Source organism: Cervus elaphus, chromosome X, assembly GCF_910594005.1.
Source record: "Cervus elaphus chromosome X, mCerEla1.1, whole genome shotgun sequence".
In the NCBI taxonomy this organism is placed as follows: domain Eukaryota; kingdom Metazoa; phylum Chordata; class Mammalia; order Artiodactyla; family Cervidae; genus Cervus; species Cervus elaphus.
The window spans coordinates 3,484,616-3,628,094 of record NC_057848.1 but is presented as its reverse complement, the minus strand read 5'-3'; the positions used below and the strand labels follow the sequence as shown (position 1 = coordinate 3,628,094).

The following is a 143,479-nucleotide window of genomic DNA, read 5'->3' as shown; positions in this document are numbered from 1 at the left end:
GCGAAAATCAGAGGAGGATCAAAAGTGTGGCATTACGAGGAGCAAGAGAAGTGTGAAAAACACGAGGTGAAGAATCAGGGGAGAAGAATACGGGGAGCAAGAAAAGAAAAGCAAAATACAAAAACGAGGAGAACACAAGGGGCGAAAATCAGAGGAGGATTAAAAGTGTGGTAATACGAGGAACAAGAGAAGTGCGAAAAACCCGAGGTGAACAAACAGGGGAGAAGAATACGAGGAGCAAGAAAAAAAAACCAAAATACAAAAACGAGGAGAACACAAGGGGCGAAAATCAGAGGAGGATCAACAGTATGCCAATACGAGGAGCAAGAGAAGTGTGAAAAACCCGAGGCGAAGAAACAGGGGTGAAGAATACGAGGAGCAAGAAAAAAAAAGCAAAATACAAAAACGAGGAGAACACAAGGGGCGAAAATCAGAGGAGGATTAAAAGTGTGGCTCTACAAGGAGCAAGAGCAATGTGAAAAACCCGAGGCGAAGAAACAGGGGAGAAGAATACGAGGAGCAAGAAAAAAAAAGCAAAATACAAAAACGAGGAGCAGACAAGGGGGGAAAATCAGAGGAGGATCAACAGTATGCCACTAGGAGGAGCAAGAGCAGTGTGAAACACCCGAGGCGAAGAAAAAGGGGAAAAGGATACGAGGAGCAAGAAAAAAAAGCAAAAAACAAAAACGAGGAGCAGACAAGGGGTGAAATTCAGAGGAGGATCAACAGTATGCCCCTGCTAGGAGCAAGAGCAGTGTGAAAAACCCGAAGCGAAGAAACAGGGGAGAAGAATACGAGGAGCAAGAAAAAAAAAGCAAAAGACAAAAACGAGGAGCAGACAAGGGGTGAAAATCAGAGGAGGATCTAATGTATGCCACTATGAGAAGAAAGAGCAGGGTGAAAAACGCGAGGCCAAGAAACAGGGGAGAAGAATACGAGGAGCAAGAAAAAAAAAGCAAAATACATAAACGAGGAGAACACAAGGGGCGAAAATCAGAGGAGGATCAACAGTAGGCCACTACGAGGAGCAAGAGAAGTGTGAAAAACCCGAGGTGAAGAAACAGGGGAGAAGAATACGAGGAGCAAGAAAAAAAAAGCAAAAGACAAAAACAAGGAGCAGACAAGGGGGGAAAATCAGAGGAGGATCTAATGTATGCCACTACGAGGAGAAAGAGCAGGGTGAAAAACGCGAGGCCAAGAAACAGGGGAGAAGAATATGAGGAGCAAGAAAAAAAAAGCAAACGACAAAAACGAGGAGCAGACAAGAGGGGAAAATCAGAGGCAGATCAAAAGTATGCCACTACGAGGAGCAAGAGCAGTGTGAAAAACCCGACGCGAAGAAACAGGAGAGAAGAATACGAGGAGCAAGGAAAAAAAAGCAAAAGACAAAAACGAGGAGCAGACAAGGGGGTAAAATCAGAGGAGGAGCAAAAGTTTGGCACTACGAGGAGCAAGAGCAGTGTGAAAAACCCGACGTGAAGAAACAGGGGATAAGAATACGAGGAGCAAGAAAAAAAAAGCAAAAGACAAAAACAAGGAGCAGACAAGGGGGGAAAATCAGAGGAGGATCAACAGTATGCCACTAGGAGGAGCAAGAGCAGTGTGAAAAACCCGAGGCGAAGAAAAAGGTGAGAAGGATACGAGGAGCAAGAAAAAAAAAGCAAAAAACAAAAACGAGGAGCAGACAAGGGGTGAAATTCAGAGGAGGATCAACAGTATGCCCCTGCTAGGAGCAAGAGCAGTGTGAAAAACCCGAGGTGAAGAAACAGGGGAGAAGAATACGAGGAGCAAGAAAAAAAAAGCAAAAGACAAAAACGAGGAGCAGACAAGGGGGGAAAATCACAGGAGGATCAAAAGAGAGGCACTACGAGGAGCAAGAGCAGTGTGAAAAACTCGAGGCGAAGGAACAGGGGAGAAGAATACGAGGAGCAGGAAAAAAAAAGCAAAAAACAAAAACGAGGAGCAGACAAGGGGTGAAATTCAGAGGAACATCAAGAGTATGCCACTACGAGGAGCAAGAGCAGTGTGAAAAACACGAGGCGAAGAAACAGGGGAGAAGAATACGAGGAGCGAAAAAAAAAAAAGAAAAATACGAGGAGCAGACAAGGGGGGGAAATAAGAGGAGGATCAACAGTGTGGCAATACGAGGAGCAAGAGCAGTGTGAAAAACCCGACGCGAAGAAACAGGGGAGAAGAATACGAGGAGCAAGAAAAAAAAAGCAAAAGACAAAAACGAGGAGCAGACAAGGGGGAAAATCAGAGGAGGATCAACAGTATGCCACTACGAGGAGCAAGAGCAGTGTGAAAAACCCGAGGCGAAGAAACAGGGGAGAAGAATACGAGGAGCAAGAAAAAAAAAGCAAAAGACAAAAACGAGGAGCAGACAAGGGGGGAAAATCAGAGGAGGATCTAATGTATGCCACTACGAGGAGAAAGAGCAGGGTGAAAAACGCGAGGCCAAGAAACAGGGGAGACGAATATGAGGAGCAAGAAAAAAAAAGCAAACGACAAAAACGAGGAGCAGACAAGAGGGGAAAATCAGAGGCGGATCAAAAGTATGCCACTACGAGGAGCAAGAGCAGTGTGAAAAACCCAACGCGAAGAAACAGGAGAGAAGAATACGAGGAGCAAGAAAAAAAAAGCAAAAGACAAAAACGAGGAGCAGACAAGGGGGTAAAATCAGAGGAGGAGCAAAAGTTTGGCACTACGAGGAACAAGAGCAGTGTGAAAAACCCGAGGTGAAGCAACAGGGGATAAGAATATGAGGAGCAAGAAAAAAAAAGCAAAAGACAAAAACGAGGAGCTGACAAGGGGGGAAAATCAGAGGAGGATCAACAGTATGCCACTACGAGGAGCAAGAGAAGTGTGAAAAACCCGAGGCGAAGAAACAGGGGAGAAGAATACGAGGAGCAAGAAAAAAAAAGCAAAATACAAAAATGAGGAGAACACAAGGGGCGAAAATCAGAGGAGGATCAAAAGTGTGGCACTACGAGGAGCAAGCGCAGTGTGAAAAACCCGAGGCGAAGAAACAGGGGAGAAGAATACGGGGAGCAAGAAAAAAAAAGCAAAATAAAAAAACGAAGAGAACACAAGGGGCGAAAATCAGAGGAGGATCAAAAGTGTGGCACTACGAGGAGCAAGAGAAGTGCGAAAAACCCGAGGTGAACAAACAGAGGAGAAGAATACGGGGAGCAAGAAAAAAAAAGCAAAATAAAAAAACGAAGAGAACACAAGGGGCGAAAATCAGAGGAGGATCAACCGTATGCCACTACGAGGAGCAAGAGAAGTGTGTAAAACCCGAGGGGAAGAAACAGGGGAGAAGAATACGACGACCAAGAAAAAAAAAGCAAAATACAAAAACGAGGAGAACACAAGGGGCGAAAATCAGAGGAGGATCAACCCTATGCCACTACGAGGAGCAAGACAGGTTTGAAAAACCCGAGGTGAAGAAACAGGGGAGAAGAATACGAGGAGCAAGAAAAAAAAAGCAAAAGACAAAAACGAGGAGCAGACAAGGGGGGAAAATCACAGGAGGATCAACAGTATGCCGCTATGAGGAGCAAGAGCAGTGTGAAAAACCTGACGTGAAGAAACAGGGGAGAAGAATACGAGGAGCAAGAAAAAAAAAGCAAAATACAAAAACGAGGAACAGACAAGGAGTAAAAATCAGAGGTCGATCAAAAGTATGGCACTACGAGGAGCAAGAGAAGTGTGAAAAAACTGACGTGAAGAAAAAGGGGAGAAGAATACGAGGAGCAAGAAAAAAAAAGAAAAAGAAAAATACGAGGAGCAGACAAGGGGGGAAAATAAGAGTAGGATCACAAGTGTGGCAATACGAGGAGCAAGAAAAGTGAGAAAAACCCGAGGCGAAGAAAAAGGGGAGAAGAATACGAAGAGCAAAAAAAAAAAAAAAAGAAAAAGAAAAATACGAGGAGTAGACAAGGGGGGAAAATAAGAGGAGGATCAAAAGTGTGGCAAAACGAGGAGCAAGAAAAGTGTGAAAAACCCGAGGCGAAGAAAAAGGGGAGAAGAATACGAGGAGCAAAAAAAAAAAAGAAAAAGAAAAATATGAGGAGCAGACAAGGGGGGATAATAAGAGGAGGATCAAAAGTGTGGCAATACGAGGAGCAAGAAAATTGTGAAAAACGCAAGGTGAAGAAAAAGGGGAGAAGAATACGAGGAGCAAAAAAAAGAAAGAAAAAGAAAAATACGAGGAGCAGACAAGGGGGGAAAATCAGAGGAGGATCAAAAGTGTGGCAATACGAGGAGCAAGAAAAGTGTGAAAAACCCGAGGCGAAGAAAAATGGGAGAAGAATACGAGGAGCAAAAAAAAAAAAGAAAAAGAAAAATACGAGGAGCAAGAAAAGTGTGAAAAACCCCGGGTGAAGAAAGAGGGGAGAAGAATACGAGGAGCAAGAATAAAAAAGGAAAAAGAAAAACACGAGGAGCATGAAAAAGTGTGAAAAATGCGAGAAGCAAAAAAAAAAAAAAAGAAAAAAAACAAGAAAAACACGAGGAGCATGAAAAGGTGTGAAAAATGCGAGGAGCATGAAAAGGTGTGAAAAATGCGAGGAGCATGAAAAGATGTGAAAAATGCGATGAGCATGAAAAGGTGTGAAAAATGCGAGGAGCATGAAAAGGTGTGAAAAATGCGATGAGCATGAAAAGGTGTGAAAAATGCGAGGAGCATGAAAAGGTGTGAAAAATGCGATGAGCATGAAAAGGTTTGAAAAATGCGAGGAGCATGAAAAGGTGTGAAAAATGCGATGAGCATGAAAAGGTGTGAAAAATGCGAGGAGCATGAAAAGATGTGAAAAATGCGATGAGCATGAAAAGGTGTGAAAAATGCGAGGAGCATGAAAAGGTGTGAAAAATGCGAGGAGCATGAAAAGATGTGAAAAATGCGATGAGCATGAAAAGGTGTGAAAAATGCGAGGAGCATGAAAAGGTGTGAAAAATGCGAGGAGCATGAAAAGGTTTGAAAAATGCGAGGAGCATGAAAAGGTGTGAAAAATGCGAGGAGCAAAAAAAAAAAAAAAAAAAGAAAAACGCGAGGAGCATGAAAAGGTGTGAAAGTTGCGAGGAGCATGAAAAGGTGTGAAAAATACGAGGAGCATGAAAAGGTGTGAAAAATGCGAGGAGCAAAAAAAAAAAAAAATATCCCCTGAGAGTTCTGCCCTGCCCTCTCCTCTATCATCTTAAGCTGCTGGGCAATGTGATCATCACACATATTTTCACATCCTTTAAAAAATACATAGTTTTTAAAAAAATGCCTGAATGTAAATGGATGGAAAGTCAGACATTTACAAACAAAAAGGTTCAGAGCAGACTTTGGTTTCATTCAAACCAGAAAGACTCTTAAAAAGCATTACAGAGAGTAAGGACAGTGCAGAGAGCAGGAACAACGTGGCTAGAATCTAGTAAATGCATGTGAAATTCTACCATAGAGTTTGTTTTCAATCCACGTGGTTTCACACTGATGTCTTTGCAAAAATACTGCTACTTCAAGATATACGGAAAAGACTTTTCTAAGCTTACCCATAAACAATTTTTTTGTTTGTTTGTTATCTGGTAAGCTGGTACCAGATTGGAATTTAGTCTGCTCTCTAGGTTAAGAGAACACACTTTTCTTAGAATGCAGCTTTCAATCACAGATTATTAATTTCTTTACCTTTCAGTGATTTATCTTTGTTTTTATAATTTTTTTTTTTTTTTTACTTCGGTAAATAAATAACCATTGTTTAAGATTATGGTACATGTAGGATGGACCAAGCTTTCCCCACTCCTACAAATTCTCTTAACCCCTCCTATTCTTCTGATGGGACCAAGGTCTCACTTCCCTCCAGAGGGACAATCCAAGCTTTTTTATCAGCTGATTTGCCCCTGATATCACAGTCAATTTGAGCACTGTTTGGTCTATAATTTAGGCATGAAACTATGACTACCTAAAGGAAAGATGACTTTTTGATGCAGGATGGCCATGATAGTCCTTGGACTTCAGAGAAAATTGGTTAAAATGAAACTTTTCTTCCCCCCCCCCCCTTGGAAACTGCAAAGCTGGTTCTTTTAGCATATGCAATTGAAAACATCTAGGTCGTTATGTCAGTTTTCATTCCAGTCCCAAAGAAAGGCAATGACAAAGAATGTTCAAACTGCTGCACAGTTGCACTCATCTCACACACTAGTAAAGTAATGCTCAAAATTCTCCAAGCCAGGCTTCAACAATACATGTGCTGTGAGCTTCCAGATGTTCAAGCTGGATTTAGAAAAGGCAGGGGAACCAGAGATCAAATTGCCAACATCCACTGGATCAAGGAAAAAGCAAGAGAGTACCAGAGAAACACCTATTTCTGCTTTATTGACTGTGCCAAAGCCTTTGACTGTAGGTATCACAATAAACTGGGGAAAATTCTGAAAGAGATGGGAATACCAGCCCACCTGACCTGCCTCTTGAGAAACCTGTATGCAGCTCAGGAAGAAACAGAACTGGACCTGGAACAACAGACTGGTTCCAAACAGGAAAAGGAGTTTGTCAAGGCTGCATATTGTCACCTTGCTTATTTAACTTATATGCAGAGTACATCATGAGAAATGCCGGGCTGGATGAAGCACAAGCTGGAATCAAAACTGCCAGGAGAAATATCAATAACGTCAGATAGGCAGATGACACCACCCTTATGGCAGAAAGGGAAGAAGAACTATAGAGCCTCTTGACGAGAGGGAAAGCGGAGAGTGTAAAAGCTACCTTAAAGCTCAACATTCAGAAAACGAAGATCATTGTATCTGGCCTCATCACTTCATGGCAAATAGATGGGCAAGCAGTGGAAACAGTGGCAGACTTTATTTTGGGGGGGCTCGGAAATCACTGCAGATGGTGACTGCAGGCATGAAATTAAAAGATGCTTGCTACTGCTGCTGCTAAGTCACTTCAGTCATGTCTGACTCTGTGCGACCCCACAGGTGGCAGCCCACCTGGCTCCCCCATCCCTGGGATTCTCCAGGCAAGAAAACTGGAGTGGGTTGCCATTTCCTTCTCCACTGCAGGAAGGTGAAAAGTGAAAGTGAAGTTGGTCAGTCGTGTCCGACTCTTAGCGACCCCATGGACTGCAACCTACCAGGCTATTCTCTCCATGGGATTTTCCAGGCAAGAGTACTGGAGTGGGTTGGCATTGCCCTCTCTGAAAAGATGCTTTACGGCTTGTGCCTTAGCCAGACTACTTTGGGTTAGAGGGCGTTTTTGAGGAGATCGAGTGGGGAGCAAATCAGAAGGCTGTTGTAGGTGTCCTGGTATACGATCTCAGGACCTGAACAAGGATGGCAGTGGGGATGGAGAGAAGGAGCTGCAACGGAGAAAGATTTTAGTGGATATGACTTCACAGCTCAGTAGTTCATTACAGACAGGGGAAATATGAGCAAGAGGCAAAGAATGACGGCAGGCTTCTAGTCTAAGGAACTGACAGCAAAGCCTGGAACCATACTTGCGTGGTTGAGATTCAATCAATGAGTAACTTGTGCTCAAGCAACTTTCTCCAAGGGGAGTAATTCCACCATTAAACTGTAGAAATACTGTTCCTGGGCCCTCATACATGCAAGTCCCTGAGCACTTGGCATTTCATGAGAATGACGATCGCTCTTTATCTGGTCATCCAGGAAGGCTGTGGGTTTAGGAGCGAGGATGGGCTTGTTTTAAGTAAAGGGTGTTGAGAGCCTTGCAGGATCTTGGGCAATCAAATAGCTTCCTGAGCACTGACATTTCTTTCTTAATTTTTAAATTTACAATTCATCCAAATCTTGCAGTCCAAAACAAACAAACAAACCAACAAACAAAAAATGTGAAAACATCACAGAAAAATAATATCTGAAAATATCTGATCGCCCTGTGATTCGTAGGGGATAAGCCTAAACTGCCCTTGAAATTGAGGGACTAGTGAATATTGGCCCTCAGATCTCATCATAATCAACGATGAGCAACTTTTTAAGAATTGCCAGACGTATTTTCAAGTTCGCTGACTTCTCCTGAAGTCAAGATTGCTAGCTGTGATGATTTAAAAATCACTAATTGATAAACACCAATACAATTAATTAACATCCACATAGCCAATGTCTGTGGAGCCAGGCATAACAGAGTCTAAATTAATCAGATGGGATTCCTATTTTGCAGTGCAGTTGATGAGACAAGTTACACAAGATAGGAGATAATATAAATGAAAAGTGAAGCTATATGAGCAGTGCTTTGGGGAATAAACACTGATATGTAAATCGTCACTTCTGTGAAGGATTATTTCATAGATCCAGCCTATGATTTCCTAATCTGTTCATAGACGTCAGTGTTTAAGTAAGGGACTTTACTCCAGATGGAGCAAAGTGTGAATTTTCCAGATCAGTCAAATTGAATCCTTCAAGAAACAAATCATTTTTTGAGTCAACTTCTCTTAGAGATCTCTGAAAATTGAATTCTACATTACAAAAACTTCCAACATTTCTGCCTGGAAAAATCAGAGTAGATGGAGCTGTGGTAGCCATTAGGAATATTCATAAGTATCCAGCCCATGGAGGACTGCACTTCCCCACTCCCTTGGAAAGGAAGTGTGATCACTGACTATCTTTGGCCGGCGAAATATGCATCTAAGTGTCTCTGTCACTTCTGTTAGATGCTTCAAGGGTCAGCGTGTAAGCCACACATTCCCCTCCTGGCCACTGTACTTATTATGCAAAATGTCTGTGCAAATAAAGCCTCCCTCAGACTGGGTCTCTGAGACAGGAAAGGGCAGAGACCCCTGCTGACCCACACTGACCAAGTAAGTAGCATGAGCTAAAAGTTAGCTTTAATTGTTTTAAGCTCAGAGTGTTGGGGGTGGGGGGGTGGGGGGTGGATGCATTCCTGAAGGGATACCTAGCCTGTATTATATTGGAATTCTATCTAACCATTAACGGACAGAGCAAGGTCATTAACATCATGGCGTTGTTTGAAAGTGGACACTTCACATTAAAATCTAGATTTCTGGCGCCTGTTGGCAAAAACCCTGACATGTTTGTACATGGTTGATCCCTTGAGCACATCAACAAGCAGGTATATATTCTCCAGCTCATGACAGCCCTCGTGACTCACTATGACCATACCTGAGCAGTCTTCCTCCCTGAGGGGGGGTGTAGATATTTGACTTTCATCCTCTATCCTAAACGGTCTAAGCATCATACACGTACTGTGCTGACTGTGGTCCACTAGATTGCATCTCATTTCCAGTTACAAACTTCAGTGACACTTGTAGCAACACAAAAAAGTACAAATATCCTCAATACAGCACAACGAAATCTCTTAAGAAAAGAGATTTTGGAATTCAGTTTCCTAGGTTCAAATACCGGCTCTACCATTTTCTATCTGTATCTGGATGGCCTTGCCAGAAGAGCACTCAGCTTTCAGCAAGGTACCACCTGCCCCAAACATCCACTTGTCCAGCAGACTAACAAAAACATGTTAGGAAGCACACATTCTTCCTTTTATTTATTTATTTATTTATTTTTTACCTTTTGGATCCTAGCTCCCCAACCAAGGACGAAACCTGCGCCCCGCCCTCTGCATTGGAAGCATGGAGTCTTAACCCCTGAACTGCCCGTGAAGTCCAACGAAGCACACATTCTAGAGGGACTAATTCAGCATTGAAAACAACCTTTATCCTGTGCTCCTGCTCAGTCGCTCAGTCGTGTCCAACTCTTTGTGACCCCCATGGACTGTAGCCCACAAAGTTCCTCTGTCCATGGCATTTCACAGGCAAAAATACTGGAGTGGATTGCCAAGTCCTACTCCAGGGGATCTTCCCAAGCCAGGGATCGAACCTGGGTCTCCCGCACTGCAGGCAGACGCTTTCCCATCTGAGCCACCAGGGAAGCCCCTCGCTAGGTACCTGGAAAGGGGGAGGCGGGCGAGGCGCAAGGCACGCCCTGCGGGCCACCGGCCGGATTTCGACCACCACCACCGCCGCCGCGTCCCCGCCCGCGGGCCTCGACCCTGCCGGGCCGCATGGGGGCCCCCAGTGCACCGGTCGACCGCCGCCCGGAGGTCCCCGCCGACGCCAAAAGACCACCCCCACATACCCCCCGAAACGGGCAGAGCCCTCCCCCACCACCTCCTACACCGGTGCGGCTGCTCCCCCAGGACCCCGTCCTCTCCCCTCAACCACCGGGGCCCCCTACCCGCGCCCGCGGCCCAGGCACCCTCCTCCCTCCACCACCAAGGGCAGAGAGGACGGGAAGCGTGGCCCCAAGCGGGCAGGGACACGACAGAGGTGAGAGGGCGAGAGACAAGACAGCCGCGCGAGGCGTGGGGAGGGGTGGCCGGGAGCAAGCCCGGAGGCTCGGAGGGCGTGAGGAGGTGTCTGGCGACCGCGCGGCAGGCCCAGAGCAGCGGACGACGACCGGCTGAGGCAAACAGGTCCAGGGCCAGCGGCAGAACGCGTCGGGCAGGCAAGCGGCCCAGCGATGGGGAGCCGCCAGCCGTCACGCCGCACAGCCCGCAAGACGCGACCGGAGGATCCGCGCTGTGCGGTCTGCGGCTGGGGGGAAGGCAGCCATGGCCGGCGCCTCGGGCAAGGCGCCTGCGGTGGGGTGGGGGCGCGCTGAGCACCTCCCACCACCCTCCCCACCCCACCCCACCCCACCCCACCCCACCCCAACCCTCGGACCCAACCTCGAGGGAACTTGGCGGGGAGGTCGGGCGGAAGAGGGACACCGGAGACGCCGCCACCGGGCGCGGGGCAAGGGTGGCGGGGCGCCCGGCCGAGGATGGAGGGGCGGGCGGGAAGGCGGAGGAGAGCCGTCTTTCCCACCAGACCCGCACTCTGCACGCCGCCCCCCACCTTCTCCCGCGGCCCCTCTTCCCCTACCACCGGAAATGCCACCGGACCGACAGCCCGCCCGGCGCGCGGCGCCTTCCAGACGTCTTTCCCTCCCTTACCTTCCCATCCGGCGCCGCTGGGGTGGAGGAGAGGCTCAGGAGCCAAGCAGGGCGAGGAGAGACCACCGCGCCGCTCTCAGAACCGACCACATTAATGATCCTTCTGCAAGTTCAACTACGGAAAACTTGTCAGCTGATCTGTCTATAATTCAGGGATAAAACTATGACTACAGAAAGGAAAGATGACCTGACCTAGGATGGCCATGATATTCTATAGAACCAGAGAAAACTGGTTAAAATAAAAAAAAATTATCTTGGAAACTGTAAAGCTGGTTCTTTTGCATATGCAATTAAAAATATAGCTTGTTAAAAAGGCCTGCCTAGGGCAAAGCTTGAAGTTAACCATTTTCTTAGAAAACAATGCCCACTTTGCCTGAGACCTCAGCCTTGGGCAAATGAGAACTTCAACACCCCCCTCCCCCCCAAATAAAGGGAAGTCAAAGAGATATTTTAAATCTTATGTGGAAAACTAGAAGATCTCTGTGTGGATTTATGTATGTCTCAGTGTGAGTCTTCTGTTTTTTTATAATATTGCTGAAGTTGTAAGTGAGTTCTTATTTAAATAATCTAAAGAAAAGGAAGCCCTCACAAGTCAAATAGCTCTAAATACAAGAAAAAAATTGACCTAAATGAATTTTGCATTCATGTGAATTGGGAAATAGTCAATATTAAATATCTAGTATTTTATTTTTTTCACTACTCTAATATAGACATGTCTAAGAGTCATTAACATTAAGCATAAACTTTTCATAGTGCCTAGGTTTATTATAAGTTAAATATTGCTATATTGTTATATCTCTCACAAACTGGTCAACAGAGAAAGTTCCTCTAAAAACAAACAAACAAAAAAACTCCTAAAAAATGTAAATGAGATATGAGCTTTTAGATAAACTATTACAAATAATTATACTTTAAAATATCTGTCTATAGTAGTCTCGATTGAAGGCAGAGGAGAAGGGGACAACAGAGGATAAGATGGTTGGATATCATCACTGACTCGATGGACATGAGGTTGAGCAAGCCCCGGGAGTTGGTGATGGACAGGGAAGCCTGGCAGCCTGCAGTCCATGGGGTCGCAAAGAGTCAGACGCAACTGAACGGAACTGAACTTACAATAGTTTCTCCAGATTTTGGTTACCTGAATTTCTATGGTTGTGCTAAAAACAAGTGATGACAGTGTATTGAATAGCTAGGTCATTTCATAAATTAAGGTTCTGAAACATTCACTACTTGATAGGACCTTCCTCTTACACAGAAACTCTAAAGAGATTTTGACTATCCATGAATAGTGTCTGGTGCCATGCTGAGATGTGCAGTGTAAGAAAGCAATTTTTTTTTTAGATAGTATCACTGATACCAATCAGTTCACCAATCTGTAAAATGCCAATATGAAAGTCAGTTCTTTGTTGCTTAAGGAAAAATGTATGACTTGTTATTAAAGAAGGTACAAGGAATGAAATCGCATTTTATGAAGGAAAAAGAAGTAGTTCTGACTTACAGGTGGCAGTTTCAGGATGGGAGAAGCAAAGGAATGGGTACAGAATGGGATAAGGAGGTTTTATGGAAAGTGGACCCCCAGAAAAGAGTTTGTGCCTAGTACAAGGTTTCTTGAGATGTTGAACTGCCTTTGCTAGTGGATTTTAAGTTTCTTTACCTCTTAAATGATCTATCCTAGATTTACCTTTGAAATCTTTTGTTAACTTTGGCTAAGTGGATAAATATTGTTTCACAGCCTACCTGACTGTTATAAACCCTTTCGATATTTATGAACAAACCTTCCTAAATAATTGACTTCTAGCTAACTTTGGGATGCTTCAGAGGGCCCCTGAGACCTCCCAAAGAGAGATATTAAACAACCTGAGTTCGTTTGGCATGTTAAACTACATGGGAAGTGCTGTCAGAAGGAGTGATGAATCTTCCCAAGTTATATGGTGGATGTTACTGTAAGGTATAGTTTGTGCTGAGGCAGAAAAGAAGGAGAGAGAGATAGCATTTGTAGTTGGTCAGGGGGTGATAAGTCCCCTGGGCAGGGGGTGATAAGTTCCAGATAGATACAACTGGCCTGGAGCCTCAGGGTGGGACCTAAAGTTCGATTTTGTTTTCTCTGAAGTTAAATGATACAAGCAAGGGCCTTTGAGACTGTTGTTTTCTTTCCTAAGCCCAAAGACTCCTTCAGTTACTAATGTAGATATCCTAGAAACTATGTGACATCCATGAAAATCTGATATGTCCTGGTAAAATGCTGTCAGTTATAATTCTAGTTATCATATTAAAGTGTTTCAAGTCACAGCAGTGACCAGATTTACTTTGTCAATTTCTATCTAATCAGGTTGTAAACATGCCTTCCATGGTTTCACACTGATGCATTTGCAAAAATACTGCTACTTCAAGATACATGGAAAAGACTTTCCTAAGCTCACCCATAAACAACGGTTTTTGTTTGTTATCTGGTAAGCTGGTACCAGACTGGAATTTAGTCTCCTTACTAGGTTAAGAGAACAAATTTTTCTTAGAATGCAGCTTTCAATCACAGATGATGAATTTATTTACCTTTCAGTGATTTATATTTGTTTTTATCATCTGTTTTTACTTCTGTAAAGTAAATAAGCATTATTTAAGATTATGGTACATGTAGGATGGACCAAGCTTTCCCCACTCCTGCAAATTCCCTTAAGCCCTCAGATTCTTCTCGTGGGACCAAGGTCTCACTTTCCTCCAGAGGGGCAATCCAAGCTTTTTATCAGCTAGCTGATCTGCCCCTGATAGCAGAGCCAATTTGAGCATGAGTTGGTCTATAATTTAGGCATGAAACTATGATTACATAAAAGAAAGATGACTTTTTGATGGAGGATGGCCATGATATTCCTTGGACTTCAGAAAAAAATTGGTTAAAATGAAACTTTTTTCCTTGGAAACTGCAAAGGCAGTTCTTTTAGCATATGCAATTGAAAACATCTAGGTTGTTAGGTCAGTTTTCATTCCAGTCTCAAAGAAAGGCAATGACAAAGAATGTTCAAACTGTCACACAACTGGACTCATCTCACAGGCTAGTAAAGTAATGCTCAAAATTCTCCAAGCCAGGCTTCAGCAATACGTCAGCCGTGAAATTCCAAATGTTCAAGATGGATTTAGAAAAGGCAGAGGAACCAGAGATCAAATTGCCAACATCCACTGGATCATTGAAAAAGCAAGAGAGTTCCAGAAAAACACTTATTTCTGCTTTATTGATTATGCCAAAGCCTTTGACTGCATGTATCACAATAAACTGGGGAAAATTCTGGAAGAGATGGGAATACCAGACCACCTGACCTGCCTCTTGAAAGACCTATATGCAGGTCAGGAAGAAACAGAACTGGACCTGGACCAACAGACTGGTTCTAAATAGGAAAAGGAATATGTCAAGGCTGTATATTGGCACCCTGCTTATTTAACTTATATGCAGAGTGCATTGTGAGAAATGCTGGGCTGGATGAAGCACAAACTGGAATCAAGATTGCTGGGAGAAATATCAATAACCTCAGATATGCAGATGACACCACCCTGATGGCAGAAAGTGAAGAACTAAAGAGTCTCTTGATGAAAGAGAAAGAGGAGAGTGAAAAAGTTAGCTTAACGCTCAGCATTCAGAAAACTAAGATCATTGCATCCAGTCTCATCACTTCTCGTCAAATAGATGGGAAAACAGTGGAAACAGCAGCAGACTTTATTTTTCGGGGCTCGGAAATCATTGCAGATGGTGACTGCAGCCATGAAATTAAAAGATGCTTACGACTTGGAAGGAAAGTGATAACCAAGCTAGACAGCATATTAAAAAGCTGAGACGTTGCTTTGCCAACAAAGATCCGTCTAGTCAAGGCTAAGGTTTTTCCATGTCATGTATGGATGTGAAAGATGGACTATAAAGAAAGTTGACAGCCAAAGATATGATGCTTTTGCACTGTGGTGCTGAAGAAGATGCTTGAAGGTCGCTTAGACTATAAGAAGACCCAACCACTCCATCCTAAAGGAAATCAAGTCTGAATATACATTGGAAAGACTAATATTGAACCTGAAACTCCAATACTTTGGCCACTAGATGCGAAGAGCTGACTCTTTTGGAAGATGCTTTGATTTGCCTGTGAGTGTGGGAGCCCTACCTGGGCACAGGGCCTCAGGGGCCATTGCCACTGAATCATGACCTCCACGCAAGTGCATTCCAGCTGTGTGACACTCAGCACGCAGGAGACTGGAAAAGCTATCTTCCTTGGAGGAAGGAAAGGCATACACAGAGAGTGTGTTTTCAGGCCTCTATTTGCAGCAAGTGTTTTGCTTCTCAGATGTCAGACCTGCAGGCCTACCCCGAGGACCTCAATTCCAGAGTCAGGGCCGTGTGTCTCCCTGCACATTCCGAGCCTTGCAAACACATTCCTGGGTCAGAGAGGTGCTTCCCATGAGGAAGAAGGCTGCGGGAGTGTGTCTGAGGGGGCCAGGTGCCATGCTGGGGTCACCTGGTCGAGGGCACCTTGCACATCCATTGGGCCCCAGGCGAGCAGTTATGGACTTGCCCCTTGCTTGAGATATCCCAAAGCAAGGAGCAATGCTAGCTGTATCAGAAGGAGGAAAACAGCAATGGGATGGATTTTCAAGCAGTTGCTAGGTCACACTGTGTTAGGGCTCCCCAGGAGACATGTGAGAATTTTGGCCCCTAGGCCCGGTATCCAGGGGTGTGCACAGGGTGTTTTCCCCGCAGGACCCAAGAATGTTCCAGACAGACCTAGGCTCAACAGCTGTTGCTAGGCTGCACTGCTTCAGGCACACCGAGAGAAGCAGGCACACTGTGGCCCCGAGGTCCGGTATGCAGGTTCACATACGGGGTGTGTCCCCGTAGGAGCCAAGAATTTTCCTGACAGTCCTAGGCCCCCTAGAGCTCTCAGGTCTGCTCAGAGGACTGAAGTTCCAGAGGCAGGGTCATGTATCTCCCCTTCCCTTTGCGATCCTTGCAAAGACATTCCAAGCTGATAGTGGTACTGCCCATGAAGAAGCAAGCAGTGGGAGTATGTTTGACATGACTGGGTGCCTTGATGGGCTCAGCTCCTCAAGGGGCCTTTCCTTTCAAAGTAGGCCCCATGTCCGCTTGGGGAGGGGGTTGGGCCCTCTTCCCTCCACACTGCCAAAGGGTGGAGCAAAGCTAGCTGTCAGAGGTAAGAAAGGAGCAATTGGATGGATTTTCAAGCTCTCGCTAGGCTGTACTGCTTCAGGGCCTACTCGAGCAAAACAGGTGCTCTGTGGCCCCTAGGTCGGGTATGCAGGTTCACACACAGGGTGTGTTCCCGTCAAAGTCAAGAATTTTCTGACAGACCTAGGCTCACTAGAGTTGTCCTACAAAGCAAAGGGGACAGAAGAGATGTGTGGAGGTGGGTCTGCCTTTCCCTGTGAGTGTGGGGCTACTCCTTATGGCCCCAAGTTCAGGGATAACTGCCACTAAGAAAGGAACTCCAAGAAGGAACTCTAAGAAGTGCTTTTACAGGAGGCTGGGACAGGGAGTTCGCAGGCTGCAGGGAAAGGGAGCCTTCTTCCGGGAAGAAGAGGCAGCCACCCGGCGTGTGTTTGCAAGCCTCTTTGGAAGGCACAGTTTCGCTGATACAATTGAATTCCAGTTCTGCTCAGAGGACTGAAGTTTCAGAGGCAGGGCCATGTATCTCTCCTTCCCTTTGCAATCCTTGCAAAGACATTCCTAGCTGATAGTGATACTGCCCATGAGGAAGTAAGCAGCTGGAGTGTGTTTGACATGACTGGGTGCCTTCCTGGGCTCAGCTCCTCAAGGGGCCTTTCTACTCAAAGTAGGCCCATTGCCTACTTGGGAAGAGGGTATGGAGGGCTTGCTTCCAAATGGCGAAAAGGTGGAGCAAAACTAGCTTTGTCAGAGGTATGTAAAGTGCAATTTAATGGATTTTCAAGCTGTTGCCAGGCAACACCGCTTCAGGGTCCCCTCTCCCAGAAGGAAACAGGCGCCCTGTGGCCCCTAGGTCCGGTATGCAGATTCACACACAGGGTGTGTCCCCACAGGAGCCAAGAGTTTTCCTAACAGGCCTAGGCTTACTAGAGCTCTACTATAGAGCAAAGGGGATGGAACAGACTTGTGAATGTGACTCTGCCTTTACCTTTGACTGTGAGGCCCCTCCATAAGGTCCCAGGCGAAACTGCCCTCGCCCTTGCCCTAACCCTAACCCCAACACGACACTCTAACCCTAACCAACACCATAACCCTATCCCAGAACCTAACACTAACCCGACCCCCTAACCCTAACCTGACACCCTAACCCTAACGCATCACCCCAACCCTAACCTGACACCTTCACCCCTCAGCCCTCACCCTCACCCACACCCCTAACTTTTAACCCCTAAGCCACAATGTAACCCACACCCTAATCCACACCCTTAACCTAACCCACACCCTCCCCCCCACCCTACTCACACCCTCAACCCTAGACTTAACCTGCATCATCTTCAATTTCAGCACTTCTCATGCATCACAAGACAAGGGAGTCATATTTCAAACGTGAATCCAAGACCCATTAACCGCATAACAGGAATATAAACACTGTGAACACATCATTTAAATCACTTGCACCACCAAATACCTCTCCACCACATATCCTATCAATAACAGTGGAACTCATGTATGTCATACATATTGTAACATAGCAATCTAATACCCAACAGTAATCTGGATAATTATATACACAAGATATATTTAAACCAAAAATGTTTAAACAAATTCCAGTTTTTACGATGGTTTCAATCCTCACAAAAGTAGGATTAACAGCATGTTTTTCCACTAGGATTCAAAGCATTGAGCAAAATTGCCGAGGTCCAGCCCCAGCAGGACCAGGAATACCCAAGGGATGAGTGGCGTCAGCGAGGAAGAAGACAGACACACACACACACAGACATTGTGTAGAAGAGGTAGCTTTTTTTTTTTTTTTATTTTTAGGATAACTCAGTTTTTATAGAATGAATGTTACCTCCACCTTAAGTCACCACATATTACATCAGATATTGGTTTGTGCTTCCATCAATATTTTTTTTTCCACATGTTTTTCCCCTAAGCATTCATCTAGAACGTTTCTGATTACAGGGTTTATACTTAAATGTCCCGTACATAGTCTTCTTGCCTCAATGGCCTAACATTTTCACTCTAACAAAAACAATGTTTTACAAATCTCAGGTATAGTGTAAATTCTTTAGACAATAAAACAATACATGGGAAGGGTTACAGTAACATGTTTGACATTTCTGAAAATAGTACCATGAGAAAAACCTGATATTTTTCTTTACCTGAAACCACAAAATCTCAATTTACAACGATTAATTATTAAACAGCAAAAACACCTCTAAAGCAGCAAAACACCTCTATTAATAGTAAGATAATGGCAGTAAAGCTGGTTAATATAAATCTTCTATTAAAATCCTATATACCCCATTTTCTAATTTTACAAAAATACCCATAATATCCCATGTTGTTTAAAGAAAGGGAAGCAACGAACAAATAACAGCAAGGAAATAGCAATAGTGAAAACCCTTTCAACCAAGGAGCAAGTAAACTAAAGCAGTATATCTACTTCTAAATCTAAATACCTCTATTCTTTTCTATTCTAGAATGTTATAATCTTTTAGGCAAGCAGCCAAACTATACCCGTGGCCTTTTCTTTTATGACTTGATGTTTATGGTCGTGTCCTGAGCCAGAGCAATCTTAAACATTTCCAAAAAGGCTTGGACTTTTCCAGCGAGGCCTTATTACTATATATTATCATTTCCAAAAATTAATAGAAAGCCCAGCAACAGTAAGACAGAAGGAAGACAGAGACATGCTGGGCCCCTGGGAAAACCTCGAGGGGAAGAGCTGCCTTGCAGGTTCCTTTCTCGTCCCAGTGGCTCCAGAGGGGACATATTGGGCCCCCGGGGCAGCCCCATGTAAGGAAGAGCTGCCTTGCAGGTTCCTCTCTCGTCCCATGACCTTGTCATGGACTGGGTGCATCCCAGCGGCTCCCAACACAAAATGACAGTACAAATGTCATACTCACCATTGACAATGAAAATCTTAATTATGACCATCAGAAAAAAAGGTCAGTATGGTTGCTCTAACAGATTTTTCAGTGTTCCAATACAAGTTCTACCCAAATCCATAAAGAAAGACATACACATAGGAAACTACAAATTGAAAACAAGTCTATTCAGATAAATATTGGACATCATCTGTATTAATGTTTAAGGCATAAACAACTTCAGACATTTTTCAAATTCACAGAATGACAATAAGAAAGTATGGCTACACACAATCCATTCAGTTTTATAAACTACCAATGAATAACCTCACAAGGAATTTAAAAACAGATGAAAAATAAAGATGACCATTTCAAGTGTCATTTTCAATATTTAATAGCTTTGATCTATGAACAAGACTGTAAGACAGAAAATTAAACAAGTATGACCAAAATAAATGAAGTAAATCCTCAATAGGTATGAAAACATCCCATGGTACTTTTACTTTTAAAATGATCCTGCACGATAATCAAACAAAACACTGGATTAACACCTAAACAGTGTTTGAGTTCTGTACTAAATAATTTTAAAGCTAGTAGATGGAGTGAGCTGATGAGGAAGACTACGAACGAGCCATGTTCTTCAACTTGGTCAAACTGCTGATGGTCATACAAATTAATGAAAAATTAAGCCTGTTGTCATTAAATCAGTTTAAAAGAAATAGAATAATAAAATGAATTAGTAAATCTTGTTTTCTTAATAAACATTATATTATTTCTGTACAGCTTTTTTACTGGTATTAATAGAATACCTTAAATAATAACATCACAGTGAAAAAGATTCACATTCTATATCTATTCACATCTATAATTGATGCCATAGCTGTTTGATACTATTGCTTGAATGAATACAACTTATGTGACTTCACAAACTACAAACACTAATAACATAATAGGTATTAAAATACCTTGAGTGACATGAGCATTAAGAATTAGTAGAGTTGCTCTCATGAATAATGATAGCATTATTCACTCTAGCCATGGTACTGGAATCTGTACATTAACACCCCTGCAAAAGAAACTGAAAGGATAGAATAATACTAAAGGAACTTCATATCTATAAATTTAATCCTACTGTAATCATTCAACATTGTATATTTTCTTTTAAACTAACTTTCATATTTGGTCTACTCTAACCTCTTCTGTGTTCACATTATGCTATACTTAGTGCTAACAGTAAAACTACCACTGCAGCTCTAATTAATTTTTTTTTACTTGCAATGCTTGTGATAGAACCAAAGGCCGATATCTACATCAAACAGGAGAAACATAATGGAAACTAAACAATTTAATAACATTGCCATGCTCCTATACAGTCAAATGAACATTCAAAAGGACATGATTTTTCTGAGTGTTTATTTCAGAAAGTTAGAGTTGGATGACTGCAAATAAAACTAATAATATATTAATACATAATGTTAAAAATATACAGTTGGTCATTCTTTTTCCTATTCTACCACAGCTAACTGACTGGAAGTCATTCTTAGTAACTACTACTAACATAAGACCCTCATTAATAAGTGAAGATATATAGGAAAATCCATAATATATCTAAAAAACATCAAAGATAAAATGATGATTAATAAAAATAAAGTGACATCTTAGTTCGTATAAGAAACAGGATGACTATGAAAGCAAAGCCCACGATCATGTACAGGCCATGGAAGCCTGTGGCTGTCACGAGTGTTGACTTCTCCTTCATCTGAGGTTGTAAAAAGTGCTTTGTATAATCCTGAGGTTTGCAGCTATTGTAACCTCCTGAAGAGACTGCAATAAAAACACTTTCTAGAATATCCTGACAATTTCCATCTACCAGGCTATGGTGAGCTCAAGCAATACATACTTCAGAGGACAGAAGACAGGCATGTTGGGAAGTGGGAATGACTTCTACTGCACTTAGGGAGAAAGGGCATGTTGCTACTCAGCCTAGTACAAGTGTAGAAGCAACACCTCAGTGATTAAACCTTAAAGACTCTATAAAAATGATAACAACTGGTAGGAATAAACCTTCAGAAGTGCCTTCTCAGACCTCCCATCATAAGCACAAGCATAATAAAAACACTGAGCTTTCACGGTCTCACACAAAATTATGACAATGGCCGGAGAGGCTCCTAAAAGACATCAGGGCTGGGATTTACTGTAGGATGCACATCGGTTGAGTGCATCGCTATGTGTTATGAAATATGTGTTATTGACAGGGTGAAGGCATATTCTTAAATAACACAGCCAATAACACTACAAATTCAAGGAACAAGGCTACAATGACAATACCTAATTTCATGATGGTTACTACTTGGTAGGGCTAGGATTGCTTCTCCCATTAAGTACTTAAATGGCCAGCTGTGATATTAGCCATTAGTTTCTCACTGTAATTCTCACTTAGAAACCGAACCTAATACTTTCCATGTTCACTAGCACAAGAATAGTGAAGATCCTTGTAGAGGACAGTCAGACAGTCATGCTTCTGTTTTATCACAGAAGCTGCTTATGACCAGTCCTGCTCACAGACAGATTGCTAATTCCAAATTTATAGACAGTTATGCAGATATTCTTTACTAACTGAACCACCAGGGAAGCCCTAATAGCTCAGTTGGTAAAGAACCTGCCTGCAATGCAGGAGACCCTGGTTTGATTCCTGGGTCAGGAAGATCCCCTGGGGAAGGGATAGGCTACTCACTCCAGTATTCTGGCCTAGAGAATTCCATGGACTGTATAGTCCATGGGGTCACAAAGAGTCAGGCATGACTGAGCTACTTGCACTGTCACATGCAGATATTATTTTTTTAAAAATGTGGTAACAGATCTAGTACCTTTGTCAAGCTAATGAATGAGTAATATAAATATGAATAATCAACTTCGTCCTTCATAGTTATTACCATCCGATATTTGCTTTGAGAGGAGTTGAACTACTCATTGTTAAAGAGAAATGATCCTTTCCTCTCTGAAACATTGGTGAATCATTCAGTTGGGTGTGGTGAATAAAATACTTAAGGATCTAATACATAAAAATGCAATAGGCAAAGCAATAGATTTTTCGCTCCCGTTCTCAAAGGATGGAATATTTTGTATTTGCCCTGATTTTATGTCTTGACTTCATGTACAATTGTATATTGATATTTTTAGTTGAAATAAAATGCTGCTAAGTTGCTTCAGTCGTGTTTGACTCTGTGTGACCCCATAGAAGACAGCCCACTAGGCTCTTCTGTCCCTGGGATTCTCCATGCAAGAACACTGGAGTGGGTTGCCATTTCCTTCTCCAATGCATGAAAGTGAAAAGTGAAAGTGAAGTAACTCAGTCGTGCCCGACTCTTAGCGACCCCATGGACTGCAGCCTACCAGGCTCCTCTGTCCATGGGATTTTCCAGGCAGGAATATTGGAGTGGGGTGCCATTGCCTTCTCCATGAAATAGGACTAAAAATATTGATATAATACTAATAAATCATGTTGGTATGTGTGGTTGTCACACATGATTCACAGGAGATTTAAATTCACAGTTGTCAATGTAAAGGAGTAATGCTATTTAGCTTCTTCATGAATCTATACCATGAATGAAGAGCTTTCTCAACGTATTTCACTGAGGAAACTACAAGGATGATAGGCATAATACTATGCTTCAACTCATGGATTTCTAAGCATTGCTCACAACACAGATCTGATTTTCAACATTAGGGTTCTTTCAGTGTCCTTGAACAGCATTTGTTTTTCTGTTCAGTTCAGTTCAGTTGCTCAGTCGTGTCCAACTCTTTGCGACCCCATGATCCGCAGCATGCCAGGCCTCCCTGTCCATCACCAACTCCCAGAGTTTACCCAAACTCGTGTCCATTGAGTTGGTGATGCCATCCAACCATCTCATCCTCTGTCGTCCCCTTCTCCTCCTGCATTCAATCTTTCCCAATATCAGGGTCTTTTCAAATGAGTCAGCTCTTCACATTAGGTGGCCAAAATATTGGAGTTTCAGCTTCAACATCAGTCCTTCCAATGAACACCCAGAACTGATTTCCTTTAGGATAGACTGGTTGGATTTCCTTGCAGTCCAAGGGACTCTCAAGAGTCTTCTCCAACACCACAGTTCAAAAGCATCCATTCTTCTGCGCTCAGCTTTCTTTATGGTCCAACTATATATTCTGTATACAGAAGAAAAAAACTCATGAGTATAAAACTTAATCACATAAAACGAGTATATGAATTGTTATCTTCCCGACCCAGGGATCAAACCCACATCACTTCCATCTCCTGCACTGGTAGGCAGATTATTTACCGACTGTGCCACCTAGGAATCAATATACATTTCAAGAACCACTGCCATCCACTTCTCCTGTTCATGACCAAAGTAGGAGAAAGAACATTGGAAGAAGTACTCGTAAGCGTATTGTTTAGTCAAGGAACTGTTATGTTGGGTACTCCAGTTATTACTGGGACAAGTCAGTTCCTCCAATGATGATGGGTATAACTGAAAAATTGTTACAAATTCATGGGATGTGATGTCTACATGATAAATGTGTTCCTCTTATGCTATTGCTTCAGGTATGCCTACTTCAGCATGAAGGACTGCACTTAAAGGGATGCCTACTATTCCAGCTCAAGCAACAGATAGTGAAGTGTAGATCATTGTCCTTTGTTGAAAATAATCAGCAGTTTGTTAACATATGTAACATGCCAGAGCAAGCCTTGGGATGGAACTCTAAAAACAGGTTAGGCCCTCTTTTTGCCAAGCCCTGCAATAAAATATAAATCAAAAAAAGAAAAATAGCAATGCTTTTGTCAGGACTTCCTCACCTTTTCTTTCTGGATGGCAGGAAGCAGACATTGAGGCCAGGTGACTGCAGGATTTAATTGTGAGCTAACATTGGGTGGGGTGGAAGCTCATCACTCTAGTAAGAATGTGGCTCAATTAAACCATTGGACTTTCATTCACTTCATGTACATAGAGTTCTATAATCCTTCATTAAGGAATTAAATAAGTTATACTTCCTTATACCTTCACAATCTCTTGGTTTACACGAATGTAAATTCCTAGTCCAGCACTTATACAATGAGTATCACAGGTAGTAATAGTGCATAAGTGATGATGATCAATGACGGGAAGTTTATTTATTCTCTGTTTGAATTCTCTATTTTTACATAATCAAGCAGTGAAATATACTTACAGATGTGAATATTTTAGTGGCATGTATAAATACATGTTGACTAGTGTTATGATAACTCATAGTGTTGGCACAATAATTATCATGGTATTATGTCTTTTTCATATATTCCTTTTGAGATTCTGTTCCATTATATGTTATCATAAGATATTCAATACAGTTTCCTAAACTATACAGTAGGTCCTTGTGGTTTCTTTCATATATAGTACTATGTATTTGTTAATAATTCAAATACAAACTGATACGCAAATATTCATAACGACATTATTCACAATAGCCCAAAGGTAGAACCCATTCAAGTGTCCATCGGTGGGTGAATGAATATGCAACACAAGGTATATTCAAAAGCTTGAACAGTATTCTACCATACTGAAATGGTATGAAATGGTCTTAAATGGTTCTGCCACTGTGTAAGACATTACAGAAATTACTCCAAAACTAACACATGGAATGAACATATATTTCAATTCTAAATCATGCTATGTACCCAAAAGGTTTGGAAAAAGGGGCTGAAAAATTGCATATTTCTGCAGTCATATTCATAATAGCATGAGTCACACTGGCCAACAAACAGAAGCAATCTAAGTGTCCATGGACAGCCAATTCCATAAACAAACTGTGGTATACACACAATGGAATATGATTCAGCCCTTCAAAGATGGTAATTCTGACAATGCTACAATCTGGATTAACCTTAGGGTCATTATATTAAGTGAAATACACCAGACCAAAAAAGGACAAACGTTCTGTGATTCCGCTAGTATGAGATATCCAAACAAGTCAAATCCAAAGCCAGAAAAAGCAGAAAGTGATTCCCAGGGAACAAAGACAGTTCATGCTTCATGGAACACACCCAGTTTCCTTTAGGGAAACTGACTTCCCATGATATCTCCAAAACCAATTATACAAATAATTGGAAGCCATATCTAATCAAATGAATGTAGACATAATTTTACAATTTACACCAACCTCACTCAAACTTCTCAATGGACAAAAGGCAAAACTGTATCTATGGTACCTCAGCTTTGCTTAAAACTGTATCTACAGTACCTCAGTTTTGCTTATGAAATTTAACCAAAAAAAAAAAAACAAAACACTAAAGTCTATCCAAAAAAGGATATAAAATTTATGACATGAACTTTAAAAAATTATGAATTTAAACTGTGAAAAACCCTATTCACAAAACTTACACACAAGCCACAGAAAAATACATTTACAAAATACATATTTGATAAAGGATTGTACTCCAACTATACCAAAAAATCTGGAACAAACAACCTCATTAAAAATGTATAAATCTGAATGCCTTGCCAAAGAAAATATACAGATAGTAAATAAGCATATCAAAAATACTCAAAATCATATATCATTAGGAAATTACAAACTAAAACAACAGTGAAGTAGCACTGCACACCTATTAGATCCAGTAAACTAAAAAAAAGCGGAGGGGGCGGGGCTTCTCTGGTGGCTCGGTGGTAGACTCTGCCTGACAATGCAAGATACTCAAGTTCGATCCCTTACTCAGGAAGATCCCACATGCCAGAGAAACTTAGCTGGATTTTTCCACAGCTAAACAAGGCTCACCAGTGACCTGAACACTACATGTTTAGCACTTAGTAAACAGCTTTGAAAAAGTATCCAGACAAAAACTATCACACAACAGCAGCTCTACTTGTAACAGCTAAATATCAGGATGTCTTTGGTAGATGACTGTGTAAGCAAATTGGGATACATCCAAAGTGAAGGGAAGAAAATGCTACTGCAAAATATACCTCTTAAGCATGAGAATTAGTTGGACCTAATTAACTTTTTTTTTTAAAGAGGACACATGATCATCTCTGAAACCCAAGTTCAAGACGGCTCTTCTGTGAGTCACATTTACAAGAGAAATCTCATTTCAAAGGAATCCTTGGTATATACCAGATAGAAGGATGACAGTCTTGTGAAACTCCTTTTTTTTTCAATCAGTAAGGAAAGCTAAGATGTAAATCTGTACAACAACCATACCCTTCCTTTCCTTTGGTTTTATTTTTTTTTTTATTTGGCTGCGCCAGGTCAACCTTCATTGAGGCAAGCCAGATATTTAGCTACAGCATGCAAACTCTTCATTGCGGCATGGGAAATCTAGTTCTTGGATCAGGGATTGAACTTGGGCCTCCTTCTTTGGGAGTGTCCAGTCTTAGCCACTGGACCACCAGGAAGCCCGGGTTCTGTTTTTAGATGAAGATGCTATCTAAGGTGCTATCTTGGGCCATTTCAGTCACTGACTCAGTTTCCTGAGTTTCTCCAAAGCATGCACAAGGTACACATTATTAAACTGGTTTGCAAAAGAAGTAAAGGTAGTTCATACTACAACACTCTATGCTTACAAATATCTAAATGGTAAATGGCATGTTATTTATTTTTAATTACTATGGGGAAAAAAAAGAATGCAGGAGTCATGCATATTACAACATGAATAAACATTAAAACCCTCTTTAGAGAAAAAAAATCCATATAAAAAAGCCCACCCAGATCCCATATTCACCGGGTCTGCTTTAAATCCATCAAGTTGGTCCAAATAACTGAAAATCTCAATAACACTCTAAAGCCCTTTCCTCTCGAAGTAGGCCCCAGGTCCCCTTGGGGAGGGGGTTGGGCCCTCTTCCCTCCACACTGCCAAAGGGTGGAGCAAAGCTAGCTCTTTCAGAGGTACAAAAAGAGCAATTGGATGGATTTTCAAGCTCTTGTTGGGCTGCAACAATTCAGGGCCCACTCGAGTGAAACAGGCACCCTGTGGCCCCTAGGTAGGATATGCAGGTTCACACCCAGGATGTGTTCCCATCAAAGCCAAGAATTTTCTGACAGACCTAGGCTTACTAGAGCTGTCCTACAGAGCAAAGGGGACGGAAGAGATGTGTGGAGGTGGGTCTGCCTTTCCGTGTGAATGTGGGGCTACTACTCCCCATGGTCCCAAGTTCAGGGATAACTGCCCCTAAGAAAGGAACTACAAGAAGCACTTTGCCAGGAGGCTGGCACTAGAGCTTTATTATTGCTTAATAATTGCTTTAGATTTCTTGTTGGTTAGTCATGATCTGTGCCATTCCTCACACCATACTTGTGTCATTGAAACAGGGAAGCTGAGACGGACAATACATGCCTTCTGGCAAAGCTACTTCACTCTGTAATAAATTTGATCCTCATGGTCTATATGGGATTTGTGCTTGGCTTGGGTTGGAATTCTTGGTTCAATAAACCTTAGAGGGTTTATTAACTGTTCATGTTTTTGTCCTAGTGGTCATGATGCTGGTTCTTTGCATCTATCTGGGACCCAAATGCTTCTGAACAGCCACTTTCTTGTCAGGTGATCAACATGATGATACAACAGGAAGGTAAGGGAAAATCAAGTCCAAACAACCATGGCATATTACCTCACATTTGTTAGAATGACTCTTATTTAAAAAAAAGACAATCAACAGGGACTTCCCTGGTGGTCCAGTGGTTAAGACTCCATGCTTCCAGAATACAAGGGATATGAGATTGGTCACTGGTCTGGGAATTAAGATTCCACATACTCCCTCAGCATGACCAAATAAATAAACACTGAAAGTAAATAAATATAATCCACCCATTAAAAAAAATACCTCACAATATAGTTAGCCATGGAGATGACTGAACAATCAGCCTCTAAGCGGTGAAGGCCGGAATTTCTAAAGTTCCTTGTATTCATCAACTTTCAAGCAAAAAAATGAACAAAAGAGAGGAACTGAGAGACTGAATATGCAAACAGACAACGGCCAGCCCATGAATAACCAAAGAACTGGAGTTCCCGTAACCTCTGCAGTCACCAGCCCAAAATGGTCAGGATTTTGTCAATGACTGCCAGCTTCCCTGTTTTATTTTGCCCCAATTTCCAACTTGAAACTGCCCAAAGAAAGCCAAATATATTCTCCAAGTGAATCACCTAAGATGCTGTTTCTAGTTACTTTAGTGCCTTCAGCCTCCTCATGCCAATAGCCTCCACAGTATACCTGAAGCCTCCCCCACTATTTTTTTTTCCTGTAAAGCTTTCTACCTCCTCTGCCTGCCTTTGAGTCTCTGCCATAAGCAAGAAGATGGTGGCCTCTTCCTTTGCAATAGCAAGTGCAGAATAAATAAACCCTGCATGTTCTCTTTTGGGTGGTCTTATTTCTACAAAGCTATATGGATGATTCAGCTCTCTTAAAAAGTACAATTTTCCATGGTGGTCCAGTGTTTATGACTCCATGCTTCTATTGCAGGGGGCATGGGTTCAATCCCTGGTTGGGGAACTAAGATCCTGCAAACAGCACAGACAAAAAAAAAAATTCTATTTTTTGCCATAACACTTCTTTTAATTTCTTTCAATGACTGTCCTTTGAGAAACTGCAATCTTTCCCTCTTCTGTGTCATTCCTGACATTAAAAATTGTTTCCTATGGGCACTTTCCTGTTGGTCCAGTGGCTAAGACTCCACACTAAATAAACCCATACACACACACACACACACACACACACATATATATATATATATATATATATATATTTGTTTCCTGTAATCTTCTTTATTAATATGTTCATGAAGTCCTCCAACTGCTTTACCCTGGAGTTCTGAAAAATCCAAGAACTTTGGCTTCTCACGTCCTGTGGCCAGAGAGTCTCAAGGAAAAATTTCAATTTTTAAAATTAAAGTTTTAAAAATTTTTTAGTTTAAAAATTTTAAAAAAGTTTTAAAAATTTCAAGTTTAAAAATTTTTTTTAAAACTCCCAGAAAAAAACGGTACAAGACATGGAGCAAGTCACTTGCTTTTGTTGAGAGGAGCTCCTAAGGGCAGAGTCTGTGACAAGGCATATATGGGCTCCCTGAAGTCCTTCAAAGTCCCTTGCCTCCGGTAGCAAGAGGCAGCCTTATGTTCTTTTCTTCTGGGCTATGTGTGTGCAGTTGCTCAGTCGTGTCCAACTCTCTGCACCCCCATGGAGCCCGCCAGGCTCCTCTGTCCATGGGATTTCCCAGGCAAGAACACTGGAGACCCAACCCAGGGATCGAACCCATCTCTTGCACCTTCTGCATTGGCAGGCGGATTCTTTTCCACTGTGCCACCTGGGGCTAGATCCTTCCCAACCCACAAGAATGACCTTCCTCTATGGGAAAATGAAAAGTGCAGAAAAGGACTGGACCACAGGTGAAAACCAAGTGCAGCCTGAAAGAGTACCATTGACAAAACTGACATCAATAAAAATAGGGATATAAAAAATGAACTTTGCATTTTTATTCAAAAAACTGATGGTCTGCATGATAAATACAGTCTGTGTCTGAAGCATCAAAAATTTTTTTTCTTGAAAAATGATTTTTTCCCTCTTAGTTTTAGAATGCACTTACCTCGACTCCCCACACCAATTTTGAACTTGAACTGCGCAGTGTCATCTGAAAGGATGCAGGATCATGGTCTCTCCTGGGGTGATACATAAGTGCTGTGGTCACACTGATTGGTGGTCTCTGGTCACGGCTCCCTCCATGTGCCTGGCCCAGTTCCTGTGACACTGATGTCCCTGAAGCTGACACAGTGAGACAACCTCCCAGTCCCAGCCCCCCTGAGAGATCACCATTCACCAGGTCCTGTGACTTAGCACATTCCAGAAACTTCTGAAAAAATATCTTGTCACTTGATACAGCAATTGAAATCTGAGTTGCACAGATTAACGGATTTCTTTCAAGCATTCACATACATCCCTCATTAATTCTGGGAGTGAAGCTTATCCTCCCAGCTGTTAGTTAACACAGCCACCCAGCCAGCCTCTTCTGCAGGCACAGCACCATACTCCACAGTGAAAAACTCTCTACATACAGGTTCTGGTTTCTCCTGATCTCAGCCAAGAATTATTCATGTGAATCCCAACTCCCTAAAGATGTGGGAAACTCTACAAAGTTCTTTTAATTATTAAAAAAAAAAAAAAAAAAAAAAACTTTGGCTGTGCTGGGTGGCATGTGGGGGATCTTAGTTCCCTGACCAGGGATCGAACTAATGACCCCTGCTGTGGAAGCACAGAGTCTTAACTACCAGACTGCCAGGGAAGTTCCTATAAAGTTCTAGTGAGCCTGCCAAGGTTGTTTCCGTGGAGAAGGGATGGAGTGGGGCAGGCAACCTGAGTGGATGGTGCTTTCTGGATGTATAGGCCCACCCAGAGGGTAAGCACCACGTGCAAATTCACGTGGAAGGGAGGGTGTGCCCCACTGTGGCACATGCCCTTCAGAGCATGTCTTTCCAGGGACACAGAGATAAGGATTTCTTCTGCACTTTCTAGAATCACCCTAAATACCACCATCCAAATACCCCACATATAAACATGCTCAAAGGAGAAGAAGGAAATATCCACTCCTCTGCCTGGAAAAATGCTCTGTTTCTAGTGGGGGAAACTCTGCTTTCCCTTTTATGTTAAGCGTTTGTCCGAGACATGTTCTCAGATATTATATTCAAATACCTGCTCAGTTGCTCAGTCGTGTGTCTGACTTTTGTGATGCCATGGACTGTAGCCCACCAGGCTCCTCTGTCCATAGAATTTTCCAGGCAAGAATACTGGAACAGGTAACCATTCCCTCCTCCAATATTCAACTACATTTCTAGCCAAATAAGCTGACCTTGTGGCTAAGCAATCCTGTGTGGAGCTTGGTGGAGAATGTGCCTTTTCAGAAAAATAAACCACACATACACACACACACTACTAATGGAAGGTTTCTCCTCTTGAAAAAGGAGTTTTTCATATTTTAGTATTAGCTTTTTTCAACACGGGTTTCTAAACATTCAGAGGCAAACAACTGAGTCTAGAAATTACATTCATTTCCCATCCCTGAGGTCTAGATTGAAGGAGGCACTAAGGGCTAGGAGCTGGAGCACTATGGGCCTGGGGCAGCCCCTGGGTGACTTACGCACCTGACTATGTGTACACGTGTGCACCCAAGGCCCTCAGTATCCAGTGCACAATGTAACCACAAATCAGACTTACGTTGCTAATAACTTGTGTTTCCCTACTGACCCACCATCTGCTCCTTGCCAGATTTCTGAGGAGCTCATAGCATCCCTGCATAACCCAACAGGAAGTCATAAACAGAAGCATTTAGTATTTTAGATTTCATAGTGGTTCAGAGCAAAGTTTTTCCTCCAATGGACCTTCAGTCATGACAATGCATTTTACAGTCTCTCTCACAACTGTCCAACTCCAGCTTCAAGAAACAAACAGCAAATTACTAGACAAGAGCAAATACCTGCTCTGTTTTAGGGAAGGAATCCTTTGAGTGGCAGAACGAGCTTAGTTTTCACAATTACTATAAATGTGGCTGTTCATGTACATATTATACAAGACAAGTCAATAACATCACCAAGAGCCCCCACAGTCCTTCGATCAGTCTTACTTCCCCAGTGGTCACCACAATAGATCCCCTTGTGATATCTTACTCTTTATATGGAAACTTTAAAATCAGAAACCTAATGTTTCCAACCAGAAGGTTAAAAAGAGAAAAGAAGTTTACACACTGTATGATACATGATTTTATTTACATAACTGAAATGATTTTCTTAGTCACCTTGACTACAAAAGCAAATTGACACAGTATGATTTAATAACCTTTCATAAACAGATTTAACAAATTTTAAAACAGTAATACTCAGTAATACTTAAATACTTAGTAACTTCTGTGTATATGCATATGAAAATTGTCTGATAGACTAACAAGTATGAGTACCTGGATAACTCAGGAACAGACAATTAGGTTATGAGTCAAGGGTTAACTCCCCAGCACTGGGTCAGCCAGTTAGACTTGGAGTTCTCCCCCTGCTGAGGACAAATCTGCTACAGCCTCTCACACTGAGTAGGCATTTTTAATAACTTGAGAAAGTTTCTCCCTACTTCTGCATTTAACAAGACTATCATCAAGTACATCTGAAACCCACAAGTTTACTACCATGACTAGATATCTGTAAAAGAACTTATCACAGTGCGTCTGAACAATGGCCCAAACTAAAGCCATGCTACATCTGCAGTTAAGTGTTTTTCCAGTGCTCTCCCTGGGTGTGTACACACACACGTGCGTGCACACACAGATGCGCATGCACACACACACACACACACAGCTCTTCCACAAAACTCATCCAATTCTTCTTGGCCACAAAAATGCCATAATTTTTACCACTTTACCACTTTGGTGAAATGGCTATAAAAGCCAGCATTCTCATGAGACATCATTAGGTTCTTTCACAGTGCTTTAAGTATGAAGACCAGGCAGTATTTTGGTAACTGACCCTCTCCTGCAAAGTGACAGCATTGGGACAGAAAGAAGAGCCACCAGGACTTCCTGAAAGCCACCCCCACAGGATGGGAGGAGTGCTGAGTGTCTGTGACCACAAACAAGCAGTGAAGAATGACAAGAAGCTTATGAGTCATGGTCAGAACCTAAGAACAAAAATGTCTGGCCATAGCAGCATTACGTTACAGACACAGCAAGAGTGGACACATGTACCTTTTCACACAAGCTCTGTAAGAGCCAAAACCCTGTCGTTTCCCCATCAGAACTGTCATCAGAGGTGTCACAGTCCTTGGTCATTTGTCGACACTACTTCTAACCTAACTAGCTGAGACTGAGCACAAGTCCCAACCATGAATGTGTGAGATGAGCCCCTGCCACTTTGGGGCACTGGATGGGTGGGTACTGAAGGCTGTGGTGGGGTAGGCTGGGGAGTTCACGGCAGCCAAGTCTCTGTGGTCAGCAATACTTGGATATGAGTCCACTCCACTCCAAGGCCCCCTCCTCCATACACTTCTCATCACAGGGGTGTGATCTCTCAGCCAGGTGGACAGATATATCCTAGAAGCCCCCTCCCCTCACACCACCTACCTACATACCAAATGTGGCATCACGTCTCTCCATTGTGCTAAACCTAAGGATCATTTTAATCATAATAAGAATCAAATGTCTTCCTAAGAAGAGGTTACATGATTTAAAAAGAAACAAAACAGGATATTGAAGGTTGCGGCGAGGCCTGTCCAGAAGTCCCCTCTTCCCCTCCAGCCTTGGTCGGGCTTTGACATCCCTATGCAGCCTGGCCGTGCTCTTGTTTTGAACAAGGACATGTTTAAATCATGTGACCTTGTTTGGAGGCAACCAGAAAAAAGTCAAACAGTTCAGGTAGTGAGTGAGGGACCGATACGTGTGAGCGCGGAGTGCGTGGTGCTCACGGATGCACCGGTTGGGTGCTGCGGAGGGCTGAAGAAGGAACACCTACACCGTCCAGTGTGCTACATCTGCTGGGTGGCAAGACCGCCAGCCAGTGTGAAATGTGCAAATAGGGGCCGGCAGATCTGTTCTCAGCATATTTCTTCCCCTCGAAAGTCCATTACTTTTCACAAAGAAATGTTAACTATCAAACGCGTCCATTAATTGTGCCGCTGAGGGTGAAACCATCCAGTTAGCATATACACTATCATTTGCATATCTCGGGACACCCAGTGTTGGTGCCAGCGGCTCTTGTGGGTGGTACAGGACTCTCTTCAGGCCAGTTCGGGTCTGACATGCCTAAAAATGAAAACAGATCATTTGTTCTGTGCTGAAGAACCCAAACTTCATGTCCAGACAGTAAGGCCTTGGCAAAACTCCCTTTGAGGTTCAAACCAAACTTCTGGTTTCTGGGCCAACTGCCTGCAGGGTTTCATGCTCCAGGTTTCCAAAACATGTTTGGGAGAAGGGGGGAACATCACATGTTCTCTTGGTAACTGTAGCTTACCAGAAACTACCAATTTTGACTTTTATAAGCTTCAGACTCTCAAATCTGATCAATCTCTGGTGACCTGTTTAACTCTTTCTGTAAGGCAGCATAATGCAACAGCACCTTGTTGTACTGCCTGGATATACAGTGCTCTAACGTAAAGGAGCCTACTTGTCTTCCATCCCAGCCTACTACGGAGGAGAGGATCTTTCCAAATCAAGGGTGCACGCAGCCCAGTCCCACAGCATTGACGGGACAAATGGCAAGGAACACTAGCCAGCAAGGAATCAATGACCCAGGAGGCATGCGAAAGGAACAACCTCGGCTGAAAAAGGCTTGAGACTCCAAGAGTTCAAAACACTCCATGATGAAGTTAGGAAATAGGAAAAAAATTTCAAGTATTAAAGACAGAAGAAGGAGTTTTGGCAAGAACCATATTTACTGTCCATTGCAAGACCACAGCACCACAGACTACGTTCTTTCAAAAAGCATTTTGCTCCAGCTTTTAGCACTGACTTCATAAGTGACAACTGTCATGACAGTGTGTGATACAAAGGATGTGAAAACAGTACTCTGTGTGTGTCCCTCCCGCCGATGGCGGTCCCCAGCACCGGGTGGCCTCCAAGCCGCCCCCCTCCACTCACCCAGACAGAGCCTGGGGGGCTGCTGGCTGTGTTTTCAGTGCAGGCAGGGTAGTTCTGGTTCTGCCTTTCTAGATTAAATGCCTCCCCAGGTCAGGAAAATGTACCCCAGTAGTTAAATTAGAAGTACTATGACTAAATCCCCACCCGGGAAATGACTGAGTCATCATTTTTCAATATCCCCTGAGAGTTCTGCCCCGCCCTCTCCTCTATCATCTTAAGCTGCTGGGCAATGTGATCATCACACATATTTTCACATCCTTTAAAAAAAACATAGTTTTAAAAAAAAATGCCTGAATGTAAATGGATGCAAAGTCAGACATTTACAAACAAAAAGGTTCAGAGCAGACTTTGGTTTCATTCAAACCAGAAACACTCTTAAAAAGCATTACAGAGAGTAAGGACAGTGCAGAGAGCAGGAACAACGTGGCTAGAATCTAGTAAATGCATGTGAAATTCTACCATAGAGTTTGTTTTCAATCCACGTGGAGGGGAGGGTGCGAGGGAGGGGAACATTATTACAGTCCCCCAGGGGTGTCTCCTCCTCTGACAGGCCATCATCATACAGCAGTGAGTCAAATGGGGTGGACACGGCCAGGTCCAAGTAGTCCTGGAAGGGAGAGAGACCTGGTCACTCCTGGAGCAGGCCATTGCTGGACATGCCCACCCCGCCCCACCCCCGCCCTGCCTGATAGCAGAAGCCCCAGCCAAGTCTCACCCCGCACCTATCAACCTCTCGCCAGATCTGAGCCCCTGGCCAGGTCTGTCAGCATGAGTTCCCCCAGCCTCTGGTCCTCATCACAGAAAATCACCTCTTGGAGGCAGAAATGTGTTCCCTCATTGTTCTGGTCCTCTCTCTGCAGCGCTAGGGGCACCAGGCCCAGCACTGGAGAACAGGCCTGTTTATAAAACCTGAGGCTCCGGGATTGCAGTCCAGTGACTCATGTGGGAAGGCCAAGACACATTCCCCATCTGCTCCACACTTTCTGGCTTCCCTTCAGGCACTCCTGCCATCTCCAATATCAAGTCAGGACCAAGAAATCTGAGTCATCGGTGTGGGTTTTGCATAAGATGCTGCTAGAGGCTTCAGCTCCCAAGCAGGATGATTTGTGAGGACCGGCTACTTCCACTGCCCTGGTTAAAGGTGTCAAGAATGCTTCCAGTGTGTTTCTGGCTGGTTCTCAGCACTGTTCTAGGAAAGCTGTCTGTAGGCATCAGCTATTACCTCTGTTTAGGGCAAATCATAGGATGTGCCCAAATGATACACCAAGGTTGGGTTTTATTCCAAGGGGCCCAGTCCATGCATCTTGCCTTCCATGTTTGGAGAAATGACAACTTTCAGTAACTGTATCAATTTAAGGATGAAACCACCAGAGGGCAAGCAAGGTCTGTGTCTATTTTCTTTACTTGCATCCCCAGCATCTAAGGCAGAATACAGGAGGCAGCCCATTGCCCAATCAATATTAGTGAAAACTGTGTTGATTTCCTCTGTCACCTAGAGTTGTAAACTGGAGGCACACAGATATGTTGTTTGGCCCACACTGAGCTTTTGGAAATTGCTATAAAAACTGGGAAACATAAACATCCCTTAAAAAGCCCTGGCATGCTGGCACTCTTATTCCTACAGGTTACATTGTCTATGGTAAGAGGTCCTTCAGAGCCAGCTGGGAGGCTACTATTTGTCACAGTTTCCACTGCTCCCTTCACTTCCCACCCCTAGCCAGACCCTTCATAGAATCTGAATTTAGGACACATTCATTCCAACTTTACTTCCTCAAGTTCCATTATTGAAAATAATTTTGTTTGGCTTTGGCATATCTTCTTCCCACCCCTGTCTGTGGAGGGCTCTTCCTAAGTGTCAAGGTAAAAATCCTGGTTTCTCCCTAATTTCAAGAAGTCCAAGAGGTCTGGATTAAGGATAAAGGTTCGTGCCCGCGCCCCCCCCCCCCGCCCCCAATCTGCCCTGCCCCCTACCAGGAGACGACATGACCATCTCACTCTGCACAGCCGCACTCTGCCTTTGTATGGGGAATTCCATGAACTGGGGTGAGGGAAGTGGCACCAGGGATTGGCTCCGGGTACTCACTCTGCTCTTAACCATCATCTTATCTAGGTCTTTGCTGATGTCGGCAAACACTGGCCTCTTGTCTGGTTCCCGCTTCCAGCACTGCAGCATTAGACTGTACCTGGTGAGACAAACAGGTGGGTGGTGACAATCCAGCAAGGATTGCCCAGTCACAACCACCACACCCAGTACAGTGCACCTGGGCCCCAGAGGCTCTGGTCCAAAATCCCAAAGCTGTTCCTGTGTCACTGACATCCTTCTCTGAGTTGGGCCAGGGTATGATGGGTCAGCAGGGGCTCACAGTGTCTGGCGCTGTGGTCCAGCCATGCTTGTTATGGCAGCTAACGCAGAAATGCCAGTCCTTAAAACTCTTATGAAGGATGAACTGTGTATGAACACAAAAACCTGCCAAGCACACTCTGTCTTGCACCTCCCTCCCTCCCTCCCCTGGGGCTCTGGCAGGGCTGCAGGGGCCACCTTGTGGGTGAGTGCTGGGCCTGTGCCTGCCAGTCTAGGGTGCCCAGGGAGGCAGCACCTACTCACCCTTGCACTCCCACAGCCCTGAGCCAGGCACATGGCAGGTGCATGACAGACTTTGGAGAATGAATGGACCAGTGTGTGTCTAACTATGGACGACCCCCCTCTCATGTGTTCTCAACCTGTTCTCCAAGGATCATCTGATGGAACCACCATTTGATGAGAAGATTCTGGTGCCCTCGAGCTGAAGTCCAGGTGCCATCTGCCTGCTCTTTGCCTGCCTTGGTGTCTCCACTTGGGCGCTCCCCTGTATGTACCCCTGGGGCCATTCTGAATTACCTGCCCCTCCCCAAGCATCCTGGGACAGGTCTCTAGCCTTAGATTGAAGCTGCTCCCTCATCCTTCCACCACCTCTCCTGGGGTCCTGCTCCCCCTCAGCTTGTAAGTCCCCCCAAGAGGCCCACCCAGCCCCCAGTGGAATCTGGGTCCCCAGCATCTGCCATCATGCCCAAGGGTGGTTCTCTGTCATCTGTGCCTTTGTCTTAGCCCGTCGCTTCCAGCTGCCCAGCTCGCCTGGGGCTGGCACCCAGGGCTGCCCAGCAGTGGGAAAGGATGAGTGTGCATGACCCCACCCCTCCAAAACCTGGAGTGTCAGTGTCTGGGGAGGCTGGACCAGAGAAAGCATGCTCACATCTCCTCGCTGCAGTTGTCTGGCCTCTCCATCCGATAGCCTGTCTTCAGAAGGTTGAAGAGCCGCTCTGGAGGAATCCCAGGGTAGGGGTTGCCGCCCAGGGTCACAATCTCCCACAGCAGGACACCAAAGGACCACCTGCAGAACCAGAGGGCCAATGAGCGACTGCACTGAGTCTGTGGCATCCTCAGCGCCCCAGATATCCTCCCCCTGAGCAGCAACAGGACCCGAGTTCCCTGTACAGAGAGTGGTCCAAGTGCCCACAGTTTCAGCCTAGGCTGACCAGACAGATGGAAGTGGAATGGAGGCGGGACCAGGTGTCTGCCTGCCCTGCCCCAACCCCCTGGCAAGCTGCTGCCCAAGCTCAGCCCCCATATCCAAAAAGGGCAGGTGGCTGACCCCTGAGGTGAAGCTCTGTAGCATCAGAGACGGCATAGGGAATGCAAATGAGCACAGTGAAAAGCAGGTTGAACTGAGGCCACAGGGCACCAGGGCACTCTGCAAAACCCCTTCACCTTTTCTGTGTGCCTGGAAATTTTCATAAGATGTTAAAAGGAAAAAACACTGCAATGGGAAAATATCAACTGTGAGGGAAAATTTACTGTCAAGTGGGGACAAAATCATCAAAAAACAGCATTATCACACAAGCCCATTTACAGTAATAAAGAATGCCTGCATGCCACGGACAACTCTAGGCAAGGCCTGTGAGTGCTGGCCGTAGTTATTTAGGGATGGTGGGGCCCCATTGACTTTTAGTCTCTTCATTATGCTTTCCCCTGCATTTCCAGTTGTTTTACAGTCAACTTGGTAATCAGAACACAGCTGTTAAAACTGTTTAAGAATTGCCTTTTCACAGCCTACTTTATTTAAAACATGCAAGGCTGTTTACAGCAGAACATTTGGAAACAAGTCTGTTGTGGTTTTGAAAACAATTGAGAATGCAGTTGGACTTGGAAGACTGAGTTTTGGTCTTGGAGCAGTTTGGGTACCGGAAACCCATTCAAGGTCACTCCACCCTAAACCTGTCTCTGGGTGGGGACCAGTCTCCAGGGACCTGCTTGAAGCCCGCTCACACTCAGGCTCACAGAGAGGGAACTGTTCAGCTGGGACTGTGTGTCACTGAGATGTCCAAAGAGAGGGCAGGGGAGGTGGGGGAGGCAAGGGGGGCTGCAGCTATGGCTCACATCCTCATGCATTCCACCATGGCACTCAGAACTACTGCCTGGGCCTTTGCCATTTGCTGTGTGAGTACACAAAGCTCCCCCATCCGCAGCCCCCCAGTTTGGGGAGGTCACTCTGGACGGCTGGAATGGGCTGACAGGGACTCAGGGCAACTCTGTTCCCCAGCGGAGCTGCCCAGACAGGTGCATACATGTAACCTCCACCCCAGGAAGGCAACACCCTGACTCACACATCACTCTGGGTGGTGTAGATATGATCAAAGAGGGACTCAATGGCCATCCACTTGACTGGGATCCGACCCTAAGGAAGGAGTGAAAGAAAGGCATTAATGTTGCTCTGAGATCCTAGGAACTGGTGTGTGTGGGGGACACATCTCAGGCTCTTTCAGCTCTTAGGGAACACTGAGTAATGACTCCAGTGTGTTCCTGGGTAGAGGCCAGCAGCCCAGCCTCACAGGTGCTGGAGTCCTAGCCCCGCCTTCCTAGGCTTGGCTGAGACCCGTGAGGGAGTCAGTCGGCCTGCCCACAGCTATACAAGGTGTGCTGGTCATGCACCACATCCCAAGGAATTGATGCTAAGTGCAAGCCAGGCCCCACTGTGGTCACTTCTCGGGAGATCAGGGGCACCGCACCCTGGGTGCTGCCCAGTGGGTAGGCTGGAAGCACTTCCATCAAGATCTCCCCTGATTTCTGAGGGTGAAGGGGTCTGGGAAGCCAACATCCAGTGTTTCCATTTTGGGAATTTCTGACACAAACGAACACACTAAAGGCCTTTCTAAGAAGCTCTGAGCGAAGAAATCAATGTGAGTGTCTTGAGTCTGATTTTTCCCTCTTATTTTATCCCAGGGCCCTTTTAGCATCCTCTGAAAGACTGTCCTCCACCATGGAGAGGCTGGAGTTCAACCTAACAAATCCTTTCTAATGCAACTTAAGAAATAGCTTTTTGGTACAAATAGATCAGCGGGCTTTCCTGGTGGCTCAGTGGTAAAGAATCCACCTGCAGTGCAGGAGATGCGGGTTTGATCCATGAGTCAGGAAGATACCCTGGAGGAGGAAATGGCAACCCACTCCAGTATTCTTGCCTGGGGAATTCCATAGACAGAGGATCCTGCTGGGCTACAGTCCATGGGTCGCAAAGAGTCAGACACGACTGATCGATTAAACAACAACAAACAGGTCAGCATCAAGGCACAATCAATTTAAAAAAAGGCATTTGCTTTGGATTTTAATGCATTTATTGTACTTCTTTTTTTTTTTTAAAGTACTATTTAGGATTCATACCCTACATGAAGTGTGACTGCTTCGAGGGTGTGTGTTTCTAACAATGCAACCTGCAGGCTGTGCTCTCAGGGGCCGAGCTTGGGCACCTTGTGCTTCCTTGCTGGGTGACACAGGGCCTTCCTGAGGACCAGTGCATCAACAGGAAGTTCCATCCAGCCCCCTCCACGGGGTAGGGAGCACCCCTCTCCACTTCCCCTTCAGCACTTCTAAGACGTGCTGTCACAACAGAAACCCCACAAGAAATCAAATGTCATCCTCACAGCCCCAGGAGCACCTGGGCTTCACTCGCCCCTCAGAGCAAAGCTGAAGTGTATGTCGTGGCTTTCTGTGTTTTTCTTTTTGAGCAGCATCTGTTCTGAATGCCAGCTTAGCTGTGTGTCTTGAGGGGGCCTGTGATCTTCCCTGTCTAGTCTGTCACAGGGAGGCTACTAGAAAGGGGTTGGGAGGATAGCAGCACCAAGAAAGTCAAGACCAATGTCACAGGGAAGGGGACCATACCAGGGAACCAGGTTTCCCAAGAAGGTCCCCAAACCACCTATTTTAGTGACTTGGAAAAAGCTTCCCAAATCTCTACACTGCAACTCTGGACTTTGTCTCCAGGATCCTCCTGATTGCCTTCCAAACTCACTTAGTCAGCCATTCCTAAGCCCTTGGACCAGGAGCATACCCTGCTGTAAAGTGGTTCAATCCTTTCTGTAAAGAATGACTAGCAAGCTTGAGTTTAATTCATTTCTTTTCCCCAAGCAAAGGACTAAAGTTACACAGAAAGTAAAACAGTGACCTTCACTCTGCAGCAGTGAGAGGAGCAACTGCAGACAAGAAGATTGTTATTTCTGCAGTGGTGGGTGACCTTTAGAAGTGATAGTGATGAAAAGTGAGAGAAGCTGCAGGAACCCCACTCCCAGCAGGGAGCTCCAAAACAGCACGTGTGGCTGTGAGGAAGAGAAGGAACAGGCTCAAGACTGAGTCCTGCTCTGGGTCTCTGGGGACCCAGGACTAGGAAAGAGTTCGGGGATGAGGACTGGAAGTTTGCACTCTAAAAACCCGCTTTACCTTCCTCAGATCAAAATCTGTCCCCACCCTGTGGGTTCCCTGACCATGCCCTCTGCCCTCAGGCCATCACACCCCAGAGCCTGGTACCTCGCTCCTCTTCACGTAGGAATCCTCTTCATAAACATCTCGGGACAGACCAAAATCTGAGATTTTCATCCTGTGGCCCTAGGCTACCAGGACGTTTCTGGCTGCCAAGTCCCGATGGACAAGCTGTGGAAAAGACAACAGCAGGGACCCCTGAACCCCGGGCCAATCTCTGGCGGAGGGGGCGCGGGGCTGGGGCGGCACGCACCTTCATCTCAGCCAGGTACTGCATCCCTTGTGAGATCTGCCAGGCAAAGGAGACAAGGTCGCCCATGGTCAGGGCCTGCTCCTCCAGGTTGTCCAGGTAACTGGAGTTGCGGCTGCCCCCGCTGCCCACGTAGCCAGGTCCCGCCTTGCGGCTCTCTCGGAGGAAGCCCCGCAGGGAGCCGTACTTGGCATACTCCAAGATGAGGAGCAGTGGCCCTAGGGGCAGAGCAGTAGGTACGTGGGCTGGCTGCTTAGGTGACCCTGGGCAGGCAGAAGTTGGGCCAGCACGGGGCAATCGCTTCCAGCAGCCTGAGGACTCAAGCCTCAGCTCCCTCTCACATCACTCTGCTCTCCACCTTGCAGCGCTGTTACTTCAGTCATGTCTGACTCTTTGTGACCCTATAGACTGTAGCCTGCCAAGCTCCTCTGTCCATGGGATTTTCCAGGCAAGAAGAGTGGAGTAGGTTGTCATGTCCCCCTCCAAGGGATCTTCCTGACTCAGGGATTGAACCCAAGTCTTTTACATCTCCTGCATTGGCAGGCAGGTTCTTTATCACTAGTGCCACTTGGGAAGCTCCTCCATCTTGCAGGGGCTTTGGATTCCAAAGCCAGCTGCCTGGACAGTTGACCACAACCTCTTTCCTGGGTGTCCAGGGCAAGCAGTCACTGCATTTGAAGCTGCCCTGGGAGATAACCACTGCTGCTCGGATGTCAGGAACTTTCTGTACCCCTGGTCTTGCCACAGTATGGCCTGGGGACAGCTGATGGAGGCAGAGGTTCTGGACTGCCCCTGGCCACCCTCTCCCTGCCCTGCCTGCTCTCAGGCCACAGTCCTCCCCGAGGCCCGGCCCTGAGTGCTACTGGTGCCCCTGCTGCTCTCTCCCTGTCGGCCTCCCATCTCCCTCACACACCCAATACACATGCACCCACATGCACATGCACACACACACACACACACACACACACACACACACAAAGTGGGAGGCCCCCAGGGTGGCAAAGCAGTTTTGGAAGACCAATAGAGCAAAATGCTCTTATGTGAAAAACGATCTGCCATTGCCTTTGCCACCCCAGGCTGGGGTGGGGTTGAGATCACCTGGAGGTTATGGCATATCTAGTAGGTGCCCAGGAGACACTGCTCATCTCTGGACTTCCCTGTCTTAAGGGCTCGGCCTGGGGCAGGGTGCTGACAACCAGGATGTCGCCAGAGACCCCAGGGAACACTCCTGTGGCAGCCCTCATGGTCCACTGACACACAAGTTTCAGGCAAGAGCCAGAGAAACCATGCTTCCAGGAAGAGAGAGGACAGGTGCCAGAGAAGAAAAGGATGGGGATGAGGGAGAATGCAGAATGGAGCAGCCCAGAGCCCCTGGCTTGTGCCCAGCAGCTGCTAGTCCCCGGCTGGTCTTACCATCCTGGCTGCAGGCCCCGTACAGCTTGATGACTTGTGGGTGGTTGAGCTGCTTCAGGAGGTTGAACTCTGATAGCAGGTCCCACAGCTCGCTTGGGGAGGCATTCTCTGAAATGCACAGAAACAAAGCAGGTCACAAAGTCCCTGCTACCACCGTGCTGGGTCACAGGCGCAAACGAGGGGTCTACACAGACTTGTCTCCTTCCCAGACATCCTACTCAGGTTCAGACTGAGGCCTGCCAGGACCTCACTGCTTGGAGCTACTCTCAGCCCATGGGAGGGTCAACAGCGGCCTCAATTGCCTACAGGGAGTAAGAACCAGAGGAGCGCACTTCCATGTGAGCAGAGTCTTTCCATGGAAAGCCTTCTGGGCTGGGCTATGCATGCAAATGGCATTATTTCCCTGCAATCACCATCTCTCAAAGACAGTGGCGTTAACCCTTCATTAACCCTTCTGGGGAGGTAAAGGGACTCCCTGGTGTCCCCAAACACCTGCCAACCAAGCACTTGGCAAAGGGGGGTGAGGCCCTGGAGAAAGGTGAAGGCCATGAGACTTCACGGAAGTCGTCTTGCCATGCTGAGTGTGTGTTTTCCAAGGGCAGAGATAGTTGTGCTCAGGAGCTTGGGTGTGGAGGTCTCCTGGCCAACTGTCCTCCTGGGTCATGGCCCCACATCCCACTGCCCAGTTGTGCCACTGCCTCTGGCTGTAGACTTGTCTGGAAATGAGAAGACAGCTGCAAGATGGGGCATTGGAACCCTTTGGACCACACATGAGTGACCCAGGGCCAGTCTCACTGTGCCCTCTTAGGGCCTGGGGTCTCATAGACAAGGGGCAACCCTAGTCTGAGGGCCTGGGTAAGTACACAAAAGTACCCGGCACTGCATGGCTCCCCGACTGCTGAACAACAGAGTGCATCAGCCTAAAATGTGCCCATCACATGGCCACTGGGCCCTCAGTTGGTCAAGCTGAGGCAGAACTCAGCCATGGCAGAGGACTGTCTACCCAGTCCCTGCTGAGAAGCAGCAGTGAGGATACCCAGCATGTGGTAAGACTGGGGCAGTGCTGGCCCACTAAGGGCTGGGGGGGGGGATGGGGACTGGGAAAGGCAGGGACCTGGGGGACAGGGGCCAGTCCTTACAGGTGGTCTCTTCACCAGGACCTCAGTGGACGCTTGGCGAAAGAAATTAATGGGGCAGACTGAGGTGGGGAGAGCTGTCGGTTTTGAACTTAAGGGCTTTTAATTTAAACTCGGATCTTTACCCAACATTGATACACAAGCAACATGGCTCTGAAAGCTTTCAAGGGAGGAATGTCTTACCCTGCTTCTCCAGGGACCACACCAACCCACATCATCCATGGTGGAGGTCCCTATACTGCAGCCACTCAAGAAGAGCAGGGGAGGCGTATTGGTTCTTCAGGAGGCAGCAGGCTGATTGCCAGAGTCCTGGCTGTCATAAGGGCTTCATCCACCCACTGGGGCCCCCGCTGGTGTGAGTGGCAGAGCCCCCTGTGTACTGCCTGGGCACGTACCTTTCAGCATCTTCACAGCCACAGTCGTGTACCCTGCTTTGCCTTTCAGCCGAAAGGCTGTGGCCTTGACCACTTTTCCAAATTCACCTTCTCCCAGAGTTTGTCCAAGCACCAAGTTCTTCCGTGGGAATTCCCACTTGGGATCCTCCTACATTGGGTTTGAAGGAAAAAGAGAGGGAAGAGAGATGGCGAAGGTAAGAAGAAAGGAAGAAGGCAAGAGCCGGCGGACAAGCTCCGTGTGCAGACGGCCGACTGTCACCTGAAGTGACAGGTGACAGTCACCATGTCCAAGGGCAAGACCCCACAGTCAGGCCCTGAGGTGCCATGACAAGATGCGTCCCCCCACAGGAAGGCAGGTGTTGCCACAGTCTGGCTGGACTCCGTATGCTCATACCCTCACTGGCCTCCATCTACTGTAGATGCCCTGGGCCACCTCAGGCCCAGGGCCTGGTATCTCCAGTGAGGGAGTCAGGGTTTACTCAGCACCCACAGGTGCTCACAGGGGGACCACAGCCTCTTCCCTGGGACTCAGGCCCAAGCCTCATGGCACCACCTCTGTTTTGGACACCAGGCACTGACAGTGGCCCAGGCTCCAGGACTTCCAAGAGAACTCAAGTGGCAGCTGTGGCCCCAGTTGCCTATCAGCCCTGCACTCCCAGCTACAGGAGGGGGTGTCAAGAACACCTTCCTGGTGTGGCAGCCTCTAGAAAGTTACCACTGTGCCCCTCAGGTACCCCCCCCATCCCTCCCTGACAATGTGTGGAAGAGTCTGCTCCTCCCACAGCCCAGCCACTGGCCAGAACTTGCACACACCGGCCTTCCCAACACACCATGCCCACTGAAGACCCCTCTGGGGTGGGGTCTCCAAGACTGGCTCGAAGACCTGAACTCTGGGGATGCTGAAGCCTGTCTGGAACCTGCCTTCCCGTCAGCACTGGATGCCCAGGTCCCCAAGTCTTGCTGTGGCTGGGTGTGGGCATGGCTCCAGGGGCTGCTTACGATGTGCCTGGCAGGCTCGCCTAACCCACAGACACACACTGGTGACCCACTGCCCCCCCGCCAGGGACCAGAACCCTGTGTTCTTACGTCTGGGAGCAGAGGCAGGCTCCTCTAAGCACCACGGCCAGGGGCGCCTTCCAGCCAGCTCCCCAGGTGTCCTGGTGTCTCAGCTTCCCCAGTAACCCATGTTGTTTGTTCTTTAAGTTGCAAAAGAGGCAGTCGTGTCTGACTCCCATGGACTGTAGCCAGGCTCCTCTGTCCATGAGATTCTCCAGTCAAGAATACTGGAGTGGGTTGCCATTTCCTCCTCTACCAAGAATCCATAGTCAGGCTCAAAGGTGACAACACAGTCACCACCACCCTGGTGTCCACCCTGCACTGGATAACAGCTGACTGCACACAAAGACTGGGCTAAGAGGGGATATCTCTGATTTGTTTCTCTTTAAAAGTGCTAAAACCCCAAAGTGTCCTCCCCACTTTATGTAAGACAGAACTAAGGCCAAAGGGTCGAATAATGTGTCTAAGACCTCAGAGCTGGTCAGTGTGGTCCTGGGCCTGCGGCCCAGCTCTGGCTTCTCTGCACTCTGGGCTAGAGGCTGAAAGTGGTCTGTGGCCCCCCCCACAGAAGAACCTCTCTCATTGTGTGTCTCAGCACAAACCGCCAGGGCATATAAGGGAATCAAATGGCTCATCCCTGGGCCACGAGGGCCATTCCCAGATGTGGTGGCCACAGGGGCCTCCTTCCTGACTTTGCTGGTTCCAAACACTCAGCAGGTGGGAGGTCTCCAGCCCCCAGTCCCCATAGTATTTCAGTCTCCTCAGCAAAAACACTGGAGGGCAGACAGGCGGAGGAGCAGCCTGGCCGGGCAGGAGGTGGTGTCTGAGCCTCCCACACTAACTGCAGGCCCAGACCATGCCATGGAGGAGGAGGCTTGGGCTGATTCTCCCCTCTTGGCAGGCCAGTCACAGAGTCCTGGGGCCAGGCTCCCCTGATGGTGCCTGAGAGGCCTCTCAGCAACCCCACTCTCCAAGCCACAGACAGAATCCCCTCCTGGCTGCGGCCAGGCCCCCCACCTGCCAGTCTCTCTCGCCTGGATGGGGACAGTGTTTCATCATGGGGCTCCTACCCAACAGACTCCCCAACAGAGCGACCCGTGGAAATGAAGGCAGAACATCAGCTTCCAGCCCTAGGGTGGTCCTACCTTCTGAGAATAAAACCCACACACTCCTCCTCAGGGCCTCCCCCAAGGCTGCATCCTCCAGCACTTGGGGCCTCCGTAGGAGATACCTTAGGCGGGTACAGCATGGCCTGCCCTCTCCTTGGAGCCTAATGGCCCAGATCTCAGTCATTTAAATCCGCACCCATCCTTTTCCACACTGATTCACGCTCTCCGCCCCACCCCTGCCTTCTGCCCTCCCTGAAAGACAGCTCGGTGGAGGTTAGAAGACAGCTGGAAGCTCACGAGGTCCTCCTGGCAGGCAAGGATGCAACAACCCCAAGGGCCCTGCCCCTTCTGTCCCCCCCTCCTTCCCCAGCTGCCCTAGACCAGAGGCTACCCACAGGGCTACCTGGAAGGGCTGCCTCCCTGGCCCTGCTGCCACATGGAGAACCTCACCGGGATCTTGAAGGTGTCCACTAAGACCTGGTTCTCCATGGAGTCCAGAGAGGGCCGGCAGGCACCAGATGAGGAGTAGCTGACCGGGAAAGCTTGGGCGGGTCGACGGAAGGTCATCTCAGCTGAGGCAATGGGCGGCTTGTGGGCACTCTTGCGGTAGCGGTGGATGCAGAAGGTGGACAGCAGCACAGACAGCAGCACAGATACGATGGAGAAGACCACAGCTGCCGTGATCACTGTGCAGCAGAGGTCATCACGCAGGGTGTCTGCGGGCGAGTAGGGGCTGTGAGAGTAGACACCCCACAAGGGGGGCCCCCAATACCCAACAGAGCCACACCTGTGACAGCCAGAAGTGGCTGCTGTGACCGACTGTGAGCTGCCTGCCAACCCTCCTGACCCATGGCAGGTACTGTTCTGTATGTTTTTGCTACAAGAGACTATTATTGCCCTTTTCTGGAAGGAATGAGCATTTATAAACATCCTGCCTGAGGTCACACACCAGAGGTTGTGCACCCCTGCACCTCCCCCACCCTGGAACGTTGCACTGAAGCCAGAGGCCCAGGGGCCCGGGGGGTGGGAGAAGTTCTTCTCCTGCATTCCTAATATCTTCTGTATTTTCTTCATGTTCAATATATAGTGGAGAGGAAAGACAAGTGGCCCAGGATCTGGGCCATGCAATGACCACCCAAATGCCAGAAAAGCTCCCCATGTGTTCAGTGGGGCCCCCCTGTTCTAGAAGAAGCACCTGGAGGGTGCTGGGAGGGGGGACCCAGCTGGCCAATGCCACAGGCCCAGGAAAGGCTCTACACAGGCACAGTCTGAGGAGATGCTGAGCTATTTGGTGGAATAACTAGTTTTCCAGCCCAATCTTTATTATAGAACTTGAGGCCAGGGAATTCTTTGGTGGTCCAGCAGTTAGGACAAGGAGCTTTCACGGCTGTGGCCAAGATTCAATCCCTGGTTGGGCACCTAAGATCCCATAAGCCTTGCCAAAAAAAAAATAAATAAAAGGAACTTCGGGCCACAAGGCAGTCTTAGTAGCCTTGAGCCAGCTCCTTGTCTGCACACATGGGGGAACCAAGACCCCAGGGAAGGAGGAAGATCTCCTAGGTTTCTCTTCCTTCCTGCAATCTTCTCCCTTGCTCCCTGGAGGCTCAGGGAGGTGTGGGGATCCCGGCCAGCTGTGCCCCCCACCCCCCCACCCCCAATGCACCTTGGCTATCCTCCGGCTCGCAGAAGCACTTCTTCTTCTCAGGGAAGCAGTTGCAGATACCGAAGCCAGCTTTAATCCCCCGGCGCTCCCCAGGTTCGTGCCCACCAATGATGCTGCCGCCCCCTGAGGACAGACACCACCCACTCAGCAGCCCACTCTCAGCCTCCAGGGGGACCTGGCCAGCCAGGACCACCAGACAGGATCATGAGAGGCCCCTCCCCACCTGATGTCAGCACTCTCACGCCCAGGGAGCACAGTGAGATCAGAAGTCTAGGTCACCCCAGGCAAGAGCCTCAGCATGCATGCATGTGTGCTAAGTCGCTTCAGTCAGGTCGACTCTTTGCAACACTGTGGACTGTAGCCCACCAAGCTCCTCTGTCCATGAGATTCTCCAGGCAAAAATACTGGAGTGGGTCACCAGGCCCTTCTTCAGGGGATCTTCCCAATCCAGAGATCAAACCCGCACATCTCCTACATTGGCAGGTGGGTTTCTTTACCACTAGCGCCATCTGGGAAGCCCCAGTTGCAGCATGATGAGCCCCCAAACCAGCTCCCTGGCTGCAGCAGGTGAGAGGAGGAACCCACAGGCTGCCCTGGGCCCAGGTCAAGGTCCACACTTGGTTACTTTTCAGAAGCAGAAAAGGGGCAGAGGGGGCAGCTGGCAGTCAGCAAAACGGGGGACAGGGAGTCGTGCCCCATGAGTTGGCTAGAGCAACACTGGAAGGGTGTGGGTCAAGCCAGCAAGCTCTAATTTGGGGGGAGGAGCGCCTTTATTAAAAAAAAATGTTAGGAAAGGGCTCAGCACTCAAAACCCAGAAGCTTGGCTGGTCTGGCTGAAATGCAGGTGAGAGTCCAAGCCCCTTTAGCTTGTTACTCCCCCCACCCATTCAGGCTCCTGCTCGCTCAGAGTCATGGTGCAGGCTCATCGGGCTACTTACGGAGGCAGTCCTGGGGGCAGATGTTGGGGTCTCTGCTCTCCACGGCATCACAGTGGCCATCGGGGCAGGTCCTGATGCTGGGGGAGCAGGTGGAGAAGTTCCTGGTTATCCCTACAACACAGAGTGGGCAGTTATGACCACAAGGGAGCAGCTGCCCTGTTCAGACTGCAGAGCCAGGAGGGTCACACCCCAGGGCCTTCCAGGTCAACCCTGTACCCCACCCCATCCCCTGCAAGGAAGAGCAAACTGAGATCTGAGCAGAGAAGAACCACACACAGAGCCCCACCAGCAGGGCATCCCTGAGGTACAGGGCAGCCAGGATGGTGGGGGCCAGAGGAGCCAGGCAGTCCCAGAGCTGTGCCAGGCTCACATCAGAGAGGCCAGAAGAGACCAGATGAGGCTGGGACCCTCTCCAGGCTGCACTGTGGGTGGGACCCTCAGATTGGTGGGCCCAGCTGGCAGCCAGTTACTGTCCACACCCAAGGCTGCTCAGGTCCCTCCTATTTGGGTCCATGTCCCCTGGGCTGGGACCTCCTGGGTAGAGCCTCTCTGAAGACCACTTTGGATATTTTGAATTATTTTAAGGTTTGTGTTTTCATGAAGTAAAGCCAACCATAAATGACATGTCAACAGTGTAGTCTACCTTAATTCCTCCACTTCTTGGATGCACAGTAATATTACCAAGAGATCTTCGAAAAGTGTCTGTGAACTATGTGTTTAAAAACATTGGGTGAATAGGGGGAAGAGTGGGGAGAAGGGATAGTCAGGGAGTTTGGGATACACATGTATACACACTATATTTAAAATAACCAACAAGAACCTACTGTATAGCACATAACTCTGCTCAATATGCTATAAAAACCTCAACGGAAAAAGAATTCGAAAAAGAATATATACACGTATATGTATAACTGAATCACTATGCTGTACACTGGAAACTGACACAACATTGTTCATCAACTATGCTCCAATATAACATAAAAAGTTAAAAAAAAAGAGAAGGCATTGGGTGAATATAGTGGCTCAGACAGTAAAGCGTCTGCCTGTAATGCTGGAGACCTGAGTTTGATCTCTGGCTTGGGACAGTCCCTGGAGAAGGAAATGGCTACCACTCCAGTATTCTTGTCAGAGAATTCCATGGACAGAGGAGCCTGGTGGGCTACAGTCCACAGAGTCCCAAAGAGTCAGACACGAGTGAGCGACTAACACTTTCAATTTCACATTCACAACTGCACATGTATTTATGTGTATATGGGTAGAGAAATGGATATATACATGTTAATTACCATCTGGTTTAGGCACCAATACAGAAATTCAGAATTTTAGAATAAAGTAAAAAGAAAACACACACATCTCAACTTTGGCCCCGACCTTCTCAAGTCCAGAGCGAGCTCAGTCTCAGGCACCTGTGATCCCATCGGTGATAAACAGTTGGAAGGTTCTCTGTTCCCTGCGCTCGTGACCACCCTCTCCTGGCATCAGGAGCCACGGCAGGGACCAAGCGCAGGGGAGGACTAGATGGGCAGGGGTGGGGGGTGTCACAGAGGCTGGCAGGGCCCGCATGCACAGACCCTACTCCCCCTCAGCCCCCATCACACTCCCCACCGCCTGGCTCTGCCCAGGGCTTACCTTTGCCATCTCCCTGTCTCCACTCGCACCTGCCCGTCAGAGAGCCCAGGCCACCGCATTCCTCACATTCGGGCTGCCTCTTGCTGACCGCGCAGGACAGGGGGCAGCCAGGCTCTTCAGGCATGTCTAGGGGTGGCAGAAAGCAGTCATGGGGGGCCAGCCTGCCATGGGCACCCATGGGTGCAGGCAGCACTGGCTGGAGCTGTCCCGAGTTGAGCCCAGAGGGGAGGCAGTCACTAAACTCTGGGGGCGCAGGGTAGTGAGGGGGCTGCTGGGGGAGGGGTGGCATCATAGTCACACAGCAGGGGCAGCTAGGGGGCTGAGTATGGAGTGGGGATGGGAGGTGGCCAGACTCATCCAGGGACACGCAGGACACCCAGTTAAACTTGAACTTCAGAGAACAGTGAATACCTGCTTTGTGTAAATATGGCCCTAATATCACAGGGACATAGGGGAGTTTGTCTTCTAATTCACTGCAAAGGCTGCACGAGATGTACTTACACCACAAAAATTGCTCGTTGTTTACCTGAAATTCACACTCAACCTGGGTCCTATATCGTACCTGGCAGCCCTAAAACAAGCGCACACGTAGGACCCGCTGACAGAGGCGATGGGCAGCAGCGGCCACCCACAATGCTATCACACTGGACTAAACTGTGTCATGCCTCCCCCATCACCCTTCCAGTGCAGCTGTGCGCTGTCTTCTCGTCTTACAGAGGAGGCTCAAGAAAGCCCACTGATCAGTGACGGGGTATAGGACAGCACCCCTCTGTAGGAATAGCCCGAGGCTCTGCCACGCCCCATCCACCCTGACCCTTCCCGCAGCCGGGCACTCACACTTCCCTTCCACGGTAACGAGCAGCAGGGCTTGCGCTTGCTGGCGGGTTGGCTTCTCGGCGGCCACCACTGTGTACTGGAGCTGGGAACACTCAGGCCGCTGCAAGGCCTCCGTGTCATTCACGAACAGGGTCCCCGAGGTGTCCTCCGCCGAGGTGACCATCCCCAGGGTGCTGCAGTTGGCGCTGGAGGGCTGCAGCCTGTACTGCACTTGGATGCCACTGAACTCCTGGCAGTTTTCCACGCAGACTTTCCCGATCTAGGCATGGGATCACGGAACCCTTAGCCAGGTGAGTGGACCACCTGGGACAGTGGCTGGAGGGGCTCCATGCCAGCTGAGTCCCAGGACAGTTTCCCACTCAGCCCAGAGATGGTGGCCCCCAATCTCCCCATGCTCCATGCCCCTGGAATCTGCAGACCCATCTGCCTGCCTGGCCTGGCCTGGCCCTGCGCAGACCGTGACACCACCCTTCATCCCTGCTCCTGGGAGCCAGAGGTGAAAAGAACACAGGTGCCGGGCTTTGGTTTAGGGACTGGCCCTCCAGGGAGGCACTTGCTGGCTTGCCCGGGTGCCTCACTTGCTCCCTCATTCAGGCACAGAGGCAACCTGGGTGCCTCCCACACACCTCCCTCCCCTCTGGGCACCACTAGGGTCCATCCTCAGTGTCCTGCCTGGGTCGCCTGCCTGGTCAGCCAGAGCTCAGCACCTGGGCCATAATTCACACAGCAGGGTTGCTGTCCCACCCAGGTCCTGGAGCCTCCTCCAAGACTTGGGCCGGAACCCCTGGGAGAGAAGGGATACTTCTCCAGGGATGCCTCATGGCCGCAGTGGTCACTGGGGCCTGGACTCTCCTTTTCCCTACCTCACCACCCAAGGTGGAGTTAGGGCTGCTGGGGCCTGAGATCAGAAGCTCTGACCAGTCAAGGTCGAGGGCTGCGGGCCTGGCGGCAGTGGTGGCACAGGGCCCCCTGCCTGCAGCCACAGGCCAGGCCCTTGCTCAGCCTTGCTCAGGCCCAGGGCAGAGCCAGGCTCCACCAAGCCCACTCCTCACACCACAACAAAACTACCTCCTAGGCTCCGAGCACTTCCTTGTACAGAGCAGGTTCACTTCCACTTTCTCCTGTGATCCTCAAAATTGCCTGAGATCACCACCTTCAATTTATAATCATGAATGCTAAGGGGGGGCTGGTGAGAGACAGCAGTGTGTGTAAGGCTGGGCTGAGACTCGGGTCTCTGCACCCTCCTGAGTCCAGGCACAGTGAAAGACTTAGTGGTCAGGGGTGGGAGGTGTTGCAGAGGCTGGTGGGGCCCGCCCTCCCAGACCCCACTCCCACTCAGCCCTCATCACCCTCCCCACTGCCTGGCTCTGCTGACACACCCCTGGCAATGCCTATGCCCGCCTCAGCCCCCCTGGACACCCGTCAGGCCCCTCTGCTTTGTCACCTCTCACCAGCCTTGCCCTCTGCCTCCAGGAAAGGCCTGGCGGGGGTGGCAAGTGGGGAGCCTGGCTGTGTCCAAGGGTGGGGCTCTTCTTGTGCTGGGTACTAAGTGGCTGTCAGGAGCGGAGGTGGCATGGGAACCAACCACAGAAACTGGCAAAGCCACTGTCCTAGTTAGGAGATGACCCTAAATGGGATATTCTAAAGGGCACATGGCCACAGCTATGCCATTAGGAGAATGCAGTATATTAAGTCATGCTTGCCATAATTGCAAGTAAACTTTAAAAAGTGCTTCAGAGAAACATTCTAGAAAGAATTGCACCAAAACGTAAAACACTGGCTGATATGAGGAAAAGAGATTGCTCTTATCTATCCCTTATATCCTTTTGACAAATTCTTACTACTTCCCTTTTTTTTCCTACTTCTAATCACTATTTTCTGATGACAAATGCAAAATAAGCTCTAGCAAACAGACTTGCAGGAAAGTAGGAAATAGAAGCACTTCCTGTCTTTCCTTGCAGAGGTCTCCACTAATGCCTATGTTTGCACACTTGGAAATTTCTAGCAATGAAGACTTGGTTTTGAACATACGGAGCCACCTAAGACCAATACTTCTGCAAACTACTTTTCCCACTTCCTTCACCGGGAATGTCTTTCCAAGTCAGCATAGATTTACCTGGCACTGCTCTTTCATTAGTAAAAAATGTAAAAATGCTGAGAAGGGAAAGGGCAAAGAGGGGCCCACAAAGCCCACCAGCCCCACTCCTTTCTCCCACGGCCTTAGCCTACTTGGCTTTGTGCCTGTTGCTCCCCAGGGCCACTCTGTGTGCTCAGGGAGGTGGTGTCCCCCATGTGACCCCACCCTGGGGGTCCCTGCTCCTCCATTCCCCTCCCCAGGCTGGCAAGAGGCCAGGAGCTCACCTGGGCAAAGCGGTGGGCCCGCCGGCTCACTGAGAAGGAGTAGGCACTGGGCAGGCGCAGGCTGACGGGCAGCACGGACACATTGAAGTGGAGGAGGACGACACCCTCCCCCGGGCCCTGGAAGTCTGAGTCGTTGACCAGCACGGCCAGCTGCACAGCCCAGCTCTCCGAGATGGGGAGGCTCCGGTTGAGAACCAGCCCTGTGGGTGGAGGCACATGATGATAGGTAGGGGCCCTGCCCAGGGTGGAGACCACTGCCCCACGCTGCTGCACATCTCCCCTGCAAAGCATTCCCTGGACACATGGGCGTACGTGTGACAACAGGTACTTCTACCCGCACGGTACACAGACAACAGACCTGGCTGGAGGCACTAAGGTTGAACTATTTTAAATGTGAGTCACTGTGCTGAGCTGAGCCCAGAAGACCCTCCTCAGCTGGGAGGTAACCTCAGTGAGGTGTGTGTGTGTGTGCATGTGTATGAGAAAGATGCATGTCGGGGCAAGCACACACAGGTAAAGACCCACCACCACCACCAGCAAGGTCCCAGAAAGACCGTCCTGGCCCCTGAGAACTTCTCGCAACAGTACCAGCCTCCTATGGACCCTCAGGTTCCACAGGCCTCAAGCACCCAGGGGCTTCCGCACTCCTGAGCTGTCACCGTGTGCCAAGGCTAAGATCCCCATTCAGTGGAGAACAGAGGAGGCGAGGATCTCTGGGTGCACGTGGCATACAGAGGGAGTGTGCAGGGGCAAGGATGACATTTTCCCTTGCACAGAACAGAGGTCATCAGAGCTTGGTGAGGAAGAAGACAGGAAATAGGACTGGGTCAGGCAGAAAGGGGTAAAGGCACCAGTGATCCTGGGTTCCCCAGAAGCAGGCCTCCAAACAAGGATCCAAGCACAAGTGGCATATTTGAAAGGTGATCCTACAAAACACAGGCAGGAGAGCAGGCGAGGGAGGTGGGGAGGTTTGGCAACTGGCGAGGACACCCCATCCTGCAGGTGAGCCCTGGGGGCACGTGGTGCTTAGCCCTGAGGGTGGGCACATTTCAGAAGTCAGACAGGACAGTCATCCCAGAACCCTCCAATCTGAGGGCACAGAGCTGCTACTGGACATCAACTCCTGTTAGTGGAGAGTTGCTGGGGAGGGTCAAGGATCCCTGGACACTTGGGCACCTAGGAGGTTGCAGTGAGCCCTGGCGTGGTCAGCACAGGGTAGTGTGGTGGGGGTCCTGCCAGGGTCAGCCTTGGCCTTGGGGCAGTTCAGAGAGAAAGGACAGCCTGTAAACACCCACCAAGGTGGCCAAGGTGAGCCCAGCAGAGACAAAGGCTGGGAAGAGGGTTGGAAGGGGTGGCCACGTGGGGCTGAGAGGGCCAGGACAGGTGTCTACTTGTGCAGGGTGCTGCCCTGCCCAAGAAAAGCAGGTCGCCAGTTCCCCAGGGGGCCCTGTCAGGCCACACTGGTCCCCTCTTACTGTAGTCATGCACGGTTGCCCGCACAAAGCTGCCGTTGGCCTGGGCCAAGGTCTCATTGGGCATGTGCTCCACTCGGAAGGTCCGGAGGGCCTTGGCATCCCCAGAGAGCAGCGTGTTCGTGTACCGTCTCAGGAGCTCCCTGGAGGCTGGCACCACGTCTGCATCGAAGACACGTAACGTGGCTACCACTGTGCCCTGCAAAGAATACGGGGGCCGGTCAGGGCCCTGAAAGCCAGAGCCCACAGGAGGGCATGTGCCCCGCAGGTGGATCAGGTGTGTGCGGTCAGAGCTGGCTCCAGGGACAGACTGACCAGGGTTCAAGCTGCAAGGGGCCCCCAGCCAGCCTGCTTGTCACCCTTCCTGGGCCACTGCACCTCACCTCTGCAACAGGTGCAATGGCATCTCCAGACTTCCCATGATTATGGGTTAGAACAGATGCCCTGGTGCTCTGTGGAAGACCTCATTCAGGTCCCCACAGGGCAGAGTGGGCACCCCCACTCTCCTTCCAGGAAGCTGGGCCCCGCACAGTGGAGAAGTTAGCTCAACGTCATGCAGTGACAGATGACAGAGCTGGGACCTAAGCACAGTGTCCACCAGAATGCTCTCCTACAGCTTCTTCTGTACCCCAGGCTAGATGGGGTCATGAGGGGGGTTCTGAGTAAAGCCACATGTCATCTCTGCTCTCACTCCTGGCCAGGCTCCACAGTGTTACCATGGAGCTGCTCTGCCAGGCTCATGGGACATTTCCCTACTCCATGTGCTTTCCTCTTGCCCATCCATCCACCAAACCTGCTCCCTGGGTGTCCGGAGAAGCAGCCAACCACAGCATATCCGACCCCGACCCTCCCCTTGCTCCTGCCAGCCTGCCGGCTGCAGGACAGCCCAGGGCCCAGCAGGTGGCAGTCACTCTCCGCCTGCACGGGCAAGAGGAAGGCGGGGCCCCGATGGGAGGGGCGGTGCAGGGACACCCCTGCCGGATCCACTGTCCTGTCTTCCTCCACTCCGGGGTACCCTCCCTGAACTCACTGGCCCTCCCTTGAGGGGCTGACAGCCCGAAGAAGGGAACGCCCTCCTGGCAGATGTCCTCTCCGTCTCCTTGGGGCAGTGTGCCCCGCCTCTGCAGTACCACAGTTGTGCCGCTCTGATGCGAGCCCTGATGGTTGAGTCAGAGGCTGGGCACCCTTACCCTCAACCCCACCGGCACCCCAACCCCTCCCCTCACCCGCTTCCCAGGGCAGAGGTCAGCTCGGGGCCAGCGGGGCTGGTCCTCTCTCCTCCTCAGCTGTCCTGGAAACCAACAAAACCCCAACAGACAGACTGATGGACAAATGAAAGACGAATAACCACAGTGATGGTCAGCCACATGTCTGGATGGCTAGATGGACAGCTGAATAGACCGAGGAACAAATGACGAATGGAGAGACCCAGATGCCCAACAAAGAGATGACAGACACTAGACAAGCACCAGACAAACGCATAGGCACCTCCTTCCGCTTGAACTCCACCACCGTGCTGGCACTGTCGATGCCCCCGAAGAAGGTGGGCGCAGAGTCGTCCTCGTCATACACGGTCACAGGAAAGGGCACCATCACCTCCTCCTCGCGCATGCCCATGCGAACCGTGCACGCGGCCACCAGCTCATACTTCTCCCGCTGCTCACGGTCCAGGGCCCAGCGCGTGCTCACCTCCAGGCTGTCCGGATCGCAGTGGAAAGGCAGACTCTCACCTGAGCACCAAACAGACCAGCAACCCCAGGATGACCCTGAGCTGAGGGGAGGGTGAGCTGCCTTCCTCAGGGCCCCACAGGGAGCAGTGTGCAAGAGGAGACAGAGTTGGGGTGCATGCTGGGCCTGGGCCGTGGCCCCTCTTCAGCTTCCACAGTGGAGCACAGCCTCCAAGCACAGTTTGCAGTGGAGATTATGCTCTGAGCATCACTGTGCCTGCAGCCTGCACTGGTGCTGATAGGGAAGAGCAGGGACCAGGAGGTCTGCCTCAGGTCCTCAACCCAATCACCTAGGAGGGCACACCCCTTCACACACCCTGCCTGCCTCCTCTGTGGCGAGGGCTGGCACCAGTCACGCTGCAGGCCCAGAGATCCAGCTCCTAGCATTTGCTGGTATTTGAAAAACTGTCAGGAATTTTCTTAACTGTGGAAGCAAGACATGCTCATTTTAGAGAATGTGAGAAAAAAGCCACAATTCCACCACTTGAAAACTAACATTGGGGACATCTGGTGTAATTTCATGTTAACACACAAATATTTCTGACTGCCTGGTTTGGATCCCTGCCCTATACACCTGCAGGCTGCGTGGCCTGAGGCTGATGGTTCTGTCTCTGTTCTTCAGCTTCCTCGCCAGAAGATGAAGTGAAGTGAGAGTTGCTCAGTCGTGTCTGACTCTTTGCAACCCCATGGACTATACAGTTCATGGAATTCCCTAGGCCAGAATATTGGAGTGGGTAGCCGTTCCCTTTTCCAAGGGGGTCTTCCCAACCCAGGGATTGAACCCAGGTCTCCCGCACTGCAGGTAGATTTTCTATCAGCTGAGCCACCAGGGAAGCCCCAGAAGATGAGATGCTGTGTGTATTCATCGCCAGACACTGCTGTAAGTTCAATGACTCACTGCAACCTGGTGAGGGGAGGACCAGTAATAACAACATACTCTTCAACCCAAGCCTGTCCTGGAATTCATCCTCCAGAAAGGACCCAGAAAGGGGGAAAAGCTGAACGCTTGAAGGTCAACAGTGACCACCCCATAGCCAACCTCAGGAGGGCTGTCAACTCCACTTAGTGGAAAATCACATCAGAGCCACATATTACATGTGAACTACACATTTCCCTGTATTGCTTATGGTTACAAAAATGGCTTTTCTTTTTAAGCGAAAAAGGCAGCACACTAAACCATATGCTTTGGGGACAACTTTGTACAAAGACATCCATCCCTGTGGCAGGATAAATGAAGGGATGTGGGAGTGTGAGTGACTACTTTCCTTACACTACTGAGCGCTCCTTTAACATTATGACCATGTGTGGGTGCCATCAACCTGGTGGGAATCCAGGCTTCACTTACCAGCCGTCCAGCATAATAAGTGTCCCCTTTAAGTCCCCTTTAAACTGTCCAATGACACCTCACACAGCGGCTCAGTTGCCTTCTCTCATCTCCACTCGGATCCAGTGCCCTTCCCCTACCCCAAATCCATGTGGCTTCCCCAGGGCCATCGTGTGGTAGGACTATCTTGTGACAAGGTCCACTGTCCTTACAGTGGCTCAGGCGGAATCCTGGAACCATGCTTGGTCCCCTCGTGAATCTCTCAACACCCCACATTCAACTCCCCAGAAAATCTTGCTGGATCTTCCTGCAAAAACATGCCCAGAATCTGCCTGCTTCTTGTGGCCTAAAGGCTTTCACCCTCAACCCCAGTCCTCATCCTCTCACTCAAGGATGTCTCCTGCCTCTTCATAGTTTTCCTGCTTCCTCCAAACCACTCGCCCCAAATCATTTCGAACACATCAGCCCGACTAACCTTTTAAAGTAAGTTATATCCTGTCAATGACACCCTCCCCCCCACCCCTGAAAACACCTTCTATGGCTCCCTAGTCCCCTCATCAGGAAGTCCTGCCCCCTCCCTTGCATTTTTCTGCCCTCAGTAGCCTCTGCCCTCCCCTCCAGCCGCACTTCCCCCTCCGCACTTTTGAATGAGCTCGCCCTGCTTGCTGGGCACCCTCCTTTACCTTGCTCCAGCCACCTGACTTAGGACAGTGGTCTCCACCACTCTGTGCCTTCTCAGCGTTACCTCCCACCTGGCCCCTTCAGAGGCCACCCGACGTCCTTCGCGCCTGTGTGGTCTCCACCTGCCCCAGGCGTGGAAGGTCCAGACAGGCAGGATTTGGGCCTGAACTTGTTCACTGTTTCATCCCTGGTCCCTAGAACCATGCCTGGCCTGTGGCCAGCATACATGAGATACATGTGGGCCTCTGAATGAATGGATGGTGGGGTGGTGTAGTCAACTTGGACGGCTCATGTAGAGGAACCGCAGGGCCATGCCTGGCACTCGGCAGGCATCGAGGAAGGCTCCATGCGCCTGGCACTCACCTCCCAGGAGCCTGTAGGCCACGCTGACGTTGGGGCAGAGGAACTGCATGGGCAGCAGGCAGAACTGGTGGAAGGTGCCAGGGGGCCTGTTCTCCCGGGTGCGGAAGGACAGGCCTGACTCAGGGAAGCAGAGCTCCCGGGGCTTGAGGGCGCCGCAAGCTGGGAAGGAGGCATTGATGATGGAGAAGTACACTCGGGCACAGCCTGGCCACTGGCACTCGCCCTCACGAAGGGATGTGGGTGACAGGAAGACCCGCAGGTAGATGGTAAGCAGCGGGAAGCCGCCGTCTGCAGAGACAAGTCAGGCCCCGCCAGGGTGTCAGCCACACCCGCCCAGCTGGGACCTGAATGGGGAGAGGGCAGGAGCTCGGGGCTGGCGCAAAGCCTAGTCCTCACCAAGGCTAGCAGGGCTCTGCTGGGAACCCCGCCCTGCCCCCTACCTCCTGCTTGCCCCCTACGGCCCTGGACTTGGGATCTGGCAGCCTCAGGGCCCTATGGCTCTGCTCCCTCGTCCTGGGGGGTGCCTCACAGGTCCATCTCTCTGATTATTCCAAGTCTCAGTTCAAATACCCTTCCTCAGAGAGGTGCGCTGAACCCTGGGTCTAAGATGGAGTGCTTCCCCAAGGCAGGCTCTTGGCACCTCAGGTGACCTCCCTTCCCTCCCTCACCCACTACCCCAACCACTTTCTTTCTTTTCTCACTTTTAAAAACACTACAGGGGTGGAATTGGGTGGGAGGGGGGAGAGAGGTTCAAGAGGGAGGGGACATATGTATACCTATGGCTGATTCATTGTGATGTATGGCAGAAGCCAACACAATACTGTAATTATCCCTCAATTAAAAATAAATAAAACACTTATTCTATTCTATTTTTGCCAGTGTTGCTGCTTGTGGGATCTTAGTTCCCTGACCAGGGACTGAACCCAAGACCTCAACAATGAAACCTCAGAGTCCTAACCACGGGACCCCCAGGGAATTCCATGCCACCCCTGCAGAGACACAGACTTCCCCAGCACCTAGAGAGGGGATTTCTGGCAAATTCCATCATGGAGGCACCATAGCAACCCCCGTCCAACCCATCTGGATCTCAGCTGGGGCGGGGGCTCTTCCTGGGCCTTCTATCTTAGCTCTAGGTAAGTGTCCCCCCGCTACATCTACTCCTCCCATATTCATCAGTTCTCTGCTTCTTATTAGCCTGTCCTCTGTTGCTCCAGTCCCCTGCTGTGGTTAATAATTCTCCGTATAAACTTTCTCTGTTCTAATTACTGTGATTTCTCTCCTGACTAGAGCTGGCAGGTGCATGAGGCTGCTCTCCAATCACAAACAGAACAGGCCTCCTATGAAACTCAGACCCTTGGCAAATTTCACTCTGGCAGTACTGTTCACAGCAGAGTGTCTGCCTCTCAGCACTCATAGGAGCTCAGAGCTGGCGTGAGGGTCCAGGGAGGCCATGTCTATAGAGCAAGAGGTGGGGTTGTGATCACCATTTGGTGCCACAAGGCAGAACTCTGCTCCACAAACAACCTCCTCCCAGTACCAGGGTCACACGTGGCCTTCACTCCAGCTTGGACCCCTGCTCTGAGAAGCCGTCCAGGCCTTCCTCCTGCTCCACTTTCCTCCCCGGCACCAGGCCCCAGTCCTCACCAGGTGCCAAGAGCAGCCTGCTGCTGATGGTAAGGTGGGCTTTCCATGCAAACAGCTGCTTCTCCACCAAGTTCCAGATCATCCACTAAATCAAGATCTTGGGATGTCTCTAGCCTTTCTTAACTCTTCTCTCACAACCCCACATCTCTGTTAATCCAACTGGAAGACATTTGGAGCCAGCATGGAGAGAGCCCCTCAAGTCCTCCACATAAGTTCTCCAAAATCCCAACAGCCTCAGGAGGCCTGAGGGTCATCAGTGGTCCTCAAGCTCATCCTGGCTCCCTCACGGGCTGGACAAAGAGGACAGGCCAGCCCCATCTCACTTGCTCCACTCTTACACAGCAGGAGTCGTAGGAGCTGTGTGATGGGCTCTAAGGAAGGACCAGGTGAGGGCGGGGCGGGGTGGGTAATGAGGCATGTGGGGGTGGGGTCAGGGCCGCCCCCTTACTGAGGATGTTGAGCTTCTCCCAGGAGCTGTGGTCCAGGCTCTGGTTAAGGTAGAGAAGCCCCGTGTCCTCCTGGATGCGGACCCAGTTGTTCTCGTGCAGCCGCGTGTGGTAGGCGCTGTAGAGGTGCTGGCCCAGGCGGAAGCTGGGCATCTCCTCTGGCACGTCCTGCAGGGCATGGACATAGAGCAGGGGCGTGCCGGCTGGCTGGTCCACGTATAGCTTCTCCCAGTAAGCGTCCCTGGAGAAGTAGAGTCCCAGCGGGGCTGTGGGAGGCAGGGAAACACGTGAGGGAAGGAGGGACTGAGGGACGACCACGGTGCAGAGCCCAGCAGCCCTCCCAGGCAGATCACCTTTCCCAGCGGCCTAACTTCACATTTTAGTAATAGCTTCCTTGTGGGCCAAAAAAGAAAACTTCACTAATTTAAAATTCTGATCTAAGTAGGTCTTTCTCATCTGTATTCCTAAGAACATCAACACACAGTTATCTGTATAGCTAAACACTAGCTGCAAATACACTGCTTTAAAACAGAAAGAGGAGGAAGTGAGGAAGCATAAACAGTTGCAATATCATCCTCGATTACCTGAGATAGATAAGCATATAAACCACTCGGCTTTCACCAAGCTTCTGAGCAAATCACCTGGAGCCAGAGTTTTGAAGTGTACAAGACGCTGCCAGAAAAGCAGAGCAGGCAGGGAAGATGAACTAGAGCACTTTATAAGTAACAACATTCGTGCATGCTAAGTCGCTTCAGTCGTGTCCAACTCTTTGTAACCCTATGCACTATAGCCCTCCAGTCTCCTCTGTCCTTGGAATCCTCCAGACAAGAATACTGGAGTGGGTTGCCATGCCCTCCTCTAAGAGATCTTACCGACTCAAGGATTGAACCTGCATCACTTACACCTCCTGCATTGGCAGGTGGGTTCTTTACCACTAGTTCCACCTGGGAAGCCCCTGTAAGTAACAAAATCTTCATCTAAAGTCAAACATGCTCCTACCATAGTACCGAAAAATTCCACTCCATTTATCTGAGAAAAATGAAAACATATGTCCGTCAAGTGACTTGTTCACAAATGCTGGGGTTATTCACAGAGCCAAGAACTGGGAAGAACCCAGATGTGTTCCAGCAGGTTATCAGATAACAAACCTCAGTCCATCACACCATGGAACCCTATGCAGTTAGGATGGGGCACAAACTATTGATACACACGACAACCTGGACACATCTCATAGACATCCTGCCAAGTGGAAGCAGCAGCACAAAAGAATCACATGGCACCGTTCCAGACTGATTTTAGGTGACAGAAATCAAACTGGGTACCAGCTGGGGGTAGGGGAGGTAATAGACTGGAAAAGCAGGGGGCATATTCTGGGAAACATACATGTTTCATATTCTGATGGGGTGTGGGTCACACAGGGACATCCATTTGTCAACAACATACAGCCAAGATTTGTGCATTTCAACGTATGTAAATGTGGCCTAAATTTATCACTGAGAGGCTATGGGTAGAGCTGTAAATGCCATGAGGAAGAGGGATGCTGACCATGGCCACGCTGGGTGAACCAATGGGGCACTCATCCTACTACTCTCTTGACTTGGTGTATGTTCAACATTTTGCATCATAAACAGTTATTTTTAAATAGTAAGAAGTTTTAAAAAGATGGATAAATGGGCAGGTGATGCTTTAAAAAAAAACTGAAAACCTGCCAATATTCTCTACAAAGCATAAAAAATACTAACACACAAAGCAAACATGAGAAACATTGTACTTGTGTGTGAGCGATTTCTCTTTTCAATCAATTTGTTTCCACCTACATTCTGCTTCTCTTGCAGCCACCAAGATGAGTGGTTGGTCCACTCCACACCAGTGGAAGATACCCTGGGGCTGCCTGGGTCCTTGAAGACACACTTGTGTGTGGGAAACAATCAAGAGCCAACTGGAGTCAGGTGAGGAGAACTGGTGAAGACCTTTTGGATCCCAAAGTGGTGAAACAGAAGAAAACTGGAAGGTTGCCAGCACTGTGCCAGGCTTCCCAAGGATGACTTCAAAGGCAACCCGGCTGGGAATGCCAACTTGAAGTGTGCATTGATTGGGTCCCACCCACCCAGTGTGGGTGCTGCCCTGCCAAACAGGCTGGACCACGGAGCCAGCAGGAGAGGGAGGGAACAGGAAGAGAAACAGAGGGAGAGAGAGGGAAGGAGGGAAAAGACAAATGGGGCTAAGGACAAAGGTAAGTAAGGCGGAGAGGATGGAGGGGAGAGATGCTCTGGCCAGTAGTCAAAGGCTACTGCACACCCGGCACTAAAGACAGAGATGGAAGGAGGGGGCTGCAGGTACGGAGCTGACTTATTAGACCTTCGGAAAACTGCTCCCTAGGAGTGCTGTCCCTGGAGTGGGACCCAGAATCACTGGGTCTCTGCAGGTGAGGTACTGGGAAGGGCAGCTGAACTCCAAGGAGCTGGCCCTGTGCCCAAGTCAGGCTCTGCGTGTGGCCTTCCTGCCCTGCCACCTCTTGGGGGAAGGGATCCACCCAGAGCATCATGCTGCCTGCCATCCAAGGCGGTGGCAGCTCCAGGAGCCCTAGGAAGAAGTCACTCTGGGGAACTCTGGGGAGGGAGCACTGAGACCTGACTTCCCTTGCCGGGGGTCTCACTGGTAGAGACCACGACAGGAGCCACCCACACATGGCTGGATGCCACCCTCCTGTCCCACAGCCTCCCAACTGGCCATGAGGACATGGGCTGCCTCTCAGATACACTCAGAGTGTTCATTTCTTTGGGATTTAGTAGCCAACCCTAGCAGGGATGGCTGGCAGCTTAGAGAACTGTGTCAGCCCCAAATGGCCTCAAGACTGGCCTTGATGCTTCTGTGAAAAGGCAGCCAATGGCACTAGCTCGGAGCAGGCCTTTTGCAAGCTGGGCAGAGTGACAGGCCACAGCTGACAGATCCTCCTGCACAGCTAGGATGCACTCCACTGGCTCACGCTTCCTGAGAAGTACACAGTTCGGGGTCCCAAAGAGGACCCTACAGCACTGCTCATCACTGCTCTTGTGACAAAGGCAGGAGGGTCTCTGTGGTGTTTCCTCAGCCAACGAGAGGGAAGGGGCAGCTGCTCCCCACCTGTAGTGCACTGAAGCCCCACTGCACTGCCTGGCAGAGTAATAAACCTGGGTCTGCACTCCTCACAGAAATCAGAAGGGCTCCGAGCCCACGGTGGCCCCCTGTCCTGCCCCAGTAAGGCCAGGTCTGGGAAGGCAGATTCAAAGTGGGGGTCAACACCAGACACAGCCCTGCTGCCCCAAAACAAGTGCCTGATTCATAAGCAGCAGCCCAGCTTCCTTTCCCTCCAACACTCCATGAAGGTTGCAAGTCAAAGAGTCTAGGGGGAGCTCTGGGGTGGGCTGTGGGGGGCTGGGGAAGGAGCGCAGAAGCTGATGCTCACAGCCCTGCGGACAGCAAGAGGAGTGGCTTGCTTTTCCCTCCACTGCCACCTTCTCCAGAGGACCTGGCCCACCGCATTCACCCACCCCGCCTCTCAAAGGTGCAGAGTGGGGTGAGCACGGCCAGGTGGACTCACACAGCACGAGGCCAGGCCCCGTGGCACATGGTGACCCTGCATTTTCTTTGCAGCCCCAGATGGAGCTGCTGATGGGATCACTGCTTTGCAAACAGACACCTGGGCAGGACAGAAAGAAAGTTGTTTGTATGCTCGAGGGTACATGTGCAGCCAGCCAGGGGATTGGGATTTGGAGGGCTGTCTTTCCAGCAGCATAGCCCTCACCGGCCTGCTCAACCCCATGTCACATGGTCCAGAACCCACGGTTACTGTGCCCACCCTCCACCCCCACCCCAAGTCCTGAGCGGTGACCGCAAGTCAGGGACGCTGGCCTGCAGTAGAAAGCAGCCCCAGAGGGTGCACCATCTTTTGGGAAGGTTGACTTTCTGGCCACAAAGAGAATGAGAGATTTCCCAGTGGCTTGACAGGGTGGTGACCTAGTGGCAGTCCAGGCTTGTGACACCATGCTGGATGGGAAGGGGGCTCTGTGCTGCCAGCCTCCTTCTCATCCTGGCAGAAAGGTGAGTGCCAACCACTAGCAATCTGAGATGCTGCCTTCAGGGCCCCAACCCCAGAGCTGCAGGAGACTCAGTTGGTGGGGAGGGGGGAAGCCCAGGGTGGGTGTGGGTGGGTCCCCCAGATGGCACACAGCCAAGGGCAGCCTGTGTCTGCCAGCCTGCCTGGCCACCAGCTCTCCTTGGTGTGCCAGAGCTCTCTGTGGAGAAGTGAGGTCTGCATTCTGGTCTCCGGAGTACTGTCAAGGATGGTGTGGGACGCCTGCACCCACATCAGCAGAATATCGCGACTTTTGCCTTCTTATTCTCTCAGGATATAATCGCTGTGGCCTTGGTCAGCTGTGCAAGAACTGGCAGCCCTGGGAGCCACCCATGGGGTTAGGGCTTGCAGATCGGTCTTCTAAGCGGGGGCGAGATGCTCACTCCACCTACCAGGTAGTGAGGAGCAGATCCAGAATAGGGCTCCTCCCCTGGGGCCCCCTTGAGCACATGTACATTCAATGGTCCAGGGGCTGGGAGGTGCCTTGAGCTCCAGGGAGCCCCCACCTCCGAGCTGGTCCAGTCACCACCACACAGACTTCACGTGCAGGATGAGAGCACTACCTGCTCTCATCTCTGAGCCAGGTCCTACAGGATCCATGTGGGGCCTGGTCTGTTGCTGCCAAAAGTGATTTGTGGGTTGGGCGATGATTGTGAGCAGAAACAGTCTTAAATGCACTTAAAACGCTTCCCAGGTGGTCCCTACTCAGGGCATGGCCGCCTTAATGCTCCTCCTTGTCACAGACACGTTTAGATGGAAAAACACATGGTCCAAGGTAGGGAACGAGGGTGTGGGTGCAGGGCTGGCCTCAGGGGGGTGTAGCCTGGGGAGACCACAGTTCCCCATACTTGGTTTAATGCTCTCCTGTCATTGTCCTAAAATAATTCATAATTCTAGAACAATCTGCATTCTATGGTGGGCCCTACAGATGATGGGGCCAACCCCAGAGGGTGAAGGAGAAGAGCCCAGAAAGGGCCATCAGAGGTGTCCAGTTTCCTGGGTCTGTGCAGCCTTTGTAAAGTTCTAGCCTCCTCTGGGCCTCATTTTCTCTGACTGTGAACAAGAGAAGGGCAGGCTGGGGAGAGGAGGAGCTGGTATAGGCCTCACCTTTGCACAGGTACACGCGGTATGAAGTTCACACTTCCGATTTATAATCACTGGGCAAACCTCTTCACTGCCCCATTAAATAGGTAAGAACATGGAGGCTGGGAGGTGAGAAGACTTCCCATGGTCAAACAGCTGGAGGGTGGGCATCTTGGGGTTTGGACGATGACTAACAAAGCGGCGATGGGACTCAGGAGCAAGGCAGATGCTGGCCCCACCAGGAAGCCCCAGGCCCTGCCAGCTGACCACCCCTCCCTGCTGGCACCGTTTTGCCAGGAAGGGCTTTTTGACCAACCTCTGATGAGAGTCTCCCCTGGAACTTGGGGCAGGTCGACACAGCAGGACTTGTAAAACCTGCCCCACCCACACCTTCCACCCCGAATGCTGCTGGGTGACAGGGTCCTCCCCCAACACCTAGTCCCACGTTTCTGCCTCGACAGGTGTTGCCAGCACCATGTGGGGTTCTGGCCCCTCAAGTTGCCCTGGCATCACACCAGAGGGTGAGGAGCTGGGCTTTTCTCTCACAGGAGTGGGGATGGGTCCCACACTGCTCATGACATACCTGCCAAAGGTCCTGGCTGCTGCTCGCATTTGCAGAGACCCCAGGCCCCCTTCATGGCCTGTGTGTGTATATGCATGAATGTGTATGCACAGGTATGCAGCAGATGGAAACAGAGACAGGCACGTGGGCCCAAGGCCCCATATCCTCCCACCCTGCCCCACCCCTGCAGGAGAAGATGTGCAACTAACACTCAGTGGGGACAGCAGGCAGTCCTGTTCCAAGGAGGGCCTCCTCCAGCATCTTTACAAGCAGAGCCACCAGGCATGGATAGTCTCATTTGGCACACGCAGTCACCAGCATTTTTGTATCCTGGAAAGGCAGTCTTCAATGCTCCACACCTGGCTGGATGTGTCATTTACTCACATTTGTATGCAGAGAGAAGCAGGCCCAAGTTTCTACTTCACTTTCACTCATTCAACTGTCCACAAGCTCAGCCCTGTGTGAACACTCACACATGAACACTGGTCATACTCGTACACATTCTCAGACCCACACAGAAGCTGTGAGTGCCCTCCTGTGTGGTGGAGGACCACGCAGGTGGACGAGGGTTTCTGGTTGTCATCCCTCACTTCTGCAGCACATTGTGGGGACATCCTGCATGCTCTGCCTCAGTCCATGCCAAATGCACGCAGCCCCTTGGCTCCAACGTAGCCCACGCCCTTGCCCCGCGATCACCTCCCATAGCCCCCAGATGCACCCATCGCCAGCCTTTGTGCACCAGCCTCAGCTCCCCCGTGTACTGGAGGGTCACCTCCCGCTGGCCCCCGAGGCTGCAGACCAGTCCTGGCCCCTGCAACCCAGCCAACTTCTCAATATGCAGTGAGCTGTGACCCCACTCTGGGGAGGGAGCCCCTTCCCCAAGCTCCTGCCCTCTGCCTCAGGGTGGCCCACAGCTCTCTTACACTCATCACTGCCGATCAACTCTTATGTTAACCTCCTCTGGTCCAGTCGCTGTGTGGGTGTCTCTGGATTGGACCCAGACTGATACACACATCTCTCTTACACTTAGCATGTCACATGCACATTCTCTCACACTGTTGCAGACCCACCCCCACCTCCCCCATCTTCTTGCTCATTTAGTGAGACATACCGAGCCTACCCAGCCCTAACTGCAGGCTCACCTCACCAGTGCCCCCTGGTCAGCCCTGGCCATGAGAGGCCATGCACAACTCCCCTGAGGTTCCTTTGACCTCCTTGCTACCGTCGACCGAGGATGTGCTGCCAGTCTGACCATACCAACCCAGATCCAGGCAGGTGCTTCCTAACTGGGCACCCTTGACTAGAGTGAGTGGCAGTCACCGTGGTCATCCCACACAAGGCCCCAGACAACCAATGTCCTAGGACTGCAATGTAAAAGCCAGAATTTGGGGCTCTCGAGAAAAAAACACATGGCAAGATGGTCTGATCTAAGAACTGAGTGGGGTGATAATAGTGCCCACATGTGTGTGCAAGGCAGTACCTTCCCGCAGAATCCACTCACCGGGCAGCCCTGCTCCTGCCTGTGACGAGCACCAGATCCTGCAGATGACAGCTTTATTATGGCCCAGCACAATCTCCTTAACAGACGGTGGTTTCCTAATGCCATCACTTCTGCAGGAACAGGAAGCAGACCTCATGGACTCCTCCCCAGGGGCTGCCCCTCTCCCTGAGGGCCAGCTGTCCCTCTGGAGGGTCCCCCTAGCCCCACCGCCCAGACAGCAACTTTTGGCACCATTATCCTCTCCTCGTCCACCCCATGCCCCTCCTCTCATATCCTGTTCACATTTTCTCTTTATTCTAGTTGAATATTTGACATGTACAAGCAGTATATTTTGCAGAACATTTATGTCAAAATAGTGTTCTGCAACAGACACTCATGAACCTGTGGCCAACTTAACTGGACGTTTAGCAACAGTGCTGCCCCTCCCACACGCCCCTTCCACCTCATACACTCACAGAAACATGAATCTGGGTCTTTGTTTCCCTTGCCCCTCTTTTTAAAACACTTTTACCTTATTCTTGAAAGGCACTTCTGCTGGGCAGAGAATTCTGTGTGTGTGAGTGCTCAGTCATGTCCAACTCTTTTGTGACCCCATGGACTGTAGCCTGCCAGGCTCCTCTGTCCATGGAATTTTCCAGGCAAGAATATCTGGAGGGAGTTGCCATTTTCTCCTCCAGGGGATTTTCCTGACCCAGGGATTGAATCTGCATCTCCTGCATTGGCAAGCAGACCCTTTATCAACTGCGCCAACTGGGAAGCCCACTTGGGAAGCCCTGAGACTTCTACAGGACAGTTATTCTGTCCTTCAAAAGCGTGATTCTGCTGTCCTGCTTCTGAGAGCTCTGTACTCGTTCTAATGATTCCCTTCTTGGTTCTCTCTTCTCTCTGGTTGCTTCAGGACCTCCTGTGTTTGGTGCTTTCCTATTTCATTCTGATGAGCCAGCCTGCTCACCCCCATGTGGGTTTCCTCCGTCTCAGCTTATCTTCTAGGTGTTCTCTCCAGAGTGTCCTTAAGCAAATGGCAGCCAGTCCCACAGCTCGAATGGCTGCCTCTGGGCCAAGGAATGCCACGTTCACCAGCCCTGACCTCCACCCAAGTACCAGAGACATCTGTACCAACTCGCTCCATCCTCTCCCTCATCTCAGTTCAGCTTAGAGGACCACCTAGCTTCCCTGAGCCCACTCTTTTTTTTTTTTTTGGCTGTACTGGATCTTAGTTGTGGCATGCAAGATTTAAGTTCCTGGACCAGGACTGAAGCCAGGCCCCCTGCTTTGGGAGCACAGAGTCTTAGTCACTGGACCACCAGGGAAGTCCCTCCTTGAGACCACTCTTGACCCCATAGGCCACTTGCCCCAGAGCAGCCAGGGTCAGTCAGATCATGTCACAATCTGTCTGAAACAACAAACTAGTGAGTGAAACAACAAATGAATCCAGGAAGGAACAAACTAATACATAAATGGTTTTAAGCACAGAGTGGCGGGGGGAAGGTGGGCGGGAGGTTAACAGCTGGGCACATTTGGAAAACAGTGAGACTTTGGGATAGGAGAGGGGGCAGGGTATCAGAGAGATGGGTGATATCACCTTGGTCAAGACCCCCTGGCTTGGTCTGACAGGCACAGGGAGCCACAGGTGGGTGGCCAGTGGCAGGATGAGTGCAATGGAGCCTCACGGATGCCCCTCCCCACCCCATGAGGCTCACGTGGGGCACACAGCACCCTCTAGTGCACGACCTGCCTGGGTGAGGCCAGAGTTGGCATTGAGCAAAGAAACCCTGAGGACACCTAAGAACAAAATCACTGACCACGGCTCAGGAAATGATGGCCTGGTAACTGAGGAACACTGCCAACTGGGAGACATTAGGCAGAATGACACACACATGCACACACACACGTGTGCACTCTCAGGCAGGGTCACCCTGTAGGATGCTCCACACACCCCACGATCTCCATTTTTTGTCCCAGATGGAGGCTGGCTTTGCAAGGGATTGTAATGTAATTTTGGCTTTTTAGGAAAAAAGCACAGGTCAGGAGAGCCAGTGCCTATGAGCGCAGAGATGGCCCTGCAGGCCAGCCCCACTTTGGCCATAAATGGGGCTGATGGTATGCTCAGTACCTCCTGTGTGTGGCCATAAAACCATCACCACCATCACCACCATTACCCAACCACAATCACCACCCCCAGCTACACCATTACCACTACCATGATCACCACTCTCCCCACAAGCACCATCACCTTCACCCCCCTCACCTACACAGCATCACCACCACCATCAATAACTTCACCTGAACTCCAGCCCCCCACTATATTATCATCCCCACACCCTAACCACTACTGACACCATCACCACCCTCCCCACAACCATCACCTCACACCTTCACCCACCAGCTTCACCACTACTGCTGACCATGCCTACACCATCACCACCCACCATCACTCCACCCTCCAACCATCGCCACCATCATCACTCTGCTAGGCATCCAGAGGCTTCCAAATGAAGCAGCTTTGCCAGGTTTGACCCACATAAGATGTGGGAAGAAAGCTGGACTGGAAAGACCCACAAAGCCAGCCCGGGCCTGTCCTGTTCACTGCTGCATTCCCAGAACCTTGCCTGATGCCTGGCACAGAGCAGGCGAGAAGGGAAGGCCTGGGTGGCCCTTTGAGAGCCAGCCACCTCTGTTCACGGGTCCTGGGCTCAGCTTAGATGTCACAAGCCAGTGCCTCCTTGCAGGGAATATGACAGCTTGCCCCAGTCCTCATGCTGGGAACTGAAGCCTCTCTACAAAATCATCAAGAAAACTCTGGCCTGTGCAGGTGTACCCAAAGCTGGACAGCTAAGTGCATACATGGGTGGTGAATACAAGCCAGGGCTAGCTACTTTACTTGGTGCCCAGTGAGGACACTAGTCACCATGAGAGCAGCCTCAATTCCAGTCTTAAATTCCCTCTTCCCAAATGCAGCCAGCAGCCCTCAGTGGACAGCCTGTGTTCCACTGTGGCCACAAGGCTGAGTGGCCTTCCTGGCCCGGACTGGGCACACAACAAAGGCCAGCTGGCACAAAGGCCTGGCACACAAGGAGGAGTGAGCAGCCACCCTGGCACACCCTGGATGCCCGGGGCTCTCCATGCTCCTGAGGATTCTGTCTAGCGCCGAGCCCAGGCACCTGCCTGCCTGTCTGGTCAGGGGCTTCACACATAGCCCAGCTCTGCAGACCTTCCCTCCATCATCCCTTCAGACTGAGCCTCATCGTGTGGTCCACAGTGGGCAGGGCAGGCGATCACATGCAGGGGTACTGTGTCTCCCCACACACCTGTCTGTGTGGGCCCTGCCTGGACAGGGTGGCTGGTGGCCTGGAGAGAGGAGGAGAGACCTGAGGACCAGGCCTTGCCTCAGAGGCACCACAGACCTGTACGTACAGGTACCTTCCTCCACACATGAAAAGCTCTGACTTGCCCACCTTACCCGAGCTCTTACTGTAGACCTCAGTCTCCCCGCCTGTTTCCCAATTCTGAGAAAGAGAATTCACTTCTTGCTCTCAGAATGGAACTGCAACCAGGCCTAGGTCTCCTGACAACCCCCTCCTCTGCCATGCCATCTACGTAGTCCTCTGCTGATGGGCAGGAAGGGGTCAGGGTGTGGCTGAAGTTTGGGGTAGTGAGGTGTGCAGACGAGATCTGCAGCCCAGCTGCATGGAGCCAGCAGCCCAAATTCCTCCCTTGTGCCCAGGCCCCAACCTTCTGCTCCCAGAGGCCTGAGGGCCAGGCTGCACCCAGCAGGCACCCGTGGCCACCACCCACGTCCCCACCCGCCCAGACCAGCTGCAACAGCCTCGCTCAGATGATGGACACTCATGCCCAAATGTGATTTCCCAGCTGCCGCTGAGTTAATCACCAGCCTCACTAGCAGTTCCTTCTGGCTTCTATGCAAAGGAAACTGCCAATTAGGTTACAATTAATTTCTTTACCCAGGGCAAAGCCTGACTGGAAAAAGACTGGCCACCCAAGTGGCCTGATGATGACTGTTCTGCAGGTCACCAGGCTCCCTTGGCTCTGGGGTTCCTGCGCTCTGTGGCCCCAGCCAACGGCAGGTGTGTCAGCCCCGGCCTGGTCAGGTCAGCCCTGGCGACCGGTCAGGACATCCCAGGCTTTGACTCTGGTGCTGCTGCCCAGCAACTGTCCCCCTCACACCCAGCAGGGCACTATGATTCAGATCTCAACAAATCTGTCACCTCGTTGGACCTCCTTGAACAGCCATGGTCCTGCCCCTTTCTGCCCCTCCCCCCAGCACCGGTTTCACCCAGCCCAGGTTTACCATTAACCAGCAAGGGCTTCCCCAAAGGTTCATCAGGTAAAGAATCTGCCTGCGATGCAGGCGACACAGGTTCGATCCTTGGCTCGGGAAGATCCCCTGGAGGAGGAAATGGCAACCCACTCCAGTATTCTTGCCTGGAGAATCCCATGGACAGAGGAGTCTGATGGGCTACAGTCTATGGCGTTGCAAAGAGTTGGATTTGACTAAGCACGAGTGAGACTTCTTTATTGGGTTGGCCAAAAAGGTCGTTTGAGTTTTTAAAGCACGATATTACAAAAAAACCCAAACTAACTTTTTGGCAAGTAAATGCATTCTTCCTGAGAAGCTTTATTCCAAATGCTTCACGTGCATCACCCTACTAATGGACAGGACAACTGCCAGAGGTAAGGACAACTTCTGGTTCCTGTCTTAGAGCAAGGAAACCAAGGCAGAGAGAGGCTACCTTGCCCAAGGCTGTACAGAGTGAGTGAGCCAGGACTTAAGGGTTCTACTCTTAGGTATGCGTGGCCACCAGGCTCCTCTGCTCGGTGACGGCTGTGCACACACATGTGGAAAAGCCAGGGCACCATGACCTGGGACTCCAGGCCACCCATCCACCTGCTTGCTGACCAGGTGGAAAATGCAACCTAAATAATCCTCCATAGTCTTCTTCAGCCTCCTCAAAAATGCAGGTGCCCTTAAAAGTCTCCTCGTGGAAATTTGCTCTTTCATATCTCACTGAAACAGAGCAAAAGCCCAGGAAGACGTGACCAGGGGGGAGTTTGCTCAGCCAGCGCTGTCCAACAGGGATGGACATGGTCAAGGCTGCTGAGTGTGCAGGTACCTGGGGATGCTAGGGGCCTGATGTGCCCATGCCCCCTGGACACAGGACTGAGCCTTGAGGGGTCCTTTTCTTTGCCGCTGTTAGATCCTACTATTCGATACCTGGGTCGGGAAGATCCCCTGGAGGAGGAAATGGCAACCCACGCCAGTATTCTTGCCTGGAGAATCCCATGGACAGAGGAGCCTGGAGGGCTAGAGTCCCTGTGGTTGCAAAGAGTAGGATACAACTGAGCATGTGTGCGTGCACACGTGCACATGCATGCACATACACACACACATTTCACCTTCAGAAGTGAGTCTAGATACAAAGGAGAGATTTAAGCATGACTCGTGAAAGCAGAGAGACAAGTGCAGAGCCAGGCCCCGGCCACGCTCCTTCTCTGTCTTGCTGCATGGCCCGCTCAGTGCTCAGCCTCCCTGCATCTGTTCCCAGCTGTGAACAGGGACAGGGACCCTCCCTGGAAGGACTGCTGGGACCAAGCGCCTACTGGTGGGAGCCAGAGCCACTTCTCCTCTTTTCTCCCTCTCTTTTTTTTTTTTGCAAAGAACATGTGGTTTATTAAAGAGAGCTTGTCGTCAGCAGCATTTATTCAATGAACAAAACAAATGAAAAAATAAAAGCAGACTAACATTCTGACCATTGGAGTGAGACTGACTGAATTCATTCAGCCCAGTGTCCAGAGTCCCAGGGGCAGCTGCCCAAGGAGGAAGCCTTGGAGTCTCGGGGTCTCTTGGCACCTCCCTTGAGAGTCTTGCGGGGGGTGGGGGCGTGGAAATTGCCAAGGGCAAGCCTTCCCATTGGAGGAGCTCAGTCTAACCTGGGTATGGTCCCTGTGCTCTTTTGACCTTCATCACAAAGTCAAGGAGAGGACACTGGACCCAGGTCTGCCACTGAGGCAAATCAGATGCAGTGATGCAGGATGGTCCCAGGAAAGAGGAGGGCAGAGGGACAGGCAAGAGGGAATGCACTGGGGTCCTGGTCAGTGTCTGCTGGGTCACAGCTGCGGCCCCAGCCTCGGGCTGTGAAGGGATCACACAGGGGCTGACCACCAGCAGACGAGTTCTGGTACAAGGGTGACCCAGGCTGCTGGGAGGATGTGTGTTTTTGCCTCATACTGGTGTGGTGTCTTTACACACTAGTTCTCCCTTACACCCAGTTCTACTACAGAGCTCAGAGCTCCCCCAGCCAGGACCTCCTGGAAAACCAGGAAGGTCCCAGAGGCAGGGAGAGAGGATGCTGACTGACTCTGGAAGGTCAGGAAGACCATGTCTCCAACCTGCTTCCTCCTTTCCAGCCTTACCCTTCATTTCCAAACCAAGCACTTGTCAACCTGCAATAAATAACCAGGAGTCTGAATAAAGAGCAAAAATCTCCAAGATACTGTGTGGGAAGAGGAAGAAAAAGGGAAGCATACAAAGTCCCAGAAGCATCCACAGGACAGTCTGGCAAGGAGCCGCCTCCTCCCTGACTCCTGAATGAGACCTCCCTGGGCCCACAAAGGCTTCCTGATAACCCCCCAGTCAAGATCTTCCCACCCTGAGCAGGGTCCCAGCACTCATGCAGCTTCTGGGTGCGAGGGGTGGGGCACACTGCTTTGGTACATTCTGCTGTCCCAGGAAAACAGCTTCAAGGAACTGGCAGTACGACATCACACAGCTGCAATTACGGTAATCAACTTACGCCAGATCTGCCTGGTTATTTTTAGAGTCTGGATTGAGGCGAAGAGTTGACTCGTTGGAAAAGACCCTGATGCTGGGAGAGATTGGGGTCAGGAGGAGAAGGGGACGACAGAGGATGAGATGTCTGGATGGCATCACTGACAAGATGGGCATGAGTTTGAGTAAACTCCGGGAGTTGGTGATGGACAGGGAGGCCTGGTGTGCTGCGATTCATGGGGTCACAAAGAGTCGGACATGACTGAGCGACTGAACTGAACTGAACCAAAGACAGGGCAGCCCTGGGTTCTTCTATTGCTCAGTCCTGCCTTGTCAAGCGGGCTGAGTAGGTCACTGGTCCCCAGAACCTTGCATCTTCCTCCCCAGCCCCAGATCTTCTACAGAATGGTCCTTGGGCACTGGCATCTCACTTATAAGAAGGGACACCATTGCTTCTGGGACATTTGAGCTCAATGTGGCTTTAGGGTGTCTTCTGAGACTATCCTTAGGGTCCCAGTGGGGTCACAATGACTCAACCCCACAGAAGGACACTGGATGAAGCCATGTCCTCTTCAAAAGGGACCTGGGGTTCGGACACTGAAATGTTTCTGGCCAAAAACTGCTTCTTGGCAACACCTGGTGGAAATTTGATAAAGCAAAGTAAACTCAACAACAAAAGAAGGTCCACCCAATTAAAACAGGGGCAAAATAGTTGCTTCTCCAAAAAAAGATACAAATGGCCCAGAAGCACTAGAAAAGATTCTCAGCATCACTGATAATTAAGAAAAAGCAAATCAAAACCATAGATGAGGACACTGTTTGTATCCAAGAAGATGGATACAATTTAAAAATATAAATAGAAAGTAACCTGTTGGTGAGGATGTGGTAAAACTAGAACTCTCACACACAGCTGGTAAAATTGTACAATGTTTCAGTTGTTATCAGAAAATAGCTTGGCAGTTCCTCAAAACAGAGAAGTTGAAATTAACATACGACCCAGCAATTCTACTCCAAAGTAAATACCTAAGAGAACTGAAAACAGGGATTCAAACAGATACTCACACAAAAATATCCACAGCAGCATTATTCACAAAAGTCAAAAGATGTAAACAACCCAAATGTCCCCCGACATGAATGAATAAATAAATGTGATACATGTTGCATTGGCCCGAAAGTTCATAAACCCAAACAAACTTCCTGGCCAACCCAATACATGCAATGTAATATTACTCACCCTTAAAAAGGAATGAAATACCAATACATGCTACAACACGGATATACCTCCAACCAAGTAAAAGGAGCTGGATACAAATGAAAGGTCAATTTATTCTAAATATCCAAAATAGACAAGTCCATAGAGACAGGTGCAGAGTGGCAGTTACCAGGGGCTAGTGTGGGGGGACTAGGCGCACTGCCTAATGGGTATGGGGTTTCCTTTGGGGGATTAACAATAATGTTCTGGAATTACACAGGGGTGATGAATATGCAATGCTGTGAATGTGCTAAATCCCACTCAACTGTTCACTCTAATTTTGTGTTGTTAATTTCATACCTCAAAAGAAGTGAATTTTAATTGTTTACCACCCTGTTCTTCCCCCCATCTCCGCAGGAGAGACCACCCTGGAAGACGCAAGGGCACAAGTCCAGAGCGGACCCCAGGAGCCTGCACAGGTGCCCCAGTGTGCATCCCACGAAACCACCATGCTCTCCTCTGCACACCGGCTTCTCTCACAGAGAAAAGGACCCTGTGATGGGGTTCCAGCCTGTGGAAATGGGCAAAGAGCCCAGGGCCCTACAAACCCGGCTCCTCAGAGCTCTGGGCCCCTCTTGTGCACACAGTCAGGTGTGGAGTGGCTGCCAAGGGCAGGGAGCGGGGATCAGGAGACAAATGAACAGTGTTGAGACGTTGAGCCTGGGGGTTCCTGTCACCCCCAAGTTCACAGTCTTTCCTGCTCACATAGGTACAGGGGATAGGAGGCTGCAGAAGATTCAAGAGGGTCCCAGGGGAGACTTCTCAAGGCTCTGTGGAGGCACATGTGTGATCTCCTGTAAAGATCCCCTGCAGGTGCCAATCTGATGAGGAGGCTCAACCCAGTGACAAAGCATGTGCTCACAGCACAGAGTACACGGTCACCTTGCACCCATGTCATGGCCAAGAGGTGGCGGAATGGAGCCCTGATTCCATCCTTTCTCCTTCCCAGAAAGAAAAAAAAAAGAGCAGCAGATGCACCACGGGCAATGCTGGAAGGGCAGGATAGGGGAGGAGGGAAGGAGAAAGCACACTCTGAACCAGCCCCCCAGCTTCTGGGTCTTTCGCTGTTTCACCGTATCTGTGTCTTTGACTGTTTCAGGGGCAGAAAAACTTAAGAAACTCCATAAACTCCTTCCCTCCACTCGGACTCCCACCACCACGCTGTGCACCCCAGATTGCCCCCCACCCCCACACCTGTCTCACTCTCAGGTTCTGGCACACAGAACATATATCTTCCCAAGCATTTTCCAGGCTGTTAGTTAAAGCTTAGGAACTTATAGTTTTTCTTTTCCTTTTTTTGTTAATTAAAGCTTAGGACTTATATGGTTTCTTTCCCCCTTTTGCTAAGACCAAGAACCACTGGAGTTTTCTGGCAATCCCATAGGCAGCAATGGGGGACTAGAACCAGTTCTGATGTCCATCGTCTCACCAGGGAGGTTTTGATTGTTTCAGAAGCAGAATCGTTTCTTCAATCACAGGGCAGTCAGAGCTGGTACTCAGGACACAGCTTGGAGCTCTGCCTCTCTCTCCCAGCCACCCTGCCCCTTAGATACTTCTCTGGAGCCCAGGGCCCTGTGGAACCCAGACAGTAGCTCCCAGGTCAGAAAAGTGAAGGCTTAAGATGGGGATAAAGTAAAGTCCCAGTACCTGAATCTGGGGGCGGTGGGCTGGGGCCCCCAGGACCTGGGTCGGGTCCCAGAACTGAGCCCTGCCCGCCACAGAGGCCCCTAGTCCCACTAGGTATCCTTGATGTCACGGAGAGCCTGCATCGGCCGGACCAACAGGTGGGCACACACCTGTCCAGGTGCACAGGTGACCTTTCTACAGTGGTGCCTTAGCTGCTTTACTCTGTGGAGCCGCTCACCAGGCAAAAGCAAACAGAGGTGTTTGCTCAGGGCTGGCCACCTGCTCTCCTTGAGGGCCCAGGTGGTGCCTGAACTGCCTTCCCCAAGCTCCTGCTGGCGTCATCACCCCCACAACCACGCTTTCTAGGGGGCGTCAGTTCTACCTCCCTGCTCTCTCTCGCCCCACCCTACCTTGCCCAGGGTCTTGCAGTGGACAGCTGATAGGGCCACTGGCTTTCAGGCTCCAGCCTCAGGGACAGGTGCCAGGGGCTCCCACAGTTACCCAGCTGTGAGGCCAGAGCTTGATGGAAGCCCAGGTCTCGTCTGGTCCAGAGCTTGGGAAGGCGGATGGTGGGAGGATTGGGAGGTGAAGCCAGGCAGGAAGTGGGCCCCGTCCACAGGGGCTCCCAGGGCTTCAGCCCAAAGAGGACAATACCCTCAGGTCCTCTCAGGTATGGCGGAGCTCTGTCTTGGGAGCCACAGCCTCCCTTGAGCATGGGAACACAGGGGTCGGGGAGGGGGACCTGGGCTGCCAGTCCGCTGCTCTGGGGTAGGGAGGGAAAGCCGTGTGGGCTCTGGAGGCCTGAGTCTTCATACCCCTTCAGGCCCCTCTGAGACCACCCAGGTCATGGCCCTGGGTGATCTCTCTGAGTCACACCAACCCCCCAGCCTTCCAGGAGCTGAAGCACGCCCACCCATAAAGCATAGCACTCTGCCCTTGAAGACCCAGGGGAAGCAAGTGAGAAGGAAGGAGGGAGGGAGGGAGGGAGGGGGATGTCCTCCACCGCCATCACACCCTGTGGCCCAAGCCCAGAAGGGCCCCTTTCCTGCCTGGCAGCCCACCATCCCCGCTTCCACCCTGCCCCATAGCCTGCCTTCTGCCACGCACTTCCATTTGATATCACACACACACATTTGAGATAAATGACAGCTTGGCGCTTCCTTTACTGCCCATTTCTCCTATATGGAGACAGCTCTGAGGTCAAAGTCACCTTCTGCATTCTCCCCGGGTGCACCCCTAGTCCTGGAGAAGCTGCCTGGGTGGCAGGTGGTCCCTCGGAGCGTGTATGTGGGCTGCTCACCAGTAGTGTTATTGTTACTATTAAGTCACTCTCTCAGAAAAACAATTGCAGAAACCAGGAAGAAGAAGAGAAAGAAATGAAGAGGAGAAGATGAGGGACTGGAGCCTGAACACAACCCCCACAGGAGGAAGTGTCCTCCCCCACATCCACAGGAAGGGGGTGGGTCTCCAGAGTGGAGACTAGCCACTTCTTCAGGATAGAAGGAAGCAATACCGTTGTTGGGGGGCACTTCTCCAGCTCTGCCTCTTTCCTGGGGAGCCCAGCGGGCACTTTCTTCTCCCAGAATGTCCTGGAATCCAGGTAAGGAGACACAGTCACACCCATGTGCCCTGAAGCCCAGCCCCTGCCCCCCCCCCCCACTCCTCAGCACAGTGGCTTCTGTCAGGTTCTAGGTCCCCAGGCAGAGGCGGGTGCAAGGGTCACACTCTCAGCCTACACCACTAGCACGCCCCCTCCCCTGGGGCCAGTTATGACAGGATCCCACCTGGAGGCAGTTCCTGGACCTGTAGGACTCCCAGACATCAGCTGTAGCTGATGTAGAATCAGCTGAGAATCAGCCCGAGTCCTGGGGGCTCCTGACTCAGGTGTTGGGGAGCATGGCAGCACACTTCCGTCCCAGACCCAGGCCAGGCTGTCCCTCGGGCCCCTGGAGCACCCCACCAGAGGGTGACCAGTGGGTGAGCAGACTCAGGGCGACCTTCCCCACGCCCACCCCCGGACTCCTCCTGAGCCCTGTTGCAGGCCCCCACCACCGCTGGCCCAGAGGAGGGGCTTGCTGAAAACCAGAGGACCAGGGCCACAGAGTCATGAAGTCCTCTTCACGGGCTCAGGTACACGGGCTGTGGGAGCCTCAGTTTTCTTACCTGTGAAATGGGAATACAAAGCCACATCCCTCAGGGTTTCGGGAGGATACAGTGAGTAGCAGACAGGCGGTGCTGTGCACAGGATCAGCATGCCGTGGGCCCCCTGGGGTGGCCGTTGCTGGCATCACCTTATCCAGTTAAGACCAATGGGCAGAGGACACCTCTTTTGGGTCACAGGGGGAGAAGCCCTCAGGCAAGGCAGCAGTTTCCTGCCCCCCCACCCCGCTTCCGCTTGGCACCCCATACTCCAGGTCCCATAATTTTTAATTTGTTTTCTCCTCCCCTGGCTAAAAGGCCATTAGCACCCCATTAGGTAAAAGAATCCCATTTTCTTCACACCACCAAGGAAACAGTGATTTACTTAGCCATCCTTAATGCAATTCTGCAGAATAAAGGCAATTTTGCAATGGTCTCAATAAACTTCCCCATTTGCTCTCTGCTCGCAGACCCCACTCTTAGGAGCCTACCAGCTGACCCAGCCCCTTGCTCCCTCAGAAGGCTGGACTCTGCTAGGGCCCAGGACAGTCAGTGTGGGGCGCAGGCAGCTCCCAGAGGCCAGAAGGGCTTTAGGGGGACCCAGGTGAGCCTGGTGAAGCACACCACCACTCGTCCCTGGCCAGAGAGGGAAGGAGCAGAAAGAGAAACAAAGAGGTCAGCAGAGCAGTCTTCCTGGCTGAGGGGCTGCACTGGCACCCGCTGGTCCAGCAGAAGTGGTCCAACTGCAGAGGGGCAGGGCCCGCAGCCTGGAGAGAGGCTGTAAGTCATGGCCCATACTGGGAGTGAGAGGCCCCAGGGGCGTGCAGGCACAGGGGGCAGGTCTCTCCTTGTGGGCAGAGGTGCTGAGCAAAACGGGACCCCAGAAGCCAGGCCAGGAAGATGGCAGGTGCGAGGCCTCGTGAGGAAGAGCAGGGGGTCAGGGAGAAGGTGCTGGGTGAGCAGTCAGCCTGAGACATTCAGGGAGAGCCCTGGAAGCTGGGAATCAGTCTCTTCATCCATGCCACGGGGACATCTGTACCTGCACTGGAGCAGTAAAACGCCACACACTCTTCTGAGAACAACTTCTAGATGGGTCCAGGATGCCCCAGGTGGACAGGCTGTGCCCCCTGAGTGTGAGCAGGGAGGAGCAGGTGTCCCTGTGTATACACGCGGGGGTCGCAATGTGTGGGAGTAGCAGGGAGGGGGGCTGGGTTTCCCAGACAAGGGTGTAGTGTGAGGGGCCGAGCATGGGTGTGAGTGTGTCCACAGGCCTCATGATCACATATCCTTGAGAAAGGGCAGTGGTGTCTCGGTGATCACCAAGAGTGAGCATGAGAGTGAGTGTGTGTGTGTGTGTGTGTGTGAGCATGTGAGTGTGTGCCCATGTGTGCCCTCACACAGATACCAGAGTGTGGGTGAGGAGTACTGCCCTACTCTGGGAGTCTGTGTCTGGGATGGCGCCTTTTTCTGAAGGCGTGTGCATTCTTACACAATGAGAGTGTGTACACATGGAGAGGGGCACACACTAGGGGTCTGGTGATGTCCTATGACCTTGGTCTGAGCACCCCTGAGCCCTCTAGCCCATCCCTGCCAGCCCTGAGGCAGTGCTTTCCTTCCCTAACACTGGGGTCCAGGCCACTGCCGCTCCACCTGGTTGCCTCCCTACCCAGCCTCTCATCAGTCACCCAGCACAGAAGAGAGCTTCCGGTCTGGGGGAGGTAGGTCTAGGCCAGCAGGGAGGGCTTTCATCCCCTAGAGACCCAGCCCATACCCCAGGTAACAGGCACGGCCACTGAAGGGCCGCATCCACAAGGGGGCGCCCCGAGGCCGGGCTACTCCCAGCCTGGGCGAGTCCCGGAGCAGTGGCCCCCGCTCACTTGCGGCAGTCTGGAGCACCACACCGAGAGGGCTCCAGAACTGCCACTCTGAGTAGTGTGCCCTCAGGCCTCTCCAAACGCCCAGCTGTCTCCTCCTGAGTACCGCGGGGCCACCTCTCCACTCTCAGTGTCGTCAATCACGGTTTCTTACTCATCCTGTTGGAAGAGTGGGTGGGGCAGGAGACCTGCTTTCCCTGGATTGGAGGGCCTTTCTCCCACCACCCAACTCCTTGAGTCCAGGCTGTGAAAAAGCCACTTGCATTCCTACCAAGTGTCACAGGTCCATGCTGGCGGCCCCGCTCCCAGTCCAGTCCTCCTAGCCTCAGCTGGACACCTTGGCTAAGCACAGGAGAGGCATGGGAAGTCCTCTGCTAGGTTCTGAGGCTGCCCAGTCCACCCTGGCTTCGGCCTCTCACCTGATCACCCGCCCATTACTACAAAGTTGCAACACAGAGTTACAAGAGATCTTCTGAACGCCTTGTCTGTGTTTACTTCTGCCCTGTTTTCAACCTTCTGTTTCCGCCTCACAGCACCCTGACCCCAGACTCCCAATGCTTCCCCCATTCTTCCCGGGGGCATGGGAAGGATTTCTCCCCTGCCTTTCCTGTGATGGGCTGGGGGCCCATTCTAGTTTAAGTATCTGACTCTTGAGCTTGGGATCCAGTCATACAAATGAAACCTTGGGCAGGCCTGTGAACCCACCGTCAGTGCAGGACCCAGGGCCAGAAGCAGGGAACCACTCACTGCCTCTTGTATTCCTAAAGGCTGAAGGGAAAGGTGGGGAAGGGTGGCGGGGGCTACTCTCAGAGGGAAATTTAGTACATACATATAAGTATTTAAGAAAAAGAAATTGGGGACAATTTTAGAGAAACTAAAATTCGTGGCCACGGGGGGGGGCGGGGCGGTAAGGAGCAGATTCCACAGCCTTGGGATTCATTCATCTGTCGAGAGTTTTGGAGGTGGGGGCAGTGACCAGCCTTTGCAAAGCCACTTCGAATCCTCCCAGCACCGATGCTGACGACACACAGCCCTACTCCACTCCAGGATGGTAAAAGCGCTTGGTGCATGTTGGCCCCGAACCGTCAAATGGTGCCAAAGACCGCGCCTTCAGGTACCCCTGCGGGGCAGCAACAGGAGACTCTAAAGACACGGGTGGGACTGGAGCCAGGGCTGGCGGCGCTGGGCCAGCCCGAGCGGGCCCTCGAGGGCAGCCTCCCTAGAAACCACAGGCTTGGGGGATTTTTAAGAAGTAGGGTGGCAAAAACTCACAAGGAAAAGCAACCGTTTTAAAAAGAGCAGATCTCCTCCGGTCTCACCCCAGAGAGGATATCAGAGCCGGAGGAGAAACGCACCGACGTGGAGTGTGACAAGGAAACCAAGATGGAGCAATCGTTTACAGAAACACAACTCCTCCTGCCCCAGTGGCAGGCTTTTCAGGGCTACCTTACCCGTCGTCCCCCACCTGCACCGAAACGCCAACAAGATCCGCTCGGTTCGCCCCAGACGCCGCTGTGGCGCGAGGCGCGACCAGGCAGGCAAGCGCGGCTGTGACTCGGGCCCTGGGCACAGGCGCCCGGCCCGTGTCCCGCTCCGGCCCGAGACCCGCCCAGCCTGGGGCCCGAGACGCGCTGCCCGCCACACCACCCGACTCCCAATGGAGCCCAAGCGGCCAGTAACTGCGTGGCCCGCTGCCCGCCGGGAACAGAAAGGAGTTTTCGAATGCGTCCACTCCACCGCGCGGCTCCAACTTCGCCCCGACCGCCGCGGGCACCAGTCCCCGACAGAACTCACCTTCGCCGAGCAGGGGCAGCAGCAGAAGCAGGAACCGCAGCCCCACGGCGCTGGCCGTCGCCTTCGCCATCGCCGATGCACGCTGCGGCTGCGGCGAGAGGGACGCTTCCTTGGGCTGGGGGGCTCAGCAGCGGGGTGCGGCGCTCAGCACCGCCCGTCCTGGAGCGGAGGACGCAGTGAACACTGCGGGCACCGAGCGTCGGGGCGCGGGCTCCAGGGCACTCTCCGCAGCTGTGCTCGGGGCTCGGAGCACATGACTGAGGAGGGGAGGGCGCGGGCTGCGCACGAGGCGAGAGCAGGGGCGGGGCGGGGCAGTGAGGGCGGCGTGGGGGGGGGCGGGGCGGCGGGGGGGCGGGGCCAGGGTGCGGAAGTAAAGGCGGGGCGCCGGGTACCTCCCCAGTCGATCCCTGGTGCGGTTACCCCGGAGAGAGGGTATGGAGACCAGAGCCGGACGGGGTGCAGGCCGGGCGGGGCTCGAGTAGGGGCGAGGTGCGGGACCCGGCTACCGGCCTGGCAGCCGCGGCCCCAAGCCGTGCACCTCCGCACGCACAGTCACTCTTCCTCAGCCTGTGCGCCCTCTCGCTGTCTCTGCGCTTCGACCTTCCCTGCCGCCCAGAGAGGGCAGGGAAACCAGGCGGGGATGCGGGGTCTGGGCGGACTGGCTGGGGGTGAGCCGGAACGGACCTGCAGACCAGGCAGGCGCCCCGCCTCCAGGCTCCGGGCGCGGCGCGCATCCTCCGCCATTTCGCGGAGGGGGGAGGTGCCGTGGGAGCGTGGCCTCTCTGGCGGCCGGAGGCGGGAGGAGGGGAAGAGCCCCCGCGAGGGACCCGGAGCCGGCGCGCCTTCTGCGCACTCCAGGGGTGCGCCTGGCGAGTGGCTTCCGTAGTCCCTCTGGGGGTGTCCTAGCGGTAGTTTGTGAACCCCTCTTTAGGACTGGTCCAGCCAATGAAAACAGGAATCTGACCGGGCACACCTTTCAAAGAGACGGGGAGCCGGCGTTAACGGGATGCTTGGAGGGTAATACCCTTTCCCCCCCACCACACATTAGAATTCTTAGGATGTGGGGCTGACAGGGTAGCAGAGCAAGTAGCAAGAAGGAACTGGAGCCCAAAAGAATTTAATTTTTGCTCCAAGAAATGATGCCTATAAACACATCTGATACTAAAAAGAGGGAAGACTCTGGGTCCCTAACATGGGAGGTCCTGGGGTGAGGCGGGAGGTGGGTACTAGGCTCCTGTGGGAAAAGTCCACTGTTCTCCTCCCGCCTCCCAGCTGCCTTTTGAGGTCTGGCCCCCACCGGGGCACAGAGGAATGGGATGCACATAGGAGCTTGGGGTGGGAGGATCCCAGGTCCCTAGACCTGAGGTGCCCCTATTTCAGGGTCTTTTCTTCCTGCTGTGCACAGAGCCGCGCCCTCCTGCCTGGCTGAGCTCAGAGCTGAGTAAGAGCTGCGCACATCACTGCAGATAAGAAGTCAAAGTGAAGTCACTTGCCATGAGGAGGAGGAGCTGCCAAGACAGGCTGGCTGGGGGCTCTGCCCCCTGAGATGTCCAAGCCAGCCTGTTGGCAGAAGGCCAGGGCACAGTGCTATCAGCTCAGGAGAGCCACCCTGCGGCCACCAGACCTTATGTTGCCTGCCTCACCCTCCCAGGGCTTCAGGCTCTTGGACATCTGGGGCTGGAGTTGGCTGTGGGGGATTCCCCTGGGTGTGGGCGAGCTACCTCTGGTGCTAATAGTAACCACCAAGGCTGAGCTGCTCAGGCCTGTGCACAGCAAAGGGACCTGGGTTAGGAAGGGAGATCCCAAGAGAGACTTCTTTGTTACACACAGACTTCTGTGACAGGAGGATGCAGAATGAAGAGGGGTGGCCTGGTGCATTCTTTCCAACTGGCCCCACCCTTGTGGAACTGCCCCAGCCAAGCCTTGGCTAACACTGGTCAGGCCGGATGTCCAGTCGTGCTCTGGGTGACCACCTCAAGGGCCCATTGGACACTGTGCTCCTGCCTGATCCCCTCAGGCCCTTCCACTCCTTCTCTACCACCACCCTTGGGGGTCTTGAGAGGACATCTAAGACTATGGTGGGGGTATTGCCTTCTTCTTAGAAAAAAGTCCAGGGAGCCTCCTATGTGTAGTTTTATCCCCGTCTGTGTATGTACACATGTATGCATGAGCATATACCTGTGTCTTGTGCAGGACACGGATGTACACTCGCCCCCATGTGTATGCCCAGAGACCTGACCAGATAATCATCCAGGAGAGGGCAGAGGTGAAGCGTTGGGCTTTCTGGCCTTGGGTCCTGCATATCTATGAGACCCCCATGAGTCCCAGACAAGGCCCATCTCCACCAGGAGGCCTGACATCAACTCTTTGCCCCAGTCACCCTTCCATGGGCCACCCCAATGGAGTTGTTTTTCTCCTCTGAATTTCTGGCCCCACCTTGCTCTTTTCCCTTCCTTCCTCTGTTCTTCCTTTTCCTCCCTTGCCTGCTTCCCTCCCTCTTCTCTGGAAGAATCTCTTCTCCATTCCTCCCCACAGCACAAGAACCAGGCTAGCTGCATCACTGGGGCCTTGGGGTCTTCATCATGTACTAGAACATGGAAGTAATAATACAGTAACTACCTGGCAGTGCTGTGAGGCTGAACCCAAATGAAGCTTTGACAGAATCAGCACTGTTTCTGGTTGTCTAGAAAATGAGCTTTTTTTTTTTTTTTGGCTCTTCTTCCAGGGGTCCTCTAAAGTCCAAGGTGCTGTCTGGATGTTAGGCTGGGGGCAGTGACCTGGTGTGAAGGTTGCAGGTAGGCTCTGAGTTGTATTGAAGCCATCTCTCTCTGGTCTGTGTGACCTCAGCATGTTTGCAACATCTCTGGGCCTCAGGAAAGCAGAGCTCTCTCCCTTTAGGTGCCTGAGGACAGGTGAATCCGAGGCAATGGGCAGGAGCTGTCCTTGTTATCACTGGTTCCCGTCAGCTGTGGAAGCTGAGCTGAGGCAAGAGTGGTCAGTGGACCTAGCTCAGGTAGCACAGAACACAGGTGACCCCTAAAACGGGCTGTCTGCTGCCCCAGCTCTGGCTTCCCACCTGCACAGGTAACAAGTCACACCTGCATGGGGCTGGCAGCCAATGATACCAGCCTGCAGGAGCCAATGCCTGTCTCCAGCCCTCCCCACAGGACCTACAGCTTTCTCAGTGGAAGGAGAGAGAGCCCTAGAACCCCAGAGTCCTCTTTGCCACCGCAGCACTTATCTGAGCATGTAATTACACATTCGGGAGTGGTGGGTTGATTTCTGCTCATACCTCACCCAGGCTTTGGGGGCTTTGCTCACATCAAGTCCCCAGCCCAAGGGTACCACTGGCTGGAGGCCACTGGAACCTAATGGGGCCTCAGGCCTGGCAGTGCCTGCCTCTTGCCTCAAGGACACCAAAGAGAAGGACTGACCTAGCTTACAAGCAAGCCATAGCAGTAACAGGGAGCTCGAATTGGCCAGTCCAACAGATATGACCTGAATGCTCTTTAGAAAAAACATCTCCCAGGGCAGTTTCATAATCTGCCTCGTAATGCAGATTTAGACAAGTTTTTACGAATGCACTTTTTAAAATAGGTCTTAATGGATCCTTTGCAGTAGTTACAGCCCATTGTGTAAATGCAAACAGAAGGTTTTTTGAAAACATGTATTATTGATCAGAAAGGCAGCAGCAATTAGAAGCCAGTATGTCATATCATTCAATACACACTTCCTATACAGTCCTGCTTGTGCTCATTCATAACTTTCTGACAAATTATCCTGTCACTGGGAAGCCTTTTCTTTTCCCTTTTGCTTCTAGAAGCAAAGGCGAACCTCTCCATCAGTTATTAGCTAGAGGTGAATGAAAAATTAAGCTTACCTTTACCATCACAAAACCTATTTATGAATTCTCCAGTTTCCAGACTGAAATGACAAAACCTTCAGGTAAGATGGATGATGCCTCTTGATTTGTTCTGTGGCCCACAGTGGAAAAACAAAACAAAACTGGTGACAGGTAGCATATGCTACCTGTCATATTCAGGTGGGCAGAATCACAAAGCCAGGGAGGTCTGCCTTGTGGCAGGGTTGCTTAGCCAGGGTCTACAAGGAGGGGCCTTGGATGTCCCTCCCTGGTCATGTAACCTAAAATGATCAACAAGCATGAAGTTGAGCCTTGTTTTTGCTCAAAAATTCACATCCGAGTCTTTATTTCACCTGATCTGCACATTTACCATTTATTCTTCTTCTTGAAAAGTTCATCTATTTAATAAATACTTGCTGGGCACTATTTTCCCAGCACCCTTTTCAAACTACAGTGAGATAAGCCAAGACCCTTCCTTTGGGGTGCTTCTCAAGGACAATCACCAACACATAAGGTACAGACACACAGAGCATTCACAAGTGACCCCAGATGGGGAGGGGCATGGGGCAGGGTGTCTGTCAGGGCGGATGTCCCGGGGAGTTGACTTTGGGCAAAGAAGACAGAGCTCTGGGGATGGTGCTGCCCACAGGGAGTGGGGGAAGTGACAGGGTGGGCCTTGGGGTTTCCTCTGTTGCCCCAGCAGGGATAAGGGGTCTTTGTCTCCCCATGAAGCACCTCCTTGGCAGCCTCACCTCACCCCTCTAGAAGGTGCAGTTCTGGTCTCTGAGAGGGTTACAGCCTGCAGGATTGGCAGAGTGAATGCTCTGACCCAGGCAATCTTTAGGAGTGGAAAAAGTCTGCTGTGTTCTTGGTGTGCTGACAAATAGGAAGTCCATTGACTTAATGTCCTGTAATGGCTTCTGAGGCCTCCTTGCCCAGGATGGGGTGGGTGCAGCTCCAGGCACGGTGTGCTGCTTCTACATCCATCTCAGGCCTGCGGGTGCTGAGGCAGTGTGTGTGTGGGGGTGCCGCCGTCCCTGAAAAGGAGGGGGAGGGGGGCCGGCCACCTGCCTGTGGGAGGGCATAACCTGTGTGGCTCCCCCAGCCGCCTGTGCTTACAGACAAGCCCGCGAGCAGCAGGGCACTGACTGACCCCCGTTCTCCCCACCCCAATCCAGGAAGTGCTCCTAAAGACCTTGTTCAGTGATGGCAGCAGCCCCGGGTGGCCAGGGGAGGTGGGGAGTGCTGTCTCGGGTAGATCTAGGGTGCCACCATTGCTTCCTCTCTAACACCTCCCTAAAGGTGGCTATCTGAACCTAGGTGCATGGTTGGGAGGTAGCTCCCAGCTCTGCTGTAGACACCTCACCCAGCCCAGGTGGGCACCCCTGAGCACCCCTGTTTGCTGAGAAGCTGGACAGCCTGGCCTTCATCCCCAGTGCTGTCCACAGAATGTTCTGTGATGGTGGTAACTTCCTCCTCTGTTCCATCCAATGTGAGGGCCACTAGCCAAGTGTGGCTGTGGAGCACTTGAGATATGGATGGTGCGACTCAGGAACTGAATTTACAATAATGTAAAATTAAGTAGTCATACATGGCTATGTACTTATTGGGCATTGATGCTCTAAGAAACACCTTCCCGGCTTTTCCCTGGGGCTCCTGGGCTGGGCAGGCTCCTAGCCCAAACCTCCCCCGCTGTGGGGAGAGCAGAGAAACCAGAGCCTGCTGAGTCCCAGTGGGCTGTCTGATCCAGCAGCTTCCACTCTGTTTCCTGGTGGATTGAAAGTGCCAGAGCCCCCACCCCCACCCTCAACAGCAGCAGTCTTGCTGGGGTTCCCCCTGGGCACACTCTCTCTCGTCCTGGGGAATCTTCTGTTCCCCTGCAGACCCAGCACCAAGCCTGACCACGTCTACTGAAACCCCTGCCTCCTGTAGGCAGAGTGGGCGTTGGAGGGCCCTGTTCTCAGGGGCCTCTTTGGAAAGGGGCTGATGAGCTCATGCATGTTAATATGTTGTGATGAAGGGCTGTCAGGGGACTCTGTGCAGCAGCCTGAGACCCAAGGGCTTGCTTGCTGGGGCTGGGAGCTCAGCATCTAGCCCCTCTCCAGGGCCTACCTCCCTCTGCTCCCGAGCCACCCTGCCTCCAATGGTCTCAGACTCCCTACGTGTTCTGTGGCCACTGACCTCCACTGGCTGTTCCTTCTGTCTTCCTGCCTGCCTCTGGCCCCCTCTGTTGTTCAACTCTTAATTGTCACTCAGAAGTCTGGGCTCCAAGATACCACTCTCCCTAGCCGATACTCAGATGCTCCATCTAAACAATTTGAAGGGAACCCAGTATGCTTCCTGGGTTTCCCTGGTGGCTCAGTGGTAAAGAATCTGCCTGCGTTGCAGCAGTCACAGGAGACGTGGGTTTGATCCCTGGGTTGGGAAGATCTTTGGAGGAGGATATGGCAACCCACCCCAGCAACCTTGCCTGGAGAATCTCACAGACAGAGCAGACTGGCAGGCTACAGTCCATGGGGTCACAAAGAGTTGTACCCGACTGAAGCAACTGAGCACACACACACACACATGCAGTGTGCTTCCTGTTTTGTTTTTGTTTTTGTTGTTGTTTTGGCCATGCCCTGCAGCATGTGCGAGCTTAGTTCCCCAACTAGGGATCAAACCCATGTCCCCTACATTGGGAGCATGGAGTCTTAACCACTGCACAGCCAGGGAAGTCCTGCTTCCTGGTTTAACTGTGCTGGATTTATCTCCCGGCCCTCTCCGTGGGGACATGATGAGGACTCAGGGTGCTAGTTGGATGACCTGCTGTGAGGAATGGCCCTGGAAGCTAAGAAGACAGCCTGGGCAGAGGCACAAGGTGCATTCAGGAGGCAGGAGGTAGGGCAGGGCCATCTGCTGTGACAGCATCAGTCCTTACCGGTGCACACTCACACCCCTCTGCCCCCAACTCCCTCTGGGCTGCCTCCTTGGTGTGAACAGAAGCCTGTTGAGTCTGTAAACATCAGTGGAAAGGGTGACAGGAGCAGGGCTGGAGCCGGAAGACAATCCACAGGGAGGGAACAGGAGGCCCCAAATAAATCATTCAGGGCCTGACATTTGGAGCGTTTGAGTTTGAGACCAAACACAGATGCCCTTTAGATAAATACATTCTTGAGACGTGTTCCACAGGAGAAGTTTATGACTTGAATAGTTTTTTAGTGTCAGATGAGCATCAGGAAGTGTTTTGTTGAGAGACCTTCTCTTAAAAGCTCAGAATCCTTCTCCTCCCTCTGGCCCTTTAAACAGAAGGATACAGGGATCCTCAACAAGGGGAGCTTCTCTTTCTCCAGGTTCCCTGGGGATTGGCCCTGGGCTGGGATTGCTCAACTGAGGAATGTTCTGGAAGGTTCTGAAGACCTCAGTGCTCCAGGCCAGCAGGGTTGGGGGTGAGGGTCTCTCAGGAAGCTGATTTAGAAGCGTAGAAGTACCCTCCTCACTCAGAGCAGCTCTCCCACTCCCCACCCCCAATTCCTCTCTCCACAGAGGTCCACAGGAATGAGAAGGGCTGTGTGGAGATCGTGGGTCCCCCTCAAGCCTACAGAGGTTGGCAATTTTCTGTGGGTTGGAAACTTTACAAAGTTCCCCTATGCTGAAGCCCAGGAATACAAAGGAGCTGGGCTCACTGCAGGCCCTACGCCAGAGAAAGGAGACATGAGGAGAAGGTCAGATGCAATCATGTCTGGAAGCTTCTCCCTTCTGGCTTAGAGACAGGCCCCTACCTGCCCATCCCGGGCTCTGTCCCAGGACCTCCAGGGAGCCCTGCGGCTGCTCTCTGCCCAGCTCCAGCCCGGACACCAAGTAGCCACTGATGGGGCTGCTTCTACTACCCTGTGTGTGCTGCTCAGCCCTTGCCCTGCCCCCCAAGACAGGGGCTGCATTGTGAGGGGTGGATGCAGTTGCAACCTCTGCGAATTGTAACCTGTCCTTGAATGAGGCTACCATGGAAGAACTCACCACAGATTGTCTGTGCTGTGACTCAGCCACACAGGGAGGCCCCCTGGCTGAGCCAGGCAGAACTTGGGCTTGTCTTTCCACCACACGTGGGTGTGGGTGGGCTGGGGGCACACAGGAAGGCCTAGGACCTGGCTCACGGAAACCACATGGATGGAACTGAAAGGAAGCCCATGTGAACTTTGTGGGCACAGCAGTCCACCTCCTAGTACAGCTGTGAGATGAGCACTCAGGTGGTGGGGGATGGGAGAGAAGGGACCACTGTGTCTGTGCTGTTCTCCACACAGGACATCTCCCGGGGGCAGGAGAAAGGTTCTAATCAATCAATACACCAAGACTCCACACTGATTTCAGGGAGGGCCCCTCGTTTCCCTTAGGTGACTTCTGAGGACACCCGGAACCACATTTTCAACCACTCCTATAACTGAGAAACTGCTGTAACTGAGAAACTGAACCTTGGCTTTTCCACGTCTGTGGATAATTCTGCCCTCCCACTCCACCCCTCCATCTCCCACCCCCTAGCAATGGCCCTCAGAGGCCTGTCTCAGACCCTCTCTTTGCCCCAGATCCCTGGGGTCTCATGGAAAGCTGATTCAGAAGCTTAGAAGCATCCTCCTCACTCACAGCAACTCTCCTTCCCCTCCCCAACCCCCACCCCCTCCTACCCACAGGAACCTGATGGCTGGTCTACAAGATGTATTTATCTAAATGACCAGATCACTCCCTGTCCTAGTCATTTCATCCATGGCTGTGTCAGGCAATGAATGAACAGGGAGACTGATGCAGAGAGGCCGGGACTGAGCAGGCACCTGGGTGCCTGCTCTCCTCCCTACCCCCGCCCCGGGGCCCCGAGCTTACCTCCTTCGCTCCTGGGACTTGCCCAGACCCTCATCAGGAGTCCACCTCAGGGATGGAAGAGAAGAGTTTGGATGAAGCACCTATGATCTTCTAAAGCTTCGCTCCTGCCTCATAATTGTTTCCTTACAGGATCCAGACCCTTCGATACAGCTGATTCTCTAACACCATTCACAACCTTTTTTTGTTTTCTTCACGGTTGTCTTGGAAGCAGCTGCCCACAAATGCAAGCAGCCTTCGTCTTTGGGGGCTCCTGCGACCTTGCCTATGGTGGGGGGCAGGAGGGAGTGACCTCTGTTTTATTTCCCAGGTGGATACCCAGGCTGCAGAGGGGCTTTGCCTGGTTACCCATTTGTATCTGTAATTTATCAGCAATCTCAAAATCCTAAAGGTTGAATTATGCATGTCTGACCCCTGGAAGAAAAGCTGAGTGAGGTTTCCCTGGGAGGCAAAGCTCTGAGGCCTGAATCATCTCTCCTAGAAGAGGAGGCCGGCCTTGAGTGAGCACAGTGGGAATGGCTCATGGCTGTGGAGAACCTACATGGGGGCAGCCCTGGACTGGAGCTTCTAACTCATTCAGGGTCACAACACCCGCCTGGGTGGGAGTAGTGCCCCATTTTCCAGGCAGATTGCTGAGGTGCAAACCCAGCTGTTCCTTCTCTGGGCTTCTTGCCCTCACTTCACTGTGTTCCTGGTTTCCAAATTCTAGTGCAAGGCTGGTCAAACACACTGTGAGCCTGCCCCCAGGTTCTAACTCTGGGTGTGGGGGTAGGGTGACACATTGTCCTCGGGACTAGATCCCTGGGGCTGCTGATGCCGCTGGTACCCGGCCCACTGGGTGGGGATCAGCTGCCCAGAGCATGGTGCAATGGGAGAGACACAGGTGAGGATCTCAAAATGGAAGGTGCCTGCTTCACTCTGCTGCTTGCACGCCCTGTTCCCAGTGAGCCTCCCCTCCTCTGTGTCTCCTCCCTTTCTGCAGCCTCCATCTGCCCCTGGCTGATGCCCATGGCCCTGGCTTTGCTGGGAGCCCACCCAGAACTCACCTTCTCTGCTCCTCTTCAGGGACCCACCTGTGTTTACAGACAGCTGTCTCCTCCTAACACCCGTTTTTTTCAGCTGGGTCCCTCATGGGAGACTCAGACCCGACTGAGTCCACTGGGTGATCCAGCACACTCACTGTGCAGGTAAAGGGTGGTCATCTCTTTGTTTTGGCTGGATTCTACTGCCATCCAACTCTTGCATGGGGTGGAGCTTCAGAGAGTCTCCAGCAAACATGATTCTCTCATCTGCAAAGCAAGTGGGCTGTCACCATCACCCAGAACATGCCTGCTCCATTCCTCTGCAGGGACACACCTGTATTTGCAGACAGCTTTCTTCCCCTAACACCCATGTCTTCAACTGGGTCCTCAGAGCAAGACGGTTATTGCCATCATCCTGATGACCACATGTTTGGCTCTCGGGGACCTGGTCTCTGCCAAGCCATGGTCCCTTGACAGAGGCTAATTCAGGTCCTGTGCATGGCCAAGGGGGACTGGGGAAAAAGAGGAAAGAGAGGATGCCAGGGGACTCTGCCCCTTAGTCAGAGGCTCACAGGCCCCTCCAGACAGCGCATATACATGGCGGTGGTGGTGCTGGCAGCAGTGACTCTGGCTGGCCTGTGCATTGTTATTTCCAAAGACCGAGTCTTTGAAGCAAAGGAATTTTCATTCCTTTTACATTAATGAAAAAACTTGCAACCAGAGGAAGCACCCCACTAAATGACTGATGCTCCACAAGATACGCACTGTTCAGAAATGTCTCCTAGTCAATGAAGAAGTCAGTGGAATAAATAGTCAGTGGAATAAAAAGTAATCTGGCTACTCTAGGAATTAATATAAAAACATCAGATGCAGGATTTATAAGGGATGCCACCTCCAGCTAACCCTCCCTGGGTTAAATACCCCAAGGATGATGATTTACATCCTGTGCTGCAGGGCTCTGCCAGCATAATCGATAGGGGTGAGAAATGGGGCCACCCGGCCATGCTTGCCTGCAGGGCTGGGGAGGGGAACTGAGGGGGCACAGGGCAGCCCTGCAGGCTGCTAGGAGCAACAACCCATTTGAGCTGTCTGTCCTTTCTTCCCCTTCCTCTGCCTCACTGGTGAGCTCCAGACCCGTGGCCCACATGTTTCTGGAAGCCTGGGCCATGGTCCCACTGGTCCTCACCCCTATGCCCAGCTCCTCCAGGCCTACAGGAGGCGGCCTAGGGAGAGGAGGGCAGGGCAGGCTGAGCCAGGTGCTGCCAAGACCAGAGCAGTGGGACCCGCACCCCAACCCTGGAAGCCTGGGCAAACCTCCTGACAGTAAGCAATCACACAGCCATCTTTGCTCTGCAAGAATTACTGTCCCCAAGTCTTGGTTTAGGGTGAAACTTGCCTAAGCAACTATTTATTCCCACTGTCCCAGACTTAGGATCTGCTGTTGGATTTAAGCCCTTGTTGGGCATTCCTGGGGTGCTTCCCTGAGGGAGCTCCAGGCTGGGGCTCGTGCCCGGAAACAGATGGGCCTCACTGCAGCTACAGGGCTGGCTTCCCTGCTGTGCTAGGTGAGATGTGCATCATCCCCACTCCTCCATGGTGAGGGCTATGCCTGCTCAGTTTTGCCCCAGTGTGCACCAGCCACACTTGGCAGGGGCTGGGCAGTGGGTTGGACCAGCCGGTGTCAGGGCCAGCCAGGCTGCCCCTGGGGGGTGGAGCGGGGGCCAGAGGAATATCCTGTCATCTGGCCCTTGATGTTGAGGCCCCGGAAGAGGTGAAAGCAAGGAAGACAAAGTGTTTACTTACTCCTCAGCCCCTCCCTGCCAAGCCTCCCATGGTCCCTCAGCCACACTCTCTACTCTGGAGTTGCAGCAGCTGTTGGGGGAAGGGGCACCAGCCTCTCATCATGCACTGCCCAGCCCTCTGCTCTAGCATTAAGCCTAGTCATTGCCCTTCAGGAGTGTCATCTTCTTCTCTAACCATCCAGCCCTCAAGGGAAATTCCTGTAGGGCTGGCAGTGAGGAAAGTCTGCGGGAAAGAGAAACTAGGGTTCCTTGTTCTTGATCCCACAAGAACCTGGCCCTTCCCCGGGAGGCCTACTGGTGTCTCCTTAGCACATCCACCCTGAGCAGCCTGGCTGAGTGCCCCGGTGTCCGCCACACTTCTGTTCACACCCACACTGAGTGGGCCCAGCACAGGCCTCCATGCCTCATGTGAACTAAAGCCAGGGACAAGTGACCCTGAGCAATCTCAGGGACAGAAAGGCCCAAAGGGACCACTCGGTCTAAGCCTTATCACAGAAAGACTGAGGTTCCACTGAGACTGGCCAAGGCCACAGGGTAAAGCTGGCCTCCTGGCCTGAGGGCAGTGCCCTCTGCCCTCTGCCTGCCAAATCACCCTGATGCTGGTCTAGGCTACTGTGCAGTCATCCTCAGTCCTACTAAAGGGAGAAACATAAACTCAAATACGATTTTCATTGTATCAGGAGTTGAATGGTGTCCCCCCAGATCCATATATTAGAGTCCTGACTCTGTTAGCTTAGAATGTGATCTGATTCAGAAACAGGATCTTTACAGATGTAATCAGGTTAAAATGAGGTCACTGGGGTGGGCCCCAATCCAATATCACTGGTGTCCTTATAAAAAGAAGGAATTTGGACAGAGTCAGGCCCAGAGGGAAGGTGAGGTGAAGAGACATAAGCTGAGGAGAGAGCCCGTCGAAAGATCCTCCCATCACAGCCCTCAAAGGAACCAGCCCTGATTTCAGACTTCCGGACTCCAGAACCGTGAGATAATAACAAGCCATGCAGTCACCGGAAACTGATGCAGACTGGAAAGAAGGTCCTGGTAATGAACATAGAGCACTATTAATTTTACTTTTTTGGTGGGGGGTGCTTTTGGTGTTTCAGATTTTGCTGTTGTTTAGTCACTAGTCGTGTCTGACCCTTTGTGACCCCATGGACAGTAGCTTGCAGGCTGTTCTGTCCATGGGATTTTCCAGGCAATCATACCGGAGTGGGTTGCCATTTCCTTCTCCAGTTCCAATTATTTGTATGCTTTTAGTTTTCATTATGAATTCACAAACTGGGGTGTATTTATCAACGGTCAGAGACTCAGGAGAGGATGCTGATGGGGAAGTCTGCTCAGTGCATTCTAGGAGCTGAGGCCCTCCTGGGATGTGGGTTCCCAGGTTGCTGGGATAGAGGGCAGAGAATTGCTGGATATGTGTGTGGGCCACTGAAGTGTGAAATGGATGAGGACACTATAGCCCACATTTCCCGCTGTCTTAGTGATGTTTTCTGTCCACACTGATGGCAGTGACCTTGATCAGGAACCCCATGGTGACCCATACAGGGCACCTCCATCCAGCCAAAGAGATGGAAGCAATGGGCTACTGAGTGCTTACTTGTCCCTTCACATAATAACAGGTCAGTGTTGTTCTACTGAAAAGGACTTTGTGGGCATTACTGCTGTAGGCGTAATCACACAATATGAATTCTAAACAAAATCACAGACCCCCATTTGGTGAAACTTATTCCAGGGAATTTCAGTGTATTGTTTGACACCCTGTTGACTCACACTGCTTAGTGCATTTTTGCTCTCACAGCAGCTCTGTCACTACTGGGTTTCAGTGGAGGCTTAAAAAAAGCAATTTCTCTGCAGGCCACAGCTCTAAGATCACAGGAGGGATTCACAGACCTCACAACCTTTGGGAAAATGACCAAATATCAAAACTAGTACCAAACATTTTGCTACCAAGAAGACATTTCCCATTAAACAGAAACCCCCAGGGACTTCCCTGGTTGTCCAGTGGTTACAAATTCACCTTCCAATGTAAGGAGTGTGGGTTTGCTCCCTGGTCAGGGAGTTAAGATTCCCACATGCCTTGAAGCAAAATAAGTAAATAAAACAGAAGCAATGTTGTAAATATGAACTTTCCTGGTGGCTCCAGACAGTAAAGGACTTGCCTGCAGTGCAGGAGACCTGGGTTTGATCCCTGGGTTGGGAAGATCCCCTGTAGAAGGAAACGGCAACCCACCCCAGTATTCTTGCCTGGAGAATTCCATGGACAGAGGAGCCTGGCAGGCTACACCATGGGGTCGCAAAGAGTCAGACACACCTGAGTGATTAACACTTCCACTTTCAATGCTGTAACAAATTCAGTAAAGACTTTTTAAATGGTCCACATCAAAAAATCTTAAAAAAATATAAATAGAAACCACTTCCAGGAATGAGACACTTCCTCTCCCACATATGGCAGACCCTCTGGAGTAGCTCTCACTGACCCAAATGTACTAGAGCTCCCCCAGGACAAGGAACTCTGTGTCCACCCATATTCTCAGTCGGTCATCCACAGAGCAGGTGCTGCGTCCCTGGGTCAGAGAAATTCAGGGAAGTCCAAGAGATCATCAAGGGCAGCATTCTCACTGTCTATTACTCAATAACAAGCCATCCCCAAACTGTCTTAAAACAACACCGTTATTTCTTTTGCTCACGAGTCTATAACATGGGCAGTCCTCAGCAGGCATACCTTGTCTCTGCTGCACTCCGCTTAGCTTAGGGTGGCTCACAGCAGGACTGGAATCACATGACTTGTGTCATGTAGAATCACATGGACTTCCTCACATGACTGTGTGTGGTGCTGGTTGCTAGCCCAGACCCTCTGCCTTCACTGGAACTGTCCACCAGGGCACAGACATACAGCCCTGTAGGAGCTGGGCTTCCTTACAATATGGCGGTCAAAGTCGTATCACCTTCTGTATCCTCGTCTCCAAAGTCCCCCTGCATCCCTCCGTCACATTCTATTTATCATAGCAGTCACATAGTCCAGCCCAATTTCTAGGAGAGGGGAAACAGAATCCATCTCTGGATGGGGGTGGTGGTGGCAGGATTCTGGAAGAGCCGGCAGGACAGAAATATTGCTGTGGTCATTTGCAGCCTGCGACATCCTGGTCCAGAGGTCACACTGGGGAGTCTGGGTCAAGGGGGCAGGTTCCCAATGTGGTCCACCATCAGGAGTTAGGGACAGAGTCCAAAAATGCCTCCCTACTGCTCCTGAAGTGAGTCTGAGCTAACACTGAACAGGCCACACCTGTGTCCCCTTTGGCTCCGTAGGCCCATCGGCACAAAGACCAGCAATAATCCTCTCTCAAGACTCCTCAGCTTCAGCTGTCTGTAATGCCAGGACTCTCTGATCTATGGAATGAGTCATCAGTGGCATCTCCTTCAGCAAATGACCCATTCAAAGGGAAGATTTGTCATGCCTGGGGCATTTTATGAATGTTGTTGCTTTGTCTGGCAAGCTGTGATTCCATTAGGAAAAACAGCCGGCATGAGATGATGCTGCCAGGGCAGATGCTTGGATCGAGGGCACATGGGGGGGACCGGTGACCCGTACCGTGGCTGCTTCCTCCCACCTACCTGAGGGGGACCCTGGGTGCTCAGCTCCTCCCAGCCAAATCATAGAGTGGAGGTTGCAGGCTCAAGCTTGCACTCTACATTTGTGACACCTGTGTGAGACAAAACAACCCTGAGCTGGGCTCCCCTGGACCCCAACACAAGGGAGGAGCTGGCCAGGCTGCAAAGACAGCTGTCTGCACCCAGGACCCAGGCCCATGCCCTGGTCTTCCACTGCCTGGTATGGGTGAGTGTGCACCACCACCTGAGGCCCGTGCACCTGTTCACAGGTGACACTCACCTGGCAGCGACAGGCAGCAAAGGGCTCAGCTTCAGGAGTGCTGGATGCCAGGGGCACACCCTCTCCTCCTTCCCTTGCTTTCCCCATGAGGCCTAGCACAGTGCTGGGCACACACAGGGTCCCGTGGCCTCCTGCTCATTCTCAGAACAGGTCAAGGAAGACATGGACCTCAGGGTCTCTGAGATGGGGCAGAGTGGGCTGTGGCTGTGATGCTAGGCCGGGCTGCTATGAGGACCCCAGAGGGCTGGGGTGGGTGTGTTCCTACCCCTGGTTGGAGTTCCCTCCAAATTCTGGATCAAACTATTGGATCTGAGACTCAGAAGGGACTGCAGCCATCTCCAAGGTCAATGGAAGAAAAGGGAGCACTTGAGTCCTCAGAAAGTGAGGGTCCTGGGCTCCTTGGAGCCTCTTCCACTCCTGGTCTGACCCCCGCATTTCTCTCCTTGTCACTAATCCCCATGGCCCCTCCCAGAGATTCTGTCCAATTACTGAGCCCTTCCTCAGCTGCAAACCCCCTGTCATCAGTGCAGAAAGGGTTCAAAGTGGTGCCTGCCCCAGGGTGGGGGTGAAACAGAGCAGGGTATGGGCGAGGGCTCTGGGAACTGAGTGTGATAAGGACAATCCACGGACATCTCTCTTCCTCTTCCCAACACTGCCCCCCAAATGTTCCTATTCACCCGGCAAAGCTCGACCTTGGGTGGCCCAGTTTTCTGCCTCCCCCGAGTCCTCGCCTGGCTGGAGGAGGTGAGGGAGGCTGTCTGTGTTCAGGACCCTCTCTCCACAACAGTGGTCTCAGCCACCCTGGTTGCTCGCTCCCTGTCTTCTGTGCCTCCGCAGCCCTCACAGCCACCTCCCTGGGCCTCCAGATCTCTTAGAAGGACCTACTCAGCCTTTTCCAGTCCGTCTGCACTACCCACTCAGTCACAGCTCCTGAGCCTTGTGCATCGTCTTGCTGCAGCTTGAACCCACTTCTCAGGCTTCCTGGATCACTCCCTGTCAGAACATGCTGGAATGCTCCTCATCTTCAAACCCAAACTCCAAGACCTTGTGCCTATCCCTTATTCCTTGGCTCTTTTTCTGGGGGGAGGAGGGGCCTCATTGCTCGCAGGATCTTTGTTCTCCAACCAGAGATCGAACCTGTATCTCCTGCAGTAGAAGCATGGAGTTTGAACCACTGGACTGCCAGGGAATTCCCTCGGCTCTCTTGACAGGTGTTATCTTTGTAACCACCTCCTTTTCTGGCCCCTGTGGTCCCTGCAGCCCCCTGCAACCCCTGTGGGCCCCGCCCTGCCCTGACTCTGGCTTTGTCTAAGCCTGAAAGCTGAAGGACCTCCACCCAATGGGCCAGAAGTGACCCTCTGCTGTCCACGTACACTCAGCTCCTGGCAGCACTGGACTGCTCCTCCACCTGCCTGCACACCCGCACCCCCTCCTCCGCCCCCATCCCCAGGCCTCTCCTCACTTGGCTTCCTGGATACACCTCCTCCTCTTCTTCATCTGTGTGCCTTCCTTGTCTCCATTACTAAACATGGATGTGTTCACAAAAGATCCCCAACCTGGGCCGTCAGTTTAGCCCACACTGACTCCTCAGTGACCGCATCCAGACCCAGCTTGAAACCCAGTCCACCCCCCCCAACACTCTCCTCCATCCCCCATCTATTCCCAGCCTCTCCTCCCCACTAAAGTCCACTCACTAAGCTGCCTGCCCTCCATGGACTCTCTGCATGGCCCCCAGAGGGCATCTCAGGTTTAATGCATCAAAAGTAAACTTTTTTTTTTTTTGTGGCTGTGTCATGTGGTTTGCAGGATCTTAGTTCCCCAAACTGGGATTGAACCAGTGACCTCAGCATTGAAAGTATGGTGTCTTAACCACTAGACTACCAGGGAATTCCCAAAAACAAACTCTTAATTTCCACTTTTCCCATCCCCAAATCTTGCTTGTCCTTCACTTATTCCCATCTTAGTAAAAGGGTTCATATTCACTCAGTTTCTCAGGACAAAGACCAAAGAGTTACAAGTGATTCCCTTCTCTCTTTCATACCTTGAATCTGACCCAACGGCATGTTCTGCTGGGTCTCCAGAACATACTCAGAATCTCATCCATCTGCATTGGTCCAAGCTGCTGTCCTCTCCAGGCTGTCACAGTGGCCTCCTTCTCAGGCTCCCACCATTGTTTCATCCCCTTCCCACAGTCCCAGAGGGGTGCTGGGGAAAAACTCAGCCCGTTGCATGGAGCAGGCAGCTGAGGTCCCAGCCCCACCAGGGTGGAATCTCAGCAGCTGCACCAGCTCACCTGCCCCTGAGCCTGCATCCTGAAGGGTAAGTAGTCCACAGCCAGCTCAGATGGGTGGCTGTCACCCATCTGATGCTCACCCACCAACCTCTGCTCACCCCACCTCCCTGACCTCAGCCTCCCCCTGCCTCCTCCTCCCCTCCCTCTTCTCCTCCTTCTCACTCCACTTGGGCTTCTCCAGCCTGTTGTAGGTGTGTGCTCAATTGCTCAGTCGTGTCCAACTCTTTGTGACCCCATGGACTGCAGCCCACCAGGCTCCTTTGTTCATGGGGATTCTTCAGGCCAGAATTCTTGAGTTGGTTGCCATTTCCTCCTCCAGGGGCTCGTCGCCTCTTAGGGATAGAGCCCTTGTCTCCCTTGTTTCCTGCATTGGCAGACGGAGTCTTTACCACTGAGCCACTTGGGAAGTGCCCCGCCCACCCCAGGACTGCTCTTCTTTAAATATAGCAAGCCTGTTGGTACTGGGGACTCTGCACTGGCTGTCCCTTCTATCTGGGAGATGCTTGCCCTTGACCTCTCCTTCACTTTGCCCAGATGTTGGCTCAGATGTTCCTCAGTGGCCATGCTCTAAGAAGCAGTCTCCCATGCTCTCCCTGCTCCACTGGGCTTTCTTTAGAATCCTGTTATGTTTGCATGGTTATATTTGTTGGTGTGCTTTGCACGTGCATGTATGGGTTTACATGAATGTAAGCTTCCAAGAACAGGGAGTTTGCTCTTTTGTGTCCCTAGTGCCTAGAATAATACTTGGAACATAGTAGATGCTCAAATAGCTGTTGATTAACTCAGTAAATGAGATGATGTTGCATCCACATCAGGACATGTGGGTTCCTGGGCCTTCCCAATAGCTGTGTGCTATTCCACAGGTGGACATGCTCAGGTTTAATTATCTGGCCCCTCACTTGAGGACATTTATCATTCTTATTCTTTTGCTACAATAAACAAAGTTGCATTGCACATCTTTGTACACCCATCTTTGCATTTATGTGTGAATATAGTGAAAAATCAACAATTACAGGCTCTGCACTTGCTGGATCAAGGAGTGTGTGCATTTAAAGCTTTGGTAGATAATCCTAAATTGTCACCCAAAAATATTTTTTACCAAATTATGATTTTTGAATTTTTAAAATATTTGAAAATCCATATGTCAAAGAATGAATTAGCCTCACTCCTTTAAAGAGCTCTTGAAACTGAGATCAGGCTCTGCGACTGAGTGTCATTTCACAAGGGTGAGACTGAGTCTCAGGGAGGGCATAGGGACTGTCATTCCTTGGCCATGGCCATGGTAGTCAACACACTCCAGCCCTGGGGTCCCACACCCTAGCCTCTTTCACCCTTACAGAATCAGCCTTCAGTGCCTGTCACTGGCTGACTTTGGGAAAAATTAAGGACGGTCACTGAGAGTGGAGGGCTGTTATTATTCTGTATTGTCAGGAACTTCCTGAAGCACCAACCCAATAAGGATCTATTCAATGCTGGCTATGTGCTGCAACAGTGTGGACACAGCCTTCAACAACCCAGAAAAGCTTGGCCTTCAAAGAGCTTGCAGGGCATTCAAGGAGACAGATAATGAACAGGAGAGTACATCAGATGGGAAGGAAGGATATGAGAAAGCCAAACCAGCAGAAACCGTATGACTGCCAGTTTCAGATGGGGCTTCAGGTCTTCACACCTCTGAGTTCTCACACTCTTGTGCAGCTCCCTCCCTCCAAGTTTGAACTGGACCTGGGACTTTCTTTTAATGACTAGGAAAGGCAGAGTGATGGGCTGGCACTACCAAGACTAGGTTACAAATGCCTGTGAGGGGACTTCCCTGGCAGTCCAGTGGCCAAGACTCTGCACTCCCAATGCAAGGGGCTCAGGTTCAATCCCTGATTTTGGAACTAGATCCCACATGCTGCAACTAAAGATTTGGCACAGCCAAATTACTTAATTAAAAAACAAAACAAACGTCTGTGAGTCTGTCTCACTGGCACGCCCTCCCTTTCCCCTTGCTCACATTGATGTTTTGAGCAGCACAGGAGGGCCCATGTGCCAGGGACTGAGGGCAGCCTGGGAAGAGACAATTACTGCCCACAGCCTCATAAGACAGCCTTATGCAGACCCAGCCCTGAAAGGACCCCAACCTAGCTTGCCTGAAGTTATGAGAGACCCAGAGGAATAACAAGACCACACCCATATTCCTGACCCATAGAAACTGTAAGATAAACATGCAAATACTGTCTTTAAGCTTCTACGTTTTGGGCTAACTTGTTACTCAGCAATAGCTAACTCACACAAAGGGGAATAGAGAGTGCCAGGGAGGTGATGCAGTTTAAAATAGGATAGGAGGGAAGGAATTATTTGAGAAGACTTGAAGAAGGGGGAGACTGAGCCTTGGGATTCCAGGGGCAGAGTTGGATTTTGGATGGCAGTTACAAGGGTGGCTGGAATAGAGTGAGAGGGGCAAGAGGCAGGGGCAGGAAAAAGATGGATGGAAGGATGTCACGCTAGCATTTTTTTTTTTTGACCCTGAACTTGGGCAAAGGGGGATTTTAAGACTTTGAGCAAATGCACATTTCAACAGGGTCCAGGTGGGTGATAGGTTTAAGGGAAGGTGGAGGGTAGCAGGGAGATGGCCAGAGGTGTCAGGTCCCCAGTTTACATGAAAGGTGACCATAATAATAGACGTAGGGTGTGAGGGAAGAGTTCCTACATCTAAGGGGTGGGGTGTAGGGGGCAGGTTTGGGGAAACCTGGCGGTTGGGGTTCACAGGCCCAAGATGCCTGTCCGACCTTGAGGCGGAGGGCTGAGCAGGCAGTTGGGTCAGGCAGTGTGTACAGTATTTAAGGCCACAGGACAGGAGTGAGCGTGGGGGTAGGTGAGGAGAGGACCAAGGGGTGGGAGTGAGGCAGGGAGTTTGTAGTCCAGCCAAGGACAGCATGGGACCAAAGTGCTGGGTTACCGAGAGTTGAGGCTGAGCACTGGGACTTAGCAACTGGGACGGTCAGTGTAGAGTGAGTCCAACAGAGGCCTGTCTGAAGGACGAGGAAGTAAGCATATTTGGATCTGGTGGGAACAGACACAGTGTGTCTGCAGAGGGACACACTCAGGACACAACATCAAGGGAGGGAGTGGGAACCAGGCCCAAGACAGGGAGAGGGCAACAGCCCTGGGAGCTGGTGGGGAGTCAGGGCATCTGGTCCTCGGGAAATTCCAAGGACCCGGGTGCCCCTGCAGTTCATGCCTGCCCCCGGCCCCCCGCCTCACTAGCAGACTAGTTACCCTGGGGGTATCAGCAGGGCTGGAGATAAACTGGGCAACTGCCTTCGGAATTTCCTGACCTGGATGAGGTTCAGCCTTTAATCTCATGTTGTATCTATAGCCTTGTCTCATGTGGTTTGTGAGAAGCTGGGGAAAAAAAAGAAAAGGGCTGATAAGCTTCACAGAGGGGAGGAGAGACCAACCCAAGACGTTTTGAGTGAGCTCCAAGGTGCCAGTGAGGGGAAGGACAGAGACTCAGGGGGCATGGGTCTGAGCTGAGGGTGCAGCCAGGGGATGCCGAGTGTGCCAGGCTGCAAGACCAGCCCCGGTCAGACACCCGCTGTGGGGCTGGACTTCCCAAGCCTGTTTCTCCATCAGACAAATGGTGTGCCTGGGAACACCACCTCACAGGCTGTAGAGCAGGAGCAGGAGGTGGGCAGGGAGGGACCTTGTGTCCTTCTGGGAGAGGGACTCAGGTGGCACCAGTGGTGGGGGGTGGGGAGAGTGCCCTGGAAAGTCGAAGTGTTGCTCTGTGTGATGGGTGGGAGGGTGGTGCAAAATCGTATCTGTGAAAGTATAAACCTACCACTGAACTGAGGAAAAATGCCGTCTGAAACAGCATCTGCTTCCCTTCCTCTTTGTCTGGGCCCAGGAGGATTTGCTGCCTCTCAGGGGCCAAGAAAGCAGGTAGGAAGAGCAGGACGCGAGGGCTGGATGTCTTGACAAATTGAATTTTCCTTCTTTTCTGGCCTCCTGGGGGAGATATTGTGTCCTGCATTGATGCAAATGTGTTCAAAGTGCACTTTCCACAGACTCAGAAATAACGAGCTGCCTTTCCGCTGAGGCCTGGGACCATGGCAAGGACCCTTTTGCTGAAGGTGGCCCGTGGCTGGTCACAGAATCTGTGGCTGGCACAGCGGCAGAGTCCAGGTGCCATGATGGGTGAGCCAGGGGAGCCTGCAGAAGGCATGCAGAGAGCAGCAACCCCAGGAAGCATCTAATATACTCCTTTTGCTGTGGGGAACCAGGGCCCAGAGAAGGCACTGAGCTGCCTGGGGCAGGCAGGGAGTCCTGGGCACCTGGCCTGCTTCTCCCTGCCCCACCCTCCAGGCCATCTCAGACCAGGTTTGCTTCTGGGAAGGAGCAAGGAGCTGTCAGCCAGCAGTTGGTCTTCAGCCAGGAGTTTGGGCTTTGGCCAGGAGTTGGTATTTGTTAAAAGAGATGGAAAAGGTGAAACTGTTATCAAGAGGCGGTATCTGAGGGCTGAGTTCACTGCAGGGTCTCAGGAACTAGATAGCATCAGCCTGGCCTGCTCAGAGGACATGAAGGAAAACTAGGGCAGTCACACATGGGAGTCGCCTACTCTCCAGCTGGCCTGCCCAGTGCTCCTGAGAGCCCGGAAGATGGAAAACAGGTTAACAAGTCCGGGAGGAAATGAGCAGAGATGCCTTTGCTGCCAAGGGCTTGGTTCAGCAACCCGATTGCTTCTGGCTTCCTCACCGGCCTGAGGCTGGTAGTGATGGCCATTTCTGGCAGAAGGATGTCTGGGTTTGAAAGTTGGAAAGGAGTTCTTTGGAAGCCTCGGATCCTGGTCTGCATGGTTCTCAGCTTTGCTGTCTCAAGAAAATGTGGGCTCCCAGGTGGTCCCCATGGCTCAATATTTGCCTCTTGTTTCACAACAGGTGGGCCTCTATTTAGATGGAACCCAAGAGCGGAAGAGGGTTCTGCTGCTGAGAAAACGTTTGGTGAACTTCACTACCCACTCCTGATTCACTGAACATGGTCACGGATATTCCTTTCATGGGATAAAGAAAATAGTGGCAGACTCGGCAAGGTCATTCTTACCTTCCTTTCCCTTATGATCTGCACTAATTGCGGCTGGAAAGCTAATTAAATTCCCAGCCTGTCTTGAACTAAGTGTGGTCAAATAATACAGTTCTAGTAAATGAGATATAATTGGCAGTCAGCTGGGGGGTTCTGGGCAGACTTGTTTTCTTGATTAAAGAGCCATAGGTGGCTGGTATTTCTAATTTTCTCTCCATTTCCCTTTTTCCTGCCTTGCAGGTGGATATGACACCAGGAGTTGTGGCAGTCATGTTGTAACACTGAGGCAGAACACATGAAAAAGAGGCAAAGTCCTTATGGAGACAGGGCTTGACATGGCTGAGCTGTTGAACCTAGGCCAGCAGCTGTCAACTCACAGGCCTCTTGTAATCTGAGGTAAAACCAAGCTTTATTTGTCTAAGCTGTTGTGTTTGGAATTTCTGCAGCTGAAAGCACTGCTGGCTAATGCACACCACTATGACAAAGTATCAGCCAGCATCACAGGTGACAGTGAAACCCTACCTGCATTCCCACTACATTTTGAGATAGGGGTGTGTTCGCTGTAACCACCAAGAATGATAACAATACAAATAACATTTCTGAGTATTCATTACATGCCAACAACTATCCTAAGCAGTTAGCATATTGGCTCATCTGATCTTCCAACAATCCCATGGGGAACATTTTACAGGTGTCAAAACTAAGGCACAGAGAGGTTGAGGGAACTTGCTCAAGTTAGTAAGCAGTGAGCCAAGATGTGAATTCAGAAAGTCTGGCTCGAGGATCCATCCTCACAGTCACATGTGATACTCACCCTCTCTCTCTCTACAATTAAGAGTCAGGGGAAGCTGGAGCCCATTATACAGAGTGAAGTAAGCCAGAAAGATAAAGAACATTACAGCATACTAACACATATATATGGAATTTAGAAAGGTGATAACGATAACCCTATATGCAAAACAGAAAAAGAGACACAGAAATACAGAACAGACTTTTGAACTTTGTGGGAGAATGTGAGGGTGGGATATTTCAAAAGAACAGCATGTATACTATCTATGGTGAAACAGATCACCAGCCCAGGTGGGATGCATGAGACAAGTGCTCCGGCCTGGTGCACTGGGAAGACCCAGAGGAATCGGGTGGAGAGGGAGGTGGGAGGGGGGATCGGAATTGGGAATACATGTAAATCCATGGCTGATTCATATCAATGTATGACAAAACCCACTGGAAAAAAAAATAAAAATAAAAAAAATTAAAAAAAAAAAAAAAAGAGTCAGGGGAGACCAGCATAGCCCTGATCGAGGCTTCTTGTCCTGAGCTTCATGGCTGCCTCATTCCTTCCTTTCATGCACTTCTCCGGGGAAGCCAGCTACCTGCTAAAGGAGGGTGGAGAGCCAGGATCAGAGCTGGAGGAACTGCGATCTGAAATGTTTGACAGCCTCGGGCTGGGGCAGCCTTTGGGGCTACTTCACAGACAGCCAAGACCCCTCCTCTGCTCCAGGGCATGTATGAGTGAACATTGTCAATATTTTTTCTCTTCCTTCTCCCATTTCCCAAGTTGATTAACCCCACTTCTGATGAACATCTTTTTCATTTATTTTTAAAGCTACTTTAGTATTCAGTAATGGTGAAGGCAATGGCACCCCAGTCCAGTACTCTTGCCTGGAAAATCCCATGGACAGAGGAGCCTGGTGGGCTGCAGTCCATGGGGTCGCTAAGAGTCGGACAGGACTGAGTGACTTCACTTTCACTTTTCACTTTCAAGCATTGGAGAAGGAAATGGCAACCCATTCCAGTGTTCTTGCCTGGAGAATACCAGGGACAGAGAAGCCTGGTGGGATGATGTCTATGGGGTCACACAGAGTCGGACATGACTGAAGCGACTTAGCAGCAGCAGCAGCAGCAGTATTCAGTAATACTGGTGAGTCTTATAGGATGGGGAGCTGGCTGTCTCTTCTTCACCTATTATCACTTAGAGCATTTTTCTCTTTATTCATTTACTTATTTTAATGTGCTTTGTTGCTGTGTGGGCTTTCTCTAGTCTCAGTAAACCAAGGCTACTCTTTGTTGAGGTGTGAAGGCTTCTCAGTTCGGTGGCTTCTCTTGTTGCTGAGCACAGGCTCTAGGCACACTGGTTCAACAGTTGTGGTGCATGGACTTAGTTGCTCCTAGGCATACAGAATCTTCCTGGGCTAGGGATTGAACTCCTGCATTGGCAGGTATCTACCTGCCTTATCCACTGTACCACCAGGGAAGGGAAGTCCTTACAGCTTTTTTTTCAATTGTGAAGGAAATACATGGCTGCTATAAACCCTTAACATAGTTCAGAAGTGTGTGAAATGCAAAGTATGATTTTCTGCTCCTATGTTTTCAACCTCCAGGGTCTTTCCCCATAACTCAGAAGGATAATGTTGCCTATGAGATTGGAGTGTGTCCTTTTAGTTTTCTCTACAGAAACACAGTCACCTTTGTAAGATGCACATCTCTTATCTTAAATTAAAAAAAAAATCAGACTATACATGGCATTTTGTAAATTTCTGCTTCTCCAAAAATAATTCATGGACTTAAATTTGGTTCATTTTAGGAAGGAAGTACTACAATTTCCTTAGTTAACTTTGTGTCCATGGACACTGATTGTTTCCAATGTGTTGCTTTTGTGTACTTGTGTGCTAGTTTGGGTTAAAGGGGTTCCTATAAATGGCACAGTTGTGTGCATGTGCACACCTATCACCATCAAACAGGTATGACAGGCATGGCCAAGTGCCCTTTCTCACTCCTGTCCCAGGCCCTCTTCCACTGACTGAGGACAAGAGTGCTCCTCATCCATGCCTTGCTAATCGTAGATACTTTCAATACTTAAAAATGTTGCAAACACCCCATCACAACATGCAGTTCCCTAATCTTGGTTTCTAAATACAGCCCCCACTAAAAGGAACCAGGAACCAAGGCTCCTTGGAGAAATGATTGATTCCAGGGTTGGGGCAGGGAACTTAAAAATGGGCTTAGATGGACTTCCCTGGTGGTCCAGTGGCTAAGACTCTGTGCTCTCAATGCAGGGGGCCAGGGTTTGAGCCCTGATCAGGGAACTAGATCCCATATGCCACAACTAAGACCCAGCATGGCCAGATAAATACATAATTTTTTAAATGGGCTTAGAATAGCTTGCTGTGACAGAAGGTAAGAAAGTAATCAAACTATGATGGGGTGTGTCAAAGGGACACAGGAGCCAACTTGAAGGCTCCCATTGACCCAACTGGGGTATTTTGAGCATCAAAATAAGTAATTACAAAAATGAATTATAACCACTAGAATTAAAAAACTCCATGCATCCTATGAGATTGCATGCTTGCTCAGTCATGTTCCACTCTTTGCAACCCTATGTAGCTTGCTAGGCTCCTCTGTCCATGGGATTCTCCAGGCAAAAATACTGAAGTGGATTGCCATTTCCTTTTTCAGGGGAGCTTTCCAATCCAGAGATTGAACCTGCATCTCCTGCAATGACATGCAGATTCTTTACCATCTGAGCCACCTGAGAAGCCTAGTAAAGAAAAAAGGAAAGGCTAGCCTTCACAGTAGAATGTCAGCTAAGAAGTATAGATAGAACTTAGAAAAATTATCATTTGGCAACAATTGTAATGATAACTGATACAGACGAGGATCAGCAGCAGATGAACTTGTTGATTACAAAAGGAAAAGTAGTAACTTGGGGCCTTCCCAAGGCAGAGTGGGGGTCTGGGAGATAAAGTTATAGTAGTCCTTACAGGGGAGGGGAGGATAGACAGAGTTCCAACTTTACATCCTCCTAGTGGATGATTCTGAAAGCTTCTCGGGGGGCCCAGCAGCCCCCGGTCCCCATGATGACCACCCTTCTATTGGACTTTCTCCTCTCTTACTCCTGCCTCCTGCCATCACCTCCCCAACCAACTCCCACCCCAAGTCCTATCTCAGGCCCTGCTTTGGTGGGGACCAAGGCAACCTGCTTGGTGGGCTGCTGAGCCCCAGGGTGTCCATGCAGCTTGGGGAGACCAGTCAGGAGCATCTGCCACGGTTGAGTTGAGGGCCACTGTAGCTGGGACTGGAGGGTTTGCTGATAGACCATGGGGGACAACAGCACAGTCATGGTGGCTCTGCTCCCAGGCTTTGGAATGGAGCACTGGAAGGACGAGGTTGCCACCTGCTGCTATGCGGGAGAGTTCCAGGCAGAGCTGTGCAAGTGCTGCTAGTTACCCTGGAGGTGCCTTCCAGAGCGTCAGAGTGACCTTTGTGGGTGACATCAGTGCACAGATGCATGAAGCCATTGCCTGAATGAGCTCACCATGGAAGGAGTGGGGAAGAGAGGAGGCTACCAAGAATGGAGGCTCCTGGGACATTCCAAAATCCACACGTCAGGACAAGAGGGTGAGGCCAGCCAGGGAACCAAGGAGGGTGGGTGGCAGGTGAGGTGAGACTCCAAGCCAGCTGTGTGAGCCGGGATTCTGCTGCTGCTCTGCAGGTCCCAGCCAGGGAGAGGAGTGCTGCCAGGAGGGAGTGACTCACCCCGTCAAGGGCAGACAGCAGTGTGGAGGGCATGACAGCCTGGATGCGAGCGCATCCCTCAGACATCCCGAGATTCAGGAAGGAGGGGTCAGCTGCCTCGGGAGCTGCTGCATCTCTGATATGTCATTAGCACTCTGGAGGAGGACATCTGAGCTTTTCTCCTTTATGACTTTTTAAAAATCTGTTTTCTACTTTGAGCAGATGTTATTTTTTTGTGTAAGAAAAACCAGTGTATCTTATTTAATTTAAAGGTAAGTTAGGATATTTGTAAATTATGTATCAGCTACAGGGTTAATAACCAAAATATACAACAAACTTTTACAACTCAAAAGCAAAAAAAAAAAGAAAAAATGAAAGAAATTTGATTTAAAATGGGCAAAGGACCTAAATACAGACATACCTCCTTTCAGCATCCTTTGCTGTACTGTGTATCACAAATACTGCTTTTTATTTTTTCAAATTCAATGTCCATAGCCAAAAAAAAGTAAGTTAGGTTCCAGACATAATCTAGATCCTTTAGGCACAGTGGTGGGCTAGTGATAACCTCATGGCTACCAAGTGCGTCTCGGGACTTTACACCCAGGGGAGGACAGTTCACCTGGGTTTTGGTTCAGTGGGGCTGGACTTCTAGGTGATCCCGAGCAGCTTCCCCTGGAGAGAACCAGACTCCCATCTCAGACAGCCTGTGTAGAGTCTCTTGTCCCCTCTGTGGTGCTGCTGCTTCTGTCCATGAGGACGGAAAAGTGGCCTCTGCACACTGGGTTGGCAAGGGGCAGAGGGGCATCACTGCCTGCCATGCTGTTTGTCTGCCATGACCTTCCTCAGAGGGCAGGCATGGAGGTCATTGTCTCCTGGCTCCAAGGCCAGCTCAGCAGGGCCATCTGACTGCCATCACAAGTATCCATGGTTAAAATAGATTTATTCAGCATTCACCTGTTACGTGGTAACTGAGCACCCACTCTGTGCCATCCACCATTCTGGTTGCTAGGTATGTAGCAGTTAAGGGAAGATGCAGTCAGAGTAAGGTCAGGGACCATCTAACCATCTCATCCTCTTGTTGTATGGCATCATTGACTCAATGGACATGAGTCTGAGCAAACTCAGGAGAAAGTGAAGGACAGAGAGGCCTGGCATGCTGCAGTCTATGGGGTTGCAAAGAGTGGGACACGACTGAGTGACTGAACAAAAACAACAAAGGTCAGGAACAGGAGGATGACTGTGACTGTGGATGCAATGAGCAGAGGCAGGCCCAAGGGCCTGAGCTGAGCTGCTGCTACAGCCCAGTCTGCAGTGCCTCTCCTAGTGGAGAACTGACAGTGGCCAGGCCTGGGAGCCCTTTGCAGAAGCAGCCCCACACCAGGCGAGGAGTCTGAGGACTGGGGCAGAAAGTGCTGCCCAGCGTCGTGAGTGAGTGCCCTTCTCCCAGCCTCAGCCCACTCACTGCCACTCCTTCACAAAACATTCCATGCTCACTCACCCTAGCTGCCCATGCTGAGCCCCTGGCCCCACCTGGCATGCTGCCCAGGAATGGTGACCTTGGCCTGTACCACAGGGACAGGTCACAGGCAGTGGCTCCTCTACAGGACAGGCCACACTGGAGTCATTTATAAACACATCACAGGACAACTCCAAGCCAGTCGAAAATCAATGCAGTAAAACAAAAAATCAAAAACCAGAAGTCTGCTAATGCAGTAACCATAAGCAGCTTTCTCTGGACCCTGGGCTCTGTGTGGTTTCTATGGTGATGGTTCCTTGGGGCTTTGGACCCCTGGAAATGTGGGGATCAGTGCTTCAGTTCTTCTCACAGCATCTCCATCAACTTCCTTTTCAGCCGAGTCTCCAGGGTGAGAGCCCTCTCATCACTTTGTTGTTTTGCTAGATTAGCCTGTCTTTTCTGATCTGTGCACCAAGCGTGAGTTACCTTTATAACTGAAAAGCCAATGCTTCCATTAAGATTCAGAGGAAAGTTTATAGTTTACTTATAAAAACAATAGAAATGGCTCTGGCCAAGTTGAGTTGGGTAAAGTAGGCACCTGAGGGGTCTTCTGGCCAGCACCTGACCCACTGCGGAGCCTCTGGGTGTTTGGCAGGACACAGAAGTGAGCCAGTTGCCGATTCATGGATCCCAAGGCCTCTTGGTTTGGGCCTGGAGTCTTCCTGGCCTCTGAGTCTCCTCCTGTCGCTGTCCCCTCCCATTTTTCTTCTTCCAAAATGACCAAAAGAAATACAGCCTCCCATTTCAGTGGGGGAAAAAATTCATCTAAGTAGCTTTTTAATAAAAACAGAGGCTCTTGCTTGACCACAAAATCAATTAGTTGGTGGAGAATTTTATTAGTCAATCATGTAAGTAATTAAAAATATTGATTGATGGGGGCACCAGGGGCCGAAAGTGGCTGCTTCTTCCCAGCAGTGTGGGGCGGTGGCTGGCATGGGGGCACCGGGAAGTGATCCTAAGTGGGGGCTTTTAAATCACTCCCCAGTGTGCCTCTCCCAAGGTCAAACTGGGACATATTAGACAAGGGAGTCAGTCGATCTTGGAGCCTCCATTTTCTCATGTGAAAAACAACAGGGCTGATAACATGGTATTCTTTCATGGACTAAATGAAGCAGAACTTGGATGGTGAGTGGCATGGCTCTGAGGGTTCATGACAGGTGGGGCTGTATTCCTGACTGTCAAGGAATTCTAGGCCAAGGAATTCAAGTTCAGTCTTGTCCTGGGGCCAAGGGTAGGAGGGACAGAACGGTCAGGGGGCCTGGTCTTCTGAGTCAGGCCTCGCCAACAGGCAAGGGCTCTGCCGGGTTTTGTCTGACCAGAGGTGGATCAGGTAATGTGGGTGCCCAGCCTCCTATGCTCAGCACCCAACTCAAGTTCAAAGGGAGAGGAAATGGACTCCCCATTGGCAGGGGAGTGGCAGATTTCTGAGAGAGCATGTGGAACAAGAGCACTTTTGTGGCCAGTTTTGGAAAACATCACCTGCTACATTGGATCCCTTCCTGGAGACCTGAGGATGGTGTCCTCGGCCTTGAGAAGCACCCATCTTGGTGCCCACTGTGGAGGGATCATGAGGGGGGAACAAACCTCCACTGACTGAGTGCCCTGCCCTGTGTCTGCCTCCTCTTCATGGCACATGCAGTGGAAATCACTGCCCTGCTCCACAGATGAGGAGTGGGGATCTGGTGGCTCCATCACTTAATGCTCTGTTGTAAGTTCTCTCCTCCATTCTGGGCCTCCTGGTCCCCTAGTCCAGTGGATGCAGGGAGGCTCACCTCATCCTGGGAGGCCCCTCAGGATCAGACTCCATGGGTGCCTCCCCTAACATCTAAGAGATCTGTGTAATGGGCCAGGAAGATGGGGCTTCCTGTAGGGGGAGAGGAGGAACTGAACCTGAGGGTCTTCTGCCGTCAGTCCCTTCCTCCACCTCCTTGCCCACAGGGTGCAGCCTTGCCTGAGGGTCCTCAGGAGGGATCCCTGGTCTGATGGGAGCCCAGGTCCTCAGGACCACCTGGGACAGTCACCCCCACACCAGGCCCCAGTCCGGCTGCCCCTTCCTCCCCGGGAACCCTGTAAACCTCACCTATCTGGGCCCTAAAGGCTTGCCCCACCACGAAGGCTTCTGAGCTTCCTTCCTGGCACACAGTTTTGCAAAGCCACCCCGGAAAGCGGGCCCTGGGGGTGCTTTATGCAGGCTGTTCGTCCTCTGTAAAGCCTGGCTATTTGTTTAGACTAGCTGACATTTCCATGGTATTTTATTAAAGAAAATATCCTGGGGAGAAGGCGGGATGTTTGCACACAGCTTATACCCTCCGCCTCTGGTCCCCAGCGCCCAGGAGCGGGTAAGGCGGCCAGCCTCTCCCCCACCCTTCTTCCCTGAGAAAGGAGGGGTGGTAGGCAGCCACACACAGGTGCAGGGATCCTTCCAATCTCTGCTTGGCCCCATGCTCTGAGGGGCAGGACAGAAAGAGACCAGGCAAGACCATGGCTTCCTTCTCGGTGGGACTGTGGTCAATGACCCCACTGGGGACTCCCGGCCAGCTCCATCGGTGGTGCCCTGTATTAGTCTGTCTCTGAATCTTGTGTACTGTGCCCTTTGCTCTCCTTTGTGTCTTTGTTATCAGCATCTGCTAGGGGTTCCCCTGCAGTCAAAGGGCTGAGTTAACTGCTGGCAGCCTTCATTCTGAGCTAACAATCCTAGTTATTCTGTGGGATCTGTCTCAAGGTGCCAGGGGCACCTGTGGCCAGAGGAATCTCCTTCCCCATCAGCCATCACCCAAGCACTTCTGAGGTGGCTGCACTAGGGTGTTGCCTCTCCCCCAGCACCAGACAAAGGTGTCACAGTCACACTGACTGGGGTGTGAGTCCCAACCCTGCACAGCTGCCAATGAGGGCCTGCTGAGCAGCCCCGTGGGGGGCCCTTGGGTGCTTGCTGTGCATGCTGGACCTTCCCCAGGGCAGCACTCTGAGGGTCCCCGTCTCCCTCACCATGGCTGGAATGCAGTCTAGGTATGAGGTCCTGGAACCTGGCTTTGCAAGCAGATGGAACACTGGTGCACTCCAACACTGTGTTCTTACCTGTCCTGGAGAAAAGAGAAGAAGGACAGGCTCGGCACTGTCTTCCAGTGACACGGGGCTGGTTTGGCCTTAATTAAATCACTCTCAGCCCAGCTTATAGTTATAAATTGCTATCACGCCCATGGACCCATTTCAAGCATCAACCTTCCATGTCTATATAAACAACCCCACAACCTCCACTTCAGCTCCCGCCTGCAAACCACAGGAGGTGTTTCCATTTTAACCAAAATCAACTACCGACAATTAGGGATCCTTGGCCTAATTCATCATGAAAGGGCTGCACATCTGTGGATTAGGAGAGTACAACTGCCTTCCTCCTGAGAGGAGACTGAGCCGCCAGGCCTGGAGTGGCCCAGTGGGTGGGGCTGAGCAGGTGGGAGTGGGGATGGGGGAGCCCAGATTCTACTTACTGGAGGTGTGGATGATCCCACCTGCCAGGAAGCCCCTGTGGGTCAAGTATTAGTCTTGTCAGCATATAGGGGTGAGCAGAGTCCCGGATGCTGAGAGCCTATCTGAGGGGTCAGGCCTGGGCCTCCTCACAGGGGGTGGTGAGTTGCGGGGAGGGGTGGGTTGGGAGGGGGAAGAAAGGGAAAGGGAGGGGACACAGAGGGAAGAGGGCAGGGGAAAGGGGGGAGGGGATAGCAGCAGCATCTGGGTCCTAGACCAGAGCAGACGCCTCTCACTGGCCTCCCTGCTCCCCTCGGGTCCCCCAACACCCTCCTTCACACAAGCATTAGCCAGAGTGAGCTTTCCAAATGACAGTCAGACCCTGAAACTCCTTCATGCAAACCTCCCAGCAGCTTCCTGTTGCTAGCAGAATAAATTCCACATCCTTTCTGATGGCCCTCAGGGCCCTTCATGGCCTCTTGACTCCTCTCCTTCTTCAGCCACTTACTTCCCTGGGACCACGCTGCCACCTATCCATCCTTCCAGCCTCAGGTCCCTGCATTTATATTTCTGTTGGGCTCCCTGTCTCCTCACCTGTCTGGCTTTTTGTCTCTCTCAAGCTCAACTGTCGTTTCTCAGGAGAGGTCCTTCCTGAGTACTCCCAGCCATCCTGCGTGAATCACCTCCCAGCAAACCCTGTCCCCTTGGCCCATCTGCCCCCTTCACGGACCTGCTGGTCAGAGTTGGCAAGCATGTTCCTTATTGACCTGTTGGCCTTCTCTCTGCTAACAGAAGTAGGGGACTCACCTCTCTGGCCCATGCTCTGAATGGTTGCTGCTTCAGGCACAAGAGTGCCCCCCTCTGCCCCGCAGGCTGTCAGCTTACTGAGGGCAGTACTCCTTCTGCCTCCAAGCCGGGTACACGGTGTGATGCCCTGACCTGCATGGGCTCCGTTCACTGGGTCATGGTGCTGATCTTCTTCCCACTGTACAGACGAGGAAACACTGCCTCCCATACCCCGTGCCCTGGAGGGGCGCTCCCCAGTGAGCAGAGCGGCAGCTGGGCCAGCACTGGCTGGAAGGCCTGTGCTGACCCTCAGGCGAGGCCCTGACCCTGACCAGCCACACATGGCCCAACGCCTGGTGGCCCTCCAGCTGCAGCGGACATCTGCTGCAGCTGGGCCTGGCCTGCAGCTCTGCCACATGTGTTCTGTCTCAGACCCTGCACTGGGGACACCCCTGGTGATGTGAGACTCACACTGCAATTCCCTGTGACGTAATTAGCTCCCCGGAGCCTGGGGAGTGGTCGGCTGCAGGTGGGCAGAAGGTGGGCTTCCCTGCAGGTACGTGTGTGCGGGCACGTGCGCCTGTGTGTATGTGTGTGTGTGTGTGTGTGTGTGTGTGTGCATGCATGTATGCATGTGCATGTGAGTGTGTAGAGTCGCTCCTCGGGGACTGAGAGGCCTGGGGTGGAGAGGTAGCACAGTTGGGTCTGCTTTTTAAAGAGATAGTGTCATGGGATGTCTAAAGGCTTTGGAATCTCAGAGGCCACACTTCCTGATGCTCCACCCCATTCAACCTCTCAAGGGTCTCAGTATACTTATCTATAAAACAGGGCAACAGTTCTACCTCACCCTCAGGCTCACCATGAGGATGAAAATGCAGGACAAGTGCTGAAGGCCCGTCCCACCCCGAGTAGGTGCTGGGAAGTGTCATGGAGAGGACTGGGGTGGGGCGGGAGGGAGACCTTGGGGTCCAGCACACTTAGTGGCAGGACCTTGGGGAAGCCGGGAACCTCAAAGGCGACCTTGTTCCTGACTACTCAGGAGGTAGCTGGGAAGGTCCATGAGAGGATATAGGCCCAAGAAAGCCGGCCCGGTGACAGGAGCTAGAGAGACCGTCACGCTCATGACTGAAATCTGAGCTCTGTTCAGGCCTCCACTGCTGGGTGTGGGCCTATTTGGAGACTCTGCTTTTTCCTCTGGAGCCTCCTGAGATCTTCCAGCCTGGGAAGATGAAGAGTGCCAGCCCTTGGGGATTCCCAGGGGTTCCCTGGAAGCTGGCAAGGGGCAAGAAGCTTCAGCACCTGTGCTCTACCACACAGGGAGGGTGCACCCACTCCTCCAGCCAGGTTTGTGGGTTTTCTGGGGCTGTTGGGGCAGAGATGGGGTAGCTGAGGCCACACACCCTCCTTCTCGTAGGATTCACCTCCTGTCACCTCTTGTCTCAGGCCTCCAGGGCAAGTCCTCTGGAGGTTCAGGGTCCATGTTGCTCTCCAAGGTGCTCTCCTTCAGCAGCCAGATTTGGGATGTGGAGAGGATTGAAAACAAGAGCAGTTAATCCCAATCTGCATCTTTGTGTTAATCATTCAGTCGTGTCCAATTCTTTGCTGCCCCACGGACTATAGCTCGCCAGCCTCCTCTCTCCATAGAATTCTCCAAGAATATTGGAGTGGGTTGCCATTCCCTCCTCCAGGGGACCTTCCCAACCCAGGGATCGAATCCAGGTCTCCTGCATTGTAAGCGGTTTCTTTACCATCTGAGCCACCAGGGAAGACCAATCCCAATCAACTATATATAACATAGATAACTAATAAGGAACTCCTATATAACACAGGGAAGTCCACTCAACACTCTGTAATGATCTATGTGGGAAAAAAAGTCTAAAACAAAGATACATATAACTGATTGTTTATATAACTTTGCTGTATACCTAAAACTAACAAAACATTGTAAATCAATTACACTCTATTAAACAAACAAAAAACAAGAGCAGTGTCAGAAAACGCTCTCCAGCCACCCAGGGTGGGGACCTTTGGGTGGGGGAAGCCCCCTGTACCTCCCAGGCCTCAGCCATGTCATGGGAGCTGGTCTGCCCTGCCTGCTCCAGGGCCACCTGAAGTCCAAGTGACAGTGCTGTGTGAAAGAATGGAAGTAATAAAAATAATGAACACAAGCCAGCACAGGTTGTTATTTTACCCTCCATGTCCTAGTTCTGCTAACTCCCCTGGCTCTGGGCTGAGCTGAATGCCTCCCTGTAATGAGATGATGAACAGTTTATTCCTTTGCGTGTAGCCAACCAGAAATTCAGCCTGCAGCACTGCAATCTGTGCCCAGTGGGCAGCCCCGGAGCCTTGCCCTCTAACTCAGTTTCCCCTCTGATTCGCGGTGCCAGCACGGGGTTACCTCTGTGCTCTCCTTCTCCGGAGTTGGGCTGGGTTTTTCCTGTGTTTTCTGGCATCTGTCCAAGCTGGCTTTCCCTGATCATGGATTGTTCTAGCTCTTCACGTGCATATGCCATCTCAGGGGATGGAAGCTGGAGAACACTGCACCTAGTACCCCATGTTTCCCATGACCTGGGCATATCCCCTCAGAGCATGAGACAACCCAGCTGCCAAACTGAGGCTGCCTGGCCATGCCTTCTGCTTGGTGGGACTCCTTGAGGGAAAGCCTGGGCCATAGACTAGCACCAGCCTCTGAATCCTCCTCCTCTTGCACCACAGAGCATTGGACAGAGGCCTTGTGCTTCCCACCACCTCTGAGGCCCAGTGCTCCTGCACAGAAGGACTGTCATCACACAGGCAGGATGAAGACCCTGGGGAGGCCACCCCATCATGCCACACAAAGTCCCTACCCACTGGCCAACCCATGACCCTGGCCCCTTCCATTGCAATTCCAGGGCACCCCATTCTCTGAGCCTCACATGTACCCAGGCCCTAGGCACCATCAGCACTGTCCCTTCTATGTCCCCAGGTGAGCCTCCTCTGTGACACCTCCTGTGATGGCAGGGCTGGGGACAGGGCCAGTCCCCTGCCTCTCTGAGTCTCTAGGCTATTCTGCTCCAGGGAGGGGCTAGGCATTACCTGCCCCTCCCCTAGGCCCTGCTGGCAGGTGGGATGAAAAAGGGTCCAGTAACCAGGTCACCATCCCTCCAGAGCCCTACCCAGCTGGACCAGTGGACCACAGACGTAGTGATGAAGTCAGAATCACAGGCTCCATCCCATGGGCCAAGCTCTGGGCCTCTGCCTGGGGACGAGTCAGTGCATGAGCCAATGGGCAGGATGCATCTGTCACTCTGTTCTCGGACATCCCTGGTCCCTGAGCTCCTAGCCTGACCTGCCCTAGGCTGCAGGCTTCTGCTTATGGGATGGATCCTTCACTCGATGCCCAGAGTTAAACGGGCATTTCTTTGCTGCTTTTTCTTATCCCTAACACAGCTTCTGGGATTAATTATCAATACAAAGTCATATTTGAAAGGTAGTTACAGAGCCAGCCCAACATGAATACCATAACTCAATAAACAGCAAAAAAAAATGGAGATCACCAGACCATAGACCACTCTCCTCTATGAAGACAGATGCAAAAAACCTTAAATTATTAGCAAATAAAATAATATGCCACAACCAGGAGGCCCATCCCTCTGGTAAGCAAGGCAATACACTGGTAGAAAGGGTATTAACAGAGTCCACTCTTTAATTGGTCAGATGGTGGACAGTGTTTGGAGGGGTGCAAAGGGACTTTAGGACCCAGCAGTGCTCTGACCTGGGTGGGTGACACCAACGTAGGCACTCTGGAGAATTCATGGAGCTACACCTTTGAGCTATGCTGTCACTATGTGGTGTTATGCTTCAAAAACAATTCAATAAGAAAAGTAACCAACAGAGAAAAGATGTTGCTTCAATAAGAAGCAACCAACATACAGCAAACTGAGAACTAGCAACTTAAAAAATCAGTAAGAAAAAATAAAAACAATCTCAACCCACTCCAATATTCTTGCCTGGAGAATCCCATGGGCAGAGGAGCTTGGTGAGCTTCAGTCCATGGGGACACAAGGAGTGGGACAGGTAGAGAGGGAGGTGGGAGGGGGGATCGGGATGGGGAATACATGTAAATCCATGGCTGATTCATGTTAATGTCTGGCTTCACCGGACCCTTGCACCCATCTGGCCTACTCAGGTTTCAGGGGCAGAGGCTGGGGTATGTCCCCCACATATACTTGCCCCCCGGCAGTAGTGGGCAGGAGCTGGTCTCTTCATTTCTCACCAGCACTTGGTAAAATCAGAAATAAGTTCCAGGGGCCCAGCATGCTGCCATGCTCTCCACAGCCCGCAGCACTCTCTAGACTCAAAGAATTCCATGGTCACATCTGATTTTTCCTGCAGAAGCCCATCCATGTTTACATGTCAGAGTGCAGTGGGGGTGGAGCTGGGGTGGCCTCTCTGGGCCCTGAATCCCCCACCCCCACCCCCAAGAAGATGGTCGTGGTGTCTGCTCACAGTGGACCCCAGGGAGGGAGGCTCAGAGCTGGGAAGTGCCTGAAAGGATAGTAATGCAATCACCACCCGAGACCGAGAGCTTTTGCCACAGTATCACGTTCACGCCTTGTGACCCAGCACACAGCTAGATAGAGCGGTGGCTGAGGCCCTTCTGGGGCTGGCGCCCTCCATCTGGCCGGCACTGGCTCCTGCGGTCCACCATTCCCAGTCTAACTGTCTTCTGGGCCAGAGGCCCTGCTCAGAGGCCACGTCCTCGGCTCATCTGCAAGAAGCCAACTCTCAGATGACATCTCATTTACATGCCCAGTGTCCCAAAGCAAACTTGTGAGCAGTAAATCTGATCAATTCATGTTAGTATGCACAGGTTCAAATAATACATTAGAAATAGTCTTTGTCATCTTTGGGGAAACAAGCTTGAGCTAAAAAGAATAGGTATACAAATAGGAAAAACAGGCCAGTTGAACACAGCAGGTGTTCTATCAGTAAATGCAAATCATTTTGCAAAATTCAGTTGACCCATGTTTGGTCTTGCACAGGCCTGGAAGCTCTAAAGTGGAAAGTGGAAGGTGGAGCAGGTTGGTTCCAAGTCAGGAAGGCCTCCATCCAGGCACAGGCTGCTCCTCCCTAACCCAGCAGCCCAGGGCAGTGGGGAGGCCAGGGTGAGCTTGGTGCCAGACTGGACAGGGCGCCTGCCCAGCCCTTTCTCATTCTCAGGCTCCTGAGGGTCTGAGTCCTGAGGGCCCAGGGCCAAAAGGACAGTCGGCCCATGTCCTGGGGATGCTCCTGGCAACCAGGCTTTTACATCAGCAAGATGGGTCAATCCTTTGGGCCCCACTCACCTCACAGAGCCCAAAATTAGAAGCCATCCAGGTGGGAATAAGGCTGGGAGGACCCAGCCTCCCAGGGGGCAGAAGCTGTTATGTTGTCTGTAACTCTGGACCCTGGAGATGCCCAGCCCATCCTAGGTGTATGATGGATACTCAGCGAGTGGCTGATGTGTTTGTTCAGCAAACATTAATAGCTATTCAGCACAGGTGCCAGGCTCAGTGTGGTGCCAGTGGCCAATAGGACAGACACAGCCCTGTCCCCTGAGCTTGTGTTCTAGTGGGTGAGACAGACCCATAAACAACAGCCTGAGTGGCAGGAGAGATCCCTGAGAGAACCCCTGGGGCACAGTGACGGTCCCCGTCCTGTGAGGTCCCAGGGTCATAGACAGAGAATCAGACAAGGCAGAGAGTAAGGGATGGGAGGCATGGCTAGTCTCAGCTGTGGCCATCTTGAAATTCTTAACATTTTACCTTTGACCTTGTGTTCTCTGAGTAAGGCTCTGGAGAAAAACAGAGCACCTGTGATCAGGGGAGACATGTAAATTGCAGCTTCCTTTATATTGAGAAATGGATTATTTCCTGCCATATCAATAAACAAGGACATCACAGTCATCAGTGATTCTAGCCCTTCAGGGCAAATAGGAAGGAGAACAATACCTGCTATCTGGCAGCTACCAGGCAGCCACTACCTACGGTGAGCTCAGGATGTGAAAAACACAGGACACTGGCCTCAGATAGCAGATGAAAGGAGTGATTTCAGTGAGCTCAGACTCTCGCATCTTCCCATACATAAAAAAGCACTAAATGCCTTAACTTGGGATATCTGGTTTCCTTTAATTAACAGGTGGCACTAGTGGTAAAGAACCTGCCTGCCAATGCAGGAGATGCAAGAGATGCATGTTCAATCCCTGAGTTGAATCTCCAGGGAAGATCCCCTGGAGGAGGAAATGACAACCCCCTTCAATATTCTTGACTGGAGAAGCCCCATGGACAGAGGTGGGCTATGGTCCATAGGGTTGCAAAGAGTCAGACACAACCAAAGCAACTACACATGCATGCACTTGATGTTCAGGGCTATCTGACCTGTGTTGTAAAACTTCTATATAACATGACTCCTCCCCACACCTCCCTGTAGCAGCTCTTTCAGGGTTACTAGAGATGCTGTCTCCAGGGCTTGAAGCCCTAAAATTTTCTGCCAAACAAAATATAACTCAACTTTTAGGTTGTGACTATTTTTTCAGTGGACTACATAGGCCTTCATGACGCCTCATGAGCACAGGGTCCTGGGTGGACAGTGTTTGGGGACAGTGACTCAGCAAGGACAAAGAGAGCTTGTCACATTGATCACTGAGTAAGGGTGGCAGTGAGACCTGAGGGCCCATGCTTTCTGGTAGAATCTGAATGCACTGGGCATTGGCAGTGTAAGAAATCCAAACAGGGGCCCATCATGTCCTTTCTCTCTCATGTCACTTTGACACTTTTCATATCAGTCAGCCACTTGGATGAGAATGATGATAGGAGAGGGACTTCCTTTCTCACGAGTAAGTTGAAGTTGAGGGTGTTGGTCCCCTGGTGTCAAGAAGCAAAATTAAAACAGTTGAGTCAGTAGTGTGAAGTATTTTCACTGTTCTGATGAGAAAAGAAAAAAAAACATACATGAACATATGAGCTATAGCAGTCTTGGGAATTTTGGGTATCAGTTAAATGTTCTTACACTTGCATTTAAAACAGAAAGGTGAAATGGTAAGGTTCATGCTAATAATTAAAATTAAAATTTTTTCTTTCCTTAGAATGACGTTAAATAACAAATTAAAACACTGCAAAAGAGGAAGATGGAGAAAGAAAGGAAGAAGCTTCACATTTCAGAACTTTGTCCTTGCTTTTTGAATGTGGGGCCCATGGCTCATTCTGCACTGAGCCTGAGTGAGCATTGTATTGGAACCATGGTGCCTGGAAAAGGTATGTGGGAGCAGGTGGGGGAAAAGGGGTTGGTCAGAGAGGAGCCTGTGATAAGGGTCCAGCATGGTCTTGGGGGACAGTGGCTGCCCACCAGCTGTGGTCGCTGCAGGGAGGAGGAGTAGGGTGGAGTGGACCTCTCAAGTGTGCCATTTAGTGCCCTCTTAGGGACAGCCTGGGAGTCGGGGTGCAGGGCAGAAAAGGAGCAACCCCCTGCCTCGTGCCAGCCAACAGTTTTTATGCATCTGACCTCCAAGTAACATTTCTCTTGAACATAGTTCAGAGGCTGTGTGGAGACCTGGGGCAAAGCCAACTCCCAGGCTGAATTCAGGACTGGACTTAGTACTTCCAGTCTGGCACCCAGAGCTCTGTGGAGGTCCAAGACACCTCCTCCCCACCAAGGTCCACCGTGGGAGCTGTGGTTATGGGAAGCAGTTTGATTTCAACACCTCGCCCCACCCCTAGCCTGGAGGCCGTCTTGGCCCCGAGTGAGGTCAACCTGTGAGGAAGGTCCAGCATCTCTCCTTTCACTCAGCAGCCCTGCTCTGCAGCCCGGGTAGGAAGCTGACAGCCGGCTGGTGTCTGGGGAGTGCTGCCTTCCACTTGAAAGTGTGGATGATTAAAGCCAAGGCTGGCGGTGATGGAAGTGGCTCCATTAGCTTCTGGGGAAAGTGGCACATGGTTTTTCCCTTCTCCCTTGTTCTACCTCCCCAGGGTCTCTCTCTCTCTCTCTCTCTCTCTCTCTCTCTCTCTCTCTCACACACACACACACACACACACACACAGAGGATCTTGTGTGATACAGCCGTTCTGTGAGGTCAGCAAGGCAGGGCTGGGCAGGGAGGTTAGGGAAGTGGACATAAGGAGAACTCAGGCTTCTTGCACAGCCATGCTGGACCTGGCTCTCTAGATGCATTATCTCATTTATTTAGTCCTCACGTGGGTTCTCATAGCTATTACCAGAGCAACTGCTGTTTCCAGGGTGCTGAATCTATCTCAGGGATTTTCAGTGTTTCATCTCAGATCCTTATGTGTGGGTTTAACTGACGAAGGGGTGGTAGGGACGCCATTCCATTTTTTAAAACAATTATTAATTTTTGGCTGGTCTGGGTCTTTGTTGCTGTGTGAAGTCTTTCTCTACTTGCAGCAAGTGGGGTCTACTCTCTAGTTGAGGTATGTGGGCTTCTCATTGTGGTGGCTTCTTTGTTGCAAAGCATGGGCTCTAAGGCACTTGCACTTCAGTAGCTGAGGCATGGAGGCCTAGATGCCCCTCAACATGTGGAATCTTCTGGGATCAGGGATCAAACCTGTGTCCTTTGCATTGGCAGACAGATTCTTAACCATTGCCCCACCAGGGAAGTCCTGCCCTTCCATCTATTTAGATCCTCTTTCATTCCTTTCAGCAATGTTTTGTAGTTTACAGTGAACAAATGTTGCACATCTTTTATTAACTTTTTTCTTAGCATTTTATTCTTTCTGATTCTATTAAATGGATTTTTTCTTCATCTCATTTGAAAATTGTTGTTTGCAAGTATATGAAAGTACTAATACATGGATTTTTGTCTGTTGACTTTCTATCTCAAAAACTTGCTGAACTCATATTAGTTTTCATAGTTTTTTTAGGATTCTTTAGAATTTTTTATGCACAAGATTATGTTATGTTACCTGTGAGTAGAGATGGTTTTACTTCTGCCTTTATGATCTATATGTCTTTTCTTTTCTTGTCTAATTGCCCTGGCTCGAATCTCTAAGACAGTACTGAATAAAAGTGGTGAGAGCAGACATCCTTATTTTGTTTCTTATCTTAGTGGGAAAGTACTCAGTCTTTTTACTGTTAAGTATGATTTTGTGGGCTTTTCATGGATGCCCTTCTGAAGATTAAGGAATTTCCCTTCTACTTGTTTGTTGATTGTTTTTCAGATGAAAATGAGTTGTATTTTGTCTAATGCTTATTCTATATCTATACAATCATGTGAATATTTTTCCTTTGTTCTGTTTAATATGGCATTTTACACTGACTCTTTTTCAGATGTTATATGAACCTTACACTCCGAGATAAATCTCACTTGCTTATAGTATGTAATCCTTTTTAAAAATCATGTTGCTGGATTTGATTTGCTAGCATTCTTATATCTATATTCATAAGGGATACTGGCCTGTTGTATTCTTTTATTGTGGTGTCTTTGTTGAGTTTTGGAACCAAGACATTATTGACCTCATGGAATGAGGTGGTAAATGATCCCATATATTTTTTGGAAGAGTATGTGAAAGAGTTTGTAGCAACTCATCTTTCAATGTTTGGTATAATTCCCCAGTGAACTATCTGGGCTTTGGCTTTTCTTTGTGGGTAATACTTTTGATTATTAATTCAACTTCTGTACCTATTATAAGTCTATCTAGGAGTATGTCAAGGCTGTATATTGTCACCCTGCTTATTTAACTTATATGCAGAGTACATCATGAGAAACTCTGGGCTGGAAGAAGCACAAGCTGGAATCAAGATTGCCAGGAGAAATATCAATAACCTCAGATATGCAGATGACACCACCCTTATGGCAGAAAGTGAAGAGGAACTAAAAAGCCTCTTGATGAAAGTGAAAGAGGAGAGTGAAAAAGTTGGCTTAAAGTTCAACATTCGGAAAACTAAGATCATGGCATCTGGTCCCATCACTTCATAGGAAATAGAAGGGGAAACAGTGGAAGCAGTGTCAGACTTTATTTTTGGGGGCTCCAAAATCACTGAAGATGGTGATTGCAGCCATGAAGTTAAAAGACGCTTACTCCTTGGAAGGAACGTTATGACCAACCTAGATAGCACATTAAAAAGCAGAGACATTACTTTGCCAAAAAAGGTCCATCTAGTCAAGGCTATGGTTTTTCCAGTGGTCATGTATGGATGTGAGAGTTGGACTGTGAAGAAAGCTGAGCGCCGAAAAATTGATGCTTTTGAACTGTGATGTTGGAGAAGACTCTTGAGAGTCCCTTGGACTGCAAGGAGATCCAACCAGTCCATCCTAAAGGAGATCATTCCTGGGTGTTCATTGGAAGGACTGATGCTGAAGCTGAAACTCCAATACTTTGACCACCTCATGTGAAGAGTTGACTCATTGGAAAAGACCCTGATGCTGGGAGGGATTGGGGGCATGAGGAGAAGGGGATGACAGAGGATGAGATGGCTGGTGGCACCCACCAACTCGATGGGCATGGGTTTGAGTGAAGTCCGGGAGTTGGTGATGGACAGGGAGGCCTGGCATGCTGCGATTCATGGGGTTGCAAAGAGTCGGACATGACTGAGCGACTGAACTGAACTGAGATATTCTATTTATTCCTGAATCCATTTCAGTCATCTGTGAAATAGATTCTTTATCAAGGTACCTAATTTGTTGGCAACTCAGTTATAGTATTTCTTTATAATTCATTTTTGTTTCTGTAAGGTTGGTAATAATGTTCCCTATTTATTTGAATTCTGACTTTAATAATTTGAATCCTCTCACTCTATCTCTCCCTCTCCTTCTCCTCCCTTTCTCTCTTTCTCATCAGTCTACCTGTGGTTTGTTCCTCTGTTTCTCCATTACTTCCTTCTTTTTTTTTATTTTTTTTAAAATTTTTATTATTATTATTATTATTTTTTCCCCAGTGGGTTTTGTCATACATTGATATGAATCAGCCATGGATCTACATGTATTCCCAATCCCGATCCCCCCTCCCACCTCCCTCTCCACCCGATTCCTCTGGGTCCTCCCAGTGCACCAGGCTGGAGCACCCATCTCATGCATCCCACCTGGGCTGGTGATCTGCTTCACCATAGATAGTACACATGCTGTTCTTTTGAAATATCCCACCCTCACATTCTCCCACGGAGTCCAAAAGTCTGTTCTGTATTTCTGTTTCTCTTTTTCTGTTTTACATATAGGGTTATCATTATCACCTTTCTAAATTCCATATATATGTGTTAGTATGCTGTAATGTTCTTTATCTTTCTGGCTTACTTCACTCTGTATAATGGGCTCCAGCTTCATCCATCTCATTAGGACTGGTTCAGATGAATTCTTTTTAATGGCTGAGTAATATTCTATGGTGTATATGTACCACAGCTTCCTCATCCATTCATCTGCTGATGGGCATCTAGGTTGCTTCCATGTCCTGGCTATTATAAACAGTGCTGCGATGAACATTGGGGTGCACGTGTCTCTTTCAGATCTGGTTTCCTCAGTGTGTATGCCCAGAAGTGGGATTGCTGGGTCATATGGCAGTTCTATTTCCAGTTTTTTAAGAAATCTCCACACTGTTTTCCATAGCGGCTGTACTAGTTTGCATTCCCACCAACAGTGTAAGAGGGTTCCGTTTTCTCCACACCCTCTCCAGCATTTATTGCTTGTAGACTTTTGGATAGCAGCCATCCTGACTGGCGTGTAATGGTACCTCATTGTGGTTTTGATTTGCATTTCTCTAATAATGAGTGATGTTGAGCATCTTTTCATGTGTTTGTTAGCCATCTGTATGTCTTCTTTGGAGAAATGTCTGTTTAGTTCTTTGGCCCATTTTTTGATTGGGTCATTTATTTTTCTGGAATTGAGCTGCAGGAGTTGCTTGTATATTTTTGAGATTAATCCTTTGTCCGTTTCTTCATTTGCTATTATTTTCTCCCAATCTGAGGGCTGTCTTTTCACCTTACTTATAGTTTCCTTTGTAGTGCAAAAGCTTTTAAGTTTCATTAGGTCCCATTTGTTTAGTTTTGCTTTTATTTCCAATATTCTGGGAGGTGGGTCATAGAGGATCTTGCTGTGATTTATGTCGGAGAGTGTTTTGCCTATGTTCTCGTCTAGGAGTTTTATAGTTTCTGGTCTTACATTTAGATCTTTAATCCATTTTGAGTTTATTTTTGTGTATGGTGTTAGAAAGTGTTCTAGTTTCATTCTTTTACAAGTGGTTGACCAGTTTTCCCAGCACCACTTATTAAAGAGGTTGTCTTTTTTCCATTGTATATCCTTGCCTCCTTTGTCAAAGATAAGGTGTCCATAGGTTCGTGGATTTATCTCTGGGCTTTCTATTCTGTTCCATTGATCTATATTTCTGTCTTTGTGCCAGTACCATACTGTCTTGATGACTGTGGCTTTGTAGTAGAGTCTGAAGTCAGGCAGGTTGATTCCTCCAGTTCCATTCTTCTTTTTCAAGATTACTTTGGCTATTCGAGGTTTTTTGTATTTCCATACAAATTGTGAAATTCTTTGGTCTAGTTCTGTGAAAAATACCGTTGGTAGCTTGATAGGGATTGCATTGAATCTATAGACTGCTTTGGGTAGAATAGCCATTTTGACAATATTGATTCTTCCAATCCATGAACACGGTATGTTTCTCCATCTGTTTGTGTCCTCTTTGATTTCTTTCATCAGTGTTTTATAGTTTTCTATGTATAGGTCTTTTGTTTCTTTGGGTAGATATACTCCTAAGTATTTTATTCTTTTTGTTGCAATGGTGAATGGTATTGTTTCCTTAATTTCTCTTTCTGTTTTTTCATTGTTAGTATATAGGAATGCAAGGGATTTCTGTGTGTTAATTTTATATCCTGCAACTTTACTATGTTCATTGATTAGCTCTAGTAATTTTCTGGTAGAGTCTTTAGGGTTTTCTATATAGAGGATCATGTCATCTGCAAACAGTGAGAGTTTTACTTCTTCTTTTCCTATCTGGATTCCTTTTACTTCTTTTTCTGCTCTGATTGCTGTGGCCAGAACTTCCAACACTATGTTGAATAGTAGTGGTGAGAGTGGGCACCCTTGTCTTGTTCCTGATTTCAGGGGAAATGCCTTCAATTTTTCACCATTGAGGGTGATGCTTGCTGTGGGTTTGTCATATATAGCTTTTATTATGTTGAGGTATGTTCCTTCTATTCCTGCTTTTTGGAGAGCTTTGATCATAAATGAGTGTTGAATTTTGTCAAAGGCTTTCTCTGCATCTATTGAGATAATCGTATGGTTTTTATCTTTCAATTTGTTAATGTGGTGTATTACATTGATTGATTTGTGGATATTAAAGAATCCTTGCATTCCTGGGATAAAGCCCACTTGGTCATGGTGTATGATTTTTTTAATATGTTGTTGGATTCTGTTTGCTAGAATTTTGTTAAGGATTTTTGCATCTATGTTCATCAGTGATATTGGCCTGTAGTTTTCTTTTTTTGTGGCATCTTTGTCTGGTTTTGGAATTAGGGTGATGGTGGCCTCATAAAATGAGTTTGGAAGCTTACCTTCATCTGCAATTTTCTGGAAGAGTTTGAGTAAGATAGGTGTTAGCTCTTCTCTAAATTTTTGGTGGAATTCAGCTGTGAAGCCATCTGGTCCTGGGCTTTAGTTTGCTGGAAGATTTTTGATTACAGTTTCGATTTCCTTGCTTGTGATGGGTCTGTTAAGATCTTCTATTTCTTCCTGGTTCCGTTTTGGAAAGTTATACTTTTCTAAGAATTTGTCCATTTCATCCAAGTTGTCCATTTTATTGGCATAGAGCTGCTGGTAGTAGTCTCTTATGATCCTTTGTATTTCAGTGTTGTCTGTTGTGATCTCTCCATTTTCATTTCTAATTTTGTTAATTTGGTTTTTCTCTCTTTGTTTCTTAATGAGTCTTGCTAATGGTTTGTCAATTTTGTTTATTTTTTCAAAAAACCAGCTTTTAGCTTTGTTGATTTTTGCTATGGTCTCTTTAGTTTCTTTTGCATTTATTTCTGCCCTGATTTTTAAGATTTCTTTCCTTCTGCTAACTCTGGGGTTCTTCATTTCTTCCTTCTCTAATTGCTTTAGGTGTAGAGTTAGGTTATTTATTTGGCTTTTTTCTTGTTTCTTGATGTAAGCCTGTAATGCTATGAACCTTCCCCTTAGCACTGCTTTTACAGTGTCCCATAGGTTTTGGGTTGTTGTGTTTTCATTTTCATTCATTTCTATACATATTTTGATTTCTTTTTTGATTTCTTCTATGATTTGTTGGTTATTCAGAAGCGTGTTATTTAGCCTCCATATGTTTGAAGTTTTAACAATTTTTTTCCTGTAATTGAGATCTAATCTTACTGCACTGTGGTCAGAAAAGATGACTGGAATGATTTCAATTTTTTTGAATTTTCCAAGACCAGATTTATGGCCCAGGATGTGATCTATTCTGGAGAATGTTCCGTGTGCACTTGAGAAAAAGGTGAAGTTGATTGTTTTGGGGTGAAATGTCCTATAGATATCAATTAGGTCTAGCTGGTCCATTGTGTCATTTAAGGTTTGTGTTTCCTTGTTAATTTTCTGTTTAGTTGATCTATCCATAGTTGTGAGTGGGGTATTAAAGTCTCCCACTATTATTGTGTTACTATTAATTTCCTCTTTCATACTCATTAGCGTTTGCCGTACATATTGCGGTGCTCCTATGTTGGGTGCATATATATTTATAATTGTTATATCTTCTTCTTTGATTGATCCTTTGATCATTATGTAGTGTCCTTCTTTGTCTCTTTTCACATCCTTTATTTGAAAGTCTATTTTATCTGATATGAGTATTGTGACTCCTGCTTTCTTTTGGTCTCCGTTTGCATGAAATATTTTTTTCCAGCCCTTCACTTTTAGTCTGTATGTGTCTCTTGTTTTGAGGTGGGTCTCTTGTAGACAGCATATATAGGGGTCTTGTTTTTGTATCCATTCAGCCAATCTTTGTCTTTTGGTTGGGACATTCAACCCATTTACATTTAGGGTAATTATTGATAGGTGTGGTCCCATTGCCATTTACTTTGTTGTTTTGGGTTCACATTTATACAACCTTTCTGCATTTCCTGTCTAGAGAAGATCCTTTAGCATTTGTTGAAGAGCTGGTTTGGTGGTGCTGAATTCTCTCAGCTTTTGCTTATCTGTAAAGCTTTTGAATTCTCCTTCATATCTGAATGAGATCCTTGCTGGATACAGTAATCTAGGTTGTAGGTTATTCTCTTTCATTACTTTCAGTACGTCCTGCCATTCCCTTCTGGCGTGGAGGGTTTCTATTGATAGATCAGCTGTTATCCTTATGGGAATCCCTTTGTGTGTTATTTGTTGTTTCTCCCTTGCTGCTTTTAATATTTGTTTTTTGTGTTTGATCTTTGTTAATTTGATTAATATGTGTCTTGGGGTGTTTCGCCTTGGGTTTATCCTGTTTGGGACTCTCTGGGTTTCTTGGACGTGGGTGGCTATTTCCTTCCCCATTTTAGGGAAGTTTTCAGCTATTATCTCCTCAAGTATTTTCTCATGGCCTTTCTTTTTGTCTTCTTCTTCTGGAACTCCTATGATTCGAATGTTGGGGCATTTCACAGTGTCCCAGAGGTCCCTGAGGTTGTCCTCATTTCTTTTGATCCTTTTTTCTTTTTTCCTCTCTGCTTCATTTATTTCCACCATTTTATCTTCCTTCTTTTGTGTTATATATTCTAGCATACTGTTTTACTGTCCTTGCTGTTTCTTTTACTGTATTTTTAAAGTTATTTTCTTAACGGATCCCTGAAGATTACAGTGGACATATTAACAATCAGCTAATGTTTAGGAAGATTTCCTTAAATGCTTTGAACCAATAAGTCCATTAGCCTTGGCTGAGGGACTTGTGTGTGTGTGTGTGTGTGTGTGTGTGTGTGTGTGTGTGTAAGAGAGAGAGAGAGAAATGGGAGTGAGGGGGCATCTTTAACACTCAGGCAGGCAGTTTACAAGTCTGCTTTAACTTTCACTCTCTGCTTGCAGAGAGCCTCAAGTTACATCAGAAATGAGAGATTAGGTTCATGACAGATTTTCCTAAGCATGTGCATAGACCTGCATGTGCATATGACCTTTCAGATTCTCAGGAATGTGTCAGAGCTTTTTAAATCCCCCTGTTAGAAGCATCATGTTTCCTAGGCTTTCTTTTGCAGTTTTTTGTTCAGCCTCTTGTCTGCCCCAACTACTATTGCTACCTCAGACAGTCGGAGTGAGAACTGCTTGCTGCTCATCGCTGTTAGCAAATGCCTTAGGCATGGAGCTGTTCATATGCAGTAAGCTTTGATTAAAATAAAATCATTTAAGGGAACCTCCCTGGCGGTCCAGTGGTAAAGACCCAGCACTTTGAAAGCAGGGGGGTGTGGGTTGGATCCCTGTTTGGGGAACTAAGATCCCACACGCCATGTGGTACAGCCAAATAAATAAATAAATAATTTAGGAAGTTGGAGGGTGCTAGAATAGAATGAAGAATGTGACAAAAGAATCTAATTGCACTAGAAATGTCTGACATTACTTCCCTGAAAAGGATGGGGGAAAAAAGGTGCTGATCTAAGGAACTTTGGAAATGAGTGGAGGGACTTATTTGGTGGTCCAGTGGCTAAGACTCTGTGCTCCTAAAGTAGGGGGCCCAGCTTCGATCCCTGATCGAAGAAATAGATCTCGCATGCTACAACTAAGACCCAGTGCAGCCAAATAAATAAATAAATACATATTTAAAAAAAAATGAATGGAGTTTGTAAGACTAAAAAGGAACTGTACATAAGCACTGTATTCTAGTTGATATAGTCGTTCCTCACAAAAGTATGAGTTAACAATTCTGAAGCCATTCTATATGTATACTGAAACTGAGCAATTAAATATAAGGGTGGTTGATTCTGGAAGTCAGGTTTCTCCTTGTTGGAGTGCAAGATTTCAACTGAACAAGGAGGGAAAGGTAGAATGATCTATAGCTTAGCCAAGCTGACACAGAAAAACTAATCATTGCATGTAGTATAAGCAGTTATTTCTTTGCTTTGTCAGCTAAGAAAGCCTAGAAGCAACAACACCCCAGTAGCAATGAGCATATTCAGCACTCAGATCTTGGTTTCTCAAACCATTCTCCAATAAAAGGAACCAGAGCACTTTGGAGAATGGCTGAATCTAGGCTGGGATTGGAAACATACAAGGTGAGGCTGGAGCATCTTGTACTGCCAGAAAGTAAGAAAATGATAAAAACAGAAGAGTAAAAGAAAAAAGTCTACAACGATGGAGCTAAAAGGAGCACAGGAGTCAAGTGAAAGAGTTCTCATGTCCAAAGCTGGAATAATTTGAGTGACAAAATAAACTAGTATTGGATTATAACCCAAAGTATAAAATAAATATTGATGATTCCTTACTGATATAAATAAAAATGAAAGTGTTAGTCATTCAGTCATTCAGTAGTGTCTGACTCTTTGTGACCCCAGAGACTAGAGCCCTCTAGGCCCCTCTGTCCATGGAATTCTCCAGGCAACAGTACTGGAGTGGGTTGCCATTCCCTTCTCCAGGGGATCTTCCCAATCCAGGGATCGAAACCAGGTCTACTGCACTGCAGGCAGATTCTTTACCACCAAGCCACCAGGAAAGCCTTATATAATTAAATTACTGAGTAAATAAATAAAATTTGGAGAATAGACAAATATCCCATGGAGAAGAATTCCAAACAATTGTTGTAGATGCTACACACTTAGAGGTAGAGTGTAACTCCCACTCCTTAAGTGTGGGCTATTCTTAGTTACTTTCTTTTATAGAATATGGTATACTTTGCAAAAAAAAAAAGTGGAGGAGAAGGAAGACAGAAAGGAGGGAGGGAGGGAGGGAAGAAAGAAGGGGGGGGGAAAAGGAAGAAAGAGGGTAATTTTACAGTAGAGGAACCTCATTAATACTATCTCAGCCAAGTAACCAAGGTCAATATTGACAATCCCAAGACATATTAACAGCAAAGACCCTTGATATGATAGGATGAGATGGACCTTTTACCTCTGTGGTCTTCATCTCCAAAACATATTACCCCAGCCTAATCATGATATAATATCAGATATATCCCAACTGATAGATATTTTACAAAATACCTGATTAGTACTCCTTGAAATTATGAAGGTCATCAAAGACAAGGAAAGTCTGAGAAACTGCCACAGTCAAGTAGAACTGAAGGAGATATGATGATCACAGGTAATGTGTTCTCCTGGATGGGCTCCTGGAGCAGAAAAAGGACATCAGATAAAACCAAGAAAATTCAAACAAGGTGTGCTGTTTAATTGATGACAGTGCATCAGTATTGGTACCTTGGTTGTGACAAAGGTACCATACTGACAAAAGAAGCTAATAACAGGGGTAACTAGGTGTGGGGTATACAAGAACTCCCTGTACTATCTTCACAATCCTTCTGTAAATCTAAAGCTCTTCTAAAAGAAAAAATTTTATTAAAAAAAAATGGATTTGAAACTTTGTGTAGAGAGATGTCATAGATGTGCCGGCATTTAAGTAAGGGATATTTTCCTAAATGCCTTTTCTCTGGGATGATTCTCTTCCCTGGAGAAAACCCCTCAGATTTCTGGCCTGGAGACTATGGGACTGGCTGCTGCTTCATGGGGGGGAGGGGATGGGGAGCCTGTGTGCTCAGGAGGCAAATGTTTCCTCACCTGTCCCTCACTTTCAACAAGACACCTCCCCTTCTCAGTAGATTTTTTTTTTTTTTAAAATTGGGGTATAGTTGCTTTGCAGTGTTGTGTTAGTTCTGCTGTACAGCAAGATGAACAAGCTATGCGTGTACATGTATACTCTCCCCTTTGGACACCCCTGCTCCCTTTTGGACACTCCCCCCACCACCCCACCCGTGTAGGTCCTCACAGAGCACTCAGCTGAGCTCCCTGTGCTCTGCAGCAGGTTCCCCCAGCTACCAACACAGGGCAGTGTATATGTGTGAATCCTAATGCCCCAATTCACCCCACACTCCCTCCCCCCGACCCTGTCCACACATCTGTTCTCCATGTCTGCATCTCTATTCCCCCTACAAATCTGTACCTTTTTTCTAGATTCCATATATATGTGTTAACATAGGCTATTTGGTTTTCTCTTTCTGACTTTCTTCTCTCTCTATGACAGACACAGGTCCATTCACGTCTCTATGAATGACCCAATTGTATTCTTTTTTTATAGCTGAGTAATATTCCACTGTATATATGTACCGCATCTTCTTCATCCATTCCTCTATTGGTGGACATTTAAGTTATTTCCATGTCCTGGCTGTGGTAAATAGTGCTGCAATGAACATTGCGGTACATGTGTCTTCTTGAATTGTGGTTTTTTCAGGATATATGCCCAGTAGTGGGATTGCTAGGTCACATGGTAGTTCAGTTTTTAGTTTTTAAGGAAACTCCATACTTCTCCCCATTGTGGCTATATCAGTTTACAATCCCAATACTAATACTTGATGTTTCCAATACCAGGACCTTTCTGGATCACTTTTCCTGTGAACACTCCTCCCACCTCCTGCAGGCGTGTGGTGGGGGTCTTGGGGCCTGACTCTGGGGCTCAGTCACTGCTTCTCATTCATTTCCCTCCATGGGACTCAGTGCTGTTTCTACCAAACTATCTGCTTTCCATGTTCCCACAAGTGTGTTGACATCAGTTGTTCGGTTGTCTCTTCCTGTGTGTTTTGATGGACCCTCTTGTTTATTTGTCTTTTTAGCTTTCAGAGTTCTCTTTCTTTCATGATCATTTTGGTAGGATTTGGGGAGAGAGTGAAAATAAATTATATGCTCCTTCAGCCAATTTTAACTGAAAGTTTCATGGTTCTTCGATCATGATCAAATATTCTGTAGGAAATCTGGGATATGACCTTTCCAACCTTAAGAGCCTGGGGCTGAACGCTGGACCCAACACTCCTGTCAGACAAAAACTAATCAGAAAATGGGCAGATAAGGTACTAGAGCTGAAAGATCAAAGTCAGAATCCCCAACTCCCTAAAAAGCCAGATTCCCTTGGAAAGCTATGACCCCATTACCTGGAGGGAAAGATGGCCACATGGGTGAGCTTCTCTGAGCATTAGCTTGTGCAGATAGGTGGCAGCTCTCGCCTTGTGGCTGTGTAATTACATAGCAGCCCTGATCTCTTTGGAGCCCATGGGAGCCTCTCAACAGAGCCTGAATGACCATCATGAAGCCAGTCAGCACCTGTCCCATTCTCAAATGGGCCAACAGAGTTTGGGCATGCTCCTACTGGACCACTTGGAGATGTGGTCACTCAGCATATCCCCTGACCCACTTTATCCTGACATACATTTAAGGTGTAGGCTGCAGCCCAGTGGAAATATAAAAAGGAAGTAAATTCCATGGGTTTTTCCTCACAAAAAGAAAGCTAAACAACGTCACTCAGGCCAAAGTAACGTGAACATGGGACATGAAGCTTCAAGAAAGTACTTAAGAGACTGCCTCCAGGCATCTCTGTTACTCAGGGCTCTGTCCCTCCCTGGATCCAGGAGAATCTGTGTGGGATTCAGCTCCCAGCTGCCTGCCAGCCTTGGTGTCACCTCATTTTTTATTCAGGGGGACAACCAGGCCAGGAGAGCCTGGTCTGAGACTTGGCCCACCACACTGAGAGCCTGTCTAAGTTGGTGTCCTTCCCCACTTGGGGCCAGACTGAATGCCCTCTGAAAGGCCTTCCTCTCACAGCAATCTCGTAGCCCAGAAAATACAGACAACCACCTGAACTGCTGGCCTACACTGCTGTCTCCCCTGGTCCTGGGAAGTGGGAATCTACACTGTTGTTGACTTGCTCTGCAGCCCTGGGGAGCCCTGCTTGGGCAGTCAGGCAGGAGGTGCTGGTGCTTACAGGCCTTGGTGTACCCCAGACATTCTCTCCTGCTCACAGCCCGATTCACACCCTAGAATCCAGTGAAGCCTCCTCCACCAAACTAATTGGGTCCATTTACCTGGGAATGGGCAGAGCTGTGAGGTGCAGAGTAGGGGTGGCCCCACCCCAGCCTCCCCCTGGGGTGATGACTGTGTCTCCACTAAGGCTTGGCTCCCATGGTAGGGGGCCTCCCCTGAGCATCAGTTCCCCACCCCACCCCATCCAGCCCTCCTGGGACCCTCTGCTGCGTCCCCTCTCCTGCTGGGGCTGAACCACCCCTCCCTAAGCACACTCCTTGTGTCTGGATTCCACTGCTGACATCATCTCTGCTCTGGCAGAGCCCAGAGCAGCAGACCCAGGACCCCACACAGGGAGGCAGGTGAGGCCACTAAAGGAGGTTACCACCACGTGTCAGGGGCCCCAACACCTCTCCCCACCCCTCCCCAGGCAGGGCCCAGGCCCAGGCAGGCAGCAGGGAGGGGCATCTCAGGGCAAGTCTGCTAGCCCCACTCCCTCCAGAAAACAGGCTCTGCTCCATCTTCATGTATTTATAATAGCCCTTTCTTGTTTTCTGTCAAGCTGTGTTCTCTGTTTATCAATAAAATCAATGATAAAAATCCCACACCAGGGGCTGGTTGGAAATCTCTGCTGCAAAACATCTCCTTCTAAAGTCCTCCTTCTTCAAAGAGTTCTTTCTGAAAGGAAGTAATGGTCTCTGTCTGCACAAGAGCCTTGGGGGACACAGAAAGGAACTCTCAGGAGAGGACCTAGGCCCAGAGGTCCGGGAATGGACCTCATGGGGCTCTTGGACCTGCTCTGGAGCATTGGAGGTGGGATGCAGATTCCAAGGCCCCTTTTCTTTCAGGGTCTTGCCCTCGCAAGGACCATAACAAGTCTCGCATCTCTCATGGGAACCCTAGCTCCTGTTGGAGTCATCAGAGGTGTTCACAGGCACGGGGTCAGCACAGTAGTGGGGGATTGGTGGGGAGAGGAGAATTGGGGACTAAGGGTCCTCAGAGTCAATGAATTCCATCCCTCTAAAGGGAGGCTGGTTCAGGGTTTCTGGACTCTAGGGAGGGCAGACAGGACACCCGGGATGCACTGGATCTGTTCCCAGTCTCTCTGAGGGCCTTGAATCTTCTGGCGGTCACTGGCATACAGCTGGGCAGGGGACACACCCCGAGAGCAGTTATGAATTAAATGGTATCCTCCCCAAATGCCTGTATTGAAACCCTGGCTCCGAATGTGACTGTATAGGGAGACAGGGTCTTAAGAGAGATGATTAAGGTTAAATGAGGTCATAAGTGTGGGGCTCCTACAGGACTGGCATCCTTATAAGAAGAGGAAAAGATATGGAAAGCTCTCCACCCCCCTCTCTCTCTCTTTGCTCATGCACAGAGGACAGGGCATGTGAGGACACAGCAGAAGGTGGCTGCCTGCAATCTGGGAAGAGAGGCCTCACCAGAAACCAGCCTTGCCTCCAGAACAGTGAGAAATCAATTTCTGTCATTTAGCTCCCTGGTCTGTGGTGTCTGGTATGGCAGGCTTAGCTGACAGAGAGGCCCCAGTAGGAATGTTCTGGATAGGAAGGTGCTCTGAGCTGTGAGGCTGGAGGAGCAGGGGTAAGATTAGCAAGAGGCACAGGGAACACAGGTGCCTGGAAGTGGGGCCTATGTGGACTGGGGCTTGCAGGACCCCTCCCCATGCAATTCACTTCCCTGGAGAGGATCCTTTCCCTGGATGACACCTCTGAAGATAGGAGCGGTAGGAAAAGAGCAGTTGGGTGGATGTTCATGCTCTTGCCAATCTGAACCACTAGAAGACCCACTCGGGAGAATCAGTTGCCCTGGGCCCCCTAGGTTGGGAATACAGGTTAACAGACAGGGTGTGTTCCCATCAGAGCCCAGACATTTCCAGAGAGACCCTGGCACACTAGACCTCTCCTACAGAGCAAAAGGGATGCAAGGGATGTCTGCACGTGGCTGTACCTTTCCTTCTGTGACTGGAACTACTCCGTAGTATCCCAGGCTCAGGGATAACTGCCCTTAAGAAAGGAACTCTAAGAGTGCTTTTCCAGGAGCCTGGGACAAGAAATTTGCAGGATGCGGGAAAAGTGAGCCTCCTTCAGGGACGAAGAGACAGCAAGCTGCGGTGTGCTTGCCAGGTTCTATTAGAAGAAAGAAGGTTGCTGATCCAATGGGAGACCTCCAGCTAGAAGCGCATTTCCAGGAGTCTGAGACAGGAAATTCGCAGGAGGCGGGAAATGCGAGCCTCCTTCAAGGAAGAAGAGATAGCAAGCTGCGGTGTGCTTGCCAGGCTCCATTTGAAGCCAGAACGCTGCTGATACAGCAGGAGACCTCCAGCTCTGCTCAGTGCGCCATATTTCCAGTGAGAGGGCTGAGAAAATACCATTTCCTTTCCAGTCCAAGCACATTGCCGGCTGAGAGCAGAACTGCCAATGTGGAAGAAAACAGCGGGAGTGTGTTTGGCATGAGTGGGTGCCCTCCTGGGCTCAGCCCTTCAAGGGGCATTTCCTCTGGAAGTAGGCCCCAAATCCCACTGGGGAAGGGCTTTGCCCCTCTTCCTTCCAGCCTGCCAGTGGGTGGAACCAACTGGCTCTGTGAAAGGTAGGAAAAGAGCAGTTGGGTGGATGTTCATGCTCTTGCCAATCTGAAACACTTGAAGGCCCATTCGGGAGAATCAGTAGCCCTGTGGCCCCTAGGTCAGGAATAGAGTTTAACAGACAGGGTGTGTTCCCATCAGAGCCCAGACATTTCCAGAGAGACCCTGGCTCACTAGACCTCTCCTACAGAGAAAAGGGATGCAAGGGATGTGTGCACGTGACTGTACCTTTCCTTGTGAGACTGGAAGTACTCCCTAGTGGCCCAGGCTCAGGTATAACTGCTTTTAAGAAAGGAACTTTAAGAAGTGCTTTTCCAAGAGCCTGGGACAGGAAATTCGCAGCATGCGGGAAAAGCTAGCCTCCTTCAGGCATGAGGAGACAGCAAGCTTCAGTGTGCTTGCCAGCCTCTATTTGAAGCCAGAAGGTTGCTGATACAGCGGGAGACCTCCAGCTCTGCTCAGCACGGCATATTTCAAGTAAGAGGGGCGAGAAAATTCCATTTCTTTGCAAATCTAGCACAGACATTGCCAGCTGAGAGCAGTACTGACAATGAGGAAGAAAGCAGCAGGAGTGTGTTTGGCATGAGTGGGTGCCCTCCTGGGCTCAGCTCTTCAAAGGGGCCTTTCCTCTCAAAGTAGGCCCCAAATCCTACTGGGGAAGGGCTTTTTCCCTCTTCCTTCCAACCTGCCAATGGGTGGAACCAAGCTGGCTCTGTGAGAGGTAGGAAAAGGTGAGCTGGGTGGATGTTCATGCTCTTGCCAATCTGAACCACTTGAAGCCCCTCTCGGGAGAATCAGTTGCCCTGGGAACCCTAGGTTGGGAATACAGTTTAAGAGACAGGGTGTGTTCCTATCAGAGCCTAGAAATTTCCAGAGAGACCCTGGCACACTAGACCTCTCTTACAGAGGAAAAGGGATGCAAGGGTTGTGTGCACGTGGCTGTACCTTTCCTTCTGTGACTGGAACTACTCCGTAGTATCCCAGGCTCAGGGATAACTGCCCTTAAGAAAAGAACTCTAAGAAGTGCTTTTCCAGGAGCCTGGGACAGGGAATTCGCAGGATGCGGGAAAAGCTAGCCTCCTTCAGGGACAAAGAGACAGCAAGCTGCACTGTGCTTGCCAGCCTCTATTTGAAGCAAGAGGGTCGCTGATCCAATGTGAGACCTTAAGCTAGAAGTGCTTTTCCAGGAGCCTGGGACAGGGAATTCACAGGATGCGTGAAAGGAGAGCCTCCTTCAGGGACTAAGAGACAGCAAGCTGCGGGGTGCTTGCCAGCCTCTATTTGAAGCAAGAAGGTCACTGATCTAAAGGGAGACCTACAGCTCGAAGTGATTCTCCATGAACCTGGGACAGCAAATTCGCAGGATGCGGGAAAAGCGAGCCTCTTTCAGGGATGAAGAGACAGCAAGCTGTGGTGTGCTTGCCAGGCTATATTTGAAGCAAGAAGGTCGTTCATCCAAAGGGAGACCTCCATCTCGAAGTGCTTCTCCAGGAGCCTGGGACAGGAAATTTGCAGGAGGCGGGAAATGCGAGCCTCCTGCAGGGAAGATGAGACAGCAAGCTGCAGTGTGCTTGCCAGCCTCTATTTGAAACCAGAAGGATGCTGACACAACAGGAGACCTCCAGCTCTGCTCAGAGCCCCAAACTTCAAGTGAGAGGGCCGTGAAAATCCCGTTTTCTTTGCAATCCTAGCACAGACATTGCTGGCTGAGAGCAGTGTTCCCAATGAGGAAGAAAGCAGCGGGAGTGTGTTTGGCATGAGTGGGTGCCCTCCTGGGCTCAGCTCTTCAAAGGGGCCTTTCCTCTCGAAGTAGGCCCCAAATCCCACCGGGGAAGGGCTTTGCCCCTGTTCCTTCCAGCCTGCCAATGGGTGGAACCAAGCTGGCTCTGTGAGAGGTTGGAAAAGGGCACTTGCATGGATGATCATGCCCTTGCCAATCTGAACAACATGAAGGCCCACTTGGGAGAATCAGTCGCCCTGGTGCCCCTAGGTCAGGAATACAGTTTAACAGACAGGGTGTGTTCCCATCAGAGCCCAGAAACTTCCAGAGAGACCCTGGCTCACCAGACCTCTCCTACAGAGCAAAAGGGACGCAAGGGATGTGTGCACGAGGCTGTAACTTTCCTTCTGAACAGGAACTACTCCCTAGTGGCTGAGGCTCAGGGGTAACTGCCCTTAAGAAAGAAACTCTAAGAATCGATTTTCCAGGAGCCTGGGACAGGAAACTCAAAGGAGGCGGGAAAAGCGAGCCTCCTTCAGGGACGACAAGACAGCAAGCTGCGGTCTGCTCACCACCATCTATTTGAAGAGGGAATGTCGTTAATCCAATGGGAGACCTCCATCTCGAAGCGCTTCTCCAGGAGCCTGGGACAGGAAATTCG

General features: G+C 49.9%; 1 protein-coding gene, 1 long non-coding RNA gene and 2 other non-coding genes across 4 annotated transcripts; 1 reads left to right on the top strand and 3 right to left on the bottom strand.

Annotated features, from left to right (window-relative positions):
* Positions 1 to 9,813: 9,813 nt before the first annotated feature.
* Positions 9,814 to 9,885, bottom strand: TRNAC-GCA. Its single transcript has one exon. It is a non-coding gene; the product is annotated as a tRNA-Cys (tRNA).
* Positions 9,886 to 31,700: 21,815 nt separating this feature from the next.
* On the bottom strand, positions 31,701 to 84,854 carry LOC122690630 (proto-oncogene tyrosine-protein kinase receptor Ret-like). The gene is given in 21 exon segments (XM_043897511.1): positions 31,701 to 33,670; positions 33,672 to 33,739; positions 35,033 to 35,180; positions 36,657 to 36,756; positions 37,804 to 37,941; positions 39,215 to 39,285; positions 41,406 to 41,528; positions 41,611 to 41,825; positions 43,021 to 43,128; positions 44,552 to 44,699; positions 47,167 to 47,432; positions 48,380 to 48,502; positions 49,318 to 49,428; positions 50,947 to 51,072; positions 51,784 to 52,042; positions 54,145 to 54,344; positions 55,620 to 55,815; positions 57,105 to 57,346; positions 59,712 to 59,999; positions 61,804 to 62,067; positions 84,534 to 84,854. Coding segments are annotated over 21 exon segments (3,354 nt in total). The 5' UTR covers positions 84,604 to 84,854; the 3' UTR covers positions 31,701 to 33,580.
* A 2,400-nt stretch (positions 84,855 to 87,254) lies between these two features.
* On the top strand, positions 87,255 to 108,799 carry LOC122690892. Its single transcript, XR_006340172.1, has 4 exons — positions 87,255 to 87,328; positions 107,175 to 107,326; positions 107,557 to 107,712; positions 108,682 to 108,799. It is a non-coding gene; the product is annotated as an uncharacterized LOC122690892 (long non-coding RNA).
* TRNAE-UUC lies at positions 101,774 to 101,846 on the bottom strand. Its single transcript has one exon. It is a non-coding gene; the product is annotated as a tRNA-Glu (tRNA).
* Positions 108,800 to 143,479: the final 34,680 nt, after the last annotated feature.